The following is a 144179-nucleotide window of genomic DNA, read 5'->3' on the forward strand; positions in this document are numbered from 1 at the left end:
GTAGGTTTGTCTATTGGCCCAGCCTTGCTCTGCTGAACTCTCTGGTCGTTAATCCAGCACCATCTCATAACCATGATGGTTTGACTGCTAGGTCTATTGAAACAGCTTGTTCTGGGTCCCTACTGCAAAGCAATCTGAACTCAGGAGATCTCTCTCTGCCGTCACTTCGAATCGCCCTAGTGTGTGCTGTACGCTCCCTTTTTCCAGCATTGAAATGCTCTTGACTAGGAGGGTTCAATTCTGCAGCCACTGACTGCTAAAAATGCTTCATGGCATCACTTGCCCCATCTCAGTCTGTCCCATAAGGTGTTATTTGCAGCAATAGCTCATATCCAGGCCCAGAGAAGCATCTGCAGATCTCCTGGTGAGGATGGGCTGGTGAGGAACTCACGTCAGGTGCTGCAATGGGGGATGGTGGGGTCAGTGCAAGCAGCCGACTGTCCTGCTTCTGCTCTGCTGGACAGCCCCAGTGCCACCATAGCAGTGCAAATGGGGTGTCCGATGTCGGTCCTGCCTTGGTGTCTTCCTGGGTGATGTTCCTACATACCACCCACTTCAGAGCTGCACCTAGTGATCCTGGTTGAGGGAACTTGATCTCCAGGGCTGCAATCAAACTGCAGGAGTTTAAAGAGGCTTTTTTTTGAGAGAGAGAGAGAGAAGTTTGTTGGGTTTTTTTCCCCAGTCCTCATCTGGAGTCCTGCACAACTGAAGTCTGAAAATGTGAAACCTTGAAGCTACTAGCAGCTTTTTTATAACGTAGCATTTGATCACAGTGGCTCTTTCTTTACTGTGTATTCAGTTTCCTCTCACATACAAAACTGTCAGAAGCACATATATTTGATGAGAGGCAACAGAGGTTTTTTCCAAAGCCTTCAGCACCAAAGTTACTTACTCTCAATCTGTTGACTGTTTGAAGTCTAGCAATCTCAGGCCCCGCACACATCAGAAATGAAACTCCCACCATGTTCAGCAAGAGCAGAATTGCTTCCTTGTGTGATGCTTTGCTACACCAGGGGCTGAATGCTGGCAGAGAGTCATTTCAGATTAATGCTTAAGCTGTGCTAGGGATGATTGACCACACAAACCATACCGTCTGTTCGGTAATTAGTTGAGCATAAATGCTCTGGCATACCAATGTTTCAGGAGCTCTGCTCTGATGGCGGGCCTCACCGTGAGAGCTTTGCAAGGTGCAAGCAGGACGTGCACCAGCTGCATGCAGCTCAGCAGACGACTTGCAACTGCGCACATGCCGTTTGGAGCTGCACTCCCTTTGCTGCCCTTTCAGTGAGGTATGTGGTAGCAGATAAAACCAACCCACAAGGAATCCTGTGTAAAAGACCTGATGACCCTGAGATGAAAGGTATTTTGATGCATTAAAAAAAGAGATCACAGTCATGCATATTAATGAGTTGAGCCTGGTGAAAGCTCTGAGTTAATGTAATTATAAGCAGTGCATTCAAAGAGCTCTCACATTTGAAGTACTTGGAAGCTGCTCCAGATTAAAAAAACATTTTTCACTGATAAATTTGCCTTGCCCCCTCGAAAGCACAGACAAAAAAATACTGCCTGCTTTCCTGAGACAGGGATCATCCTTCATTTAACTCAGTTCCAAAAGAAACTGCCAGTGGTTTTGAATCAACCATAGCCTGGGAGAAACTTGCATAAAGACCTGCAAAAGTACTGAAATGCCACCGGACCCAGAGAGCTGAGATGAGACGGCATCCCGTAGGTCTGGGCTAGTGCTGTGAAAGGCTGCTCCTGATCAGCACTGAGGAGCCTCGGCAGCATCAGAGCCCGTCCTCCATCACGCATCCCACGGGGCACCTCAGTCCAGCTGGTAAGTCTGCTCCTATCATGCTCAAGCTGCTCTGAAACCTGGTGGTAGCAGCACCAGCTGTGAAATTTGGAGCTGGTTCCTCCTCTGTGCTCCTGCTGCGGGCTGGGATGTGCAGGAGCTGGGTTCCAGGTCTGGGTCTGATTTGTGCTGCCAAACCTTCTTGTAAAATAAACTTTCTGTATCTCATTTTCACTTATTTCCAAGCAGGCTGCATGTTTCCCAGTCCCGATGACTGCAGAGATGTGATCCACCTGCTTTTATCCTTTAATTTACAGCCAATAACTGAAGAAAGTCAATAATACAGGCTCATTAAATAACATGCTGTGGGTACTTTGCAGCACACGAAGCAACAATGAGCCCAGTTAAACCAGGTGTGCATCTACTTTTCATTGCTGGTGGACGATGAGCTTGCTCCATGGGTATTTAAAATGAAAAGAGAACTCACGAGGTTGCTTTCTTCCAAAGAGGGAATTACTTGTCTGCTCTTGCAGTACTGGGAACGGGTGGCACAGGGGAAAAGAAACAGGGGGTTTAGCTGATCACTTGGCAATGGTGAATGTTTAATTTTAGCAGTGAGTGACAACTGATTTGGAAACCTTGTTGTCTTGTGGTCAGGGACTGCAGGGAAAGCCTTGTGCCCTTGAAGTGTGCAGAGGAGAGGACTGAAAGCAGGGAGTGACCCGAAGTTAATTAACGGGTAGGATTCGTATTGCATGCTCTGTTCATCCTTCAGCCCTGTCAGATGGGATCAATTAACAAAGAAAGGCATGATCAGCACGGCTTGTTAAATATTACAGCTTTTCCAAGATGAGACTCAAACAGTGAATTGGTATTTCTCTCCCCAGGTGTCAGTCGCCCAGCCTGTCTGGGAGGTCCTCGGGATGCTCACAGTGACTCCTGAGGAACTCCTTCGCAGGGGGTGCCAAGTGAATGGGAGTAAATTAAGAGTCAAACGTGTGGCTTTTTGTGAAGCAACCGAAATGTAAGTGACGGCAGCAGTCAGTGTGTAGTTTTATGTGCAGCAAATTCTTTTTCCATGAATAAATTATCATATTTGAATACTAACCAAGTGGAACAACCTTACAGGCAGATGTCAGACCTTTTTTTTTCCAGTTCCTAAAAAAGGTTTTGTCTCTGGCATAAGCAGTTGAACATCTGGGGATGCCCCACATGCCTGGATGCCACAGGGAATTCAGTCAGCATCCCAGTGACTACAGGTGCAAGTGATTTACAGGTGCAATTTCCCTTTTTGGGTCCAACAGGAAGAGCACCTTGGATAACCTAACACCTGCTGGGAAATAATTTGCCTGATGTAGTAAGAAACAGCTTTGGCAAGAGGGCATTCAGCTGCGCAAGATCTCACTGTCTGGAGCATGTTTGTGATACAGGCCCCCAAGGATTGATGCAAGAGCTTAGCTTGGACCGTGCCCCTCATACGGCTTTGTGCCCAGCTCTGCCACCGTCCCTGCCAGCTGCTGCTGGGTGGACAGCCGGGTTTGACGGCTCACGGTCCAACCTGATGGATTAGCCCCAAGTTGTGGTCAGTCTGTGCTTCCCTGTCCCTAAACCTGCTGACTTCTCAAACCACTAAATGGAAATGGAAACACCGAAGCCAATCTACAAAATTTCAGCCCCAAAATTGAAGGTGATTTGGGGGAAAGTGAGCTTCTTGGAAATAAAGATGTTTTGGGACTTGACCTGAGGGGCTGCAGTGGCTCTACAGTCGCTGGAATTTTAGAGGGCTGTGATGGGATTTCGACTAGAAACATAGCTGTTCCCCAACGTTCCCTTTTTAGCTGCCTGAACAATCTTTGGTTTTACAAACCAAAACAGGTTTTTAAAGGGTAGTAAAGCTTGTAAAGTTTGTAAAGTTTGTAAAGGTTTTACAAACCTGAACAAAGCCTGTGGAGTTAGTAAAAAGGGTTCAGCCTTCCCATCTTTCCTCCCCCCATCACAGATGTTACAGAAAAAAAAATGCTGACGAAGCATCCCAGCTTCACTTTTCAGGCTGAAAAGCCTTTCATGTCCAAAACTCAAACAACTGGAGGAGCTAATAAATTCCTATTTCTTGAGGACATGTGTTGGCCCCACCCTGTAAAGGTCTGTCATGGTGGGCAGTGAGCATCACTGGTGAGAGATGCTGACCCAGGATCACATGGACAGCACCGGAGAAGGCAGATATTCAGCTCTGTTGAGGGTTTACTGAGCTCCTGGGAGGGAAATCACAGTGCCTGGCTTTGAAGCCCAGCCTCCATATTGTCAAATTTTGCACATCCAGTCCCTAAGTGTTCCTCACAAATAGCTACTCCAGCTCCTTGTGCCACGAACAGGAAGACCTGGCCCCAGTACATCAAAATCCACCCATGTTCCCAGAGCCATGAGTGAGCCCTCTTTGTGGTCACAGTGGCCGACGGGGCATCTGCGTGAGCTGCACCCTATCAGGAATCAGTCAAAACAGAGCCTGGGACATGCAAACCATTTCCAAATAAAGAGATTGAAGGAGGAGAAATGTGTGAACTGAGCAGAACAAGATGACTCTCACTAATCCTTTGATTAACGGGTTGCTCTTATTATTACTGTTTGCTTAATATATTGACTTTACTGTATGATATTCACTATGTGTTCCAAGGCTCTAAAATAGCCTTTAAAGCTGCTGTAGTGTAGCACTTTCGCACAGGCTGCGTGCATCCATCTGCACTGTGGGTACCAGCTGTGGAGAGCTGTTGGTCGAAGGCAGAGCTGCTCTCTTGGGTGAAGCTATTCACATACCAAGGGTGAAGAACATAATGATGGTGTCAAGAGGCTGCAGGCTTTTGAAAAGTGCTTTGTTTAGTATTTCGGTGAAGTTTTATTGCAATGGCTAATTAAAAGTTCATCACATGCACCAAACGCAGCCAACTTTTATTTGCTGTACACTCATATTGACAGGCCAGTGTTTTGTCAGTATATTAGAGTTGTGTGCTTGTTTCTGGAGTGGATTAACTATTGCTTATCTGTCAGGAAAAAGAAACATCACTAACAAATAAGTAAACAAAAAAATAAATCCTTGTCTCTCATGACGTGCCAACAGCCTTTGGAGTTGCTTTTGCATTTGGCTCTTTTTCTAATATTTTCCTGAAACCTAGCATGTAAGTTGCAGTGCAGAGCTAAATGGCGTGGACCATGCCAGCGTGCTCTGGGCATGACAAACCTATCTGGATTTCCTTGTGCCTGAAATCTGTCCCTTAACCCAGCAGGGGCTTGGAGCTGTAACCACTGCTCATGGGTGCAAGGTGCTTTGATCTAGCATGAAGGTTTGAGAGGCAGGGGTTCCAAACAAGGCAGCTGGACCAGCTGTAGCCACTTAGGCTGCAGGTAGCAAAAGTGGGTGAAGGAATCCCTCTGCGGTGTGATACCCCAGGGTGGCCGACTGCCCTGATTCAGGGACCGGGGGCATACAGAGACCTTCTGGATGAGAATTGCAGAGAATAACAAAGAACTAGAGTAAAAGGAAACCACTGGAGGAAGGTGACGGCAGTATAACTATACGGTTCAATCATCCCACCTAGCAGTGTAGACATCTGAAGAATTCTTGGTCTGTATTTTTAATATACTTTAATATATATTACAGTATTTCCCAATCTCCAATGATTCTCAATTTTGCCCACTAATGGATGCCAAATTTCTGTACCTGCCTTTCTTAAAAGGCATTTGGGGAAGAAGTCTTATAGCACCTGCAGATACTACCTGCAAGTCTGCCATGTTTTCAGTGCCTGAATAGCAAGGGAAAATGCAGGCTGGGGCTGGACATGGAAAGAGGAGATGGTTTCCTTCCCCTCTGCCAGCCTCTCCTTCACTCCAGCTTCTGAGCCAGCAGTTGTGTGCAGTGGACTTGCTGCTTTCCACCTTGCTCACTGGCAGGACCCAGCTGCTTGCAAAAAGAGCACCCGCCAGCAGTGCAGCAAAAGGGGGAGGCATTGCTGGTAACGGTGTCCTCCTGCGCCGGCGGGTCAAGCACAGCCCTTTCGAGGAGCTGCAGTATGAGAAAAGTTCTGTGCTGTGATGAGCAGGTAACTCTGAAAGAGCAGGGTGCTGGAATTAGCCCGTTAATTAGCTGTCAGTGTCATCAGAGAGAGTTCAGCCAGGGCCACTCTCCCAATCAGTGGGAGAGAGGGAACAGCAATCTTCCCAGCTTGCGCTTAATGAAGGTGGCCTGCGTTACTGCCACAGAGTCCTGGAGCCATGGCAGAGGCATCCAGGAAGCAGACACATCATTTCTGCTAATTAACGTAGCTCTGATTAGTCTCCATACCTGCTTGCAGAAGTGATTAAAAGAGATGCAGTCTGGAAGATTTTTATAAATCATCCTTTCTCCATCAGAAATATGTGAAAAGTTGTTATTTGTTTGCTTTTCAGATGGGGACTTAATTAGAAAGTGGAAGGGAGAGGTGGTTGTCATATACCAAATGTCTGGGAGCCTGGAACCAGATCTTGGGTTCAGCTTTTCCCCAGTCACAAATAGCTGGTAGAAAATACGTAAATTAGTCTGGAAGGAGACAGCACTCTGCACTTTGGAGCTGAAGGCAAACAGGCTATTCAGCCAAGCTCATAAATATCCCTTTTGGAGCTCACAGCCGGCACACAGAGCAATGAGGAGCTCCTCCTGGCAATCAAAAGCCGTTTCTGTGACTAACGTGTGGAGGAAACAAATTCTTACATCACCTCATCAGGGGATTTGTTTCTTCCTAATGTAAAAGTCATTTTAACGTAGTCATTAGTCACTACGAGACCAATCTGCTGGGTGCAGTGCAGTTCGCGGGCTGGGAGCAAGGCACAGAATATTCTGCAGAAAGCAGGGCAGGGCAGAGCCCCTGCAGACTCCCCGTGACCCCGCTGGCTTCACAACCCCGACTGAATCACCTTCCCAACAAACACCTCAGAAGCAGCAGCAACTGCAATGTTACAAGGTATTTCCGTGCTTTGTGGAACAATTCAGTGCACTGAGATGGAGATTTGATTTATAATATTCCATGTAGCATGGATACAGCTGTCTCTTATCTATAAGGAGAGCAGAGTGGTGATAGTTAAATATGAAAGGCTCTAGGGTACCTTTAGGTGAGGAATAAAATTCAAAGGTTTGGGTAATGACTTCCTTTTTCTGATATGTCCTTAATATATCCTGGGCTGTGGTGACCACGTTTCTTTGTGTTGAAATCAGGATGGAAGTGGAGGACACCTTGCACTTACTGCAAAGTGCCAGGACTGGCTTGAGATGGTCTAATACATGCAGTGTGAAAAGGGAGACCTCCAGGGGGTAGGGGTAATGGTAGGGAGACCCCCAGGTGTTGAACCTTCAGATAAATTAACTTCTGGAGCTATGATCACATAAACATCATAGTGCCTTCAAACCTTTTCTGAGCAGGAAAGAAATCTCTTTACAGGTAAAATCTCTTCAATTAGTCCAGAATCTTAACTTTCAAGAAAGTTTGGGGAAAAAAACCCAAACAAACAAACAACAAAACAAACCCCCAAACTAAACAAAAAATACCCAACTTCCCAAATCCAGGAGATCCAGTCTATTTCATATTGGACTTAAAAACCACGAAGAATTAAGTCTGCTAAGAGGCACAGAGCTGTCGAATTTGTTGTCTCAGAAGAATGATAACTGCAGGATAAAGATATATACAGTCTGTTTTGGAGCTTAGCTTTTTCCCCTTCCTTTGCTTTGTAGGATAAATTGTTCTGCCCATCCACAAATTCAATATTCAGTACATTAAAGCAGTCTAACTATGAATGGCCACTGTCAGTATAGTAATCCCAGCAAAACTGACTGAGTACGCTATCCACAATTTCTGCTATTGCTATCTTCACTTTTTAAAATGTTTGCAAGAAGCTAAGAAAATAAAAAGGCTAGGCTTTCAAAAAAACTTATGCCTTCCTTACAGACTGAAAATTGGAGGATACATTTTCGAAAACTGTCCTTTTACCTTTATCACAATTTGGTCGATAGTTAGGTGTCTCTAAATTGGAACTTTTACAGATTTAGTCAGTTCTTGATGCTTTTCGTGGTTTCCATGAAAACCTGACTTTCTGTGCCCTCTCAAAAGGCAAAGAGAAGTCCATTGCAGAGCCAGGAAATGGTGTTCAATCTCTCTATTTGCAGTGCTTTCCTACACAGAGAATTCAAATGCCAGCACCTGGCCTGACATGTGCTTATGTCCCTGTGTAGGAAAGGACTGCTCTGCCTCTTAGGTGAAGCCTGGTTTATCCTGAAAGCTTTAGTCTCCCTGAAACATTTCAGGGATACAGGCTGATAGAGTAGTTTGTTTTCAGTCACAATTCCTCTGGATTGACTGGCTGAGCCATCTGTTTTGTGACATTTCTGGCGTTTTGGAGCAGGTATGGAGGTGCAAGCTGCTATGAGGCAACCACGGCTGTGCAACCACAGCTGTGCAACCATGTCTCTGCAACCACGGCTGGGCAACCACAGCTGTGCAACCATGGCTGCTGACTGATGCATTTGAGAGAGTTGTGGTTCAGCATGAGCAGCCAGGGGTCCAGCAAAAAATTAGATTCTAACTGCTGCAATGGTGTGGCTAAAGGGTTGGGGGAGTCAGCAAAAACATGCATTTCCATCGCTCCCTTAAAAATGGACGGAACTGTGTAAATGAGAGCTAGCAAAGCTTCCTTCCACTGCAGAAACAAATGAGAAAATCTCTGATGAAAAGCACAGTGTGTGAGTTGCTGGAGTTTCTCCCATGTGCAAAAGGGATCTTCTGACACTCCTGCTCCCCTCCGTGTCCTGCTTTTCCAGAGTCTGAGCAATGCAAGGCCAAGATGCCAGGCTGGGTGGGCACAGCTCCTCAGAGCCTGCCAGTACCTCTCATGGTGGCTGCAGAGGCTCTCCCGAGTCTCCTGGCTTGTACTGGTGTGGGGGGAGAGGCAAACACACACCGTGCTCAGAGCATGATGGCTCTCAGCACAGGACCTGGAAACATTTGTCCATCAGCTATGTTGTCAGAAGAGCCTCCCCACAAAGCTCATTTATTTTGGGAGGGAGGCAGACACGCTGCCTCATTCACAGCAGAAGCAAATCAGCCCTTTGCCAAGGTCACATCGAGACAGGAGAGGGATGTACCTGCTGCCAAGGGGTCCCTGCCAGTGCCAAGGGCCCACATGGCAAAGAAAGGAAAACAAATCTCCAGAGAAGGTCTCTGAAGAGAGTACTAAGCTGCAGATGTGAGTGTAGCCCATCTGGACAACCCAGGTACCAGCCTGGTCCTGCACACTGCCAGGACGCTACCTTGCCATAGGAAATGCAGACTAACTGCACAACACACAGAAACTGGCAGGGCCCTGGTGAGTTTTGCAGAAATGACTTTGCAGATGAAGGTGAGTGTGTCCTGGCTGGCCCAGCATGAGCCTGGGCTTGAAATCTCGTCCTCCAGCACAGCCTCAGGGCTGCACCTTGCCGGGGCCAAGGGCTGCTTGGGATGCTCTGGTTGTCCTGGCTCTGCTGGCCAGCTCAGCATCAATGGGGGCTTGGTGGGAACTTGACTTGCAGGGAAATCAAGTGCTGCTTTTCTCTGGCTCACTTCATGGGCAGGGAGGGGGAATTAGAAATTACATCTTTTTCCCCAATCCCTTTTTATCGTGGGGTAGTTTAAGCTCCCGAGTTGTGGTGGCAGTGGAGGAAAGTCTATGCTTGAGTTTTCCTGAGGGTTTTGTGCCAGGTTGGGGTGATATGAATTGGGACTAGCTGGTAATGGGTGCTGCACGTGGCCCCATCCTTAACTCCCAGTGAGTCCAGTGAGCATTTCACACTACGGTTTTCCGGATGAGCACACATAAACAGCTGGTCTTCAGCAGCTGGGCTGAGGAAGCTTTTGCCTACAAAGGTAAATGTTGTTTTTTGTTACAGACTTGTGTAGCAAGAGTCAGGAACAGCAAGTGTATTCTTTGGGAGCTGCTACACTGTGCAGTGTGAGACTTAACATTTTTTGTTGTTGTTCTAATTAGATATATGGGAATGCAAAATTGTCAAAAGAGGTCAACACCTCTTTTACCGTCACCTACCTGGTCATCATGTAGCCAAATCAGTAGGAATTCAGGCAAGATTGCAGCAAACCCCACTGTGGTGGCATTGCTGGCAACTGTCTCCTTTTACTGGCTGAGCTCACAACTTCTGCTGCTTCTTAAGCATTTCATGCTCTTGCTTGCCTGTAGTATTACTATGCCACTGTATGTTCCTGAACCGAGCCAATAGAAATGACAGAAGTATAAATGAATAGATATTTCACATGAGGCTTAACAAGTCAGTAATCTGTTGGGGTTTTTTTTTCAATATTGTTCCCTTTTATGGGAGGCCCTGACAGCAAAGATCTGATAGTGATTTCCTATCACTTTCCTCCTGCTCTGTTAAAGGGAATGGTTTCACATCTCTGCTCTGCAGTAATGGTTCTTCCTTCTGACTCATGTAATAATGTTTTATAAATATTTCATTTTAGTGTGCCCATGAATATGCCCGGAGCTGAGATTTTTTTTCTGCAGAGAATCATTCCTCTTTGTGTGGTTTACATTGTATCTTGATTAGGTTCTGCTTCATTTTTCCTCCTTAAAAGTAGACTTTCCATTTCCTTTCCTTGGATGTTCTTCAGCTGGATGTTCACAAGGCAGAGGTCCATCTTTCCCTGTTGCCCCATCTCTACCACTGTGCTGTTGGACATCAGCTGGTAGCATTTATAAACTTGTACAATTTCTTTTCATGAAAAGTTTTGCCTAGTGACTGAAAATGCAGCACATTCACCTAAAACAATGGCCACAAGTGTGGGTGACAACAGGCCACTATTTGCCTGGTGTCCCGATGTGTTCTGTTGAAAGCAGCAAGGCTTTGGCACCAATACATGTTTCCAGGCTAGAGCTGGCTTCAATTTGGTCAGCACAACCTTCTGACATGTCTGTCCCCAGTCACCCGTCTTGGTGTGCCCATAGGTCAAATCAGCTACAACTGGATCCTAGAGCAGGAAGAGCCAATCAATTGCCAACTTGCTCCACAACACTAAATCATGGGACTCTGTTCCAACTCTGCTCCTTAAATGCCAGCAGGATGTGAGTTTGTATCTAAAAATCTGACCCAGGGTACCTGAAATTGGGCACTCAGAAATTATTACACCCCAAACTTGAGTCTGTCTTCAACAGTTCAGGCATAGGTCTCTCCATCTTTCAGGTTTGCCTCCCAGAAGGATAACATCTGCTCCCACTTGAGAAGATTTTTGCATGCAAAAAGCAGCATTTATTGCTGCAAGCCAAATGTCTCAAAGCAGGACGTGCCTTTTTAGATGAGCAGTGGTAGGCTATTATTTCCAAATATTTTTGGGATTCCTGGCTAGCCTTCCCATTCCAAGAGCACAATCTTATATACACAGATCTTGTATTTGCCAATGGTAGCACTCAGCTATTTGATGAGCTATTTGTGGTCAGAAACCAGTTGATAAAACTCCAAGTTGTACCAGCTGGCTTCAAAATGGAGCCAGCATAATTGCAGATCAATATTGAGATAACTGCTCAGGATAAGGATCTCTTCTTTTTATATGAAATAAATAGGAGCCCTTGACAATAACAATAATCCTCGGTATAAACCTCACTCCCTATTAACCACAAAGCCCATGTCACCATAAACTCACTTAAGATGCAAAATCGTAACATCTGGCATTGTATGAGTAGTCCAGCATTGAGCGCTGCTATATTTTGTCTCTTTAATACTTACTGACAGCCCCACCTCTCCAGCTACTTTGCAGCCATCTGGAAGACCATGAAGAGGTATTTGATTTAGCTTCATCCCATGAGACAATGCTATCCAAATGAGCCTACATGTGTTGAGTGTAGTGATAGGCAGTTTAAGAGTTGTGGAGGAGTTAGTTTGCTTGCTTTTTGGCTGCATGATGCCCTTTCTAGCCCAGACTGCAGGGCTATGCAAGGGTAAGGGGACCTTTGTGTTCATCAATACAAGGGGCTCAGGAATGGCCGTGCTGCAGGGGATTGAAGACGACCCGAGGGGCAGCAGGGTGAAGGAAGTGACTATTTGCACTGGAATGCAAGGGACGAAAGGGGACAGGGTCTTTGCAAGGTACCTGCTCATCCAGACTCAGACCAGGACTTGGAGGGGGATGTCATTTCATCCATCTTGCCCTAACGGTGCTGCCACTGTGCGCTTGCTGCTGGGGTCCAGAGCCATGGCTTGGTCCTGGAGCTGTGCAGGAGGACCCTCTAGCAAGGGCATGGCACTCAAGCCACAGTCCAGTGCTTCACACAGTCCATGGCAGCAAGGGCCAACAAGCAGAGTAAGGACAGATGGACACAGCAGCTGCCATGCAGGATCAGGCCTACTGCCCTGACACACTGGAAAAAAGTCAGAACCATCACCTTTAGACTGTCACAACATACTCCAGTTGTCACAATTCATCTTCTACCTTTTGCACCAAAATAATTTTATTTGCTTTTATTGGAGCTTGTAAATTGCATTGCCAAATTTCATGGTATGGTGACACATATTAGGAGAAATAACATTTCCTTTTCTGTTTCATATAGGCTCAATTGCAAAATAGCACAAAAGTGAAAAATAAGTGGTTTCAGAGGAATGTGTCACACATGCTGTGTCAGCAGAGACTGCACCAGATGAGGGCCCAGTGCAGAGCGGTATGAGACAAAGAGGGACTCGAGGGTGCACAGCACCTTTCCGCATCACTGTCTTGCATTGCTACGTTTAACTAGTGCAGATTCAATCACGTGATAGTGTTCTAATTTCTTGGTCATGTTAAATACACTTCTAAAGGAAAATGACCCCACAGTAAAACCCATCCAGTGTGGTCCTTTGCCACACATCTAGTTGTAATGTAATTACTCACATACCTAAATAATTTAGTTATATTTATTTATATATTTATATTGATATAAATATTTTTATATATATTTATATATATTTGTATATATTATATTTATTTATTTATATATATTTTTATATATTTTTATAAATATATTATGTATAAATATATAAATATATTTATATTTTTATATATATATATATACTTAGAACATGAAATTTAGAAGCAATACTGAGTCACAATCTGCTGTATGGGGTGGGGATGGAATGCTTTAAGCCTGCCTTTAGCCATCTACTTCTATCATCAGTGGAATGAGGAAGAAGCACTTTTAGAGCAATTCATCCCATCCAAAATAAGCCTCTAAAATGCTTTTTAAATGTAAAATATTTTCTGTGTGGAAGTTGCACTGACATCCATTTTTCAGAATAATGCAATCACCTGTGTTGTAGCCCTGATGGGAACACAGAGGCTCATGGCACAACCTCAACAAGCCAGGTACAAGCCGTACCACACAAGCTTCCCATAGAAGTGGCCTCTGAGAATGATGCAGATGCCTACATTTCTATTCCTGCACCCGAGCTTGGTAGAATTATCAGCATTTCTAGGATTTCTTTTTCTTGCCTTTTGATACTTTAAATTTAATTTGCAAAGGGTGTTCACACTTTTTATAAGCAGAGCATGATTGAAAGCATTTTCTCAAAGGTCACCTTTACAACATGTCTAACCATGGATGAGTCTAGAGGAGATTTCTATAGCTACTTCAAATTCATAATCACTCATTTTAAGGCCAAGTGGGGTCACTGAGTTATCAAGCCTTGCCTTGTGCATGACACAGATGGCAGCATTTTCTGTGTTCTTAAATAGGATGAGGATTTTGACATTGACAACTGTGTAAGGTTTTATTCCCTGTTTTCTTTAATCCTCCATGATTTGTTCTACTCTGTAGCCCTTCTCTTTGCCACTCCTCTTTCTCTCTGCTTGTCAAGCAGCAGGATTCTCCCTGTTCCCTCTCCTTTACAAGGATCATTTGCTATCGCAGTGCCTGTGGCTGAGTCTTCATCTTCCTGATCCCTCTCCTCCAGCGACCTCCAGCACTTTCAAACTGCAGCTGAAAAAAGTTCTTTCCATCTCTGCTTCTACCTCCCCCTGTCACTGACACTTACCTCATTTAGAAGCGTGTGAGATGTCTTTATAGAGCACAGAGCTCCTACTGAGAGGTGCAGGATGAATTCTGCACATGACACCAAATGAGTAAATTTAACCTTAGACTTTTTTTTAATAAACCTTTCATCTCAAAATAATCATGTCATTATAAGGTCATTGAAAAACAGTTCAAATAATTAATTACAAAACTATGCAAAGACTGAACTATACATTTATCTTTGTGTACTGATTTTGCTCTTAGTTTTTAATCATTTGTCCGTAATAATAAATACTTGACTGACAAATCAGTTTCTGCATAGCATTAAGGAATTTACTTTCAAACACAGTTTTAGGAGCAGAATCAAACTTTCATTGTCAATAAAGCTGCAGTAGTATGTTAATGATAATGTACATTAAGGTTGGGTCTGAATGAGCAGCCAAAGAAGATGTTAAAATGTTCTAAGAGAGCTCCAGTTTCTGATACAAATAGTTATGTTTTCTTTTTACAAGGAATGAGATGTGTTTCAGGTTGATTGATTAATTCTGTATGCCTGACTTTTATTTTTAACTGAAGTGTTTGTATATGATTGGTTACAATGAGAGCCATAACCTTACACTCAGCCTACAACTATCCTATGACTGATTGCACCTGGCAGTGTGTAGATGAAGAGCACCAGGAAGACAATGAGAATAAGCAGAATGATGCCAATGATGATGTACTTCTTGTAATTTCTCCAGATCAGGTGATACAAACACTTGAAAGGATTTACAAACCAAGAGAAGGATGTGTCTGGTCGGCTAAAGGGGAAGAAAGAAAAAGATAAAAACTTTTGTAAAGGCAGATCCAGCTATTTCCAAAGCTACCCCACTGCAAAATATATATTTGAGTCTAAAAAGGACCTTTAAATCCTGGGAACCCACTAAGGAGTTTAGAGGGAACATCCATGAATTTCACATACTATTGGGTCAACTCTTCTTCCATCTGTCCCTGAGCCCAAGCTCCACACACCACTCAGAATGAAATTCCAGTTCACACTTTATAACTACTCCAATTTAAGGCAAGATATGGGGTTCAAAATTACAGACAAGATCATGATAAATCCTAAAGAAGAAATGCAGACATCTTGAACTTGAGTACAAAAGCTTTCTAATCATTGCAAGGAATTTAGCATTGCAAAAGGAGTAATGAGCCACTACAAAAAATTTGATTGCTCAGTGATAGTCACAGTACCATAACAGGCAGAGCCAGCTCAGGCCTGGCATACGGCCCAAAATGGCATATTTTCAGAAGGAAATTTAAAACAGGCCTCCTGAAAACAGGAGATGAGATGAAACCCAAAATCTAGATAGTTGGCCTGGGTACATAAATAAAAGCCATCTTTTTCTGGTGGAGAATATCTGTACTCCACAATCCTAAAATGTTCTAAATGTTGCCCATGATGTATTCTCCTCCATAACCAGGAGTTTCTTCACACTGTACAGCTGGCTGGCTGCATACAGAGCTGGCTGCATACAGAGAGGAAAACAATGTTCTTAGGAAAAATGTTAGTGTAGTCTCTCCTCTGGCATGCCACCCAGCTTGGGAGGCCACTATGCCTCTGACTTAACAGCCCTACCCCTGCAGTGAGCCAAGGCAACATCTGTCAGCTTTGCATGATGGGACGACCTGGAGAGTACGGTGGTGTAGAGCGACATTAACACCTGCAAAACTGGGTGCAGGTTGTCTTTCTTATCCAATATCACTGTAATTGTGCAGATGGTGCAGCAGTAAGGGGAATGAAATTAAGACTGAGGGTCACAAAAAGCAACGGCTGTGTCTCACTCCAGAAAGCTGTTTAAGGAATTTAAGCAATGTCTTAGTCATCTGGAGAATTCAGCATTCAGCATGTGGAAGTGAATGCCAATGTGACAGAAAGTCTGTAAATCTAAAAGGCCAACTGAATATCTTTTAATTAAAGACTGTGTTTTATACTGAGATAGAAATGACTCAGAAATAAATCAACAAATAAGCCCTCCAGGTTAAAAGGAATTATTAAAAAATGGATACTCTAAAGAGTAAAACTTACTGAATCACAGACTTCAGTAACAAAACCATTAGTCTGCATGTTCCAACTACTTAAGGGCTTTTCATAACCTTTAAAGACAGGGAAAAAAAGCCAGACTGTTGCTTGTTTAATTTGTTTTCTTTGCAACGTAGGCAATAGAATTTGGTACCACTTATAGCAGCATATTTGTTATAATAGAGTGCATCCGGAAAAGCATCCTGTCTTGATCGGCAGAGATGAAGAGATGGCTAACCTCATGGTGCTTTGGCCAGCAGGAAATCACACTCACTGCACCTTATTTCTCATTTGCATGTTTCTCTTTAGTTCCCAGACATTTAATCTTTGTCCACCTTTGTTCTGGTACATTAAAGAGTCTGCTACTGTCTAGTAGCTCCTAGAAGATAATTTTGGTTTTGAAATTATTTTGTTTCTTAATTTCAAAACTTAATTACACAAAACAATCTGAAAATTTCTCTGCTTCTCTGTGTGAGCCTACATGATTAGCAAAAAAAAAGTGAACCTACAGTACTGGCATAGAGATATGGAGGCCCTGACACAAAGCTCCTTGAGATGTACTTCTTCCTGAAGACAACTCATTTGAAGTGCAGAAACAGTTATCTGTTATCTCTCGGCTGATTTTGACTACTCTGCATTTATGAATCACATATTCCATCACTCGGGGGCACTGATCTGGTAAACTTTAATACCAGCTTTATGGAATTGAGGCATGCAATGTCTTCAGCTATGAGTTTATTTTCTTTCCAGTAAGTGAGTGTCTAGCTAAAATAGTATTTACTATCCACCTGCTGATATTGCTTTAGTAACCTTGGGGTTTATTTTGCCTAACTTTAAAACTTAGATGCCCAGCCTGGTCAGTGGTGCAGGCTGTCTGCATGTCGAGAGGAAGGACCTTCTGGAGGACAATTCATCTCTTTTTCCCAGCTCCCATCTTAAGATACATGTGTTAGGTAAATGGGATGACTCGCCCACCTGTACATGAGCGCTACAAAAGAAGCCTGAATGGCTTGCTTCTGGGATGGGTAATGTCAAGTGAGACTAGCCCCACCGTAATTTGAATTGAATTGAGGCATACGTCTCAAGAGTAGAACTGGGTTGAGCCACTGTGTTGGCTGTGTATTTCATCATAAAAACCTAGATGTGGAGCCTCTCTGATTACTCAGTGCAAGATCTGGAGGAAGACTCTGGTTTTGTGGCTTCTGGGACAAAACACCTCCAGGCTGGCTGTGCAGCAGAGAAGGGCCCACCAGGCTAGTGACAACCTTTTGGCCCAAGAGCACATTTGTGGATACAATGCCTTTGAGTTGAAAACACAGGGAGCCCTGGAGCCCCAGGCTGCCTGGGGTCCATGGGTTGGGCCTGAAAAAATTAGAGGAAAATGAGAGGGTACCTTTGTGCATCCTGTTGACAACCTTATGGACATGTAATCTTTCTATTACACACCTCACTGCCTCTTAAAACTGCCTAGGCTGATTGCTTCCCACCAGACATATTTCAGAGCTATCCCATTCCTCTTTTCTCTGTAAGACAGTGCTTTAGTTTCCATTACTGGGAATCTTTCATACAGGCATCTGTCAGGTGTAGATCATCCTGCCTTTGGTTAAAGATATTGGGTGAAATGATTGATTAAAGTCTTTCCAAGGCTAATTTTCAACAAGTCTCTGATACCTCTAATTTTCAGGCTAAATTTATCCCCATTGTAAGGGTATTGGCAATTCCACCTTTATGCTGTTTTCTCCTTTTTCATGTTTATCCTGAGATATATCTCAAACCAAAAAAAATTAAACAGAATGTGCAATGATTACAATTATGATTAGCAATTGATTTTTAGAAGCTTTGGTAGCAGGAAATATAACATCGATTTCTCTTTTTTTTTAAATCTAGCTCCTTACTTTAGTAGAACAAAGTACTTGAGCCAAAATAGATTAGAAGTACATTTTTTCTGAATGCAAAAATCTCAGCTGATAATATTTTTTAAATGTGACAGATACTTAAAGATAAAAAGCTCCTTCTAGATCATCTGCCTTTGTTAAACCACTTAAAATGTCCTCATTAAAAAGTCTTATGATGAAAAATAAGCATCTTCATTCTTTGATTACGAAGCACAAAAAAATTAGAGATGATAGATTTTGTTAAAGTCTTGTCATTCCTGTATGACCTGATTTTCATGTTTTATGTGCCTTTATCTGCAAGTGATTAATTTATGCAAAAATAACTAGATGTATGCAGAGGGCAGTTTTCCATGGATATGTAGCAACTAAGACACCTTTAAATGTGTGCAGATAATTCTTTGAATCATAGAATCACAGAATACCAGAATCATTTGGGTTGGAAAAGACCTTTAAGATCATCGACTCCAACCGTTAACCTAACACTGCCAAGTCTGCCACTAAACCATGTCCCTAAGCACCACATCTACACGCCTTTTAAATACCTCCAGGGATGGTGACTCCAACACTTCCCTGGGCAGGCTGTTCCAATGCTTGACAACCCTTTAGGTGAAGACATTTTTCCTAATATCCAAAATTCTTGTTTCCTAATACTAAGACTCTGTCTCCTAATGGTCATATTAAAAAAAAACTGGACAGAGGAAATATTTCATACAGTCTTTTTAAAGCGTTTAAACATTAATGGCTTATGGTTTTCTAATGGCTTATAGTTATCCTCTTAATATAATAAATATCATCCATATCATGCATAAGTTATGATGGTTTAAGAGGTTATCACGTGCCAGGACAGCTATGGAATGAGCCCACGTGTGAACTATAGTTGAGGACAAATGGGCAGATTTATTTCAGCTTCCAGAGGAAGGCATTTCAGGTAACCTGGAAGGTGCTGTCAGCTATGAGTGCCAGCAACCAGCCCCATCGTGAGGGAGCCCAGTGATGCACAAGTTGACCAAATGGCTTGCTCAAGGTTACAGCAGGAAAGAGGAGAAAAGTCAGGAGAGGAGCAAGGAGACCTGCTCTTCCCATCCCTTGCTGAATGCCCCAGCTTGTTTAATGCATATGCTGTTACTCACTTGGGTTTTTCCAAGGGCTCAGGCTCCTTTCGAGCTTTGCCTACTGGATTCTTCTCAGCTTCTTCTGCTGTGACTAAGTGAAACTCAGCTTCCACTTTGCCCTGGATCAGAGAGATGATACGTAAGCATCCAGTCCTGGGTTATTATAATTAAACACAGCAGGATTCAGCTTGTGGAGAAATTATGAAAACAGCTGAGGGTGAAGGAGTTTGATTAAAGAAAATAAAATAAAGTATTTGCAGATAAAAAGAAAGCACAAAGGAAAACCCAAGCACCAAATTCCTGACTTATGCTCAAGGACCATGAGGAAAGAGAGGTAGTATATTTTCTTCCAGACCCATAAATATCTTTTCTGCTTCCTAAATTACAATATAATTCATCTGAGCAGACCTGTCTTCTATCTAGCATGTGTCCCGGCAGAGCTGAACAGCTGAGCTGGAAGCTGTGCTGCTGGTTTGGACAAGGTGCAGTCCATCAATGGGGGGAAATTCAGCCAGTCACAATTGCTGGAGCAGTTGAGGTGCAGGGTCTCAGCTTGCAAAAGGAAGATGGCTAGAAATTGGATCTGTGTGCAGAAAATGTCATGTAGCCCTAGAGCTCTGTTCAGACTAAAAGAATAGTGGTCTGGTAGGTGGATTTAGAGTCAATTTTCTTCATGGATGGACAGAAGATGATACTCAGAGCTGTGAAAAAAGGACAACTTTGTTCAGCACCAACTTACTGATAATTTCTAGAATTCAGAAAATTTATAATGGAACATAACTGCTGGTTTACTGCTTGTTTTCATTGTCACAAGCCACTAAAGTTTGTTGAGTGACCAATAAAATATTAGCACTTATAAAAGATCATGTCTGCTGCACCTTGCAGTAGAAATATGTAATCTGAGTTATTTGGACTCTTAGTATCAACTGTAACTTCTGCTATAGAAGTTAGAGCTTCCTAAATATGGGTTAAATATTTGGTTTTCCCTTGTACTCACAGCAACAAATCTGTTGATAATTCTGTATTATGCTACAGAGACATTCTGTTTTCCCTATTCATCCAGGTATGTTCTTCAGTGCTACCTCCACTATAGATTTAATTGGGCCAAAGGGAAAAAAAATGAAGATTTCAGAGATTTAAAGATTCCAGTAACAATTAAGAGTGGGTAAATCAATTCAGCTTCACAATATCTGGATGAAATTGCTTTTCATGTATTTCTTATGTTCCTACCCCATACCTTTGTGGATATCAAAAATTGAAGTGTTAATCTATGTCCAGTGGCTGGGATTCAGCACAGAACTGGACTGAAAGAAGGATGCAGATAAAAGGGATCAATGTGGAAGACAAGGGGATCGAGAGATGAAAGTGGACTGGGAGAAAGCGAATCAATTGTACAAGAGTTGAGGAAATGGAGGTAAAGCAGGAATCTGCAAGTGGAGTCCGTCCACTAAACCCATGCAAAGTACACAGTCACCTTCAATCTGAAGAAGGCAATGAACCTGAAGATGGCAATTTTTATTAAAGCATTCTTCTTGCTGGAAGTGACAGAAATATGAAGGAAGGGTGAGGTTTAGGAAAACCATTGGAGATTCTATGAAAGTCTAGAGAGGGAGGGAGATCCCCTAAAAAAGGACCAAAGCAGGTGAATTTGTAGAGGGCTATACTACAGGAAGGTAGCTTGTAGCCCTTGGTCTGTGTCCTCACAGGGATCTGGATGGACCTAAAAAGACTCCAACCACACTAATCCCAGAACTGGGCTGCAGGGATGCCCAGGTTTGGGTCCAAGCTCCCAAAGTGCTCTGTGGCCATGTAAGCACATTGGCTTGTGTTTTCCTTCATGAGCTTACTCTGCTTCATGCTCTGTTTCATGTAGACATGCCCCAAAGACCATGTGCAGAGTTAGCTATTGGGATGTACTTCATGCCTAGATACATGCACTCCACCTAGGAAATAGAGGAGCAGAGCTGTCTTTCATTTACACTGAGGATCCCTATACTGCTGTAACAGTACAAAGGAGCCTTAAAGATGGGGAAAATGGAGAAGTTGTGTTAAACACTGAGAATTTCAGTGTAGCTCCAGATTATACACAGAAAGCACTGCAACATTATGAAGAGAAGCTGAAGCAGAAAACTCTGAGATAAATAGCTAGGTACACACTGAGTGAGATTTACACCCTGCTGCAAGTCTTGTTATGCTAGAGGCTTCAGGTAAATGAAAATTTGTGTGGCAGCATTTACATTCTTCTTAGGATGATACTTCTAACATAACAAGTCTTGTAGAGTTTGGGGGAAGCTGTCATTGTCCTTTGCATTCCTTTATACCAATTGTATCCTGCCACTAAGCCAAAAAAATATTGGCTTAGTGAGCACACTTCAACAGGAAGAGGAGACTGTGCTCTTTCTTTTCAAGATGTGTCACTAGCAAGGAGAATAATGGTAGACTCCAAAATCAGTTCCTTCGCCCTGGTTGAAGTGAGAAATAAATAGAAAAGAAACAAATAAGCAGGTGAGATTCCTCCCAGGATTTCCTCAGCTGACATAAAGTTGGCTGGAAACACCTGATTTTCCACCCTAACCCATACAGTGTGCTGGGAGACAAACAGTGGAAGAAAGCAAAGAAAAAGTACAAAGTGCTTTAGTTGCTTGGGATTATCTGAACCAAATCTGTGGGGGACCACTGAAGCATTTGGAGGAGTCCTATGCATTGCCAGTGGTGGTTGTTCTTCAGATGCCATATCCGAAATTAACATCTGTCTGTCTCAGGATCGCAGCAGAGCATATCAGCCCTAGAGAAAAGCTGTTCATCTGTAGTGAGCTGCCTACCGTGAGCTCCCCAGACTTGATGAAAGGCCACCAGCCTCTAACGCGCTTATGCTGAAATATGGAGATCTTGTTTTCTTTACTTGCTGCCACAACCATGCCTAGGTCACAGCTCTTGGCTGCCTTTGCTGCTCGAGGGAACCCATTCAGGTTCAATTCAAGAGTGCCTGGAGGGAGAAGTAATGTGAAAACATTCAGAGACCAAACAGATATGAATGCATTCAAACAGCAGCTTCCAGGTAAGATACATGGAGCAGTGCAGCAGCTTGGGCCCAAGCTTCACAGCCGGGGATCTCTCTGTACCATAAGCCATTCATTTGTATTGCCCTGGCATCGTCTCATCTGAGTTCCTAATTGTTCCCTCTCCAAGAAATGTGTAAGTTTGCAATGTGGTACGTCAGAGAAAGAAAAGCAAAAGTTGAGTCTCAAACACCTCTTTGTACATACCTCTATAAAATACAGGTCTGGCAAGACCTCAGGTGAAGTTCAGACAGATCCATTGCATACTTACCCAAGAAATCATCTGAAGAGAGCCTTTCAAAGTCCCACACCTGAAGCACCAGTTCAGCAGGTATTTTGCGCTCTGTCTTTTCCAAGGAAAATATGTTTTCTCTTTTACTAACCACCATTTGTTTCTCTGCTGGGAGATAGTAGAACGGGAACACGAAGCGCCAGTTGAAGTTTCCCTCTCCTGTCAAGGAGTTATAATGTACATCTGTCTCCTGCTTGTCCTCTTCCAGGCCCTTTATCCACCTATGGCAAGCACATAGTGGAATACACCGCTGTCACTGGGGGAGCTGGAGTTGTGGTTGTTGTTATTCGGTTACAAGCATGATAATTTACTAATTCTTCCCTCACCAGTATGAGGTAACACACCATTCAGGACTGCAACACACAGTGACAGCTCTGGCTCAGGGATCTCAGCTACCTCCAAGCCATGGCACAGGCTGCAGCAGTGGCCAGTGATGATCAAAGTTGGAGAGTGAGAATGTGATTTTTATTTAGATCAGACCCCAAAATAGCAGTTGGCCATTTACTATTGGCCAGTCCTGTTTGTCTGTCTTGTTTGGGACCGGCAAAGACAGCATCATTCATTTATCCACTACTAATCACCCTATATTCATGTTGTGCCACACTAATAGTCTGTGTCAATGTCCCAAGACTCATTTAAGTGCTCAGTATTAGAGTCTAAACCTTTTGCAGTTGCGGTTTGGGGGATATAAATATGCCATAAATAAATAAACCAGTCTCCCTGGTTTTTCTTGTGACTTCCTCTTGGTTTCTGCTACAGTGTGCACAACATCTGATGTGCAATGCTATGTTACAAAAGGACGATGCTTTCCTAAGCATAATCTTCTCTTCTGAAGAGCTCCACTGAGGTAATGATCCAGCTAGGTATGTTTTAGTTCTGAAGATGATTTATCACAGCTTGAGTAAAGATTAGCATTTTTGCGCTGCATCCAAAGAGTGTCTTTCCCCCTGCAAGCTCCATTATTTCAAAAAGGAATTGGGAAAAACAGTAACAATCCCAAGCACGGCACTGCTCCCAGTGCAAATCCATGCCTGGTGACAGATTCAGTGCCATGTGCACTGTTTGAATACAATGAGCTTTGTGTCTTCATCATTAAGGCTCAGAAGCAAAAAGTTATCCACTTCTGGCTTTCCCTGTCAGACCACTCTGGCATTGATAGCGATGTCCTCATGTTATCACATAGCTCAGCACAAAGGCTGGCTCCCTGTTTATTTCCTCAATTTTGTGCTCTCGGATCTACTCTTCTACTGCTCTGAACATGTTAGTTTATTGCTAAGTTGGATATATCCGTGTGAACACCAGTGATTTCAGAGTGGCTCCTCTCAGGGAACAGCAAGGGGAGGTTTGCTCAGCCAGTTGCAGCACACTGGGGGCCATATGGTTGTATTAGTGCGTGCTTCACCTACGGTAATATCACCTGCTCCAAAGGAGTGGTACCACTCCTGGTGCCCCACACAGCTTGGTCAGAGCTAATGCAAATTTTCCTGGTAAAATACATGTAGATATACCCTACACAGGAGTAAGAGCTGCCACCAGACTGCCCTATCGTTATGCTTACTTTGGATTTCTTGTTAAGTTCACATGATTTTTCAGAACCTGCAAAGTGGAAAACATCCTCCCTTCCCTGCTCTATCAGTCACAGTGCTCCCTCCTCCCACCCTTTGCATTGGTCATTGGCAATACTGCAATAGCCTTTTAGGGAAATTAATTATTTAATATGCCTAGCATTCTACAAATTCAGATTTTTTCCAGGACTCCACAATGACACAATTCATATTGGCATATTAATCTCACTCTCTAGTAGTGGAAACGCAGCAAGAAATAGAATCATAGAATCATGGAATCATTTAGGTTGGAAAAGACCTTTAAGATCATCAAGTCCAACCATTAACCTAGCACTGCCAAGTCCACCACTAACCCATGTCCCTAAGCGCCACATCTACACGTCTTTTAAATACCTCCAGGGATGGTGACAACACCACTTCCCTGGGCAGCCTGTTCCAACGCTTGACAACCCTTTCGGTAAAGACATTTTTCCTAATATCCCATCTAAACCTCCCCTGGCACAACTTGAGGCCGTTTCCTCTTGTCCTATCACTTGTTACCTGGGAGAAGAGACCGACCCCCACCTCTCTACAACCTCCTTTCAGGTAGTTGTAGAGAGCAATAAGGTCTCCCCTCAGACTCCTTTTCTCCAGGCTAAACAACCCCAGTTCCCTCAGCCACTCCTCACAAGACTTGTTCACTAGACCCTTCACTGGCCTTATTACTCTTCTTAGAATCATAGAATCACAGAATCGCTTAGGTTGGAAAAGACCACTCTCACACCTGAGATTTCCAATACTTCCTTCTGCCACTTATGCCATAATTTCCCCCCCACCCCTCTCTGGTACTTTTATTCAAGCCCTGCTCAGAAGCAGAAAGTGCAAAGCAGTACTCCAAAACAGGCAAGTAATTTTAAGAAGTAACCTGCTACAATCTCAGGAAAGAGCTGGTTTGAGTGTCAAGCTCCCCTTTTGCTCTCTCTCTTTTAATTTTATTTATGTGATATGGTTTACTGATTATCCCAGTAACATCTGTGAAGCTGTGACAGACGTTTTGTCTGCAGCAGCAGCAAGGAGATGGAGAGCAGAGAGTGCCCATGTGATGTTCTCCCTAGCATGGCCATGGTCATTCACTCACACATGCTCCCATGTGAGGTTAGAAAATATTTCCAACAGAAATAGCCTGGCAAACGCTTTCTTGTTTCTAATGTGGTCATAATTACCTTTTCTCTGATTATGTCAAACCTCTCTGCATCTGTGTAAGCTCTTACAGTTCAAGTTCTGTAAGCATTTGATCTCTGCTAAACTGTGGGCTTGGTTCTCTTCTTGTGCCATCTCTGCCTGAGCGGGAAGTAACGACTAGTGTCATTTTAGAGTTACTTGATTGTAAGGGGGGGGGGGGGGAAAGCAGCAGTATCCAATATAGATGAGTAATTTGGGCAGACATTTAGAGCAAAGTGCCAAGGTCACAGAAATAGCTTATCGGATATTCTCACAACATATTTTTTTGTCTGATTTTTGTATGAAATATTATATATTCTTTTGAAGACAAGTCCTGAAGAACTTACCCTTTTACATAGATATCACTTGATTTTTGCCCCGTAAAGATATTTTCATCTTCTAGAATTACATCCTCTGTATTCCAGATTATTACCCTCAGTTCATAGCTGAAAAAGAAAATAAAGTAGGCCTGTGTATACTCAAGCTCTGGTCAGACACTAATGTAAACCTCTATCAAATCATGCTTTTATAAAGTGAGAAATGTTGTATTTGTCCAAAACTCTTAAAATAGCATCAGTCTCAGGCCTCTTCTGTTTACAAGAGTCTAGTGATAGAGCGGGGATGGTGCCTCCTCTCAGCCCTTAGATCACGCTGTACGACAGTGGGGTCACTGCCAGCTTCGGAGAGATGGAAAATTCCTTGCTGTTCCTTTTCAATTCTTTTCACAAAAATGCTGCAGTGAAACGAGGCAAAGTTGATATGGACAACATCATCAGAGCACTCTCCAAAACAGTGAGCAGCTTGCTAATAAAATCCAGAGCTGCCTGGGAGGTGCTTTTCGGAAGAAATGCCTAAAATCTTTGTATTTGGTGCAGTCTAGTGCATTAAAAGGGAAGAGAAGCACTGTTTAGAGATATTTTCATTTAAGCAAGTGCAATCATCTTTAGAAGCAACAGTAAAAGGAATTAAAGCTTTCCCATCCTTTCCACTCCCTATATACAGACATTTATGGTGGTCATACAAAGCACTAGAAGCTTGAACTGAACTACAGATGTTGCAGGTGACATAAAAAATTGATACTCAAAAATTTAGGTATGCCTTGAGTTATTGTTTGAACTAAAAAATAAAATTTAAAAAAAGAACCAGGACTGTGCACTAGCTAAAGAAACTTTCATCTGCAATGCTCCATCAGCTCCTTGTTCCGTCAAAGATTGTCAACAAGAAATGTTTTCAGAAACTGTTTGAAGTCTCATGGAGCCTGGAGCCTGTTTTGCTGTAGCAAATATGCATTTCTCAGCAAAATGTGTAACTTGTGTTTGCATGTTTACTTTCTTTCTTATAGTTAATGGTTTGACAATATTTTTCCCTGCTTTTGTAGGCTACAAAAATGGCAGCAACAATTTGGTTTTGTGGGTATGATTAGTTTAAATATTTTTGGATTGGAAAATGCTTGTTGTTAAGGAGCTTTATAGAAAGTTCTGCTCTGAAGAAAGTCATTGTTACTTAGACTCTTATTTTTGTCAGATCTTGGCTTTTGTAAAAGGAAAGGAAAAGAAACAATTTTTTATTACATTGTTCTTGTTCAAACATAAATAATACAGGAATAGTACCTGATGCTGCTTCAGAAATAAAAATTTTAGGAAATGCCTTGCTAAAATATTGGAATAAAGCTGATACAGGATGGGCTGAGAACTCTGTTGCTCATTTTTGTGTTTCATTTACAAACATTCAATTAGCTTTAGTGTTGCATATAAAGTAGCAAAGGCATCTGTGTGAAATTTGAGAGAAGGTTATTCCAAACGTATCTCTTCTATTTGTTGCTGCTTTATGCATTTCTTGATCTTATCTTTGAATGAAGTGCCGGAAATCCAATAGGTGTAATACTATTGCATCAGATTAAAGATCTCAAGCAGAGTCAAGTAAGTTATCTCGCTGAAAGAGGCAGTGAAGACAGAATTACTTTTTTCAGCTCAACAAGTGGATGATAACATCAGAATTATTAAGGGACTCTTGCCTCTAGCCACCTGCAATCTCTGTATGAAAAAGGGATATATTTCTAAAAGACATGTGTGATAGCCCTCGATGAAAAAATCACGAACAGTTCTTTGAGTTGTTTAATGGAGGAGACCAAACTAGATGCTCTGTTTTGACTTGAAGTCATGTGAACCTACGAAAACTTTTCTCAGGGTCACAGAAGTTTGTTGTGATAGTTCTTTTTATAGTTCTTTCCAGACACATAAGAAAGACTCAGTCTTTGAAGACTTATGCCACTGTGCTGGGAGGAAAGCATAGAGTATTACCCTTTGGGTTTTCTTGGTGAAATGTCCACTGGGGGTCCTAGCAGAGGCATATCTTTAGGAAACATGTCGACCCACATCTGTACACGACCCTTGAAAACAAAGAGATAAACATGTCTGTAACCTTATTTTAAAGAGACTCTAAAAGGCTTTAAACATAGTTCTGACATCCAAAACCACCACTTCCTCTATAAGCACCAACCAGTTCACTATCCTGTAACTACGATTTCACCTATAAACTTACTATACAATGTATTTTTTTCATACACATATTCTATCAATCTCTCAGGAATTTGGTGAAGTAGGAATTGAGCTCAAACATTGGCAACTTCAAGGCAAAATCCGTATAAAAATGGTACGTGATGAAAGGAAAAAAAAGAACCAAAGCCCAAATACAAGCAGAGTTTGTGTTAACTTAATAAACTAAAGCATTTAAAAGAATGAAAATATGCAGTCACACCTTGTGTGATTACTGTGTATTTAGGTAACTGGCTGTATACACACACATGTGACAATTTCCAGGTTGATACTCTACAAAGTCTAGTGTGTGGTACAACATTTAGATGCTGTCTCTGTAAGTTTGCAGGTACAAACAGAAACCACAATAACTGGAGGAAAGGAAAACTGCTCCTGGGTCTACCATCACCACCACCTCTGAGATGTTCTACCTGTTCCATGCCTGGCTTATCCTTATGGTAGAGAGGCCGAGTCTCAATGTGCTCTGGGACCAGTTTGTATCCAGCTCCAGGGATTTCTTCCCAAGCATGTAAAACCTTTAAGGAGAGATGTTCATACGATTCAACTGGCTCCTCTATAGGAAAGAGTAAAACAAAAAGAACAAAGAGAGCTGAGTTATAATGTTGAACCCCTTGGTGATATGTTCCATTAATTATTAAAGATGGTCATTAAAAATCTGCTTGGGTTAAAAGGAAGGTTTTATGTATCTTAGCTAAGTAAAGAAAGATCTTGAAATGCATTTAATTCTTGTAAATAAGGGTATGCACCAGGGTAATTAGAAGATTAGCACTTAGGCAGTAGTTTATCTATAAAACACAGTGAATCATTTAACTATTACAGCAGCATTTTCTAACAGGAAGATGGAAGAAACCTGTGAACTACTCTTTTTACAGAAAATTGCAAATGTGAAGCTTTTGTATGGTTCATGAAAGACAAGGAGATATGGATGTTAACAGAGCTGACAGTAAATAGGCACTAGGAGTTATATCTACACCTCATTTTGCCTTGTAATGGCAACAGCAATGACTCTCCTGGAGAACTGAATCACACTTCAAAGGAAGAGGGTTGAAGTCCATGGGCAAGAGCATGTCACCTCCTGAGCAGCTCAGCTTGGCCACTGGAGGAAGGGAGACCCCAGAGAATGGCACCTCAAGGAAGGACCAGTGCTAATATTGAAAGTAGGGTGGATATTAGAAAGCAGAGAAAGTCTTTTGAGCTGTTGAGCTTCTCTTTCCTCCCTTTTTGTGTGGGCTCCACACAAAAGGAACCCAGGCTTTTGAAGAAGCACGTCTCCTAGATTAGGGAAGGACTACCCAAGTGAGAAGAAAATTAAGACTTCTTTCTGTCAGCAAACAGTTATCACTTTTCCTGCAGTGTGATATCTCTGAGTTGCTGGCAGAAGACAAAATGTTTGTTTGGGATCTAAACAGTAGGTATTAAACCTTTCCTAATGGCTCAGAGAAGGAGGAAGGATGACCCTGTGCTTATGAGTCCTAGTTCCCTCTTGTGCACCGACATGTGTTTGGGATGTGATGTATTTCATCTAATTTTAGCCAACTAAAAGCAAGGTCTTTAGCCTGAGCTACTCAGTCGGGCAGCCTCAATAGCAAGGAGAGATTGTCCCATGATAACCCATATCCTCTCTCAGGGACCTTTCTAAAGATTGTTTTCACCCTCTGAAGATGCTTTTTTCTTCCCATTGGCTACAGGTAGTCCTAGACTACCTGAGAGTAGTGGTCAGGCACTTGGACTAGATGATTGTTGTAGGTCCCTTCCAACTGAACTATTCTATTCTATTCTATTCTATTCTATTCTATTCTAACTTCTATGCTCCTAGAGCAAAGTTAAATTATTCTTTCCCTTGCAATTTAAAGCTGGATGTAAGGCCCACAAGTATAATTTTCTCCACCTGTAAAGTGGAAATGGTACTGTTCCCCTTTTCAGTACTCCTCTATAGGTCAAATCTGTGGTCTTTGTTAGTTTTATAGATCCAAATGATGACCAGCACAGGAACCCAGCAGTCAGAGCGGTAATAATCAAGAGGAGGAAGAAAACAACAGAGAGGAAAGCCATGTAGGTAAGGTAGGACTGGCAGGTAAGTGGCCTGGAACCTAACTGTGCTCAAACAGAGGACTTGTCTTACCTTGAGTAACTCACTTCACATCTGTATTTCCCTTCTCCCGTCTTCTTACTTCTTGGGTCTGTCTACACTAGTGTTTTAGTTTAGACAGGGAATGAATTTTTGATGTTTTGATTTGCTGTGTGGAATGATCTCAGAGCATGCAAGCTGCACTCCTTTCAGATGAAACTAAGCCAGAAGACATGTTCCAAGAAGGTCCCCTGCACTCCCACCAATCCTGGGCATCCCATCCTTGGGATCAGGCAGGAACTAGTCCAAAATATCCCCCAACACCTACCACGGGGATGTCAGGTCATCAGCAATAACTGTCTCACCCTACAGATTCTCTGCGATTAAGCTACAGCAATAGCTAATATAGACACAGCCTTCATCACCACAGTTATATGAGTATTTCAAAGCAGAGTTAGGTTCCAGTAAACTGACTTTAGAGTGCATAGCACAATGGGGTCCCAGCTACAGCTTGGGCAGGCTCTTGGTACTGCTACAATGCAGCTGAAGAATGATGAACTACTTCATTACCATTCTCATCTTCTGTGAAGATTGTCTGTCCCTTAAAGACTTTTGTTCCTACTTGTATCTCCCCTGGCCGCATGAAGGGTCCACTTATTCTGTAGTCCTTACACAGTTTAGTGAGGATCTCACTTGGCTTGGTTGCATCTCGCCACGCATTATACCCTTCTCTGCAAGGAGGGAACAAAGAGTGAAGAGAAATGGGTGAGGTTTTCCTTCAGCAAACTGCACTGGCAAATCAGAACTTCCCATGCAGAGATTTGCTTCGTGGTCAGTGGCCCTGACATCTGCTCAGCCAAACTTTTCCTTTGAATCATCCAGCACTACTTCTTTACTTGAGACACCCCCTTTGTCTGCTCAGGTCCTGGGGCCAACCACTCTTTTCTCTTAAAACACAGGAGAAATTGAGGCAGCTTAGATAAAGTAGCCCTACCTAAAGGATTCAAGTTCTATCTAAAGGATTCAAGTCTACATGTTCTACCTCCATTTAAGGAGAAGTGTTCTGCGGCTCCCACATGGAGAGGAGAAGCAGAGATTATCTGGGACCTGGAACAAGCACATAAAGAAATACCTCCCACTGGAGACTGAGCTGGCAAGGGAAGTCTTGGGGTTTGGTCTGTGCTCCTGGATTGCTTTTTTACATTGTCCACCCTTTGTTTGTAGGTAAAATGTAGAAACAATCATAGGAGAAGAACCCCAAACCCACATGTCCCAGGTTAGTGCCCCACCCCAGGGCAATGGAGTTATTTTAGTTTGACTTTCTCTGCATTAATTAATCTTTGTGCACAATGTCCTTGAGAGTGCAGCCATATGACGGTGACTAGGAGCTCAACACCACTGCCCTGAGACTCACCTCTGTTACAGAGGCCATGCCAGCAGCCCTGCTCTGCTCCCGCTCCCCCCAGTGCCACGCCAGTCCCACCTGCCTTGCTGCAATCGCTCCAGTTGCAGCTGAATAATGGAGAGCAGAGTAGAGCCCTGTCATAACTTCTCTGACAGATTTTTTTCCACTTGCCTTTTATGCCTGTCCAAAGGCAGTTTATCAAGCAGGTATGTTATACATAGGCTGTTTACTATCTAAAATACTTGGAGAATAGTATTGTTAATTTTAAAATATCCACTTCCTACTGAGGCTGGCAGCTACCCAAAGCCACTGCTAAGTTCTTTGGTGAATTTTAATTAAAATACCTCCTGTGACACTTTTGTTCGGGAAAAAGCATAATATTTAGCCACATCTGGAATTCCTCCTTCAAATCAAGTCATTCACTGTGTGCTCTGTTGCTGTCTGAAGAGGTACTTACATTTCATATTGACTTTGTAACCCACAGGTAGCTCGGTGCCTGCTGTAGAAACGATTTTCCAAATCAATTTTAGTCTCTCCAATGAGATCATCTGTTCCCACGAAGTCATGGTCATAGATCAGGACTGTGAGCAAGGAATCCTTGGGGAATGTAGCTTGGATTTCAAATGATCTACAGCAAAAATTGAGACCTATGTGCAGTCAAATCAGTTTTGAAACCTAAAAGACTAAGTTAATGAATACTGTGCAAACAATGTGTGGACAGTGTCTCAGTTCTAATAAGCAGAGGGGTTTTTTGGTAGTGTTTTTTGTTTCAGTGGAATATCTGAACATACTGGAAACATACAGTGCAAAAGTATTGTCTTTCTCCTGCTTCCCTACCACCCCCTATACAGTTCTAAGATTGTTCCTACCTACAGTAGACAGAGGAATGGGACAGAGCTGGTCAGCTGCAATGATTTATCCTGAATCCGATAGAGGTGGAAGTATGGAAATTACAAGGCTAACAAAGCTGTATGTAAGAGTTCTTACATGCTTTTCAGAACTCCCAAAAAGGACATCTGAGTCTTTTCTGTTTTATTCCAAAAGCTCCAGGTTAAATATTGAATATAGGATTCTGAGGGCACTCAACAAAATTATCAGGCAAAAGCTTTAAACAAGTCTCAAAAAAGCAAAGATCAGAACTCCCTTTTCACTCAGTGCTTTTTTCAGGGACAGGAATCGTTGTCATTGAGATGATTAAGGAAGCTGAAAATATAAAAGTGATTTTAAAAGAGATTTGACAAATTAGTGGAAGACAGGACATCCTCATCAGCACAACAACCGGCTCCAGATTTCTCCAAGGCACAGGCAAAACTGAGCTTTGTCTCCTGAAGGACAAGTTTTGTTCTTTTTCTCAAAGTGGCCAAAGTCAATTTTGTAGCAACAACAGAGCAGTTTTTGGAGGAGAGAGAGGTTTGAGAACGGTCTGGGATTACTAGAAGTTTGTGGGGCCATGCTGACCAGGGCTTCCAGGATGACGAGAAGTGGTTAACCATGACTGATGCTACTGCTGCAAAGGAGTTGCTGGTCCAGTCATCCCAGTGTTGCCACTGGCAGCCGCAGCAAGGACTATCCAAATGAATCGCCCATTCCTAATCCTGTCTAAAACAAACACAGTGGTGATTTCCCATTCCATCTATATGCACCTATAATGGCTGTGCTTTACGTTTTATCATAATGATGGTTCAGTTGCAACCTCTACTAAGGAAGAGCTTAAATCACAGACACTGAGATGGCATGCTATGCAGGGACCAGTCTGTTCTTGTCTTTTCTCCTTACAGTTTTTTCTTTAAGACTCTGCTTTGGCAGACAGGACCCTGACCTTGGGGGCTTTCAGTCCAATGTAGTATAGTTTCTCTGTCTTAATGTTCTTACAGAATAACTCCATCCCAATTCAAAACATATTCAACCTTCTTAAAACAGGGAAACTTACTGGCAAAAAATCACAGCTATTAGCATTAACAATATAAATAAGTATAAAGCATTGATAATACAAAGTTGATATTTACTGACAGCTTGCCCCTAGCTCCCCCATTCAGAAGGCTGTATGGGTTCAAGAAACTAGGTTTTTTTGGTCCTCATCCTAAAATTATGAGATTTATTTGGCACTCAGTTCAACCTGAAATAGCAACAAAGATTTTGAAATCACACTTTAGTGTGCTGACATTTATTTCACTTTAAAGATAACAATTGCATTAATTTGTACAGATGAGATAATTTCTTGCCTCATTTCCTCTCATGCATCATTTTGCAAAACCTCTCACAGATTGCATTCCATGATGTGTTTTGACTGGTATGAAAATGAAATAATTTATAATCATACAGGATGACACTAATTCTCAACATTTTAACCAGAAGAATTACAAAGCTTCCAAACAAGCAGAAATCAGCATGTAACAAACACTTTGTAATAGTAACAGCAATAGTGGTGGCAAGTGGTAAAGCAGAAATCACCCCTGGATAAGCCATCACTGACCTTCCAAATACTGGATTTAGCTGCTTGGGAATGTAGTTTTCCCTGTCTTTAATTTCCGTGTTGCCCAGTCTCAGCACAATGTAGGGATCTGACTTGCCATCTGGATCAGCTGGGCTGAGGTTAAACGCCTGTTGGGAAGAAAGACTGTGTCCTCAAAAAGTTTGCTTAAATGCAGCATGGTCATGACACAGGACTGTTCCTATCTAGTCCTGGGGGTTCTGAAAGTGCAGGGGCTTTGTTTGCCTCACGTAATAGAAAATTTGGCATTTAGCTTTGCAGGCTACTGGGAAAAGATGATCTGGAGGAGAAGAGAGTTTGCAAAGGTGGAGCAGATGTAAGTGCTGTCCCACCACTAAGATGGAAAAAGAGATGAGCAGGAAAGGCAACGCTGAGGAAGAAGCTGGCTGCACAAGTGCATGTAGGATTCAGGAATGGCTTCCAAAAATATTGGTCTAGGTCCTTGAACAATGCAAAACAACTCTTCAGACTGTATTTACGAGATGGCTTGGAAGTCTTTATATTCAGGAAATAAAACAACCTCTTCCTATTCTTCTCTTCTGTTTTGTTTGCCATTGCCTCTTTGCATGCCATTCTTCCCCTCTTAGATCACCTGCAGATCTCTTGTTTCTCTGAAATACCAGCTCCTTCTACCCCTTTCACTTCTCACATCACACTCATCATCTTGTCCTCTATATTTCTACCTCTTTCTTCACCCCATAACTTATTCACCACATCTACCACTTTGATTACATGCAATTCACAGCAGTGAAAAAATATGCTTCCATTTCCCCCTTACTGAGAAGGCTTTGTTTAAATGTGTGTCATTTTGAAATAACTCTACTGATTAAAACTGGCAGCATTTGCATAATGTGGCTGGGACAGGTTGTCCATACTATGTTAGTTATGTCTCTAGCCCTTTCAGTTTTCAGTTTGAACAAGTAAAGTGATTCTCCAGTCTTGTGATTTATCATGAGGAATATGTAATGTTTTCTACTCTGAACACCCATTTCTACAACATGAAACATTGTATGAAATATGATTTAAAAAAATTCTACCACATGGATGAGGCTTTTCAGAAGCTTCACTGCAAAGAGGTACACTGAGTTGAAGAGAAACGTCGAAGTTATTTTGAGGTTAGAAGAACATCTGTCTACTTACTGCCACAATATAAACCCTGATGAGGACTTTGACAGAGTGGTTTGGTGGTATTCCTTGCAGGATGCGGGGCTGCCCTCTGTCCAGCAAGCTGCCATCCTCAGGACTTGGGTATATGCAGAAGGAGCCCTGGTAATACACTGGCTTTTATGTCCCTCGAAAACAGATCAAGTGCAATACAAAAACAACCCTTTGAATGCAAATAAAACATAATTCATGCAGCCTATGCTGCAGCACATACATATACACCACACATTTTGTGGTACCACTCAAAGGGAACCCAGGCTTCAGTGCACCTAAACGTCATCTTTTAAAATGTCTTTGCACTATGATATGGTACTATCATCACATCTAGATGATTGCAAGAAGTACTTGCATGCTCTTAGCTCTCTATTTTATTATTTAAAGGACTAACACAGGTGTTTTAAATCTAGTTTTCTTAGTATTAATATTCTAAAAATAATATTTTGCCCTTAACTGTATATTTGCAAATGGGTAATTCCACCAAGTTAGTTTCACAACAATGTGACTAGAATCCAACTGTAGTTTTGCAACCACTATACAACTCATATAAATCAATATTGACTCACGCTGCTGAGTAGCTCATACTGCCTGAAAGCAACTAGCAAGTCATTTGAACAGAAATTTGCATTGCAAACTAACAGAGGAATCAATGACTTTAATCAGTTCCTCTAAACTACAAAGTGCTTGAAATCCTACTAACATTATTCATGCTTTGAACTACATTTTCAGATTGCCTAATGGTGCCCTGGATCAGGCTGTTCAATTGTTTTCAACTGGAGTAGCTGTAAGGGCCTCCATTTAAATTCCTGAAAATTACGTATAAGGTGCTGTAACTGATAGTGCAGTAATAAAGTTGCATTAGCGTAATCTGGACTACATAATATATCTCTTCTTCCCCTTCTGTGATTTGAAACTTTTTTGTAATTCCTTGTTTCAAAACAACAGTGAACACATGGTGTTGGATGCTGCTTTCATCTATCAAATAATGGGAAAGGAAAAATATTACTCTAGATGCAATAAAGGAGATGATAACTTTATTTACAACAAACTGTCAATGTCTTTTTCTTTCATCTTTGGTATACCTGAAATATGCATGAAAACATAAAGTCTCTCAATTATTACCCATTTAATCAACTTTAAATCTCACCTTAAATTTTCCTATTATTCTGTCTTCAGAATCAGCATGAACTTCGTCATTAGATTTTCCTCTTAAGAGCTGGAAAGTTTTCACCCAGTCCTCAAAGTTATTAAATTCACTCTCCAAGTCTCCTTCATAAATCTTTGAAAATAGGAGAATACTTATTTTTTGTGGTGCAGTGAATATATTTATAGCAACTTTCTTATTACAGGATGACTAGAAATTCGTTTTGACTCAAAATACAGATTTTAATAAAATCAAGGTTTTGCAAAAGTCCTTGAGAAAAATAAGTTAATTCCCCACTTAAAACAGGAGTAGGTTTGTCCTTGATCAAAGTCCTTCCCCACTACTGGAACAGCACGCTAATGCAGCAGGTAGAAGTAGCTCTAGAAGGGCCAGAATGAACATTTATAAGCCCAGTGTGGATGTGCTGCTCTTTGCTTCTGTTTCCTCTCTGCAATGTGATGAAACAGAACAATGTGTAAAAAATACTCTTTTTTAAGTCTTTCTTAATAGGCTGTAATATTTCCAACACAAAATTTGGAATTTCCAAATTCAGTGTTTTACAGGTGAACAACAAAACTGAATTTTCACTTAGTCTCTCTGGGTGTCTCCATACTGGTAAATTGAAGGTCTAAGGCCAAGCAGGCCACATCCACCCTACGAGACCCTGGTTTCCTCTGGGCCCCATGTGCTGATGTGCATTGTCACTATCATTTTGTGTGTTTTATTCATTTCAAAGTGTCTGAAATAAATGTAAGGAGGGTATTACTAAACTCAGCTTTGGGGAGACAGTGAATAACAGCCTTACCCCTCAGCCTTACTTTTCTCTTACCTGCAGTGTTGTTAGGTTTGGAGTTTCTTTCTGTTTCCTTTTCAATGTCTTATCCTTCTTCTTTTTGTCTGGATCCTCTTCTATGAGCAATGCAATGTGGTCAAAATTCTGCTTATCTGCAGAGATTTCATGACATCATGTAGGTTTTTAGTGAGCAAAGCACATCAAATGCTTCAGATAAGGATGCAAAATACATTTTGAAGATTCCCCCTCGCTCCTTTTCCATTCATTCTTCTACTCCCAAGCATAGGGTCCTCTCTTTTCCCACCACTCCTCCCAAGCAGAGAGGTGACATTTTATCCTCTCTGTGGCTAACAGTCTTCATGATGAGCTTGGTGGACCAAGTGTGATGGTGTCCTCTATCACTCCTTCCCTGCTGGCCATCTTCCAGAACACCCTTTTCCTTTCTCTCTGACTCCTCCCAGATGCAAACTAACAGGTCTTAACAGCTTTCACATAAAAATTTAAGGCTCATTTAAAACTGGAAGCTGCTATTTAGGCTGACTGGTACTTTAGATATCAGGTGATCTAAGTCCTTCTCTGCTCAAAGGCATCACAAAAGAGAGTGCATCTCACTTTGGGAAAGCTCAGAAGTATGAGAAATGGGAGGAGGTATCTGACCAACCTCAAGCTAGACTCCGGACACTGAAAGGGGACTTTGCAACAAATAGAGGGTGAGCCCTCAAAAATGGCACTGAGATGGTTCAGTTCTTTGGCTGAAATCTGGATTTTGAGTTCACTTTACTTTCATTTTTTTTAACAGTTCATGTGTGTTTGATATCAATAAATATTTAGATAGAGAGATATATATGTATATATTATATCAGTGCTGTCGTGTATGTATAATGCTTATCATCATAGGTGAAAATATGTAACAAAAACTATCAGAAGAGAATTTACAAGATCTGAAGTCATCAGTCAAAACCAATATGCCACAATTGCCTGAATAGCATGTGGGTGGATGTCACAATTTCTAATTGTCTAAATTTCTAATTGTAAGTGAACGTCACACCTTTGTAGAACATTTTCTATCTAAATATTTCCTCCATGTGGACAAGTGAATTTCACTCAGAAAATGATGTCTGCCTCATCTCTCAGCAGCCCTGATGATCACTGAAACACTGTCAGCTGCTATTTCCAGAATGATACCATCTGACATTTAGGTCATGTCTTCCATCCAGAGCAATCTCAACACCTCCTTTAAAATAGAAATCACCTCAATCACTGGTGAAGTGCAGTCAGCTCTGGCATGGGAAGATGTTATAGTTTAATTCTGAATAGCAGCTCTGTGTAAACAGTAAACATTTGTTTTCCTTCCCAGTCTACTCAAGCAGTCACATTTGTCCAAAAAAACCCCAATTTTCTAGAGCTCTGTTTGTGGGAGGACCTGTTAAGCCATGGAGCATACATATATGGAGACATATATACATACACAGAGCCTATTTCTGGCCAATTCTTTTAGGTTCTTGTGCAAAAATTTTTCTACTAGAACCTGAGCTAGACACAAAGCTTTTCAGCTATGGAAGTAACACACGAGTACGGAGTCTCCTAGCAGAAGCTGTTCCTACATCATTGATCCTGAATTGGATTCAAAATTGAGAGAAGCTTATTTTTCTGAACCTGTTGCAAATGTAATCTAAGATTAGGATAATCTCCACCTTTTGTCATTTAGGACTTTGACTTTGCAAATCTTTGTGCATGAGATTTGAATGACAGGAAACTCATGTTAACCCAACACTGCCTGTGAAGTTTTAACCTACCCACCATCTGATCAGCTGTAGAGGAAAGAATCCCTTATACTGGCAGTACTCTGTTACCAGACATTAATTGTTGATGGTAAAATAGTAGAGAAACAAAGTATTAGCAGGCCAAAATAATAGAAAAATGCAAATAATTTACTTACTGTCTTCAGGTTTTCCCTCACTGGAAAAAGTTCCTTTTGCCTTTCAAAAGAAAAAGACAATGGACAAAGTCCTCATTATGAATGTAATACTGAAAAGGAATCATTCAGCAGTAAATCTACTTTTACAACATTGCTTATCCGTGAGAGTTTTGAGCATGCTGGGTGACTTGCCTTTTGCATTTTGAGCACAGAAGCATAGTATTTTGACCACCAGTCAAAAACATTTTCATCTGATTCATCTGCAGTTGTTCTTCTTCTCCTCTTTGTTGACCATTGGGTGGATTTTTTCATATCCTACCAAAGCATGGGGAAAACACTGTTGAACTCTAGAACCGATTAAAACTAATCACTTGACTCATGACATCAAGCATGAACAGATTTATATGAAGAAAATGTCAACCTCCAAGAGCTAAATAAAATACAATATGAATAGAGTCTTTGTCTTTTATTCCAAGACACTTCATCATGATCATCATATTAGTAAAGCTATCTCTATATTACCTACTGATGATGCCAAAACTTAGAACATTTGAGAAACTTTGAACATTGCCACAGGAGCAACACATAAACAGGCAAATCTACACAGAGAAATAGGTAATGATGTTTTAAGGGATGTGAACATTCAGATACAAATTGGTTTCTCCCACTTAAGTCTGCAAGTATTTTAAGAACTCCCATTATTACTTTATTGCCTTTTGGAAGAAGAAAGAGTCCTAACAGTTGCTGCAGTTCAACTGTTCTCTTCTTACAAAAAGCTAAAATCTGATCCTGAATATCACCTGCTCATGTGGCACATCTTACTGACTTCATTCTTGCCTAAAGATTGGCCCTTGTTAAATAGAGTGTTTCATCCTTTCAGCCCTTACAGAAAGTTGTCATCTTGGCTGGGGAGGCTGGAGCAAAGATAGATAACTGGGAATGATAGATACGTGGGAATGATAATTAATATAACACAGATAGTTAAATTGCAGGGTTCCCTTTAGGACTCTTTTCTTACTATACTTTGCTGTCATACATTAACATTGTTCTGTACCAGATAAAAGATCCAGACTGGTGTGTACATGTAGGGAACAAGACATCCCTGCAGTTTCTTTGACCTCCTAATTATGAAGGATGCTGGAAACATCTGACCACTATCAAACGTTAAAGAAGCATGCTTTATGTAGCTGCAGAAACAGCTTCTGAAATTAAAGTCAGTCCTGCGTCCTCTACTTTTATTGTTGTTAATAACAGAATGATTGTGATGGGAGAAACCACAGAGAAGGGAGGAGCATGTGCATCTGAACAAAAAATAATGTGTACAATCTAGAGCGTATACTGTACTGTAAATGCCATGCTGACCAGAATTGCCTTGTTTTCCTGTACTTTCCAATCTTCTTCTACCGACAGACTGACACCAGTTCTATACTTTGACCATAAGATCTTTTGGATAGACTTTCTGCTCCACGTTTGTACAGCATCTTATACAAGGGGGCTTTCATCCCTGCCTAAATGCCATGGACACAGGAACAGTCATTCACAGGAGAGTTTTGCAATTAAGGAGATAATTCAAGGCCAGGAAAAGCAAAAATACTACTATTCCAGTAGTACTTGTCCATGAGATTAATATCTAGCACAAAAGGAAAGAAAGGAAGTATCTATTAATGGAAGTAATGAAATTATGTGGGGTCAAAGCCACATTGCTAGCTAGTTCTCTCAAGGGCTAGCAAGACAGCGTGGGTGTTAACATCAGTACCTAGAATCTCTAATCCTGAGATAAGTAAGAGATTACCATTTTATAAGGAAGGGCTAAAGTCTGCAAGACTGCAACAGAAAGTTAGCTGGCAGCTTCAGCTATACCCACCTTCTGTTTTCTGTCTTTCCCTGGTTCAGAGGCAGAGTGCTCTGGTTCAGGGGCAGGAAGTGTTGCGAGATATGGGTCTGGCTCTACCACTGTACATTTACCCTGCTCCACCTCGGCATAGACGTGATCAGCTAAAAATGGTTCTTCTCGGGATAACTCAGCAGACTGGGATGACTCAGGTGAAGCTGAAATTGAAACTTTGCAAGTTAGGTAAGATTTTGCCATAAATGCTATAATCACATTTGGTGATCATCAAATGGTCATATCATTAAGGGTTTGACCCTACACTCAACACAATAAAGCATATCTTCTAAGTATGTGCCTAGTGTTAAGCCTCTGAGTAGGTCCTTTGTCTTTTTATTTGGGGTCGGGATTGGACATTTACCTTTCTGAATTTCTACAATGTCTAGTCTGTTTGGTGTAGCTTGAGGACCCAACTGGGTCTTACATAGGAATTGCTTAAGGCAATTGATGGTGTGTGTTCCAACAAGAGTACTCCTCCCAAACGCTCTCCAGTCGACCACACAGATGCTTAGTGGTGGATGCAAGAGTTCATTTTCAGGCAGCTCCTAGTGGAGGAGGACAGACAGCAGTATGAGAATTGCTAGAAAATATAGAACATGTATAGAATATTTGTTGTGCACAGCAATGAGACTTTTACTCTTCCCTCCCTTTTCCTCCTCAGCTATTAACATACTTAAAATGCAAAATGCATACAGCATAGGCAATACAGTTCTGTCCATGGTTTTCTGCAAAGTCTGGAGAAAGCCCTGTCCTTAAGAATACAGAGTGGACCGTACGCACTGTGCTACTGAGTTGAGTCCCATGTTGTCATATATGAGCATCTCTTGTTAGAATAAACTGGGAGAATCAGGAACGTTTAGGAGGAATGAATGCTGTGTTGGAAGTTACGAGTCTTAATGCCACTGCTGCTGTGTTGAAGGCTATTAACCCTACCTGCCTCAGTTTGCCCAACCATGAGATGTGGACACTGGGTGGTTACATGCCTTATAGGATGAATTACAAAAGGGAAAACAGCTCTTTGGGCATGTGATGTACAACAGAAGCTAAAATTACTGTAGCAACTGTACTTCAGTATCCAGGTTAGTGTTTTGATATCCTTTTGTCTTATAAATAAACAACTTCTCTCTTGATGCTAGCAAATCTAACAGATTATTTTTTTCTGATGCTGACATTTGTCCACTGAAAGTACCAGCTCTTATAACCCAGCCAACAGGTGATAATTAAATTTCCAGTCCATAACAGCAAGTGTTTCAATATTAAAAGTTCCAGAGCTCATGAGCCAGAAATGATCAATCCCCTTAATAACCCAGTAACACACGAAGGAATATTAAAAGAATTGAAAGAAAATAAAGGAAACTTAGCACTACCCTGCAAAATGGGAAAGGAGGAGGAAAAAGTACTAAAAATATTTCTTTTATCTGCCAACAAGTTCCAACCTATCAGTAAAAATCTGATTACAACATATTTCCTTGCCTATTTGGGACATAAGATAAGGAACATCATCTTTTTTTATCATACAGTTGTAGCAGAAGTCTTTCTTTTAAAGTATCTTCAAATCAGTAGCTTTCGCATAAGAACTGATGTCCCTTAGTATTTCATCAAGACACAGAGGCAATTATTTGACAAGAAAGGAAGGAAATTAGTAATTAACACCTTGCCTAACCAGAGAACGGACAGGTAAGGAGCAGCATGCTGTACGCACCACTTCAAACCAGTCTGCAAGGCCACTGAAATTGGGATTTTTCTTGTAGCTCTGGATGACAGAGGATTTCACTCCTTTCCCTGCACATTCAATGAGAACCTGGGGGCGATCTACAGAAAGGAGCTGGACTTTCTTCAGCTCTCGAACACCCCAGAACAGGACCTGTAGTGGGCAGAGAGAGAACCATTGGTAGCCTGCAGAGACCACTCAGTCTGGGGGAAGCCACTGCTGGAATCCCATCACCTCGTATCCCTTTGGAAATGCAGGAAAAAAACAAACAACTTAAATCTGATATCCAATAACCATCAGGATTATGGTGGAAGTTAAAGCAATTAATAACATCCAACTGTTACCAAGAAGTTATTGCCAACAGCAAGCCATAATAATCATGTTTGCAAAAGCTGTCTTTTCAGCAGGGCAAGGGGACTATCCATCTGAACAGCAGGGGTTTGGTTTGTTTAAAGTGTCAGAGTTGTTGAAGGAGCAAACAAATCCCATATGAGCAGAGGGGATTAATAGAGGTTTGCCAGCTGAGCTAGCCCTCAGGTCTGCAATGGATGGTGGAGGTCTCCAAGCAGCTTTCCTTCAAAGGACCATGCTCCTGGTTTGAAGGATGAGGAGCAGACGGGGTCTGTAAAATAGGGGTTTGCAGGAAAAATGGGACTTTATACAGCACATGCTGGGGGGCCCTGAAAGAAAGGGCTGGGGCAGCGAGGGATGGTTATGTTACCATTGGTGACGGAATGAATCTCATGAACCTGAAATGAAGACTGGAACCGAAAAGGAGCGTAGAGGGGCTTTGTGGACAGCTTGAAGGCTGGCAGGACTGGGGATTTGTGTGAGTCAGAGAGTGGCAAGGGGCACTGGAGCAGAGTGAGGATCAGTGAGATCCTGCTGCACTGACAGAGGTTCCCAGTTAAAATCAGTGCACACTTCCATAGTTACATTTCCACCAGCATAGGGTATTAGTTTATACTATCTTGACAAAAACAGTAGTGTTATCTTTGTCCTTTGTTATTTCCTTGCTGGATACCCTTCAGAAAGGGTATATTTGGGAAATACGTATATTTCACTTTATATACATGCACTTCAACTGTAGACCTGTTCTCATAGCAATTTAACTGTCTGGATCTGGATACAATTTCTCCAATCTTAAGGTGCCTGAGGTATCAGACTGAGGAGTGGAGTTGTCCTGGGCTCCCTCCAGAACCAAGGGAGACAGAGATGCACTTCCAAAGTATAAAATTGGATTTTATTTTTTTTTAAGATGTGAATCACTCTGGGAGGGTGGCTGCTCTACTCAGCTGTCCAAACAAGAAGCATACAATGAGGATGCTTCTAAGCTGGGTACCTTAGAGCTGGTTGGGATGAATGTCACAGCAGTGTAAAATAGAAAATGTACAAGCAGGACAAAACAATCCTACTGCAGAGGCAGTGGGAAGGCCTTCATAGCACAATACTTAGAGGAACACATAAGTTTAAGGATTTAAGTTGTCCCTTTAGCATCGACAGAGTAGTTCATGGGCTTATTTACCTTGCAGAGTTGGGTGTAAAAAAACTGCTAACAGAAACTCTTTCCTATGTACAGAGAACAAGAGTTTAACTAAATGATACAGCAGAGCTAACAACTGTCTCTCCTTTTCAGCAGCTCAATAGCTTGATCTTTGAAGGCAAAGCTGGAACTGCTTCTGGGCTTCCGAATGAGTACTTCTTGGGAAGGGGCACCAGGTTACACAAGCAGGGTCTGGCTTGGCACAGCAAAATGGACAAATAAGCAGCTGGTATGAAGGCTATAGGATGAGTGACAGCGAGTGGTGAGGCTGGGCAGCATCCAGGCATTATACTAACATGAAAACCTGCCACATTTCCCTGCTTTCTAACATAAGGGGAATTTGGGCCTAAATGGTGCAAGAGAGGAGGGGAGAGAAGGTGCAAACATTTGTACACAGGCGGGTGACATTGCTTGGCTGAAGTTTGGGACCCAGAAAAAGCCTGGGAGGTGACTGGTGTAGAACTTCACCTCCAGTCAGGTCAGCTGCAAGGGGAAGCTCTCCATCTCCTGCAGGTACTTCCCTGGGCTGCACACAGTGCAGGTCCATCAGCCACACTCTGCCACAGGAGAAGTCCCGTCCTGGCAGGCAGGGACTGAGATGTAGCCTTTGCTGGCCTCAGGTGGAAGCACCTCCTCACATGCCCAGCCTCAGAGAATCAATTTGATATGAGCTTACTACAGTTTTTTTAATCCATATGCTATTTTTACGTGATTCCTATTGATCAGGATTTTAAAATCATCATCCCTTACTGTTACAGTTCAGTAAGAGAATAAAAGGAGCTGAGATTTGGAAACGGAAATATTCTAAGTAACTCACCTCCACTCTGTACTTGCTTAAAACAGGTCGGATGTTGGCTGGGACTGGGTAAATCTGGCCAACATCTGGTGGATCCAGTGGGGGAATTCTGTCTGGATCTGACTCAGGAATCTGAAAAATTAAGCAGTCATAACTCAGGCTGTTTTTCTGAAGAATAAAACCAGTATCAGAAGTATCTGTGAATAGTACATAGAACACATCAATTTTATGCAGTTTTGCAGACACATTGTAGAGCAGACAGGTTGTGCTGTGAGAGGAACGTGACCTGGATTGCTATCTGTCCTGCTGTGATGCTAAAACACTTGGCAGGAAGAGTATTCAATAGATTGGGTTTATGCACCTTTCTGAAAAAGAGTCTCCTTTGTCCTAGCAGGACATAGTCTGCCCTAAAGACATGCATGTACTGAAGCATGGTAATTCTATTTCTTAAAATAGAAAGCATGGTAATTCTATTTAATTAAATTCCTGTGCAAAACTGCTTAGAAGATTTCCACAGGAAAATTCTAGATCTGATTTTAGTTAAAAAAGGCTGGTGAACAGACAGTACACATCAGCTAAGCCGCACATTTGCCAGACAGACATAATGCTCTTCAACCATTATGGAATAGCAGTCCTGCATTATTGCATGCTGTCAGCATTTGAGAACTTGCAAATCGCATCTCCAGCATTAGGGCTAGGTCTTCTCTGTGCAACTACTGAAATCTTGCAGCGGGCAGCACTTACATTCTTTGCATGTGATTGCACATAAGCCTGCCCCACGTTCAGGAGTTTATTTGGGCATACACAACTGCTCTCTGCTAGGTGGGTGGGAGGAGAGCAGGCTCCACCGTAGCTCTGAGGCTTGACCATCTCTTTGCCGTGCTCCAGGCTCTGCTGCCTGTTTGGTTTGCCTTCTGTGGGAAAGCTCCCTGGCTTCATTTCCCAATCCCTTCCTAATTTTCAACTGTGTATTTATGACCTCCTCAGTCCATGCAGGGCAGATCTGAAGCCTGGCCTGATTTAGCAAATTTCTACATAAAACAGCTGAAGCTAGCACCTGATGATCAGTCCTACCAGAAGCTCAGGCTGTGATAGCAGAGAACAGTAGGAACACAGGTTTCACAGGTGAGCTAACCTCGCTCTCCTCAGCTTTCACATGAAGTACGGTACCTAAAGCATACTGTACGTATGGCTTCTGGGAAAAAGAAACCCAACTTCTGGAGTGCTTCACCGTTCCTAAGCTAACTTGTCACTGTTGAAAGGTGAAGCAGCTGAGATACAGCTCTCAAAGGACATGTAAAGTTGAAGTTTTCTGCTTCTTTTAACTAGGCCATCTGTCCATCTGTCTGTTACCTGCAGCTATGTACAGTTGTGTGGGAGTTTAATTAGCATAAGGAAGAAAGGATGTGTTCCCTAGTACCTTGTAGGTGAAGGAGGACATGGGTGGAAAATGTATCTTCTAGCATAGCACCTGCAGCATATGTGAGTATTCATATAATTAACAGCAGTAATTCACATGCACATGTTTACTGCCTTTTATCAGTAAAAATCCAAAGCAATTAATTTAATAGATTTTGTGGAACTTGAGGCCAGAGATCTAGGTATAGTTTTGTTGTTCCACCATGTATCTGGTTTCTATCAGCCACCTCTGTCATGCTGTTTAAAAAGCCAAACAGAAACACACAACTTCATGAACAATACCTGCCTGTCTAAAAATCCACCTGCTTACCTTTATTATATTCAGAGCTTCCAACTCTATATTAACTGACATTAAACACTCCAAAAATTTACTCCATAATAGATTAACTGGTACTTTAAATAAAACAAGAGGCAAAGACCACCTGAACCAGATCACATACCAGATGTCATGTCCCTGCACACAGTTCACATCTCAGGGTACCCACTGTCACTGCATTATCTGACTTGGGTACGGATGGCAGGTGATCAAGAAAAATGTATTAATCTGCATCATACAGTGACTTATGCATATGTAATTTCTAAACGGCACCATTTATTTTAATTTCTTTTAAACTAGAACATACATAGATATTTGTGTCTCCTCTTACAGCTGTGAGAAGGGATTAATTCCCAAGGACATGGCTAAGGAGAGGAATGCTGGCGAGATCTCACATTTGAGGACAGAACTGCCTCATAAAGAGTTTTATTGAACTGCACTCCAGGACTGCAAAACCTAAGACTGATATCAAATCAAGATTCCGTGGATCTTCACTTTTGTTCTTTTTAAGTATTGCAGTTAACTGAACAGTTCTGCAATATATTGCAAGGTCTGCAGTTTTCCAAGATCTATCAACCACTAGTGGAGCTGAGAGTGTTTCTGTATTACACAGTGAAACTGTTAATTTCAGTGAAATTAGCTTGGTATAACTCAGAAATGACTTTGCTTCATGGCCACAGTGAAACTGCACAGAACAAGAAGTGAAGAATGATCTAGCACTCAAATGACAGTAGAGGAAAATACCCACAAGGTGTGTTTACAAGCGAATTTTCTCTTTTGATTAAAAAAACCCCAATCAGTAAATCCTGAGACCACTTCGAGCAAAATCAAGATTCCTAGTATTCATTAGTCTGTATTTTTTTAGTCTATTATTATTCTAAATGCCAGGATTCTTTGTTATAAGAATAATTTTATCCCTCCAGCAAGACCCAGCATAATAGCATTCATTTTGAGAAAGGAGCATTGACTTCTTACACAACACTTCTTCAGCTGAACCAAATGGTACCTGCAGGTCAGAGTTATCGAGTACGGTATGTCACGGGAAAGGTTATGGGCTCAGAATGAGAATAAATTAGTGGTGAGAGATTGTTTTTTTCCATCCTCAAACAGAGCATCATCAGGAATCCCCTGATGTTGGAAGGAGCCACCGGCACATCACCTCTGCAAGTGCTTTGAAGCCTGGCAGATGTTTATATATATCTTTTCCTGCAAATTTCTTTAATGTCTATATTGCTATTATCTGCCACGTGAGATGCTGTAGAATGTTGTCACTGAGAAGAATAATACAGAGCGTGAAAATAAGGACTGCAGGGTCTTTACTTACAGTTCTTGTCAACTCTCTAGAGAAGACTTAGGGGTATATTTGGATATATCCCAGAAGCAGTGCTGCTTCCCTTGTCCCAAAAGATGGCAAAACAAAATACAATGCTCTCTTTATTCACCAAAAAGTGGATTTCAATCAAAAAATGAGAAAATTATGGCTAAGGTACTAGACTCTATCCCTAGCTACCCACCATAATGAGGAAATGTTCCATGTGGTGTCATATCTCAGGCTTTCACCAAGAACGTAATTAGCCCATCATGTTTCAAAGCCTGTTTTATCTTGGGATTATCTGTAAAATGTGTCACAGAGTTCCACATTTTTCCCATTTCAGATTTCAGAATAAACTGTTGTAGGTTTTCAGCACAGAGAAGTTTCCTCTAATTGGTGGCTCTGCAAATTCCACTGAAATTCCCTGAAAACCCAGGCACAATACACCCCACTCATGCATCTGCCGGGCTAGCCCCAGAGGTAAGCTGAATTTGCCTTTTGTCTCGCAGTCGTAACATTTCTCTTAATATGTTAGGGGTATCTGAAAACTCAGTCTCCCTAATCCAATCTTTATTATTCACCGCTTCCTTTTTCTAAGAGTGAAAGCTTTGAGAGCTTTGAGGTTGCTAAGGTCAGGGCCATGTGCTACTCCAAAGAGCAGGTCATTGTAATGGCTGTGGGATTTTCACAGTTGTTTCTCAGGCCAGAGCCTAATTTAGGGCAGGGCAAGTGACAGGCAAATGAGGCTCAGAGCATGTGAGGGGCTGGCAGTGGTGTGTGCATGAACAGTGGCCCCTGGTGGGGTGGAGGGAGTGACAGAGATTGCATGGGAACTATGAGGTCCAACAGCAGAATGATCCTGCTCCAGTTGCAGTTCCGATCAATTCAAGAGGGTGATGGGCCTTGATGCCGCGGCTGCTTTTGTGATCCCAGGGTGTAAAAGTGTAACGGTCAAGAAAGTCTAGTTTACCTCCAGAAGCTCAAATGTAGCAAGAAGGTCTCCTCCTGAGAGATCTCCGCAATACACTGGGTGGTAAGAAAGTTTAGGTGGTTCATAGTTTTGATCAGCAAGTCTCACCACAGGGGCAGCCACTGTAGACCCAATATACTCTGCCTTACCCTAAATAAAGGAGAATAAGGGTGTCAAATGCATTTGAATTTCACAGCTGTCATAGGAGCCAAGATGATGCAGAGTTTAGTGTTTGTGAAAAAAACCTTCTCCTGAAGGAAAGAGCAAGGTAAAATGCAAGGCAGATATGAAAATGGAAGAGCTGAGTACTTACTACCTCTTCAGAGCATCCAAAGTTTCTGAGCTCTGTATTCAGTCAGTGAGACTGTGTCAGAGTTTGCACGGTCAGAGATAGATAAATCCATGTCTCCCCAGACTTAGATATATTTACAGTTGTGTGCAAGGGACGTGGGGGCAAGATGCTTCTGATTTCTGTAAGCCAGTCTTGGGGAGCAAGATTCACTTGGGAAAAAACAAGGCCACAGCTTTGCAAGGATATGAAGTGCGTCTTGGGGCTCTTTTCAGATGTTAAACTGCAAACCACTGTAACACTGAGCTCCATTCAGCAAGGTCATTCATTTAATGCCTATTCAGTGACACAGCTTTGCTTTCACACTGGCAGTAAGATGTAAGAGCCCAGGTTTTTACTAAGAAAGATTTAGAGTTTACCACTGCATCGTCATCATACAGCTCGATGACGATCTCTGGTGGGAACTGAGCAATCTCCTCTCCATCGCCATGAAGCACAATGCCATTGAAGAGCAGAGTCTGGTTCCAGGTGGGGGATAATGTCTGAGGAACTATCTAATGAAAGAGAGGAAATGTTTAATGACCTATGAACTGGTTGGCTGGGAGTCCTTCAGCGGGACATGCTGATCTGCTGGTGACATCCTTTCCCACAGCCTGAACAATTCTTTGTCTGAGACACCACATTTTTCAGCAGCTATTCCCAGCCAGAAGATGATTCTTTTGCCTTGAGGCCAGTATGTCCTGTTTCTCCATTTCCCTGTTTGCCTCACAGACCCCTCACAAGTATATCAATACATGACCAACAGTCTGTGTAGACAAAGCTCAGTATTAAATTCAGAGGAAAGCTGTTGGTTTAGGAAAGCAGGCGCATGTCCAATGCTATTAAAATAAAGCCTTTGCCCTAATCCAAGGCCAGTTTTTGCTTCTCCAGGGTACATTTTTTCAACCTTGTTTTTACTTCAGTGTAATGACACATAACACTTAATAATTAAAAAAAAAAGATATTTTAATATATCACTCATAATAAATCAATAGTTTTAAATTTGTTGTAATTTGGCTTAGGTGGATGCTTATGGCATTTCATCATAGACAATGTTTATACTGTCTTGGCAGGAAGTATATTTAACAAAGATAACATTTAAAGAGGAAAAATATGCCAACTGCAAAATGATTCATAACCTGCTATCGTTCTTTCGAATGGAAATAAGGCTCTTGACTACAGTTTATTGGCTTTCAGCTGACAGTCTTCTAAAAACATGCAAGTTATTGGCTGCAATATTTTATTCAGGCAGTGAATAAATTTAACACTTACGTGCCTATAAAATGCTATTTTTTCTGGGCCAAATTCTGCTTTCCTGAATCTGGTGCATCTAAACACTAACTTCATTGGCTTCATTCACCAACTTTTATTAGAAGTTACAATCACATTACAGGAAAAAATCAATTCGTGTCCTTGAGGCAAAAGCAGCACCATCACCTATGACTTAGAGCAGAGAAAGGTTTTTGCTTCCTGCTTCCTTAGGCATATGCTACAGAACTTGCTTCCTAAGAAAAGAAGGTGTCAAAGGAATTTTAGAATTAATTAAATTAAAACAGTCTTCTGTGGAGTTTTTTGGGGAAGGAGTTTTTTTGGGGGGGTTAAACACTTTTTCTGAAGCAAGACCATGTTTGGCCCAGCAATGGGTTTCTGCTTGTGGCACGGGTTTCAGAAATCCCAGTCCCATTTTAACTCCATGGTAGTTGTAGAGGTCTCAGGACCTCTGAAAGTCAGTCCACGTGTTCTGTGAGGGGCCATCCTCCTGCTCATTTGCCAGGGCTGTACTTCAGCCTTTCTTGCTGGAACTCTTTAGAGGTTCCCCCTTCTCTTGAGACGCTCCATTAAATGTCCACAGGACACCATTTGCCCTCTGGAGATGCCTGAGGGAGATGTGAGACCACTGCTTATGGGCACATTTTTGCAGCATTTAAGTGATGCAGAAAGTCTCACACCTCTCTGTTTTCAGCTCATTTCAACTTTGCCACTCTAAAACCACCAGTGTGCTTTGCCGAATTCCATCGCAAAGAACTGTGCTGGCTCACATGGCTACAGAAGCCATATAAAGGTCTTCACTCTTTGCTCAATCGTTGCACGCATAGACTATAGGAAAAAAGAGAACTGTGGGGGTTCATCTTCATACCAAGCAATGACAACAGCCCAAACTTAAAACATATAGAAAAAGATGTAGAGAAAGGTAATTCACTTGCTGCAAAGGCCCAGCAGCCCCAGAGAATCTGACATCTGAAGGAGTTAAAATAAATTAGTACTACTGCACCTCATGTTAGAGGAGTGGGTTACACTTAAACTCTTGACTTGCTTGCAGTGGACTGTCAGGAGCTGCCCTTTAACAGCAAGCATCTAACTTTTCCTGCTAGGTACCTCCTTGCAAAACCAATAATTTTCCTTTTCATGGTTTAATTGGAAATAATTTGTGTTTTCTTTTACTGAAAGAGACTTTGGAACTTACCTTTGTGGTCTGGCAGTGTGATGTGAAAGTAACTTTTGCAAAAGGATCGGAAAGTCCAGTGCTGTCAGCTGCAATGAGCCCCCTTGCCTGATACATGTGGGCTCTCAGCTGGAAGAGGTGCGGGGCTACATCATTGCAAAGAAAACAGTAATGTCAGCTTCATGGAAATGATGCAGCACATAAGTAGGAAGGGAAGATTCACCACCTGCTGTCCAACCAGGATCTGACAAGGGGAACTGTTGCTAGTGCTGTCTTACTAAAGAAACACGAGACACTCAGAAGTTGTGTAAGAAAGACTTCTGTATTCACTTAAAATCAATGTCCGATGTAAGTCTCTACTGCAGGGTTGTTAACTGCCAGTTTTTATCTCCCATCACTGGTTTATCTACTAGGTGTTCAACATGGTAGCTTCATCAGGAGAACTGAAGGATGCTTCCTCATTACGAGGAGACAGACCCATGGGACAGGGAATATAAATTGCAAGCAAACAGGTCCTTTCTTTCCCTGACATCTGCAAAGTGTCACTGGCAGGACTGATGACTTGGCAACGAAACTAGCCTTTTCTGATGAAAAGATGCTAAGCCATGATCATCTTGGAACACTTACTTTAAACAGAGGTTGTGCCAGCCTCTGAATTAGAGCTTTTGGGGCCATGTCTCTTAATTGCTAATATGGAGAAGAAACAGTGCCTTACTTTTATACAGCAAGCAGGCAGGTGAGGGCACCACACTGTGCCCTGAGTTGGTGTTAGATGGTAATTCAGTCTCATATCCTACAGGCAAATTCTCCATGACGCGGTCGGCATAGCTGGCAGGTCCAAGCCATAGGTAGATGTCCACCTTTGCCTGCACAGTCCAGCCTAGCGGACGCTTGCCTGGTAACTGAAGGAAAAATCCACCCATCACCAACAGGCTCAGGAAACAGAGATGGCTGGATGCAGAGTCCTACCAAGCCAGAGTAAAATAAAGGAGCATTCACTGAGTTGATATGCTGATAAATGGCATTTCTCCACAGTGAGTGGCCCTGAGACTCATTTAGCACAAGGAACTTCTGTGACTCTTCGGGAAGAAATGAGTAGTTTGCTCAGTTGAAAGCCTATGTAAATGGCATACTGCCTAATATGCAGAGGTTTGTGCAGGGTATCTAATAGCTGCAAGCATATCAGTGCTAGCTGATACCCTACTTTTCCCAGACTTCAGCCTACTTTCCATTTCACGCAGTTTTGCTGGTCTCCAATAGTAAGTCCCATGTATTACTAAAAATATTACTCCATTGGGCAGGTCAGAAAACATATTCCAGTATAAAACGTTACTAGGCTTGACAAACAATACTGTTATTTCCTTCTTGTCCCTTCCCACTCATCTAGCTCACTGAGCTAAGCTCAGTGTTTGGTATTATCTGTTCCTAAGGTAATTCTTGATATTGAAGGGGCTAGAGAGTTAATTATGGTATTTTTTTGTTCATGCAGGCAAATAGTACTGTGCTTAACAACTACCTATGGCAACTATCAGAAGTTTAGATATTTCTATCCCCTCTTTAGCCGTGCTTTATGGGAGTGCTCCCAGCAGCTCCAGGTGAAAAACCACTAAAAAGTCATTATATGAAGTTACTATTTTCTTGTGTGTTTGGGCTTTTCCAGATGGCCATAGTAACAATTACACTGCATAATATTCCACTGCTGGGTACTACCAGTCACACTGCCTTTATAAGATTATATCCACTAAGACTTTCCTTCAAGATGAATTGTCCCATAACAATATTTTGGACATATATTGCACAAACCTAGGCACATTTTAAATAGCAAACATAAATAATTGCTGTAATTACCTCTGAATACCTAGGTTTCCTTGTTATCTGGGTTGCTGCCTGCTGATCTCTTACCAGTCTCATCCCGGACTTTCATGTGCTGCATTCTGACATCTTGGCCAGCAAAGAGGCTGTACCTCTTCTATCTCTTTATGTATACAGCTATAGATAAACAATGCTAATACTTGCCATAACAAGTAGTGAGAGAATTAATTACTCATACACCAAAAGCCTGGCAATGATACAGTGCTTAAATAAGGACAAGCATAAATGTAAGAAGCAAACATTAATAGATGGCAGATATAAACGTGTACACATTTTTAGTACATTACAAAGATGAGCCTGTAAAATACAATCCCTGAAAGAAATTTGAATAGCAAATGCTCCCCAAGCATTACCTGTGTTTGCAGAGCACCCCAGACTTACTTTCAGGAAATGAGTTTTAATCTTCCCACAGTCCTTGCCTCTCTCCTCTTTCACTGGGGAATAGAGTATGCTTTTTGCTGGGACTCTTGCATATGCAACTCTCTTGTTGCTGCTGAGCATCCAGATGAACACATCAGGCACCGTATTCTGCGGCTGTTAAAGGATGAGGAATACTGAACTAAAACGGAATTCTTTCTATGAGCCACCATGTTATTTTTTGTTAAAACACTCTCTACCAAGAGCTGATTCCCTTGCGGCTCCTGTGGAGTGGCAGATGTGCACCTGGACTAAAAGAGGCTGTCACTTCATGCATTGCAGTCCAAACCTCCATTCCTAAGCATAGCTGAAGGTAAAGAGCTTTGTAGCGTGATTAAGGAGCATCCACTCTATAAATCGTTTCAGGAGAAACTAAAACTAAAAATCTGGGTATGACTCTGCCTCAGGAAATAATTTACCCACAGACTGCATAAGCTGAAAGTACCTACCATGGAAATACCATCAACCTCATTTATACCAGCAAACCGAAAAGGACCAGGGCCAAACTCAAGCACTGGCTTACGATCATCTATTCTACTTGTGAAGATGCTCCATGGCATGGCCTTGCCCTGCTCCAAATAGCATTTCCCCAGGGAAAGACTGAGTGTGGTTTGAAGCAAAGACCAGCCCAGGGGCTGTTCCCAGAAGAAACTGTGAGCACGGTCACCCTGTTTTGGAAGGGAAGAGAATTTGGGCATAGGATGCAAACCATGCCAGGCTGTGCCACTTGCTCTCTGAGCCAGGGAATAGCCGTGGTCCTGTTTAGTTTGCTAGCACAGACAGCTCTCAGAGAGACAGCACTCCACTGGCTGGATTTTGGCCTGACCAAATATGGTTATTCTGCTGTTATTCTCAGGCTTAATAGTATGTCTAAGCGGTGTCTGTACAGTGAAGTGTAGTATAGAGACCCTTGAGCTCATACCAGTTCAAATCACTATGTCTGTACAAGTGGAGACATGTATTCAGACCAGAAAGCAGGCTGTCTCCAAAACACTAGGACACATATGGGATGACCTTATTTTCTAAAAAAAAGAAGAAAAAACAACTATCTGTACCGCATCCTCTCCATACCACATAGCCCAGTGTTCCCTACCCCAGTCTGTTAACAGCTCCATTTAATGCAAAACAGGATTGGGTCCAGATATCCAAAGGAGAACTCTTTGGATAACCAGGCCAGGAGTTATTATTCACATAGGAGTGTGAAAATCAAAGCCAAGCCCTGGATTTTAAATTTATCTGAATTTTTGTGTGGATTACCTCATCAACCAAGAATCGAATTTTATCTATAAAGCTCTGAGTCTCACGCATCATTTCATCCAGTGGCACCTTCTTTTTCTGCTGCTGAACAATTCCATTTGCATCACTGGACATTGCTTCCTGCAGTCAGGAAAGACAATATGTATTTTTAATGCATTATCAAGTAGTTTGAACTAGACACAGAAGGAGAAAACAGTCTTTGATTCAAGTTGAAAAGAGAAGATGGAGACACTTGGTTCAAGGTAGCAATTACCTTTTTTGTCACAACAGAAAGTGATCAACTCTTTGGAGCTGAATAACATAAAATGTGAATGTCCCCCATTTTCCCTTTGTTTCTGTGTATACTGCCTGTATGGAAGTCCCAAGAGACATGCGATTACTACCTAGAATTATCGGGCCTCGGTCCTGACAGAAGTCACAACCAAATTCTGTACTACAAAACAGTAAATAAAGCTAATAAACATTCAGATGACCTCCACCCAGTTTGGTTTCTTCTGACTGGTTCCCTGGAGGAGGTGACTAGGTCCAAGAATATCAAATGCCAGACTTTACTAGTCTTGAACTTCAGCCCCACCACAGTAATTAAATGCCTAACAGAAGTGTTAATTTGGTGTTTTTCCACTGAACTCAACATCACCTCATTTTAAGATGTATGAAAAAGAAAAATCAGATCATTATTATAATGTCTTATTTGTATTTAAAAACAACATGTTCTGAATTATTTTAGGGTATATTACATTTATTACATTATATTTTAGGGTATATTTTAGGGTAATTATTTTAGGGTATCTTTATTAAGCACAGCAGGGTTTTATTAAAAAAAATACTCTTGGATACTATATTCATATTAATTACAAAGCATTCCAGTATGGTGCAATCAAATAGAAATTAAAATGTATACAACCAGCATGCTTTCAGTTAACATCATTGCATCAATGCTTAAAGGAGGAAACACACATACCAGCTCTTGCTTGAACAACATGAGTCTCTTTTTGTCCAAAGCAGTGTAGTTCAACCCTTTGGGCTTCTTTTCAGCAAGGGTAATGAAGGCCCTAGGACACAAGAATGACAGATTCTTTATATATGTTATTTTTGTAATGTGAGCTGCTAAAATACATTGGAATGAAATGTTCTCTGCCTGCTGCAGCACATGAACCAGAAGACAGAGATGCTGAAATTCTCTAAAATAAATATTGAGCACCTATAAGATTCAAAGAATAGAGTCCAAAAAATCTGCACCACATGTCACAGAAATAGGGTTAATATCTAGAAATTAGGGTTTATATCTATTTTGAGCCCAATCGTGCCATCTGACACAGAGCCCACTGCGTGATTTATCCCAGCATGTGGAATCCTTTGTTTTTATCTTAAGCTTGTCCTTTTTTACAGTATGCCTATCACACACTTTATTAAATCCTACTTGTCCCATATATGTTCTATTCTTAGAGTCCATAAAGGTAAAATAATATGACAATGATTGGCAGTAGTCTACTGTCAATAATGAATATTGAAAATACCAATAAAATATTTTCTCTGTATAAATAGAAACTGCAATTTGGGAAGGCCTTTGCTTTTATAGCAGAATAAATAAAATATATATCTCAGTAGGTTTACTGTACTTTTTTTTTATTATCATCAGTTTCTTTGTCTAGCCTCGAATTTGTAGCCAACATATAAAGTTGATCTTCTGTATGCCTCTAGTAAATGTGTTTACCTGCTTTGATTGATAAAATCATTTAGGGTCGTCTTCATTTTCTCCTCAGCCACAATCTCTGAAACCTTGATCAAGTCCTTTACTTGCTCTAATGATTCTTCCTACAAAAAACACATGAAAAAGCCGTTATGTAAAGGAGGGCACTTTGTCATTCTGCCGGTGTTGTAACACCATTATTCACTGCATGACTAGCAAGAATGAGGGAGGCGACTTTGTAACCTGACAGAACAGGACCTTTGATATATCACTACACCTGAACTGTGCAGACTCCAGTAGCACGATTTATTTTGACATTTACCCAGTCTCTCCAACTACTGGTCCAAGCTACTACTGCTTGGAGCTGCTTTGTTTTCCTACTTCTTTGGTGAAGATCAGTCAGTGGGAAACATTTTCCACTAGGTCAGAGGAAAAATTGTAGCTCTCCTTGGTTCTGTTTCAGTAGTTCTCCTTGATTCAGCCCTGCTACTTAAATTTAGCAAGTTGCTGGAGTTAACATCTTAAACTTTTAGAATCGTTTCGGTTGGAAAAGACCTTTAAGATCATTGAGTCCAACCGTTAACCTAGCACTGCCAAGTCCACCACTAAACCATGTCCCTAAGCACCACATCTACACGTCTTTTAAATACCTCCAGGGATGGTCACTCAACCACTTCCCTGGGCAGACTGTTCCAATGCTTAACAACCCTTTTGATGAAGACATTTTTCCTAATATCCAATCTAAACCTTCCTTGGCACAACTTGAGGCCATTTTGTCTTGTCCTACTAATTGTTACTTGGGAAAACAGACTGACACCCACCTCACTACGACCTCCTTTCAGGTAGTTGTAGAGAGCGATAAGGTCTCCCTCAGCCTCCTTTTCTCCACGCTAAACAACCCCAGGACCCTCAGACGCTCCTCATAAGACTTGTGTTCTAGACTCTTTGCCAGCTTCATTGGTCTTCTTTGGACATGCTCCAGCACCTCAGTGTCTTTCTTGTAGTGAGGGGCCCAAAACTGAACACAGTATTCGAGGTGCGGCCTCACCAGTGCCAAGTAGAAGGGGACAATCACTTCCCTAGTCCTGCTGGCCACACTGTTTCTGATACAAGCCAGGATGCTATTGGCCTTCTTGCCCACCTGGGCACACTGCTGGCTCATATTCAGCCAGCTGTTGACCAACATCCCCAGGTCCTTTTCTGCCTGGCAGCTTTCCAGCCACTCTTCCCCAAGCCTGTAGCATTGCATGGGGTTGTGTGACCCAAGTACAGGACCCGCCATTTAGCCTTGTTAAATCTCATACAGTTGGCCTCGGCCCATCGATCCAGCCTGTCCAGATCCCTCTGCAGAGCCTTCCTACTCTCAAGCAGATCAACACTTCCGCCCAGCTTGGTGTCATCTGCAAACTTACTGAGGGTGCACTCAATCCCCTCGTCCAGATCATTGATAAAGATATTAAACAGAACTGGCCCCAGTACTGAGCCCTGGGGAACACCACTTGTCACCAGCTGCCAACTGGATTTTATTGCATTCACCACCACTCTTTGGGCCTGGCCAGCCAGCCAGTTTTTTACCCAGCGAAGAGTATGGCCGTCTAAGCCATGAGCAGCCAGTTTCTCCAGGAGAATGCTGTGGGAAATGGTGTCAAAGGCTTTACTGAAGTCTAGATAGACAACATCCACAGCCTTTCCCTCATCCACTAAGCAGGTCACCTTGTCATAGAAGGAGACCAGGTTACTCAAGCAGGACCTGCCTTTCATAAACCCATGCTGACTGGGCCTGATCCCCTGGTTGTCCTGTACGTACCACGTGATGGCACTCAAGATGATCTGCTCCATAACCTTCCCTGGCACAGAGGTCACACTGACAGGCCTGTAGTTCCCCAGATCCTCCTTCTGGCCCTTCTTGTAGGTGGGTGTCACATTTGCTAACCTCCAGTCAACTGGGACCTCCCCAGTTAGCCAGGACTGATGATAAATGATGGAAAGTGGCTTGGTCAGCACTTCCGCCACCTCCCTCAGTAGCCTTGCGTGGACCCCTTTCGGCCCCATGGACTTGTGTGTGTCTAAGTGGTGTAGCAGGTCGCTAACCATCTCCCCTTGGATTATGGGGGCTTCATTCAGCTCCCCATCCCTGTCTTCCAGCTCAGGGGGCTGGGTACCCAGAGAACAACTGGTCTTACTGTTAAAGACTGAAGCAAAGAAGGCATTAAGTACCTCAGGCTTTTCCTCATCCTTTGTCACTATGTTTCCTCCCACATCCAATAAAGGATGGAGATTCTCCTTAGCCCTTCTTTTGTTGATAATGTATTTATAGAAACATTTTTAATTGTCTTTTATGGCAGTAGCCAGATTGAGTTCTAGTTGGGATTTGGCCCTTCTGATTTTCTCCCTGCATAACCTCACGACATCCTTGTAGTCCTCCTGAGTGGCCTGTCCCTTCTTCCAAAGGTCATAAACTCTCCTCTTTTTTTCCTGAGTTCCAGCCAAAGCTCTCTGTTCAGCCAGGCCGGTCTTCTTCCCCACTGGCTCATCTTTCAGCACATGGGGATGGCCTGCTCCTGCCCTTTAAGATTTCCTTCTTGAAGAATGTCCATCCTTCCTGGACTCCTTTGCCCTTCAGGACTGCCTCCCAAGGGACTCTGTCAACCAGACTCCCAAACAGGCCAAAGTCTGCCCTCCAGAAGTCCAAGGTGGCAGTTCTGCTGACCCCCCTCCTTACTTCTCCAAGAATCAAAAACTCTATCATTTCATGATTGCTATGCCCAAGACAGCCTCCAACCATCACATCGCCCTTCTCTGTTCACAAGGCACAAGGCCTTCTCTGTTCACAAACAACAGCTCCAGCAAGGCACCTTCCCTAGTTGGCTCACTCACCAGCTGTGTCAGGAATTTATCTTCCACACTCTCCAGGAACCTCCTAGACTGTTTCCTCTCTGCTCTATTATATTTCCAGCAGACATCTGGTAAGTTGAAGTCCCCCACGAGAACAAGGGCTAGCGATTGTGAGACTTCTCCCAGGTGCTTATAGAATATTTTGTCTGCCTCTTCATCCTGGTTGGGTGGTCTGTAACAGACTCCCACCATGATATCTGCCTTGTTGGCCTTTCCCCTGATTCCTACCCATAAACATTCAACCCTATCGTTACCATCATCAAGCTCTACACAGTCAAAACACTCTGTAACATACAGGGCTACCACACCACCTCTCCTTCCTTGCCTATCCCTTCTGAAGAGTTTATAGCCATCTATTGCAGCACCCCAGTTGTGCGAGTCATCCCACCATGTCTCCGTGATGGCAACTATATCATAGTTTTCCTGCTGCACAGGAAAACTGCACATAGTTTTCCTGTTGCACAGTTTAGTGTGCGCCTGAATCCATATGCAAGGTCTACCGCAACACCTGCTGTTATCATTGGGAAATGGAGTCTGTTCTTACAAACTAAAATAAATGGCTGGATTTCCAGCAAGGCCTGTGGGTGTTCAGGTACACTGACAAACATATCTCTCCATATATATATTCAGACGTTTAATTTTCAAATACCTGGGTTTGAAATATTGGCCTATAAGCCACTGTCTTCTCATTATACAGCCTTGCATGAATATGACTTCAGTGTTGTTGCTCACGAGGCATATAAGGATAAATGAGGGATTAATCAGTCTCTTAATCTGAGTGCTCCAAATTAAAATATTCAACATTAGAAGTCACTTAAAAAAAAAATACTACTACTTTCTTGAGACTGTTGATAGTCAACTTTAAACAAGGGTAGAAAAAAACATCGTTATGGGAAAACACTGTCACTAGGGCATCACAGTGATTGCCCATGAGATGATATGCCATTTCGTCTCTATCGATGTTTTTAGGAAAACTAAACCCAAAAAGTGTCCTTTAAAGAGTCTCCAGCATAAACACAGGTTAAACCATGTGGTCTGGGCAAGAAGACATCAGAGGAAGAGCCATAGGAGACAAAACTATTCTCTATCTCATATTATAATTGTTTGACTGTTCTTACAAAGAATGAAATGTTTCTGAGAAAAGAAGACAGCTCTATGGCTAAAAAAAAAAACAATTTGGACAGGAATACTTGACTAGCTCTAATAGATCAAAACAATTTGGAAAAAAATAGAGAAGGGGTGATAGCTACTCTTTCACAAAATGAATAGCAAAGAATGCAGTTGGGGGAAATTTTGAAGGCCTGTTTTGGGGAATGTGACCTCTCACTGACATACTCTGCTGAATACATGGGCCTGAGAGGATGGATGCCACTTACCAGGTGATCCGCCATTTTCTCAAGAGTGTTGGAAGAGTACAGACGAAAGGTCTGGTCGCTCCAGTAGCTCTTGACACAGATACAGGGCTTCCTCTCGTCATATGGCAGATACTGGTAGTTCCTGTGAAAACAAAGTACGGAGCAGATCATAAAGGTGAGAAAGGAGTTCAGGGGGCGGCGCGGGAAAGAAAAACTGTTTGGTGCTCTCTCACAGCACAGAAACCGAAGACACCACAGGATGTGTTCACATGTGCTAACCAGTAAATACTGGGAAGAACAAACACAAATATCACTTATGCTACCTGCAAGATCCCTGAAGAGAAAAAGCTTGAAGTCAATGGATCTAATTTCAGTGCTTTCCAGGGTGGGAGAAAAGCCAGGCAAAGAAGTATGCAGAAATGCTCTGAAATTCTGTTAATGGTGGGAAGCAACAAGGCAAAAAGGAGCAAAGATCAAAATCTAATCACCTCTTCAAGAGCAGTGGCTCCACACACTGCACACTGGGAGAGGCATGGCAGAGTCTCACCACCACATTAGTTTCACAAGAGGCTTTTTTTCAGAAGCAATAGCTAGTGGAGATTGACATTCCTTGGCGGAAGCTGATCTGCAGGACCCTGCTTAGTAAAAGTGATACTAAACTTATAGTAACTCAGTGATAAAATGCATCCGCTGTTCTCTTTTCTCATTTTTTATCTTAGGTCCAAGTTGCCATATTGACCCTTTCTGTAATGTTGCTTTCTTTGGGTGTTCAGCTGTATGAGTGTCTTGTACTTAAAAAAATGAGCAAGACACCAGCATAACCAGAGGCTCTGCAGACTTTAATGCACACCTGCCACAAAGCCTATTTTGATTAGAGTTGTGGTAGGCACTATGTCAAAACCATGTACCTGATAAGCACTTTGTCCTTCCTTTATATAAATACTATAGCCCTATGAAACACCATGCTCAGCCATACTGCATTTAACACCAAATGGTCTCATCATTTTCCTTACTAATTGTGGGACAGTGGAGAACTTTTTAATGGATACGAAGCTCTAAAAACTGCTTTATGTTCTTCTGGGAATGGCTCTAACCCAATGCCAACAATACATGCTCTGCAGCTGAGAAGAGGCTGTACTGGAGAGCTATTTTCTGGTGTATACTTGTGTGGTGGTTTAACCCCAGCCAGCAACTAAGCACCACACAGCTGCTCGCACACTCCGCCCCGGTGGGATGGAGGAGAGATTCAGAAGGGTAAAAGTGAGAAAACCTGTGGGTTGACATAAAGACAGTTTAATGCAAAATAAAGACAGGTAAAGCAAAAGCCACACAGGCAAGCAAAGCAAAACAAGGAATTCATTCACCACTTCCCATGGGCAGGCAGGTGTTCAGCCATCTCCAGGAAAGCAGGGATCCATCATGTGTAATGGTTACTTGGGAAGACAAACACCATCACTCCAAACGTTCCCCCCTTCCTTCTTCTTCCCCCAGCTTCATATGCTGAGCATGACGTCATATGGTATGGAATAGCCCTTTGGTCAGTTCAGGTCAGCTGTCCCAGCTGTGTCCCCTCAAACTTCTTGTGCACCCGCAGCCTACTTACTCATTGGCGGGGCAGTGTGAGAAGCAGAAAAGGCCTTGACTCTGTGTAAGCACTGCTTAGCAATAATGAAAACATCTCTGTATTATCAACACTGTTTCCAGCACTAATCCAAAACATAGTCCCATACAAGCTACTATGGAAGAAATTAACTCTATCCCAGTCAAAACCAGCACAACTTGCCTTGTGACTCTTCAGTATTTCTCCACAGAAACTGATTCCCTAAATAATAAAGAATAAAACTACCCAAGCCTTCTGCTCTTCGCAATGTTCAACAACTGGCAGAAAAAATGGTTGCATTTTCCATTTTCTCTCCTCTGGGAGAGGCTGTGGTATCCAAGAAAGGAGAGTGCACTTGGTATGGAGAGATGGCTTGACTTCTTCCATTTCAAGGTTTCTCTGTCTGAGCACAGACAAATTTTTAGAAAGTCCTGATTATCTGCTCCTGAAATCCAGAGCCCCAACAGGCTGAGTTGCCTAAGCATGGGCATCCAGAAGGGGCTAGGTCTCTCATGTTTGCTTGTAAGGATGCCTCAGATAGATACCTTAAGTCATTTCAGCTAGAACTGGGCACATGTGTTTAACCACTAAGCAAAGTCCACAGAAACCATCTCTACAACTTCATTTTACTGGGGTATGGGATATGATATCCTATGGGATATCAAAAGAGAAACAGAATTTCCCATTTACTTTCTCCTCAATAACCTATAGCAAGGTCAGCATTACCCATTGAATTTGGTGCATAGCAGAGCTACACAGGTCTCGGGCAATCATTAAATTTGGTGGTTTCATAAGAGGGAAAAACAATTCAATTATCTCCCAATGCCAGAACATCTTAACCTGAAATTCATAGAACTTATGAGTCCTTTCATGGGATTTACTAAGAAAATTATATAGCCATGAAATAACTCACATGGAAAACTGAACTTTCATGTCTATTATTCCCTCTATAAGAATTTCGGGGAACCACTTTTTCAGTGTTAGCTTATCCTTGCTATATATTTTGACATAAATGTGGAAAATTCCTGGCAATTTCATGGGGTCTGCTTTAGAAGTCTTATTGCTCTGCCTGCTCCTTTAATTAGTGGTTTTAATCTCCAAAATGGACTCTTGTTATTGTATTCTATTGTTCATTTATGATTCTAAAATGCAGAGTTTATCTAAACTATTGGATATCACATTAAGTACTGATTAATAAAAAAATATCCAGTGATGAGACCAGTAAGATGCCAATATGAGATGACAGTCATAAAGTCATTAGTTGGTATATGTGGCTGGCCAAACTGTTTTAGATAGCACAGGAGGGAAAAAAAGACACAGCATTTTACATAAATTTGAGGAAAAAGGATCTTTAAGGAGAGAAAACTTTGTTAATATTGGAGTGAGCCAAGAAGCAAATAGCAGATTTGAAGAATGATTCATTCTTTTACAACAGTTCTTTAAATCTTATTCCTGTTAAGGGAAAAACTAAAAATCCCACAGTCTCTCAGGGAAAATAATAACCTAGCATGTACCCAAATCTGCAGTCCTGTTAATGAGAAGAGGCAATTATCTTTCTGTCAAACATTGTTTTTTTCCCCCTTCTCTTTATTTATTTGCTGCAGAAACAAAAATTTTTACCATGGTATTTTCATTCTTGTTTTCTTCCTCTAGCTCTTATTTAATCTGACTGAGACATTGATTGTAAGAGAGGATGAAAGTACATTTTAACTTTAGGGAGGTGCAGAAACCAAACAGATCTAGGTTGATAATTCCCACCTGGTCCTTATATCTATAAACTGCTTGGCAGTGCCTGGCCTTCTAAAGAAAGAGGTATCATCTAGTCTTGGCATTCAGCAATATCAAGGATCATTCTACCTACCAAAGCAACAAAGAAAAGATTTATTTTTATTAGCATCTTTGAAATGAATTAAACCTTTACACTTCTGTTTATAAACAAGGCCATTTAGAAGAACTATTCTGCATGTTTTCATCCATTGCTCCATTCTTTTTTTCAAGGACTGTTTCCTCCTGCTTCTGTTACTACTTGCTATTTAAGTCTACATCTATAATTATTAGCTCTGGAAAGTGTTCTGGGAAGCTGACTTTGTCTTGACCAGATTTCAATATTTTTGATGTGTTATTCTGCTTCTGGAGCTGGTCACTGGGTGGATGTTATTGTGATCAGAGTATGGGACCCTAAACCAGGGATAGCACTGAAGGAGTTGCACCTTCCTATAGCTTTCCAGTGTATAGTTGGTATAACGCAGCCTTTTAGAAACACCAGAAGTTCAAAAGCCCATGAGGCCAAGATCAGAAGATGAGTGTAAAATGGCTCAGAGCCCATTCACTTCAGTGGAGCCTAGAAAATTTACTGTTGTGAAAGATGTAATTAAGGATTTGAAAGTCTCAATTCCACACAACCTGTTTATTAATGAGTCCCGCAGGATTATAAAATAGGAACCAGAGTCCTGCATGATAAGGTTTTGAAACACAGATGCTCACCTGTTCCCACCTGTGATCAGTGGCTTCTTGGGGGGTGTGGTGGATATCAGGGGTACTCCAAGGTCATGAGAAATTTCATCCTCCCCCTCATGCAGCAGGCTTTCTTCTGCTTCTTCATCATGTGTCTTCTTTTTCCCTCCAGCTCTTGCTGACACCCCATCAGTAATATTTCCAAAGTTACCTAGAGACACAGGATTACAAGTGAAGAGATTACTAGCTTGGAGGTGGTAAACCTGAATGAGGTTTAAAAAAAGAGAAAGACCAGTCATACCAGTGGAAAATCTTTGTCCCCTCCTGTTCATCAGCTGTTCTGGCCATACCACAGTTTATAAAGTTCCTGACAGGGTATGTCAGTCTCAGTGACTTTTCAGACTCCAGGACAGTGCTTCCTTACCTGCCCTATGTGATATATACCTTGTATACTACTCCTATCACTAAGTGATGCTATCTTCTGGTTGCTGGCCCCCAGGACCTTCTGCTTTTGCTAAAGAAATTCAGAAGCAAAAACAATACTGCTCTTGATATTTCTAGACCCAGGAGCCCCGATACATGTTTGATTTACATAGCAAATGTATGTCTTCTTTACAACATACGGATGATCATTTCAAAGTCTGATCTCAAGACTGCTAAAGCTCATTTTCAGACAAGCAAATTTTGCATAGTAGGGTTGCAGAGTTAGTAATAACAATGCTTTGAGGTGCCAGCTTCAAGCCTAATGCCAGACAACTCTGCTAATGATACAGCCATCTTCTCTGACAGGATTTTGCCCTAAAGGGCAATTATCAGCACTGGGAAAGAGGTGCATCCATCAGACTGGTAATTACAGATTTTATTAGAGACAGGCAGCAAACATTCCCTGCAGGAGAAGGATGTGCTGAATCACACCATACAACATCCTGATGTGGACTTTTGGTTCAGCCTTTCATGTAAATAATGGCCATTTGCCAAATTTGGATCCAAATTTCAACTGCACAGGTAGCTGGTAGATCTTCAGGTCCAGAATTCAGAGACAGATTCATCCTTAGTATTAATTCTGACAAGAATCAGTATAATTTCTTGCCCAACTATACAAATGAGTTTCTTGTCATTCTCAGCTCTGCTTCCTGCTAAGTTTCATCAGGAATCAATACCACTCATTGATTGCCCTGTTTGTCACAGACAGCTCTCCCTGCACACATAGCCTTACAGTTGAGCACACTCAGGTACACAAGCACAAAGATGGGAAGTGCCAGGGTGCTACTGTGCACTTGGACTCTAAGTGGAGCTAGTACAGAGATAAGCAAAACCCTGCAAGGGAAATGAGACCAATTCAAGCTTCTCCCTTAAAGGAAATTTCTTCTGCTTTGAAAATATCCACTCAATGTTCATTAAAATGTCTTCATTTTCTCTTTAGTCTGCTCCCGGGGACAATTCATCTCCACCATGAGGAGGTCCCTCACACAGTACAGTCCTGCTTTACTCAGAAAGAGGACAGAACTTACCAGAAGGATCTTAGAGAACAAGCTGGTGCATGCATTTTGAGGCTTGGCTGTACATCACCCCCATGCCACACTCACAGACCCACATGTAACTCAACGGGGTTGGCCAAGATGGTCCACATGGATCCTCCCTGCAAAGGGGTTCCCTCACAGCCAGGGACTAATTGCAATGGGCACCACAGAATGAACTCTGCCCTGAAGTAAATTATTTTAGTTTGGTCTCCCAAGAAATTAGGAGGCTAACTACTGGGTGAATTGCTGTATATAGTGGGTGAGAGGATTTCTATTACTACAGGGCATCTGAGAGTAGAGACAGCTAGGCATCAGTATGCCCAGCTTGACTGCTATCCAGAGAAATTACAATCAAGGTTTAATTCAAATGTAAGCCCTACTCTGAAGCCGACTCGTGAGCTCTGAGACACAGCTGTCAATAACATGTAGCACGCCCTTGCTCCTGAGACTGCCTCTCTGCTTTGGAGAAGAGCTTAACACACTTACCAATGGAAACCTCAAAGGTTACTGGCTTGTCCCCAACCTTCCTGTCAATCATTGTGGCTTCAAAAAATGTCCCAAAGAGGAGGAATTCGTCAAGTTTCTCTTCATAGATCTATTGGAGAAAAGGAGGCAGAAAATGACATTTATTTTACCTTCTACTCTTTTTTATAGCACAGAGGAGTCTTTATAAGTCTCTAGCAGCCATGTTACTGTCATGGATCTATTGGTCTGAGGTGGTCAGTGAGGCACAATTTGTAGGAAGAAGTAATACCTCTTCTCTGAGAAATTGATGTGATTGGAAAAAGAGATAAGCCAGTGTGACTTTGGTCTTGTCAACAGTGTCCAGTTATATCATAACTGGTTACATAAAAGTCATTACCCCTCACTTCCTATGCTGTGTCACCAGTAGTCGATATTAAATGGTTTCAGCATCTTCACATACTCCTATACCATCATTCAAACTATACATCTACTGCAGTTCAAGGGCAATTTAAGGGCACTCTTTTAGTGCAACAGCAACAAAATATCACCATCCCGATATAAGTAATTTATCAGTGAGCACTAGTCTTCCTTTGCATTGCAATAGTAAATGCTGCCATCGTAATGCATCCAGGCAGGGGAGTGCTCACCCAGCTCTGCTTTCCCCAGGATGACTTTAACCTACTGCCCATGTGTTTGTACTATCAAGACTTTCACCTTGCTCAAAGTCCAGAGTTTGACACTCAGTTCCCAGTGACACCAGTAAGACACAAAGATTTCTGGTATCCACATTTTAGAAGGCAGCCCTGTGCAAAAGCCTACTGAAACCAAGCAGTCCTTCATTTTTTTTATCCTGCTGTGTTTTAAACCACAGGCCCAAAGGTGGGGCCTCGGGGAGGCGGGGGGTGTGCAGTCCTCTGCTCTTTGCCTTCCCTGGCATCACAGCACAGAAACCTGTAACCCAGTAACCTTGTTTTCAGCTTTTGACAGTATTTGGAAGCACAGGAACCAAAGGGTCTCAGCACAGCAGCACGCCCTGAAAAGTGTAACGACCTTTCGTAGAGTTTTAAGGCTCTGCTAGGCTCTGTTTAAACCTATTGGAGACCCAGCATCTGGTTGTCCCTGGCACACACTCTCAGTCAGGGAAGGCCAGCTAACACCGCTAGCACTCTTGGGTCATTAGCAAAACAAGCTATTAGCCCCAAACCAAGACTAAGCTCAAAGGAGATGTATTTTATGGTTTGAGTTCTCCCCAAATTTACACGCTGACTTCCACAATCTCTCCAATGCAAACCCTACTCATTTCACAGCATGGACACCAGCGTGCTGAAGCCCATTAGGCAAGATCAGTACTAGCTTCTTTTGCAACAGAGTGAGGCAATGAATAAACCATCAGTTGTATATGAATATTTGTTTCCCTGACTTTTGCAAAGCAGAAACAGCTTTTGACACAGCCTATGATCTCTTCATTTTGAAAAACCTCTGCTATACACAGTAAAAGGGCATAGGTCTTCAGTGAAAGGATTAGCAGCATCACACATTAAAGCTAACCCCACAGATTGCAGCTCCAGAGTAGCTTTAGCTTCCCTGCACCTTGATTATATTCAGCGTGAACCCAGAGCATAGGGTGCTTAATAAAGCTGAGGCTCAGAGACTATGACACACACATCTATCTGCCATTATAAAGAAAGCAAATCGCAAATGTTTAATGTCTTCTTGCTGATGGAATAGGTCAATAAAGTTGTGCTGTGGGGCTGGGTAATTTGCCTCTGTTGTCTCAGAGGCTCTATGAGACATTTTTCACCTTATTTGTAATGACTCTAGTTCCTGCTTTTCCTTTCAGAGAGTTGTAATACAATTACTGTGTCTACTGTAGCAAGAAATATTGCTGAATGTCAAAACCAAAAGAATATCAAGCATCACTGTATTATGTTGTGCCTTTTACTCATTCTGTATTTGAAACCAAGGCACAGTAGCCAGAAATAAATACTTATTACTACTATTAATATTTATTTGTGTTACAGCAGGGTTTGTTCCTCTACCTGGGGTATTAGCTAGCACCTAAGACCATAGTGTTTGAGCCACTCACAATAATGGACTTCTTCCATATAAAGGAAAATCTATATGGAAATAAATTTCTTCTCATGTCACCTCTATTACAATCTTCAGAGAAGAACTGAGGGTCAGAGGCAATTTACAACTATATGAGTATATGAAGCAAGACCAGGGCACAGGTTCACACAACTGGCTTGCAATTACCCATGCAATTTCTCTGCTAACACACTCCTTGACCTGCTCCAGCTAGCACTCATGCTGGCAATGCCAGGGCACAGGCCAAGGAAGAGCACTTGTCAAGGCTAGGCCTCAAGACCAAAGAACAATTTCTCCTCTCCTATTTACTTGTAGAGATGGAGCCAAAAGACCAAGAATCAGATCTAATAAAGGACACGAGTACCTTAAGCACTGAGGTGGGACTCCCACTACAAAAGCCAAAATTTCGATCAATGACATACTGAAGTGGGAAGAAAATTGGTTATGAGAACATTTTTCTTCCTATTTACTGGGTAAAAAGAAATAGAGCTTGCATATGCATCAATGTGCTGTTGCTCCCAGACAGTGATGTGATGGAGCAGAGAATCAAAGCTCAAGTATTGGCTCAGCACCTGAGCCCACATGCCCTGCCACAACTGCACAACCTTCTCAAAGCATCATAGCACAGATCTTCCCATCATGTAACCCAGTACAACAGGTGGAGTTAGGAAAGTAACATCAGTTAACACCAGTTGACAGTGAGCACATGATTTTCAGCCCCTCTCCTAAGGAGATTAGCAATCTAAAACTACATTGACAATGCAGGGTTAAAGGAGAATAAAACAGGCTAGGCTGTATCTCTCTGCATTTGCACAAATTCTGTGTCAGTGATTCCCTACTGACTTCAGCTGACAACTACTGATTTTCTCAAATGAATGCAGGAAATCAGGCTTTATAATTACCAGCTGCCCCCATCAGCTCTCCGTCATTTAGCAGATATTGCTTCATATAAGTTTGTAGTAGGAACAAATGGATGCAGCTAGTGCAGAAGGGAAAACAGGACAGGAGACTAAGTTTTATGGGAACCAAGTCCTACTGGAGATTTTTTTACGAGTTACAGGTACACATTAATGCTCCATTTGTGCTGCATTATTATGGGAAGGTCCCAAAACTACAGAGGCATGGAGAACCTGTAGGGAGCACAGAAAAGCAGTATTACATGGCCTGAACCCAAATACATGCATCAGAGCCATCCTTGGAGGTTTAGGGACACATGTCAATCAATCTCTTAATATCATACCAACCTCTGAAGGCACATCAAATGGCTCGACTTCCACTTCAGTTGAGTTCATCTTATCTGAAGGAGAAGCTGACTTTCGATCCTCTCCTGCTTTCTCAGTTTTGTCTTTTCCTTTGAGTGCTTTGAAGTCTTTATCTTTAGATGGCAATTTGATGTCCTTGGTAATACTTGAAAACTTCGACTCACGGGCTCCTCCTGAAAGTATCTCCACGGCAATCTCAATGACTAGACGTCCCCTGAAGGAGACCCCTTCTCCAAAACCTTCGTTAAGCTCCTGGTGGTCATCCATGAGGCTGTGGTTCCTGGGTGAGCCATAGAGATTGATCCAGGCAGGCCCAAAGGTAGGCAAAAACCCTGGAGATAAAGCACTTTATGGCATTTCCGTTAGGTGTTAGCATGCTTTCCTCACTGTCTGCTCCAAGAAATCTTGCCTCTTGCACACCAAAAGCCAAACCTGGACCCATCTCTATGCAGGCGGGGACCACCTCATATAGACCACTGTTTTGTAGGGCAATTCTTAGGCACCAGGGAGTTTCATTGCCCAACAGAAACTTGCACGAACTATAAACTTACATCATCCCTAATGGACTAGAGCAGACTATTGCCACAGCCACAAAGAAGGTACCAAGTTACGTAGCAGGCCTGTAACAAGAAAGGCTGTGGCAGACCACCATGCACCGAGCACAACATAACTTCAAATTAAGCAAGAGAAGGTCTCTCAGAACCAACATAAACTACGGATGTTCACTTGAGCTCTGGGCATTCTTAAAATGGGATTAGCCGGTGCCCAGATCCCAAGCAAGTAGATTTTACGTTAAGGGCATATTCTGGAACAGACATTTTCCCCCTTACCTTTGTCACCGTCTTGCTCATTTGATATTTTCTTCAAGTCAATGAAGTGGGTGGCTAAGGCCACATCATTCATGCTGCCTTCATCCCAGACCTGGATTTTTACTCTTCGGCAGAGTGGAGGGAACATTTCCTTGAAGATAATCTGTTCGTGCCATACTGGATCTGCACAGTTCTTTTGCACTGTTGTCCGACCCTGAAATGAAAGTCCAGTAAATTTAACCCCAGAGGGGTCAGACTCTGGAGAATGGCAATGAGTATAGCACAAATTGCACTTAGCAACATCTCTTCAGTCATTTTTAAAGCACAAATATCCTATCTTGAAAACACTTTGGCTTTTCTATTAGCTTGTTTATTTTCCTCTCCATATCTAATAAAAGACCACATTATGGCTAAAGAATTCTCACCTGCACACAGCAGAGCCTGGAATAATATCTAATTCTTCAGGGCCCTTATGCACAAAACATATCTGTGAAGCCAGACTTTGGCATTTCCGCTACAAACTGTACATCTTCAAATGGCTTTTGAAATACCTGGCTAGTGGTAATGCAGTGCAGTTTGTCTCACAAAAGATGAAATTCATTACAGCTGCCAGGCTGCACGTACCAATGGAATTACCTTAAATGAGGCAATTTATCTAGTATAAAATATGATTACTGTGGCTTGCGTTCTGGGCATATGCCTGTGTGCTAGGGATGCAGAGACCAAAACTATTCCTCCTAGACTGAAGGAGATAGCAGGACCGTGTCACAGTTCGTGCAGCTGCGGACTGTGGCAGGCCTTCTACTTTCACATTTGGTGAGGAGAACCGAGTCAGGAAACCCACCAACGATACCTCTAAACCCATATTTTACACACCAGCGTGCAAACTCACATCAGTGACCCATTCTTATGTCTTCTTCAGCCCTCTATTAAACCTGAAGTAGCTGCATGCATTTGACTGGTTTAACCCATACTAGTTTGGGATGTAATACTTCGCAAATTGGATTCACAACAAAGCATGAAATCAGCACCGAGGACCTTGTTCTCATGCCTGAAACATCGGTAAAGGACTAACTGGAGTTCTCCCTAATGCTTCCTTGCACACAGAAAGCATTGCTGGCATAAAATAATTTCCAGTTTGATTCTTTCCTTATTTACCCCAATAATCAAGACAAGCTCCCTGACACGGTGTTTCATGGGTGTACCCCAGAGGACCAGACCCCTGGACCTCCTCTGTGCTCCTCTTCCACCAAAGTCAGAAGGCTCCTCTCAGCAGCTCTCTGTAGCACCATGTTTGATGTTGAAGGAGCTCTGGGAGCCATGAAGCCAGGCAACACTAAGACAGAGTCTACTCAAATGCTTCCCACAGAAGTCTGCACAGTCACCCACAGAAAAGCTGCAAGGGTCCTGAATTACAGCAGAGTAATTCAGAAGTCAATACACAGCCCTAAAATTCAGATTGAACCACCTTTACTGATTTCAGCCCTGCTTCCTTTTTTCACTCTAGGGAGACCAGAGCATAGCACTTACCTAATACCACACTGGGTAATTCACTGTCTTGTAATTTTATGTTTTAGTAACAGATCTACAGAATTCTCTTTCCCCTCCTGCTGCCTGACTCTAACCTACTGCTGTGAGGCTGATATTAGATCTGCTGGCATTAAGTGTTTGCATCACTTTGTTCCTGCATAATTTAAGAACTGAAAATTTTCTTTCTGATGACAGAAATGTGTGTTTTACTTAATTTATGTAACTATAAGTTAAAGGACATCAGCATAATCACCTGTCTGTAGCACAGCTAATAGGAAAGAAGGCCTACATTTGTGATTAAGAGGATCCTAATTACCATTTGACCTGCAAACATGACCACCACATAGGGATCCACAAGGTCCTTACTGTCACCTATGAATGCTTTGGTGACATTGGCCATGATGCTAGAGTTCATCTTCGGAAGTCCTTCTGCTTTGTAAATTCTCACATAAAATCTGGCCCATGGTCTTTCAGATGGAAAGCCTCTGGGGATCAAGAGGTTCCTGAAAGAAAAAAGAAGTCATTTCCTTAAAATTGAAAACTCAGATAATTGAAGTGATATTTTTTCCAACAAAATTGTCATCTTGAGTTAGCTTGTATCCTGAGAAAACACAAAAAGGCATATGAATTTGCTTCTGCATCTAAACCAAAACATTTTCTGGTTACCATGAGAAAATTATACAGCATTACTCAGCAAATTTTTCCGTGTGATATAGAACGAGGTCCAGTTAGATCACGTTGCTCAGGACCTTGTCCAGTAAATTCTGAATATCTCCAAGGATGGAGATTCCCACTCTCTCTGGGCCCCTGTTACATTTGACCACCTTCATGGTAAAAAAAATTCTTATCTGTTCTGAAATTCTCTTATTCTAACCTGTGTCCAAAGCCTCTCATCCTTCTACTCTATTCACAGAATCATAGAATCATAGAATAGTTTAGGTTGGAAGGGACCTTTAAAGGTCATCTGGTCCAGGAACCCCCCTGCAATGTGCAGGGACATCTTCAACTAGATCAGGTTGCTCAGAGCCTCATCCAACCTGACTTGAATGTGTCCAGGGATGGGGCATCTACTACCTCTCTGAGCAACCTGTTCCAGTGTTTCACCACCCTCGTTATAAAAAATTTCTTCCTTAGATCTAGTCTGAATCTACCCTCTTTTAGTTTAAAACCATCACCCCTTGTCCTATTGCAACAGGCCCTGCTAAAAAGTCTGTCCCCATCTTTCTTATAAGCCCCCTTTAAGTATTGAAAGGCCCCAATAAGGTCTCCTTGGAGCCTTCTCTTCTCCAAGCTGAACAACCCCAACTCTCTCAGCCTTTCTTCATAGGAGACATGATCCATCCCTCTGGTCATTTTTTGTGGCCCTCCTCTGGATCCATTCCAACAGCTCCATGTCTTTCATGTGCTGAGGACTCCAGAGCTGGATGCAGTACCCCAGGTGGGTTCTCACCAGAGCAGAGTAGAGGGGCAGAATCACCTCCCTCGACCTGCTGGCCACGCTTCTTTTGATGCAGACCAGGATACGTTTGGCCTTCCGGGCTGCAAGCGCACCTTGTTGGCTCATGTCCAGCTTTTCATCCACCAGTACCCCCAAGGCCTCCTCCAAAGGGCTGCTCTCAATCCCTTCATCCCCCAGCCTATATTGATACCGAGGGTTGTCCCAACCCAGGTGCAAGACCCTGCACTTGGCCTTGTTGAATCTCATAAGGGTCACATGGGCCCACTTCTTGAGCTTGTCCAGTTCCCTCTGGATGGCATCCCATCCCTCAGGCACGTCAACTGCACCACTGAGCTTGGTGTCGTCTGCAAACTTGCTGAGGGTGCACTCGATCCCACTGTCTATGACATTATTGAAGATATCAAACAGTACTGGTGCCAATATGAACCCCTGAGGGACACCACTGGTCACTGATCTCCATCTGCATGTTGAGCTGTTGACCACTACCCCCTGGATGCAACCATCCAACCAATTCCTCATTCACCGAACAGTCCACCCATCAAATCCATATCTCTCCAATTTAGAGAGAAGGATGTTGTGGGGGACCGTGTCAAAGGCCTTACAGAAGTCCAGATAGATTATATCCATAGCTCTTCCCTTGTCCACTGACGTAGTCACTCCATCATAAGAGGCCACTAGGTCGGTCAGGCAGGACTTGCCCTTGGTAAAGCTGTGCTGGTTGTCTTGAATCACCTCCCTGTCCTCCATGTGCCTTAGCAGAGCTTCTAGGAAGATCTGTTCCATGATCTTCCTAGGCACAGAGGTGAGGCTGACAGGTCATAGTTCCCAGGGTCATCCTGTCTACCCTTTTTAAAAATGGGTGCAATGTTTCCCTTTTTCCAGTCACCAGGGACTTCACCTGACTGCCATGACTTTTCAAATATCATGGAGAGTGGCTTGGCAACTACATCAGCCAATTCCCTCAGGACTCTGGGATGCATCTCATCAGGTCCCATAGACTTATGTATGTTCAGGTTCCTCAGGTGGTCACGAACCTGATCTTCTCTTACAGTGGGAGGGACTTTGCTCCCCAGTCCCTATCTTGCAGTCCATCCACTCGAGAGGTGTGGGAAGAGAGGCTGGCAGTGAAGACTGAGGCAAAGAAGCTGTTGAGTACCTCAGCCTTCTCCTCATCTGTTGTTGCCAGTTTGCCAGTCTTGCTCATCCAGGGTGTATGCTTTCTTTGACCTTCCTTTTCTGGCTGACTTACCTGTAGAAGCCCTTATTATTATTCTTTGCATCCCTTGCCAAGTTCAGCTCCAGATGCACCTTGGCCTTCCTGACCCCATCCCTACACAACCGGGCAGCATCCCTGTACTCTTCCCAGGATACCTGTCCCTGCTTCCACTGCCTGTGCATTTCCTTCTTGCCCTTTAGTTTAACCAGCAGGTCTCGAGTCATCCATGCCTGTCTCTTGCCTTCCTTTCCTGATTTCTTACACCTGGGGATCGAGAGCTCTTGCACTCTATGGAAAGCATCCTTAAAGATCTGCCAGCTCTGTTCTGCTCCCTTGTCCCTGAGAGCAGTTTCCCAGGGGGTCCTACTGACTATTCCTCTGAAAAGAGTCTGGCTCTGCCCTCTTCATGTAGGATACCCCTTAACCTGCTCTTCTTAAGGCTCAAGAAACCAAACTCCACCCCCCACCCCCCCTTTCCTTGTAGACCATGTGCTCTAGCCCTCCATCAGCTTGATGACTCTCCATGGACTTGGTCCAGTATATCAGTACTGACGAGAAACATTGCTCCTGTAAAATTTAAAATATGCTGGCAGCATACTTTGCCACCTCGAACTTCTGTATTTTACAAGGAGAATGCTAATGCACTTGAGTTTATCTAAGGATATGGAAAATATCCATGCACACACATCTGACATAGGAGAAGGAATAGCTTTTCCTCAATTTTTTTTTCTTACTTCACTGCTTTTCAGAAATATTTAACTGGTTTCAGATCAATGAACCTTCTGTCAGGGATAATCTGGCACTTAGCCACAGGGTATGGCCAACTCTATCAGCTGCAGAAAAGTGACCCTAACATGCCCTTCAATTTAGTTGAAAGGATTGTAAAAAGTCTCTTTGAGCACATCAGAACAGCCAGGTGTACAATGCTATCCTGCTATTAAGCCTGAGTTAGCAAGGAAAGGACTGAAAGGAGGGCAGAGGACTCTTGAGGTACTTAGTAAAGATGAAAGCAGTAAAAAAGAAACTATTACAGTACCTTTCAATCTGCTCATCAGTATCAGCTGTTTTCTGCGTAGCTTGTATTGCATCACCTTTCCCAGTCACACTGATGTCACACTTCAGGTATCCCTTGGCTCCCGTCCTAATGTCAGCAGGGTCTGTGAGAAGCGCCCACTTGTCACAAAACTGATGACCTATAAGATGGACAAACTTAAACACCCAAATATAGGATGGAAAAAATGCAAATGTTTCTCCTCTCCACTCCCAGAAAGGGCACTGCAAACAACATTTGTGCTTTCAGGAGGATCATGCTGAAGTACACTTGTTTACCAGGCACATCTAGAGGGTCCAAAATGTCATGTGATCAAAAAGTTAAAGGATTGATCTAGAGCTCATCAGGAACAAGCTCATTTTCATCAATGGTTACTGAGATCATTGACTAAAGACCAGTGGAAGGTTGGGTGAGATTTCAGCAGCTGAATTAAGGCTGAGGCTTTATGAGGAAAGGCCAACTTTTTGATGAGAACTGTCTGAAGATCTCAGAACTCTCCAGCAGTAAAACCCTTGCTGGGATCTGTGGCCAGGTGTAACACTGGCAGCCAGCTGAGAAAGGGAGGAAGGAAGGTGGCCAGCCATCAGAGGAAGAAGAAGCAGCCAGAAGCAGGTTCAGCTCTATCTTTCCAGTGGGAAAATGCACAAGACAATTCATCCACAACAGCCCTTGCTGCAGCCCTGCTTCAGCAACCCCCCTCAAGCAAGGTCCTAAAACCTTACATTGAGTCCTTGGCCATCACCTTGGGTGTGTAAAGGAGTGGGAGGGAGAGACCAGAGTGCACCAGGGATATGAACTCAAGATCAACCCTCAGACACCACCCCCCTGTAAAACTGTGAGCAGGAAATACAGGACAGAATTCAGAGACTAATGCAGTCTGAGTATGGACGTAGACTGCTCACTTCAGTCAGGCCATTTCTCTCTACTGACTCTTGCAGGAACCCTGAAGAGAGGATGGCCTGAATGACTCTGTAATTGGGTGACATCTATAGCAAGTGACCTAAATACGTTCATTCCCAAAGACTGAGAAGAGACCAGGTCCTTGAGTAATTATGGAAGAGAGAAAGATACATGTTTTGTGGATGATTGTAAAAACAGGCCAAAAATGGGGTAGGTGATCTTTTCTTAGCTTCAAATTTCAGAAAGCACTGGACAGCTCTGAAGATGGCTGGTCAAGTGGACCTATGGTCACCTCTTTGTCATGTCCTTCTCTCTCCCGTTGTGGTCTGCTCCTCCTCTTGTCTTGTGCTCTCCTCACCATTCCTTCCACGCTCTGTCCCACTCTCCCTCCCTCCACCCCTTCTACCCCAACACACGTGGCAGAGCTTTGGATGTTCTGTAACAAAGGAGTGGAGTTGGGTTTTGTACAGCATTGAGCTGCCCACTCTGACCCCCTAAAGAAAAGCTGTCCTTGATAAGTGCTTCCCCCCAATGAGCAGATTGTCAAGGTGTTTTCAGTGTTGAACTTTTTTCCAAAAATTTGGCTGGTGCTCTGGTATCCAAATAGGAAAACAACTCTTCCAAAAACCTTGTTTAGTTTATCTCCTGGCATAAACCACAAGCGTCTAAGTGGAAAAGCAGCACACCTCGTTCTCCTCTCCTCTCCTTCCCTGCCTCACATCTCATTTAATAGACAAAAAGGGCAGAAAATGCACCACTTACCTGGCTGAGCATACACCGTCCCCAGATCTACTTTAAAGGAGCCTATCAGCACACTCCCAATGAGTTTATTGTGCATAACCTGTTAGAAAAAGGCCGGTTAAAGAATGTCACTCTCTCTCTTCCCAGTCAGCACAAGAAAGAGCAATCCAAAAAAAGATCACATTTGATTCAGAGGTAATAAGCAGCGACATCCAGCACCACCCAAAACTGAGTGTACATAGCCACAGCAGATACAGCAAGCATTTGAAATCTGTTCTTTACCCAATATTGTGCCAATTTAGAAACCAATATAGTTGCATCCAAGTGGAATCACACAGGTTCATCCCAGGTCCCAGGATTATATAGAGTGGGAATCAGATGGATGTGTCTTCAGAGCAGATGCAGTTATATTACTTATCCTGGCAGTTTTAAATAAATCATAATGAATATAAACACATAGGACATAACTCATTTCACACCAGGCTGCAGAAATCATATCACTTTCTGTGCAATAGTTGAATTGCCATAAGAACTGAGTACACCCAGAGGAGAAAGAATTAAATTGTTTCTTTGCAACATTTCAATGTGCACATAAACCAAGAGACTCAATTCTGATTTACCCCCCACACTATTAATGAAATCAGAGAAGTTATATAGATGTAAATGAGATGGCAAGCAGGCCCCAGCGAGTCTGTCTCCTTATCCTTCCTGACAAGTAATGAATTTAATTTAATTTAATCAAATTTAATTAATAATTTTCCTTTGTCATGATTCCTGGATCTATGTACTTCTGCATCTGGTTTTCAATTACATGCATGTGCTTCACTTTACAGACAAGGCAGAGGCTAGCAACATCATCTAAGGGAAGATTGGCTCTAGAACTGTATTTCTCAAAATATGTATCTCACCTGGTTTCAGAATATCTTAAAAGGTTGAAACCTATTCCTTGGTTGTGGAAAAGCTTCTGAAAGCAGGCTGAATTGTCTGGAACACCTTGGCCAAACTGCAAAGAGAAACTAAGCCCATGGGATTCAAGTCCACAGAAGCTAAATCTAGATGTTGGAGCTAAACAACCGAGCATCTGAGAGCATTTTAGGAATCTGGAAGGCATCATACCCTGGCTTTGGACCTACACATCCTAGACAGGGATACAAGACTCGTGTGATTTTGCATTGGATTTGTCATGTGACTTCATTTTGTGCATTTTTCTTCAAGACCAGGAGACATATGTTCCAAAGTAAAGATCACTGACACCTTCATCAAGTTCTACCAGAAAATTCAGGAGGTTTCTCGTTGCAACATAATGTCATTCCCCTTTAAAGGCCTGGGGCCACTGTGCCCCTGTAATTTAGGGAACACACTCAGTTGTCCTTGGCAATTCCTCACTTCAACATGGAAGGAGTTTCTAGGGCTGAAAAATCAAGAGCGGACAAAGGAGCAGTTTTATTTTACCCTACTATTAAAGTTTAAAAATTAAGCAGCCTTCAGGTGGGAGAGGAGCCAGTGTGAAGCCAACGCTTCATGCACTGGTGCTGCTTTTCCTCAATCCCTGATGCTGCCAGGTCCCATCATAGCACTGGACCCTTGCTCCTATGAGGTTGGACCAGGGCATATGGAGGGTGGGGAAGAAGCCATGAAAACTGGTGGGTTTCATCCTGATGCCAGGCAAAATTACAGTTTTGGAGGAACTACATGGAAATAGGAGCTTGCCCAAATCAACTGATCCGACACAGGATGGACTGAAGGGGGAAGAAGGCTGTAGCCTTTCTGTAGCCAAAAAAAAAAAAGAGTTTCTTTAAGACCCAGAAACAAGAGGAGGATATGTGGTGAGTCCAAGGTGGTGTTGTCTCATTACTCTTTGCATTTTCTCTCCAGGGCATGACAGCATGTTCAGAGAGTGTTAAATGTGTAAACCTCACTTCTCCATCCTTGAGATTTGCTGTGTGAAATGTGGTGCCCTTGGGTAAATGCCCCCTGTTCCCACTGAAATGATGGGGGTTTCCACTCCCTGTAGTACATCTGTTGCTTTTAACTGCTGAGGAAATAACTCACTGCCTCTATTTAGTGCTCTGCATCTTCCCGATACTTTTTTCCAAGCATATTTTTTCTAATGTAACAAAGCAGGTGAGCATGAAGCTTATAGAAAACATTTCTTGTTTTCTCTGAGAGGGAGCATCACATTTACATCGTATCTAATCAAAGGTTTGTGTCTTTTCACACTTGATTAGCTCTATAGATGACTAAAGGATTTTCTGAATGAGGACAAGTATGCACAGTGTTAAACTGGGGAGTATTTCAGTACTGGAAATACAGGTTTAGCATTAAAGAGGCATCTCAGTTTTACTATGGCATTGCTACAAGGTTGCTGGAATGCACTGGAAGATATTAATGAAGAAAACTTCTATTAATTAGCAGGTGCTGGGAAATCGAAAATCTCATTTTCCCCTCAAATGCAGGGTTTGAATACACACTAGACTAACTGCTGAACTGATGGACAAAGGCACTAATCTTTTTTGGTTTTCTTGAGCTTCCATATGCAGATGAGTTCGTTTTCACAGATTAAGCAAATTCAGTGCATGAATAATTGCTGGTAATGGAGGCTGCCAATCTTTCTCCTTAGTGAGATTCATGCTAAGCAAGTGCTGTGAAACTTGTGAAACTTAGCATGTGATACATGCTAAGCAAGTCCTGTGAAACATCCCCCAGGGTTTCCTTCACTCCTAGCACACATATTTCCTCTACTTGTTTCTGTTCCCCTGATATATTGCATTCTCCAAAACTATGTCGCAAGGTAATGAATCTCTGTTTTCAGTACATGACATACCCCACTGCGCTGGGTTAGTTTGTTTTGGTTTTTTTTTTAAAGTCATTTTTATCTAGAAGACCTTTAATTTCTTAGTGTTGCACCTTCACCAGCTATAAATCAAATAAGTTTGCTGAGCCTGATGAAACTATGCAGATTTACAGCAGGTAATGGTGACAGATTTCCCCACACCCCCAATACACTCAGAAAGCTGGCACTCTCCCCTCCACCACTGGATATATGGAATCCTTATCAAAAGAATGTGAGATCAGAAAGACTGGCCACATCTTGGAGAAAAATAACTATACATCCCCAAGCAGCAGTAGCTCGCAAGAGTTGATGCCTCAGTACTGTGCTGATACTAACCATGTCAGAAACACATATAGGGGCCATACACTGTGATATAAGTCATAACAGTGAGATGATATCTACTCCCATGCAAAAGATGGGCTATTGTCAGCCTGTAGTAAACTCTGTCCTCAGGTATAAGTGAAGGTCAGATCTGCAGATACCTTATGTAGGTATGAATTTCATATATTTGAGCTGTTCCTGTGATATAGTGGATTTGAACTGGAGCTTAGGATTCATACTGTCAATTTACTGCCAGCATTGAAAACCTAGTTGTCCAGCTGGCCATGTGTAAATGAACACTTCTATTTCTGTAGCTGGGAAAAGTCACGTTATTAGCAGCTCAGCAGAGCACGTACACAGTGAACATCTCTAAGAGGTTTTGCACAGATGTTTCCTATAGCTCCTGACCACTGCCTGTCTCTGTCAAGCACAACCAGCATAGACCCTTTCCTGGTGTACTTTTTTGAAATGGACAAAACACTTCATGGAAGAAGAACCTTTCCTGGGACAACAACTCACTGCTCATTTCTCTGGCCAAGTGGTGGGACTTTTGGCAGTAGAAGTGCAAAAAAAAGCTCATGAAGGGCACAGCTTGTAATATTTTTAAGTAATACAAATATAGCACTGTCCAGAGTCTCATGAGATCTTCCTTAATTCCTTAGCAGCTTTGCTAAATGTGGCAATGAACCTCAGGAGCTTCAGGTAAGATAATTAGCTTGGCTCCATAGACTTGGCCTTCCAAACTGCAAATCATTATCTGATGCCCCAAGTCCAAGAGCATGTGTGTCTTCCATCAGGGTTGTTCTGAGATGTCACGTAGCTTTGCCAGGACTTTACTTGCAGTAAGCAGTGGGAGCAGCACTGAACACTTGGAGTCCACTCCCATGCTAATAACAACCAGCCACTGACACTCCCGGACAGCCCGAGAGCCACTGCTGAGGATAAGGTACCTGGATAGTTTAGGTAGAAACAGTTGTATATGAGGAACTGAGATAAGCCAGAAGTTCAACTCAGTCATTTGAAACAAGTGGCAGCTTGAAAATTAGAGGGATGAAGACAATGCTGACAAGAGTTAACTTAAGCTGAAGTTTCTCTTTCTACCTTGCAGATTGCCAAGCAATGAGTGTCCCTGAAAATGCACACTTAATCTTCCTTTAGGGTTACGTTCCTTCAAATCATTGCCAGCTACCTTTCCTCCTTTTCCTCTCCCCTATTCTTTCTCTTTCCTATACTTCATGTTGACTTTATAGCACTCTAGTACCTAAAATTGTTTCTCTTTTTGATTACATTAAGAAGAATCATTTAGAGCTTAAGTGAGACAAACAACGACTTTTACTTACTGTGCTAAGCTTTCCTAGGTACTTACAGAGATGTTGATTATTTTGTCGAACAGAAACACCTGCGGTCCAACGAAATCAAACACAAAGTACTGTGGGAAAAGGGGACAGCAGATCAGGATTGTGGTTGTGCTGGTAGCCAGCGCTGTCAGCAGCATGGTTTAACTTTTTGGGTTACCACACAGAGCCCCAGTGAGACACTGGGGGTGCTGGAGAGGCAGTGGTAGACACAGCAAAACCCTTTCCTTGCTCTCTGGCTCATCTCTGCTGCGGCCTAGACCTGTTTTCTACTCTCCTCCTTGCATGGCTGCACAGCATTGCCCTTCGCAAATGCCCGCAGCCCTCACTCCACATGAGAGGGTATTGTCAGAAGGGACAGGAGCCACAAGGAAATCCAAAGGACTGGTTGGTTTGGAGAGTGGTTTTGGTCTCATTTGTCACCAGCTGGGAAAAACACATGTCAAGGAAAGGCTGAAAAAACAGTGACATGGTAGAAAAGGGAGGTTGGCAAGGCAGCTTAGACAAAGCTCCCAAATGGATCATTTGAAAAAATGCAGAAGCAGTGGTAGTAGGGCAGGATGTGGTGGAGGGGGCAGGGAACAGAATGGACAGAACTTGAGAAGAGAAAGAGCAAATAGACCTAAACCCAAGGGAGCTATTGCTGGTGCTTGGCCAAGCTTGAAACTCAAACAGCTCCAGGACAGACCTCCCTGCTCTGACATGCAGGTGCTACAGCCTTAGTTCATCCCCTTTTGAGCTACCAAGTGGTGGAGGCCACCCAGAGCCATTGAAGAAAGTGCCTTCTTCAAGAGAAAGCACCTACCTCATTGTAGAAAGGGGCATTTGTTCCTTCCTTTACTGTCGTTTGCTTCTTCTCGTCACCTATCTCAATGATCACCACAGGGTCAATGTTCTCACCCACCAGCTGCCTGGCCTCGATGATGGTGATGGCAATCTGTGGGGCACAAGGATACCACATGCATTCCTGGGCTCAGGTCCAGCCTGCCTGGGGATTTCACAGACCCATAAGGGTCATCACCCCCTGCTCACCTGGTAGTTCTGGGATTTCATCTCCTCTTCGTGAATTCTGGTCACCAGCTTTGCCCTGTTTAAATGACAAACAGGTCATTAGGCATCTCTAGGCAAGAGCTGGTACTTGGACACATGTTAGAAAGACTTCTCATCACTAAGCAAGCATTGTTGTAAACTGTTAGGCTTGATTTCATCACCAGAGACCATCTCTGTCTTTCTCATACACTTGGTAGTAGGGAAATGTTTTGCATCCACACAGACCCGTGCAGCTACCTGCGACAGGACTTGTTGATCCCATCAAACCTGACTCCATTCCTCCCGTGTATGAAAAAGACAACTACACAAGCTCTTGGCTATAGAGCTGTCCCCTTTGGCTCGTTTTCATTAGCAGAGTTCATTAGCACAGTTGAGGCACTCTCAGCATCCATTTCAATGTTTCCTGCACTGGATAGCATCTGGTGACAATCTATCTTGAGCTGATAATATTTTGCTGACAAGTACATCCCACTCTGTCATGTGGGAGAGCAGGAGTGAAGGGATCACTGCTGTCAGCAAATGGATTTTCTGTCAGCAGATGTATGGTCCTAGGGCAACGTCATTCCCAAGAAGGATGGAAAAGGTGTTTTGGGGGATGTTAGGTAAGGTATGCCGAGGAGCACCTTTTCCTCTTTGGGCTTAAGGATCCAAAAACATTGGACACTGCATTGCTGTTCATTAGGTCTTCCTCTCCCTCCTCTCCTCTTCCGAGAGTGTCATGGTGAAGATTTGCACTGTCATCATGATCACCTGATGAAGAAAACAATCAAGAAAGTAAAACCCACCTCTGATTTCTACTAGCAAAAAGCTAACTTGGAGCAGAGAATTCATCAGCATGAACTGAATATTTTATTTATTTGGGTATCACAATTAGAGATACAGTAGTGGTTTGTGTTGAGCAGCATTGATTACAGCAGCAGCTCCCCTCCTGTGCAAAATCATATACCATATAAATTGTGACTGTAGCTGCTCTCTTCACCCCATGTGGACCCACAACAGGCACATGCACGCTAGTCGCATCTGACTGCCCCATCTCTCATCTGCTAGAAAAGCAGTGGGACAGATTATTGCTGGGTTTTGCAGCAGTGAGTCTGCCATCCATGGTTTGTCATAACAGTCTGACACACTTCAGTCCCTTCCAAGCGACCAAAGCAGACCCTAGCTTAGAAATAATTTCTCACCTTTCCTCTTTGCAGAGATGATGAACTGGAAGATCAAGGACAGAAGAAGAGAGTTGAAGAGCATGATTCATGGGATCTCTTGTAGAGAGTTATACTCAGAAGAGACAAATTGCTTCCAGAAGTGCTTATTTTTCTTCCTGACCATAAAGAGAATCTCAGCAACTAGCTCAGATGTACACATCTACATTTGGCCAGAGGACCCCTTCTCACACTGCTCTGCTTTGTCCTTCTGGTCCAACAGAAGTCCTACCAGCATCTCTGCCCCTTGGGGAGCATGTCTGTGTTCAACACCTGCCTTGGGGAGGAAACCGTGTGTTTTAGGTGAAAGTTTAAAATTTGGGTGCTTGTAGCTCATTCCAATAATTATTTTATAAGCAAGAAATGTTCAGTGGCTCTGGACGTGAGTTATTTCTGGTCTAGAAGCTGTCAAGTGGTACTTGCAACAGTAAAGATGACTTGTCCAGCAATACCCAGAGGCTTAGATGACCTTACGGATGACCTTGCATCAAATGAAAGGAAACACATCCAAGTGCATTTTCTGCAAGTACTCTACGGCACTATGCTCCCCCTACAAAACTAGACTAGGTTGTAATAGTGCTTCCTTGTCTCTTTGCAAAGGTATGGTCAATTGAGGGGTGTTTAGAAACTGGTGATGGTAACAAAGGACCATCCATTGTACAGTAAAACTCACTTGGATAGCTCTCATCAGGTCTGAATGTTCCTTTTTCGGCTGGCTTCCACAAGCCCCTACTCCGAGGCCAACCACCAAGCAGGTACAGACAGACACAACTTTTGCTTGTGTTGCAAGGCAGCCAGGCATGAGCCAGCTCCATGAAGGTTCCTCCACTAGCAATCTCATATAACACAGGCACAATGAAGGTTACTCCACTAGCAATCTCATATAACATATATGCTCCCCGACTGCCCCTCTGGCTCTTGTCCAACCTCCCTAGAACACAGGGGAGGTGAACTTGTCTCTGTATCCATGTAGGCATAGCCTGATTTTCAGCCCTTGAGGCACAGGCACCTGTCCATAGTTTTGCATCTGGAGCATCAAGTTCCCATGACTACCCTCCATATCCTATTTACTCTAGAGCATGAGGTTTGATTATGGGCTTGTAGTAGTATGTATTCTTTGCTCTGAGTCTAAAGCAGATAAAACTTTCCCCTGGTTGGGGGACAGGCGTGTGTCAGCATGACGCCCTGCCTGGACCACTTTTTGTGAGTTCCATGTTGTTTCTATTGAGATGTAAACTCTTTGCAATGCTTCTTTCTCTTTACAGCTCCATTTTCCTGACATTTTAATATCTGAATCGCTATCCTTTTTTCCCCTCAATAACCATATGGATGTTGTGCATAACCGACCAGAAGGAATTATTCCCCTGTATGGATCCAGTGACAGAAATGTTCAAATGGTTCAGTGAGTGACAACGTTCCCTTACTGAACACTTCACCAATAGATCTCCTAAGCCCAGATCCCAATCAAGACAAGAGAGAACTGGTGATTGCTGTATCTTTGCTAGTTCAGACTCTTCAGCAACAGACACCAATAAAATAGATGAAGATGCAGCATAAGGACCCCAATCTATCCAATGATTCAAACACAGTCATTTGAAATAAACAGAGATTTGAATGCTCACATGTAAGACTGAAGCAAACTACAGTATAGTGTACCTTGTAGACCATGGTATATTTCATGCAGCATAAGATAAATAAGCTCCAACATTTCTGTAATTAGTAAGAAGTTTAATGGTCTTTAGTTTTCTCTGTTCCAACAGCCCAAAGCCCTTGCTGTAAGGACCAGAGGAGAATCTTTTTAAAAGTAGTGCCCTTTAGCTAAATAATGCTTAAGGCACAAATTATGTATTTCTGTTTCTGCCCAGCAGTGAGCCAAGACACACATGGCTGGTTTATTACAACACTGTAATTCAAGGGCTGCACTAAATACATAGTAGTCCATGTTTTAAAAATTCCATGAAATTTGAGGCATGAGAATGCAAAATAAAACTACAGAAGGTGAAGACATTGTTGTGCCTGAACTACAGGTTTTGGTGAATGGGAGGACTGTGGTGATAGGAGAAAAATGACAGTGGTAGGATGTGCAGCTTGGAAACCAATGGTGTGTTAAGGGAAAGAAATAGGAGATTCTGCATGTCTTATGGATGTACCCACATCTATTAAAAATAAAAAATAATTATTAAAAATAAAAAATAAAATAAAATACAAGAACTGCCAGACATTTAAGAGGAGAAATGCTACTAAGTAAAGCTCCCAGCTTTATCGAGCCAGCCCATCCAGCCATCAGAGCCTGCTCAGGTTGTGTTCTTATGGTTTCTAGAAGAAGCAGATCTTCTGGAGGAATCACACACCTGTAATGAATTATCTACCACTAGAGTAGAAAAAAAACTTTCAAAAATGTCTCTCTATGGTAAGAGCCAGGCTGGCATTTTGGTTTTACTCTACCAGATACAGCAGTCTGAACTCACAGAATCTGAAGGTGGACTTAAAATAGTTAATGCAGAAAGAATTAGCTCTCTGTTTACCTGGGAGTGATAAGGAGTTTACTGCCCATTTTATCAATACTAAGCCCTAAGACACAATTCAAATGAGTTCTCATTAAATTAGATATAATATAATCCCCCACCCGCTTTTCCCAGTTGAAATATTGATTTATGAGGCCTTACCCAGTGCATCTTTGTTTGCAATAGTCAACCCTTTCTTGCCCTGTTTCTTCTTCTTCAGCTTCATGCCAGCAAACAGCCCCTTTCTGAAAAAGTAAAGAAAAGTGATCAGTGCAATATCTTCAAGCCCTTTTCTATGCTGGACTCTAATTTAACTCAAGGAGCTGTTAAGAGGGAGTTTTGATTTCCAAGCTAGATCATTATATTCTGATCTTCCTTTTATTGAAAGCAAACAAGAGAAAGCTCTGGTTTTATGCTTCATCTAATTTTGTTTATTTTTAAAATTTGGCTGTGTACAGGCAAACATAGTGAGAGAAGAGCCTAAACTTCTTTTCAAACCAAGACAGCAAGAAGCAAAGAAAGGAAATCCAAGATAAGTTTCCAATCTACTGACTTCCCACACACATAATTCTTATGCCTGTGACAAGACCAGAGATAAAAGCTTCTCACAAATTACAGGCTCCAGATCAAAAGCAGTTTTCCAGTGAATTAAGATAAACATAAAAGCATTTGTGTAAACTTCCTTGGTGAGGACACCCACTATATCAGTGGCACATACACCACAACAGCTTTTGACATTTCTTTAGTTAGTTCTCACTCCCTTCCAGCAGCAAAGCCATGAATGGGACTGGACAAGGGTTTCTCCTTAGGCTGTGTTACAGAGGTGTTTCAGCCCAGCATCAACCTCAGCTACCACTACGTGGGGCTTTTCTGCCTCCCACTTCTTCCTATACTGGATTAGGGAATTGATCCAGCTTAAAATTAACCAACCCAGTTAAAGCTTGGTGAGGTCATTTTTCAGATCGTGCCTGGCTAAAGTGGCTCTGTAGCCTCATTACGGCTTCCTTATTCCTGGTGTTCAACTCAGTTTTAGCCACAGCTCCTTGCCAGGAGCCTACCATAGTCATCCACAAAGGAGGTGCATTCGTGGGGTGAGACGCAGGCAGGGAAGCGTGGCCCCTGTCTGGTTGCCATCACAGGTAAAATACGTCCAGACATTCAGCAAGGACCCACGGTGCAGTCCTGCTTCTTGGGAAACTGATGGCAAAGCTCCCCGTGGCCCTGAGGCAGGAGGAGGTACACCTGCCGAGCTCAGATAAAGCACCTCTCCCAGCAACAGCGCAGGCCCAGGTTGGCTGTTCAGAGGTCTGTGATGGTGGTCTTTTTCCTATTTTACTCTTCCATTGGTCCTTCAGCTCTTCAGTGAGTAGAGAGAGAGAAAGAGCTGTTGTGTTTTGCAAAGTTGGTTTTAAAGAGGGAGTTGAAAGGAAATATCTCTACAAATGTCATACAGTATCTTCCCCTCTACAAAGGGTGTCCTTTTTCCTCCCATAGCCACCAGTCCCTCCTTGGTTGCCAGCCAGCCTCATCCCACCAAACTCTTTGTTTGCCCCACATCAGGGTCTGGGAGCACCGGTCCTGCAATAGGACACTGATGCTGTTCCGACATTTTGTAAGCACAGAACAAAGTATGACTACAAGACTAATAACTTTAACAGTCTCCAATTCACACCTGACCTACTGCTCCAACTTCTGCTCTGCCACATCCTAGAGTCGAGGCAGGAGCTGATACATTGCAGAGAAGGAAAGCTGTGGGAAGAAGATGGGACTTCTCCCCCTTGCCCCTGAGCAGGGCTCAGCACAGCATCCATTCTTAGCAACGTGGAAGAGAAACACCATTTTCTGCATTAAAGTTGTGCCCAGAGAGCCCCTTTCAACCCAAGATTTTGGAGAGTGGGAAGCAGCCAGCTGTCCTGCAGTTGCCTCCTTGAGAGATTAGAGTGGGGAATTTAGCACAGTTATCCTTACTCTTTGGGAAAGGACTGGCTGTTTTTTGTTTATCTTAATGGTTTTCTTATCTTTTCTTCTTTTTACAAAGTGTGTGTTTTTAAGCCACATGATTCATAATTCGAGAGAGGGTTGGGGAGTGGAAATCAAATCTCTGAGCACTGGAGCATGCAGTTTAATTTTTCCAGGTTTCTGAAGGTTTCTGGAGGCTTGAACCAGTGTTTAATAATGACCCTTAGAGTCTGCACATGTCTTTTCTTGCTGCCAATCAAGGTCTGTCAAAACAGTCACAGGAAACATACACAAAAGTTCTTCCTTAATCGTAAACTAGACAAGGCTTGGAACAGGAGTAGGTGATAACGGACTCTTGGCTTTGAATGCCTGAACTAAAATGAAAAAGAAAAAATGGGAAAATAAATCAGTAGAACCAAACTGAGCTTGAGAGGCTATTTTCATTAAATAAAAGCCTGTGGACTTACCATTTTGAATTAACCAGACCAACCTGACTAATACTCAGAAATCCAAAGTCATTGCAAACAATTCACTTGGCTTTATTTGATGGTGAAAATGAAAATCCCATTGTTGCAGGTCTTACCTGCTTGCTGAAATCAACATAGTTCAGATTTCATATTATATAGTAGTGAGACGTGGTTCTATGTGCAGGCAATTCGGTCCTTTTCAATTTGAAATGTCAAGATAAACATTTCAGCATATCTGAAACTTCATTTTGAAATGTTGAAATTACATGTTTTTATATTTTGAAAATATACTTCTTTACACCTCATTTTGAAAGCTGAAACATTCACTAAATCTGACACAAATTTGTGACAAAAATTGTGGGATTTCAACCCACCCAGAACTTCACTTTTATTAGTATATTGCTCTGTACTATTTTCCCAATTATTGGTCACATTGGTTCAAAAGGAGCTCTCTGTGGGCATGATTTCATACTACGGTTTTTCCAAGGAAACAAATATGGCACATATTTCAGAGGGAGAAACAACCTATGCTGCTTGAGAATTTTGTGCTGTTAACTCTACTGACAAACAAACCAGGTGGTGATAGTGGAAACACAAAGGATTTAGTATAATGGAAACATTTTTCAGGTTCTCTGTTGGCCACAAGCATGCAGTGATAAACATTCAGTACATGTTTCTTTGCCCTGTCATCAGAGGACTTGTTTGCCTAAATGGCTGTAGGAATAAAATCTTACCTGGGGAAGCGGCACAGCCCAACTAGCCCAAACAAACAGACACCTATGAGTTGAGCAAACCTAATAACAATCAGTGCTCAAACACCTGAAATCACCTGAAAACTCGAGGTGCATTTAGCTATGGAGTAAGAGTTACTGCAAACTGGAAAGGGAAGCTGATAACATTTAAAAGTTGTATTCAGAGCAAGCAAATTAAGTTTACTGGCCGGGCCCAAGAGGAATGCCAGCAATGGTGGGCACAATCACAGAAAATGAACAACTTCTGTGTGCCAAAGAACGCCAAAACCCAACCAGTGCAAGTGGAAATGTAGTACCATGACAAAACACGGCTCAAGCAAAGCAGGAGTCAGAGGGCAACTGGAGGGAATGGCCGCTAATAAAGCCTGATGTGGAAACTGGGCCATCTTCCATGATTCTTATGTTTACATAACACCAAAACTGCTTAAAGACAGAACTGCAGAAAGTGCCATGGAGTGACAGAAAGAGAAACAGCCAAGCTTGAGATAACTCCACAGGTGCCAACAGCAAAATCTATATTTGAAGCAGACCAGATTTCAATCTCAGCTTTTTAGTCTGCCGGATGTTTGGGCACAAAAAGGCATCAGGGTGCACCTGAGCTCCCCTGCACCCTGGCCCCACCGGTTACCTCGGCCAAGGGCAGCTGTGACCACACAGAGAAGTGTCCCTCAAAAGCACCGGAGAGGCAGCAGGCACAAGCCGCTTGCAAGGCTCAGCTATGGGAAAGGAGAAGAGCATGGGGTTGTTCGCCAAGATGGCAGGGCAGTGTTCATTATACATGGGATTTGCCAGAGAGAATCTTCTCTGTAAAGGTATAAGCTAAGTACATGAAGTTTTCAGGGAACTGAAGTTATAAATCCCTCACAACAGAGAGGCTCCATCACTTTGATATGTAAACCGCTTGTCATCCAGTGACAGTGTACATGCTCCAAATATTATGCACATGGGTAATATTCACGATGCTTAATAAAATCATTTAGGCTTCTTAAAAATGTTCTGTGGATACTCTTTTTGTGATAGAAAGTTTGTTCTCTGGGAAAGAAAAAAAAAGTAATTTTTTTTTCAAATTTCCACAAAGAATGTTTCTTTTCACTGCAGCTTTGACATAAATTCAATCAGCTGCTGAAAACTTGAAAATTACTCCTTCGCCTCTCCCCGAGATTGTGAAAATTTTCACAGGAAAATGTTGGAAAGAAGGGAAAGTTTCAGGCTTCCATGCAGTTTCACCAGATTTGATAATATCCCCAAAGTTATTCACACCCATCTGTTATCCCTAAGCCAGGCATAAAACTGTGTGCCACCTGTAGGTAGACCCCGAAGATGTCATGAGGAAGTGTCTCCCATGTTCCCCACAGGACCTCCTGGCTGTCAGCAAGGCACAAACACAGCACTGCAAGAACCTGGGAAATCAGGAGAGACTTGGGGTGCAGATCATCTGGGTGCAGAAAAAGTCTTTCATCTGTGACCCGTGGTGAGGTTGGAGATTGTTAGTATTGTGGTAGTACTGACAAACTTCAGTGAAGATTTAGTCCCCATATGCTACATGATACACAAATACAGATAAGGATTTTGTTCCTTCTTGGAGCCAACAAGCTAATTTAAGATACAATAAACAAATTCATGTCCAAAGAGAAGGTGGAGGAAAGAGTTCCTACAGGCTACCAACATGCTTACCTTGGACGTTTCCCATCGTACGTAGCTTGGATTGGAAGCAATTAAAAATCAGCCATCTCAGCTAATCAAGAACATTGCTTAGTTCAAAGAGGACTGAGTCTCCCAGCTCCTTCCACATGGGGACTGCAAAAAAATCTGGAGTAAGGACAACCTTTTTTCTTCTGCATAGGTACAGTGACAATGTGGGTCCTAGTTTATGACTGTGACTCATTGAGGTTTCCCTGATACAAATAGTAAATGAGTGGGACACCAACTATACCACCGCATTTGACTATACTCAGACTGTGTCAGATTTGCACCAGAAATCTATAAATACAAGGGTTCATTTCCCATTATCAGTGCACAGGTCCACTGGGTCTCTGAATTAATTTTCATACTCTTTGAAAAAGACTCACAAACTGTATTCTACTCTCATCAAGATTTATCCATGGCAGCTTCCAGCATTCCAGCTTTGTTAGCTTTCCAAAAGATCCTTTCATGCCCTTTCTTTTTCACTTAAGCTGTCCCGTCATCACAGAGGCTTCATGATCACTTCTTGCACTGCATAATGTTCTCTCAGATATCCGATAACTGAAATTTGCAGTGTAATTTAAAGGAAAGCTGGCAAAAAAAAAGCACTTCAGAGTTGTCAGCAAGGAGTACAAGGGACCTTACTAAATACTGAATCTCCTTGGAGTTTTTCCACTTTGTTTAAACTTAGTTTCTTCTTCCAGCAAAATCTTTCCAGAAGTCTGTGTGCTCAGAGAATTGATGTATGAGGAGAATAGCTTCTGCTGGGGAATGGTCACACATCATCCAGAGACAAATAGGCACTTCTAGGGTGCAGGTTATCTGACTCACTCTAGACATGTACTGTAGGATGGCAGAAATCACTTCTCCATTGTTTATAAAGTCAGAAGAACAACCTTAGCTATCTAAACAAAGGAATGTGTAGCTCAAGGAGGGACCTTCTGTCCCCTTCTACAAGACCCCCTCTCAGTGCAGCTTTCTACCTGTTGTTCAAGCAAAACCCAGTCTTTGGCTTAACCTGCATTAGACTGAGATGCTTGTCAAGGCCCATTTTTGTAGCCATGAGCCTTGGGATGACCTTCCCTAGTGCTCGCATATGAACCAGGGAGGCAGGAGTTGGGGATCCTTGGAAACATGGAGGGCAGACACAGAAACAAACCCTGTTTTATCCAGTACGTCTCCCAAGACCATCCAGAAGTCCCCATGGGGACAGGGTGAGTGAGCTGCCAGTGTGCTCCTGGCAGCAGAAAATCCTTATTGGAGCAGCTGCCCCACTTTTCCCCCCAAGTTTCTTCCTCCCTGGAATCAGCAGTCTCAGCACACTTTTTGGCACCATCAAAATGATTTAGTTCAGGGATGATCAAAGGTTCGTGCAGCTCAGATCTGAGCCAGCTCCAGTGCCTAAGGATTGTAAAGCTATGGGTACAGTGACTGCCTTGACTGAGAAAGTGTTAGAAACTGAAGAAAGAAGAGAAACAGACTTCAGCCTTCTCACACATGAATGTAAAATTTGTTAGGCCCTTTGCATTTTGTAAGGAAGTTTGTGTTTTTTGCAGCTCCTTAAAATTCTTCTGCTTTCAACAAAACTTAATTTTCCAAAGAGTTTTGCAGTAGATCAACCAGTATTGCACCAGGTAAATAATTATCTCCACACAATTAGTTCTAATTTTCATCAAATAAACGCAAGCAAAAAGAACCTAATTCTCTAGGTGATAAAAACTTTTTCTCTTTCCTTTTTAAATGCAAAAATATAAGAAAAACTGTTGGCTCATTTTTCACTTCCACAATATGTACTAGTCAAGGAAATGGAAAGGAAAAGTAAATTATCTCATAATTTAAACCACTCGTCTCAAAGAGTAAAACATAATTACAATACAAAGATAGAGCTTCAAAATAAAAAGCCTAATAAATCTAAAACTATAATGTGAGCATAATTGGTTAATTCAGAAACATTTTTTATTAAGCTAGTATGTCATTTGTGATAATAAGTGAAGTCTCAGGGAAGAAATTTATTGCACTACTTTTAATTGTCAAAGAGGGCTGAATAAAACAGCTTCTGTGTACTTGGTCACATGGAAAGCAAGAAACACCTTAATGAATAGTTAATTATGTACTCATTTCATGTCTTCTTTTCTCAGGATTACAGAAATTAAGGGAAGATTTTTTTCTGTTTATTTATTTAATTTATCTCCTTTGCCAGTGCAGAGTTGCTTCGTACAGTATATTGTCAGATACTTTAACCTGATTCAGTAATGAGACTCCCTTTATCCCAAAATCCATTATTTCTGCTATGGTTCTTTCACAGCCTAGAGCTCTCACTAGCTGTCTTGTTTCCATTTTTCCTGATTTCCCACTGGTTCTGCTGTTTTGACAGGTCCAAGTATTTGCAATGGAACAGCTTCAGCTCCTCAAGAAGGTGAATACACAATCCTGTATGACAAGCTGCTATTTAAAAACCAGCTGTGGCACACACGCAGGTATCAGTTCTGAAGCCTGGGGGTTTTCACATGTATGTGACACTATGCCATCATATGTCATCTCAACTATTAATGTCTCATCAGCAACAGGAAAACAAAATTGCAAGGTGACAATATGGTGGTCAATGTTAGTCATGCATTAAACATGTATGTCCAATAATAGGCTCTAAATTAGGTATTACAACTCAGGAAAGAAATTCCACTGTCTTTGTGGATAATTCTCTATAAAAATTCAGTTTATTGCACTGCAGCAGTCAAAAACTGAAATCAGCCATTAGGAAGTGTAAGAAATGAGATAAAATTATGATAGGGAACATCATATGCCACTAAATTACTGCATTTTGGCTACTGCTTGCTGCTCCAATTGGCTACTCTTGAAAAGAGCACAAAACTCAGCAATGTGCAGAAAAGACTGGTAAGTGTAATCAGAGGAGGGTAATGGCTCCTGGCAGAGTCTATTCAGCCTGGAAAAGAGATGATAGACTGTGTTTTTAAGGTGGTGCACTGAGATAAAAATAATCAAGTATGGCTGAGAAGTGCTGAACTCAGAACTGGCAATCAGAACTGGCAATCAGACTCAAGGAGAGGGTCCTGGAGTCATCACTGGTGGTCTCTGAAGTCAGCAGCTCAGTGTGCAGCATCGGTCAAAAAAGCCAACACAGTACTAGGTATCATCAGCATGGATATTGGGAAGAAGCCAGTGGGTGTCATTTTGCTTCTAAAGCATTGGTGAACCCACACAGGATCATAAGGCAGGATCACAGAATAATTCAGGTTGACATCTCAAATACTGTGTGCAGCTCTGGTCTCCACATCTCAAGAGAGATAATGGGGTTAGAGGAGGCACTGAAAAGGGTGCGAGAAGCCACCTGATGAGAGACTGAAACAGCTTGGACTCTTCATTTGGAGAAGGGATGACTAAATGGGAATAAGATCAAAGTTTATAAATTTAAGCTTGTGAATAAGGTGAAAGCAGAGCTGCTTGTAACTCAGCAAAACCCACAACACTAGAATGAGGATGCACTTGATGAAACAGGTCTAAAAATTCTAAAAGGACCAGACAGGGATGTATCCATTAACACTCATGATACAAGTGTTCTGGATGCTGGGGGGATGGACCCCAGAAAGTGGCAAGGCTCACGTGCTCTCCCTGAATTCACCTCCTTTTGTCACTGCTGAAGACAGAGCACCTTGCCAGATGGATGCTGGATCTGACCTCATAGGGTATTTCTCATGTTCTGATGGTTCCCTGATCATAAATACCAGATCTGTGCATGGCTGGGTCACCTGGCAGTCACGCTGGATTTGAATCAGGTATGGGTTCATTATCATATTTCTGTCAGAATGATCAAAGCACACAACAGAAGCTTTTGCCAGAATTATACCTAATCCAGCATAAAGCCTGATAGTGAAAAAACTAATCCATGCTTGGAACACATTTGAGCAGGAAGGTGAGTTCATCCCCAATTCACACAGCCTCATGTGATCACCATGTTCTTGAGAGGTACTGGGATTTACTGTATTGTCTAACTGCAGCTGAAGTGGTGTTTAGAAATGAGCTATAAAATAATGAGTGACATGGAGAGATGAATAGAGGAGTTTCTCAGTTTCAGTCCCCAGACCACAAAACAGGAGCACTCAATGACATTATCAGGCAACAAGTTTAAAACCAATGAGCAGAATAGCTCTTCAGTGAGACACATAAATCATAAGACATGTTGCAAGGAAGGTCGTTGAGACCAAAGAATTCGAAGAGATTTCAGGTAAATTTATGGAGTTTGAGGCCAGAGGGTCTGATATCCATCCAGCTCAAACTTCCCAACTGCATGAAACTTCTAAGGGCAGGATCACTTGCTCATACCTGTTTCACAGACTCTTTTCCCAAATATCTACCCTTCGCCCCTCCTGGGAGGCAGAAACTGGTGTGAAGGAGACCTTACGGTTTGACCCAGTTGCTTCCATGTTTTTAGCATTCTAGTTAAAAAATATTATTTCCCTAGATGCTTTTATATGCAGAATGACTAAAAGATGATCTGGAAGAAGAAATACTGGATATATTCAAACACAGTCTGAACAACCTATAATTTGAACTTTTGAATTGTGCTCAGTTCTGCCACAAATGATCTTAAACTCCAAAGCCCTGAGAAGGCTTCAGAGACAGCAGCTCCACAGCACGGGACCTCTGCAAACATTGGCCATTTACCCAGGCACATACAGCCTTGGTTCTTTCAAGTCCTGTCCTTTCTGCGGAAAGGCAATTACTTTTTATTGACATATTTAGCACACTTATACATCATGAGTCATGACAGCAAAGCCACATCCTGAACAGGTGCAAATTGTCATATTCAACGACTTTTCTTATGCCAATGCACAAGAGCTGGGTAACAGATCTACTAAATACTAACATGCGCCCACAAAATAAAGAATGCAGTTATTACACACAGGGAGTTCTTTTCTCCTGTTCCTGTGCTTCTTAGAGTCCTTTCCTCCCTCCACAGGGAGCTTGAGCCATCACCTACTGGTCTCAGAAAGTCTTCCCTTGACTTTGTGCAGGTAGAAATGATTAAAGAAAGCACAAGGCAGTATGGAATAGATAAATATCAGCAATAATAATAAAGTCTGCCAGGAGCAGTTAAAGAAACATTAGACTTGTTTATTTTCTTTTCCTTCAAGAAGAAGTCTTTAAATATAATTAGCTGAATTTAACTCAAACCTTGGAAGAATTCCCTGAGGGTATTAGACATACCTGTGGGCCTGAGGTGCCACTGCTGAGGGCTCCATCCTTCTGTTTTTCTTCCAGTCCCTACCTTTTACATCATGAACAGGCTCTACAAGCTTATATTTGCATTTAAGACTGCATCTAAGGTTCATACTTGCTGGTAGGAGATGTGGTGCCTGTTTAGTCAAGTCAGTAAACACTGAAGAACAACAAAGACTTATCCCTGTGTGCACGTTAACTCCTCTTGCTCTGCAGAGACCCACAGGAGCAAGCCAGCGCGCCACACGCTGCCCTCGAGCAACAGCTCCAAGCTAAAAGGACACCAAAATTTTCACACTTACCAAGACACCTTGAAAAGGTTTAGATTTCAGACAGACTGAGCAACCACTCTCTGGAAAAATAGGCCTATTGTAAGTATTCATGTATTTACTCCCAGTTACTATTTAATAAGAACATAATTTCTTTTTCTCTGTTTTCTCATTTTTTCCACCCATAACTTGCCTACTTCTCTCTATTGCAGCCCAACATACAGGGCTCTGGACTGTGGTTCCCCCTTCTACGCCTCCCATCTCCCCATTTAAAAGGTTTAATATGTGTTATTTTTAGTTAGTAAACATTCACATAATTCACAGCTCTGGCCTCCAGTCTTGTATGTACAGCTACTTCCTTGACATTTCCTCTTGGACGGACTCCAGTCCTTGCTGAGAACAGGTTACAGGGGCACAAGACCTCTCTTGTTCTGCACTTCCCAGAAGACCGTTTTCATACCGTTCTTAACCTTGTCTGATGGGAACTGACCTATAGAGAGGATGGCCTATTACCACGAGGCTGAAAGTCTCTTTAAGGACACTTTTGGAATTAAGTATTTGAACCCCAGCAGAGTGGGAGGGATTCATTCTTCCCAAGATACATAATTAAGTTCCCTGCTGTGATGAAGTACCCATAGCATGTGAGACATCAGTAGTTTTACTGGAGTGAGAAATGCAGCAGAGAAATGAGACGACGTTAGGCAGCTTAACCCAAGTGATCAGCCAGGTTCAAAATTCTGCATCCTTTCATTTCTTTTGGGTCATTTTTGGGAGACAGCTGCCTCTGCAGGTCAGGCTTATTTGCTCTGCCTCAGTTCAGCAAGGTACGAGCTTCCAGCCTAGCTGTCCAGAAGCTGCCCTGCCCTTCACCAGCACCAATAATACTCTTGTTTGACTTGAGCGGTTGGGCAAAGCTGTGCTAGGAGGAGAAATGGTAATTCAATCAGGTATCTCATACAATCCTATATCTTTAAAAAGCCTGTGCAAAATCCCTTTTTCTTCAGTGGAGCAGAAAACGAATTGCCTTTTTTTCATTCACCCTTCTGAAGTTCACAGTTAGCGCTAAGTTTTTATTCTGGCTTTTTATGGGGGTGCTTTTCTTCAATTTCTTTTCTTACTTTCATCTTCCCTCTGTTTCTACCAGAAACAAGCCACTATAAAAAATAATAACAGAAGTCACCAGCAGCACATGCCTTATGTTTGGTTGATGATGTGCCTGTGCCCCAGGCAGTTACTGTTGTTTTAGCTTTCTAATTCCCTAAAAGGCTTAATAACTTTTACTGTGAAAAGCATGAGCTACACTAAGGAAGGGTATAGCAACTCGTATAATAGTGTATAATAGCACACCTAGTCCAGGCGGACTTGGCTCACAGCAGAACAGCGTGGTGTCCAAGACAAGCCACACAACACTGCCATGTCAAAGCACATTCACCAAAGCCAGGTTTTAAAGCACTGTTTCCAGATGAAACCCTAAACACCATGAGCAGCCCATGAGCCCTCTCAGTGGAGGGTTGTTCACAGCCTGGTGACATCAAAAAAAAACCCCAAACAAACCAAAACAAACCATCCAACCCCATCTCTCTCACAGGGCTGAATTCAGAAATGATTCATTACCAACACAGAACGGTTTCATTACCTTACCCTAAAATTTGCAACTGAATAAGCTGAACTGGCAACTCTGCAGGAAAAATGCTGTCAGGGAGAGACAGTCCTCAGCACCCTGAGTACCCACCAGTGGCTGATCACTTTTGCTCACCAGCATCCTGGCAGGCAACCAAACTCTCCTTGCGAAGGCTGAGAGCCTCCCTGCCAGGCTGCGAGCTACCTACACCATCTGGATCCCAAAGACCTTCTTTCCTAAGTGCACAAAAATTCCCATAAGACCTGAAACAAGCCAGCAAGCATCCCTTTTCCTCAGCTGAAAACAGTGGCTCTATAATGAGCACCCAGTTAGTACTTGAGTAGCAAAAGCTGAGGCAACCTTTTAGCAGCTGCTCTGTCCTAATCAGGACTTTTTTCTCTTTTTTTTTCTTTTTCTTTTTTTTTTGCTTTTATTTTCTTTTTTCCTTGAGATGGTAACAAAACCAGCTCTTGATTAAAAGGTCTGAAGAGGAGACACTTTGTTGGGAAGAAGGAGAAAGTAGAGAGTATGTGTGTCTGGACTGTTTCATTTTGTATAGGAAATGTTTTCAGACTTACAGACTTTAACAGTCAAGGTTCAATGTGCAAAGAGGTGTAAATCAGCCCCCAGGCTACATGGGATGCCTGCATTGAGCTGCCTACAGGGCTTTTTTAAGAGGAGGTTTAATGCTGAAATACATGGATGTAAACATGTAGACTGCTCCTCAGTCCGTGTGCCTCCAGACTGGCAAGAGTTGGCATGGAGGAGGAGTCCCACCAACTGTTTTATAACTACGTGTAGTAACAGCAAGGAAAGGCTGCGAGAGTGGTATCTCCTGTTCTCATTGCTTGGAAGGACCACATTGCTATGCTTTCAGCTGCAACTTCTGCTCATGTTTCCCAAAGTTTACCTTTCCAAAGCTGTGGTGCAACAAGTAGGGCAGAAGCAGACACGATATATGTGTCTATATATACACTGAAATCAATCCATGTTTGCAGAGCACCTGGTACAATGGAGAGTCTTGTCCTAGGAACTACCCTTTCCTTTTATTATTAATCACTAAAAAAGCAATGGCTGCTCTATAGAAGATACGTGCTGAATTACTGAAATCAGGCTATGTGATGTTTCTTACCTGTACGACCTTTTACTGTTAATTCCTTTCTCCTCACCCTTTGCCGGTCTTCGCTTGTGAAACTAAAAGCTCTTCAGGACAGAGACAGTCTCTGTCTGTGCACATATCCTGGCTCAGACACTGTGGGGTCCTGGCCTCTACCTGCCATTGCCTCAAGGGCAGTGAAAAACATCACTAGAATAATTCTGGCCATTGCTGTGGCACACAACAAATGCCTCTTCAGGGCACGGTGTCCAAGGTTGGGATAACAGGCTTCAAGCAGGTGGTAGCCAAAACTGAAGCTGTCTTCAGCAGGCGGTTAAGAGCTTCATATTGAAATCAGTGTAAAAAAAAGGGGGCTGGTTCTAGCTGTGGTGTTAACACAGGAAAGTGGCAGCAAACAGCGCCGCGGGCACTCTGCCTTCGCCAACCATCCATCACAGATCACAAAACACATCACAAATCGCTGCCTGGGGAGGCTACCTTTCCCTGAGCCTTGCCTCTTTTCTCCCCTCCCCTAGTAAATCCATCCCTGGTTATATTTGTTGAACTTATTTTTTCCTGCTGTGCTCAGAGGCTGACTGCGCTTTGCATCTCCCATTGCCATCCAGCAGAAACACCCCATCAACCCGCTGGCCACAGCACTGATGCCTTCATGCCTGCTGTGCAAGGCAGCACAGGGCAGTAATCCCTCTGCCCGATGGACTGCCACAGGAACAGCTGAACAAAAAGTGCTGGGGTTTTCATTTCATGAATCTGAGGCCAAACAGAAAAGTCCCTTGTATTTAGAAAGGGGGTGTTTCTCTGAGCTACCTGATAAACCAAGGTGGGGGCTGTGCCCAGCACCAAGTTATAGACGTTTAGGAGTGTAAAGGAACAGAAAGCTTACATAAGGGGAGGTTTTCAATAGTCAATATGTTAAAAAAGTGACTCAGCCCCTCTTCTTTCATAAAAAAGCAGACCAGTCCTGGGCTAAGCCAGGTCTCCAGTGGAAGGGAGGGGATAAGAAGAAAGTCAACATATTGAGTCTATTTCCAGGTTCACTCCTGCCACATCCATGAAGTTATGTAGCTTTGGGTGACCTGTTCAGTTAATGGATTTAAAACATTTACCTGTCCCACAGGAAGAGCATCAGGAGGCTTCAGTGTTGTTTGAGAAGTGCTCTGATTAAAACCACAGTATTTATAGAGATGGGCCAGTGCATCTAAGGAAAGACTCCCTTGAATAAAATGGTTCCTCGCAACTACTATAGGCACTTAGCGATCCACATGTTTTGTTTTGGGTTTCTCTAATGGGTGCAGAATATTGTTCTCATTCACCTTGAAACCCTGAGGGACCCAGTGCCTTTTGCTCTGTGGGGTCTGGACTGAGCCAAATGGTCCCAAACTGGGTACGTTGCTGCCAAATGCAAACAGGAGTTAATTCTTGTTGATGTATGTCAGAGAACCTGAACCACAAATTGTCTGCTGCTGGGGAGTCCTCAAAGTGTCAGAGCAACATTATTTGAGAGAAAGATACTTGGTTAGAAAAACTGAGAAGCTTAAATAGGCCACCTCCTCAGCAGGTATAAATTGGCATGTTATCTCAGTGACTGGGTGGCCCTAGAAAGGGGATCACTGTAATTTTTGAGGGAGGAATCCGTGTGTTAAAAACTAGGCAGAGGCATCCAGCTAATGATCCAGCTGAAAATAAGTAAGGACGTTTGATGGAGCCTAGTATAAAAAGCAGGATTTGACTTTTGTAAGTGATGCTGCAAGCTGATCATGGACCACGAGAAGTGCAGATATGGAAGCATCCGTATGGGACCATAGCAGGAGCATTTTCTCAATGCTTCCTGCAGCTTCGGCAAGCACGGTTGCAGGGCGGTCAGCCAGGCATGGAAGCCAGAACCTGCTGACTGCGGCAAGCCCTGGCTGGTGCGGGGCAATGCTGTCGGGTTACCCTTGGTGAGTGCATCTCTTACTGAATACTGAACTAATGGATGCTTTGATGTAAAGGAAAAAATTTCAATTTGAAAAATAAAATAAATGCTTTGTGGAAGTGAAGTATTACATGCAGTGCCTTACCCAGGGGGACCTTGGCTTTGTGGTATCATCCCTAACTCAACCTTTTTGCACTTGCTTTACTAGAAATTTTTATTTTAGGAAGAGAACAACATACTGAAGTGCAGAGGGAGTGGTACTCGGGAGTCCCGAACTGTAATCCCAACTTTGCCTCAAGGCAGCCGAGCAGCTGCTGGTAGGTCTCTGCGCCCCTGCTTCCCTTCCCACCTGCCTGCTTGTGCAGCGAGTGCTGCAGCATGGCTCAGGCAGCACGAAGTGGCTCAGGCCCCTGAAAATGCCTTTGGTTCTACTTTTGCAATGTCATAAAAACCTACCATGCCTATAGAAGTAATGAAACATCAGTGAGAGGCTTAGGTCTGTGCTGGTCTGAAAAGAAACCCGCTCAACTGGCAAGGCGAAGAGAAGCCTCATTGCCAGGTCAGCCAGGAGGGGTCTATAACCAGCCTATAATCTGTGCTGATACCTCACTTAGTGCCCTGTGGGTGTAAAAACAAGCCTGGGTCTCCGTCCTGGACAGGAACTGTTCCTGACCAAGCTTTGTTCCTGTAAAGTCAGGCAGACAAGTATCCCTTACTGAGCCATTTCTCACAGGCAGTGGTTCAACCCTTCACAGCCAGTGCCAGGTCTCAGCATTCAAGCCCGTGTTTTGCAGCTCAGCTGTGCATCCTACTTCTCCCTGAGGGACTTGTTATTTTACAGTACTCCCAATATATTTAATCTTTGACTTTCCAAAGACTGTTGGCAAGATTTATCAGCAAATTACTGTGGAGCTAGAAGAGGAGAGGAATAATAAGTCCCATCTGGGTGGACTTAGTACACAATGGACATCGTGTAAGGTTTGGACATCGTTGTAGAATCAGTCCCAAGGCAGAAGTTAGTCTCTTGTCAAGGTATGATTAAGCCACAGTGGTTTAACTCCACTCCCTCCCTTCCCCATACACGCGTTCCCAGTCATCAAAGGCTGCCTGGGCCGTGGATATGAAACATCCTTAGTGCTGCCTTATTTTGTACTAAACCCTGTTGGTCCCAAAGGCAGAGCTGTGAGCTCTCCCGTGCTCTAATGGGGAAATGAGGCTCTGCCTTCTGCTCAGTACAGCTATTAGGACTCATGGCTCAAAACTACAGCCCACCAATATGACCCCCAAACTGCTGGCTGGTTCATCATTCTCCAGTGACGATGTAAAATATTCTGTGAACGCCAATTAAGCAGTGACATTTGCAAAGATGCTTCTGTTTTATCAGCACGTTGTTTGCACTGGAACGTAACTGTTGGCTGTTCAGCAGGGAAGTATTAATCTCAAATGAATCCTTTCTGGCATAGGAACAAAAGCAGACTGTTTGCTGTCGGAAGTGCTCAACATCTGAGCTCTTCACACACACGGTGAGATTCTCTACCAAGTAGACATGAAGTTTAAACATTGTTCAGGAGGCCGAGCAGGTTGGTTTCCATAAACAAAAAGGTGTCTGAGCACAAAGCAGCTCAGAAGTCACCCCATCTGGCAGAGAGCCTTTTTTTTATTCCAGCCTCAGAAAGGTTGTAGCTCACCTTACCAAGACAAGTACAGAGGTACAGCAGCAAGAGACCTGTTGGGCACATGCAAGGACCCTGATGGGCAGGTGTGGAGGATAAGGGATGTAGGTTGCCCTCCCAGAGTTTTATCAAAAGCTACTGCCAATTCTTGAGCACATAATATAGATCTCTATTTACAGCTGCCTATGTATGAGATTAGAGTCATGATCTTTGCATTGCCCATGTGCTGACAACACTTTTTCACTTCCTATGTCCCTATGATCCTACATCACCAACATTGGATCTCTTTCCTTTTTAAATCTATCCTTCCATCATAAATCTGTTCTTATTGTGCCTACTTCAGTCCCAGTCTGAATAAGTAACAAGACAGTCGTTGACCAATGTAAAAGATGCTCCTAGATGAAGAGGCTAGTAGCAGCTGTTTCTGACATTTCTTGAAACAGGATGAATAACCCCCTTCTCTTAAAGTGCTAAGAATTCATTTATTTCTGGCTCAGTGGGACTGTGAAATGCTAGAGCTTAACAGTCACATATTCCAGAATAACCTCCTGTTCTGCAAAACTTTCAGATTAATCTTCAGCATGATTTTAGAGGATTATCTTCATAACAGACTTATATCTTTTGAAAGCCAGAAGAGAAGATGCTGCCTTCAGCCTTTCTATAGATACCAGTTTAAACTGAGCATTTTATGAAATAGCTGGTACAGTAATTGTGTCCAAGTTCAGACAGCAGTCATTGCAGGGTGATATGATTTTCAGTCTGGATAGCCTGTGCCCCGCCAGGCCAAATAAACTCCTTCCTTCTCCGGTCCTGAACTAGTCATGAGAGAGTAAAAAAAAATAATATCACCTCGAACAATTTTTTGTAAAGCATTAGGTTATTGCCTGAGCCAAACACCAGGGAGCTTCCAAGGGCTACAAGAAGGACACAGGGCTGATGCCACTCAGCACCAAGTGACCAACCCACTAGAGGTGCTGATCAGGGAGGTAGCAATGGCCAGCCACAAGAACACGTGCTTGACGCTGATGCTGCCAAATGCCTTTAAACTGGACTGGAAATTGGTCTCCACTGGTGCTGCAGCAATTCAGTATCCATTCACTACCAGAAAATCCAAACTTGTAAAAAGAAAGTGTGCAACCAGCCTAAGCTTTCCACAAGATCACCCTTTCATTCAAAGCCAGCTGTATCTTGCAGATGAGAGGGCCTGAAAGTTTCCCAGACAAGCATCTCCTCTCTCCATTTTTATCATAGCCACCAATATAACATCATTCATCGATATCGCTCCTTTACTTTACTGGTGTTGGAGGGAAGCTGTTCAACCAAAGGCTGTATAAAATGACTAGAGTACTACTAGTGCCTAAAATAAACATCTTTATGTCTCAATATTTGCTTCCCACCAATGTCCTGAGAGCATCCTGCCTTCACAGGGTACAACTCAAAGGAGTTTGCTGTTCTAGAGTATGATTCACACTTTGTCAACAATAAGCACATTTGGTTGAACTTTTGGTTACTGCAGTATTTCTCAAGGTGTTTGGAAGCAGCCAAGCCCCAGCAATTGCCACAAACATTGTTAGTATCAGAGATGGAAATGGCTTGTTAAAAATAGCTGTCTGCATAGTCTGGCAAGGAGCCTGTCTCCAAACAAAAATTCAGAATGAACCTCCTTGGAAAGGATCAGGTCTGCAACCCTTGTGCTTCAAATTTCATTCATATTTTACTGGGACTATTTAATAAAGAAGAAAAGCAAACAAACAAGAAATAAAATGCAGATTATTATATGAAGAAAGATTGTTGGAGGAATGACTACTATGCCCTCTTTTGTATAAACATATAGACAAATAATTCATCTTCTATTCATAGAATCATAGAATGGTTTGGGTTGGAAGGGACTTTTAAAGATCATCTAGGCCAACCCCCCCTGCAATGGGCACGGACATCTTGCACTAGGTCAGGCTGCTCAGAGCCTCATCCAACCTGACCTTGAACACTTCCAATGATAGGGCACCCACAACTTCTCTGAGCAACCTGTTCCAGTGTCTCACCACCCTCATCATAACAAATTTCTTCCTTGTGTCCAGTCTAAACCTATCCTCTTTCAGTTTAAAAACATTGCCCCTTGTCCTCTCACTATAGGCCCTGGTAAAACGTCTTTCCCCATCTTTCCTATAAGCCCCCTTTAAGTACTGAACGGCCGCAATAACATCTCCCCAGAGCCTTCTCTTCTTCAGGCTGAACAACCCCCGCTCTCTCAGCCTGTCCTCGTAGGAGAGGTGTTCTCATGGCCCTCCTCTGGACCTGCTCTAACAGGTCCATGTCTTTCCAGGACCTGACCTTTCCATCCAGAGCTGGATGCAGTGGTGGCAGGGGACTCCAGGTGGGATCTTGCAAGAGCAGGGTAGAGAGGAGCATCACCTCCCTCGACCTGCTGGCCATGCTTCTTTTGATGCAGCCCAGGATACAATTGGCTTTCTGGGCTGCAAGCACACATTGACGGCTTGTGTCCAATTTTTTGTCCACCAGTATCCCCAAGTTTCTAGTGAACAGGACTATTGCCCCAAACTTGAAATAAAAGTCACCCACTATGTTCACCATTGCTGAGGCTGAGGAAGGGAGGGTCCCACTGCATATTAGCAGTATCCCCAACCCTTTTCTGCAGGGTTGCTCACAATCCATTCATGCCCCAGCCTGTATTGATACCAGGGGTTGCCTCAACCCAGGTGCAGGACCTTGCACTTGGCCTTGTTGAATTTCACAAGGTTCACACGGGCCCACCCCTCAAGCCTGTCAAAGTCCCTCTGGATGGCATCCCTTCCCACTAGCAAATCAATTCAGCTTGGTGTCACCTGCAAACTTGCTGATGGTATTCATATTACTGGAGGAGGAAAGCAATACATCACTGAAGTAATTTTCCATATCCACTATTTCAAAAACATTTTTTCCCTAGCACAGTTGATTTGCTTTTCCTTGTGCTGCAGTCCCTAACAGAGCTGCTGATCTCTAGTGAACAGGACTATTGCCCCAAACTTGAAATAAAAGTCACCCACTATGTTCACCATTGCTGAGGCTGAGGAAGGGAGGGTCCCACTGCATATTAGTAGGCAGGATCCCCCCTAGCAGGCCTGTGGAGACAGACAGGCTCTTCCACACAGCATTTAACAGCAAAGGCTTATCTGGTATTATGTGAATTGTTTTCAGGACGAATACTTCCCTCAATGACAACAAGCAGCCTGGATCCTATGTAATACCTAAAATTAATCAGAATAATCCCACCCAGCCTCCTATTGCCTTTCTACTGTGATAAGCCCTTTTCAGAAGACACTTCCTTTTTCTTGTTTTAAATGTATTCCTCAGTAATGCAGCAGAAATATCTATCTGATAATAACTAGAAATCCTTTCTTCTGAGGATTTCAGAGAGCTTTGCAAGGGCAAGCATAGACTTATCTTTAAAGATGGTAATATCAAGGAACAGAGAAGTTAATGGTCCTACAGAGGCTAGGCTATAAGTCATAGCTCACAGTTCCTGCTTGCCCAAAAGGCAGGATTATTTGGGACATAGTTAAGGCATGTGAAAAAAGGTGAGAAGTGAAAGCTGATTTTGGCTTTAGGAAGGATTACTTATTTTTGTCACAAGCAATGCATTACAGCAAGTCTCTTTTTTATCTTCTATAATTCCTTGCCACAGACAAATCCTCAGTACGAACGAACATTAGCTGGAGCAATGTGAGACACTCCGGTAGAGGCAATACAGCCATTTGCGCTCAGCGGAGAGACCATCCTACAACATCTCTGTCTTGGAGGGAGCTACAATGTGCAGCAGACTTTTTGACCCCTTTGCCTTCAGCAGGGACACACCAAAGCCTGATAGTTTTCCATCCGTGGATGGAAACATTGTAAGGGACGTGCCTTTTTCAGCCACTTCTACCAAGGCAGCGTTTCTGACAGCGTTGGCTAAACCCATAGTTTTAGAGCTAACCAAAGCCCTGAGCTACAGCTTGGAAGAGACACAGCCGATGAGAACAGGGTTCAGACACAACTGAGTTGCCTTGTATCAGTACAGATCATTAACTGCAGGAAATGCCAAGTAATGTCACTTAACATAAATGTCTGTTGTTGCAGGCTAACTTTAATCCAATTATCCTCCTGTTTCTAAGAGTATAGAAGCCCAGAGTTACTGCCAATCAGGCAGATGCATGTCTCGCCCTCAGTCTGCATGTGCGGGTTGGATAGTGGTTCTTCCAGGCTTTTTGCATGGCTCCAGCCTGCACAGCCAGAAACACAAAATTGTACGATATCCATTGTCACAGAAAAGACTGTGTTCTTCAGAAATTCTATAAAATCCACCTCATGTCCTCGGGAGGCAGTAAGAGCAAAGACCTTGCAGGAAAAATACACTTTGCTTCAATTTTGATATTTGCAAAGGTGCATCTGAAAAAAAGGAAAAAAAATCCCAAGACACAAGACTTCCAGGGTGAGTTTCACATGAAAATGAAGTAGGAAATATGTATCAACATTTCAAAAGAAATTTAGGCCAGACGCTCAGTTGGTGTTAACCAGCACAGCCTCTCTGACAGTTTCCCCACTTACACCAGCTGGATCCAGCTCAGCCACCTGGCCAGCACTTTCATCAGAAGGCATGAGAGGATAAAGACAAAAAGGCCCCATAAAGTCACAACAGGGGGTTTATTTGAGTGTGATCTGTTGCCACACATCTAGATGCCAGTGACAGATTAATCTCACCTAACTTCAGACATCTAGAGGGAGGCTGCTACATCCCAGCCAGTCATCCCAGGCAGTCCGTATCAAGTAGACATCAGAAATGCATCCAAATTAATCAGGCACCAGAAGTGTTTATTTCTCCCCATCAACTGGGAAGGGAATACAGACACTTGAGACATCTACATTTGTCCAGATTAATCCCACCCCTGTGTGGCAAGCCTGAGCAAGAGGGTGTAAAAACAACCAAAAAAGATATATCAAACTTTCTTAATGAGACAGAGAGAGATTTCAAATACAGAGAGATTGCATAGAGTGCTGGGGGGGGGGGGGGAAGATGTTTTTGTAAAATCCAGGGGATTTCATTTGAGAAGCCCAAATGTAATGTTTTCCCCGCCCTTACACTGACCCCCACATAGAACACAGCTCATCTTTATATGAACATGATTAGTTTAGCTCTACCTCAGGGCTCTACACAAGTAACCTGATGTCAGCATTTCTCTGGGTCGGTGAGGGGGAGACAGTGGTGCAAGTTCTTGCCTGCTCATGGTTGGAGTCAGCAAATCTCCCAACTCCAAAGTGAGATTATCCATCGCCCTGTCCTGGTAGAGGAGTAAGTGACATTGCAAAGCCTGTCTGTGCCACCAGTGCTTGGTCCTCAAATGCCACCTGATGGTACCTCTTCGAAGCCCCATCGGGTCATTACAGGTATCCTTTGAGGATTAAAAGGGCTGAGTTGTGTCCTGTGAGCAGCAAGCTTTCTGCAGGAATGGAGATGCCTACAGTCCTGGTCCCCATTGAACGTGTTTGTTTGATGAGCTTGTAATAAAGAGTTTAAGGCAGAAGTAAACATTGGTATAAGTAACATAAAATATAACAGAAAGGGATGATGGGGAAAAGCTGCATCAGAACCAATTCCGCAAAACTTTCCTGAGCTGTGCGCAGCACATGTGCATTGCAGGCAGGACCCAAGGCTGGTGTTACACACGGGAGTCAATGCATGTTTTCCAAGTCCCATCCAAAGACCTCACCATCAGTCACCTTTTCTATCCATACAGTTCATTTTAGTCAGGTGAAGTTATTCAGTGATACCCTTAGCAGCTATACGAGCAAGACCTGAATGCCAGCCTCCCAGAGCTTTTACAGTAGCTCTGTAATAAACAATAAAAAGGCAATAAAATTAAAATAAGCAATAGCAATAGCAAATAGCAATAAAGAAGTAACAAGGAGTCAGGAAGAAGAGGAATGACTTGATTCAAAGAGCAGCGGTTTCACCGTTGGCAGGGGATGTCCCTGCGCTTCACTGCCACTGCATGTGCAGCAAGTTGCTGGTTGTCACAGCAGATCACATGTAATTTCATACATTCCCCAGGGGAAAAGGGACTGGAGGAGATCCCCTTCTTGCAGGACAGCTTTCTCCATCTGCAGAGAGTGAAACCAGGACCTTGCTGCCCCGGACATCCCAGGTCACCTCCTGGAGGCACCGGCTTGCTCTCCAGTGCCTGTACATCACCCTGACCCATGAAAATGCCAGGAAAAAGGATTCAAAGCACATAACAAGGAAAGAGGAAGAAGGCTGCATTTTATGCATCCTTGAGGTAAAAAGTGTTCTGGAGGTACTTGCTCAAAATACGTCAGAGTACCATTCATTTTTTTGTTTGTTTTTTTCTCGGTGGAGAGCACTTTGGACTTTCTGGGCCTCATAAGCCACCACACTTTATCTAGGTGCAAAACCAGCAGCAGGAGGTTTCCTGCCGTGTTTACATGCTTAACACCAGGAGCTACTTCTACACATACAGGTCACACAACCCTCAAGCTGGATTTTGCCTTTCCCAGCAAGCAAAACTTGCCTCCATAGCTCATGGCTTGCTATGAATTAAGGGCATCTTGAGCAATGGCCCAATACTCAGGGCTCTAAATCTGAACTCTCAAGCTTTTCATGTGCCAGAGAGTTTTACACACGGGAGCTGGAAACATGCTGGCTTGAGCCAAACTGCAGGCACTGACACATCCAAAGCCCATGCTTAGACATAGCCAACCAAGACAGGAGAGGTCAACCTACGACACTAAGCAACAGAGCCCCAAGATGCCAAACTCAATCATGATCCAGCTAAACACACCAGCGCCCCAGAGCCCCGGCAGATATTCATTTCGTGCTCACGCGCAAGGAATAGATTGTGGCATTAGGCACAGGGTTGATAAGAGTAAAATGCTCCCCAGGGACCTCATGAAGGGATTCTCCTCCTGCCTTTCCCTCAGCAGTGGTGCAGACGATAATCCATAGCACGGGGCAGAAAAATGAGGGATCACAATTCCCTGAGTGCTTATAGAGAAACCCAAACCCTCCTCCAAAGCAGTGACACCATCAGCATAGTCAGACACTTCTTGCAGCCGCCCAGAACTTGCCAAGGGGAGGCCCAGCTCCTTCCTTGCCGCATGTTGTGTGGGGTTTTTTGACAAACTCCCCATGCCTGCCTCAGCCCAAAGCTGCCTCGCGATGTGGGTTCCCTTCCAGTGCTGCACGCAACACAGCTGCATGCCAGCAGCCTCCAAGTATTCAGACTACGGGGTGGCAGAGACATATACACAAGTGGGAACAACTGTGCTTTGTTTTCAATTGTAAAATGCGTTTTGGTCTCATTCATAATAATTGTGCATTGTTTTTAAAATAGGTCATTTACACCTTAATAAATACCTGAAGTCCCATCATTTATTCTTAGTGGATCAAATCCTGCTGTCAGGTATGCTGATGTAAACTCTGAAGCAATTACTTATTTCTCTAGAGCTATCCCAGAACTGCATCTGAGATAAAATCAGAATCAATAAGTAGAATGTCAGCTCTGATATTACATAATTTCCCCACTACCCGTAGAAATGAGTTTCACTTCTGAAGTTAAAATAGCAGTACATAAGAAAATGAGACCATGAACTGAATGAAATACCAAATACTCCTCAGAGTGAAAATCTATTGATGTCAGAAAGACCAATCTAAGCAAAAGACCCACAAGAAATTGGTACTAATATTTTTTAGATTGGATTCATGTCATTGTGCTATTTCACATTTTCCCGTGAACAATTCAAATTCCCGAGTGCTTTAGCACTGCTTGTTTACAATACTTTGCATTGTTGTGACTATGTTTTCTTAAAAATCATCAGCTACATCAACTGAAATGAGATGTATCTAATCCATGAAAAACAAACCGTTACCACTTTCCAAAGCTAATAAACTGTTTACAGTCATTTTTAAGAGCCCCGAGCCTGGGAACTCTCTGGTGCAGAGGCTAATCCAACAGCCCAGGCATCTGACAGGGAAGATTTCTGTTGTCTGCAGGGTCAGACCCACAGAACAGCAGATGACTCGGGCTCCAAAACCATGTAGCGCTTTCAGCAGAACAAATCCATTTCAGCAGAAGGAATAGAAAAGTTGATCTAAATCTTACCAGAGCTAATGCTAGATTAGTGTTAGGTAAATTTTCTTAGACTGTTTCAATGAAGGAAGCAAACTAGTGAAACGAAACATGGCTTTCTCTTCACACACCAAACCTTGTGCAATTATCTTAGAATTTAGGGCAGGCACAAATTAAAATTTGTCACTATGTTAAATGTATTTAACCACTACTGTTTATTTACTATTTATCTAAATTAACCTATGGTAAATTCTCAGGTAAATCCTCTAAGTGCTTTCGCCAAGCTTTGGTCTCAGTTCCACATCTCTGAGTCTGTAGAGATGCTACAGAATCCAGGAAAAAGTTCTGGGTTTGGTCTACTACAGCCAGGGCAAAATCTGTTTGCTAGTATCACATTCAGCTCTACTGCAAAAGAAGGTAGAAACAAGAAAATATGCTATAAGCAGGACATCCTATTTAAATAACCTTACTGTAAACAGAAATACAGAGCCATACAAATAAGCATGGTCATATGCATACGTGTACACTCATAGGTACAAACACCCATAGATTCCTCTGTTCTTTCAGCAAAAATCCAGTATCCTTTCCTTATGAAAAACAAGCGCTTCACAAATTAGAGCTAATCCTCAGCTCATTGATTGGATTGATTTCAGGAAAATAAGATTATTTCCAGCTGCTGCACCTGAGCATTAAAAGATTTAAGTGTCAAATTTTGCCCTTAGATGCATCCTATTGAAGACAAAAGAAGTTCTCACTAGGTAAAGTGAAGCATACATGTATCTACCTAAGAAACATGGCATGCTGTTTCTACATACTTCTTCAAGGCAGAATCACAAAACTGCAGGGAGAGACACCAGTTATGTTAGACCAATTGATGTGGCCGTAGAAGCCACTCTTGTACGTTTGAGCCCCAAAGCCCCGGACTAGGGCACTCCGGCTGATTTCTGTTCTCCTACTTGCACTGCTGGGTTGATACACACCAAGTGTGAACCAGGGTAATCCCAACGACACTACACTTCTAAAAAAGAGTAGACAGGAAAAGAAAACCTTAAAGACACAAGAAAATGTGCTTGCTAGAGACATTAATCTCCTCCCATTTGCAGTTCAGTAGAATTAATGATCTTTCCTTAAAGACATTTAAAGTATAAAAATAATAAATACAAAACTTACTGACATAAATGGAACCCTCACACAAGTACCTCAGTGTTAAAATTCTAAGTCTTTAAGTGTTTCTAAACGTCATTTTTCTCGCTGCAGAATGTCTTATATTTTCACTGCCAAAAAAAAGGAAAAATAGAAGACACATTACCTTGGCTTTTTTTCCTCCATCTCCTATGCTCTCCTGTTGTCCAGTGTCAAAATGGCCTTCAGGAACTCATCCAGCACCTGCAAGACACACCACTCTTCTTCCCTTGGCTGCCATAGGGATTCTGCCTGTGTTTATGATTAACCCACCGAGATATCCGCCACAGTAGGGTGAGGCTGTTTAAACACTTAATTATATTCATGACTCATTCTAGATAAGGTTTCCCCAAGCACTGAAGTGTACGAGTGTAGTTAGCTGCTTAGTGAAGCCTTGCAAAATTCTTTGGGTTTGGCTCATAGTGCTCCTTTACAGAGACATTTTTTCCTCCTCCTGCCACAAGTGGGTTCTCCCCACTGCTGTGGTCAGGTGGAACCAGCTTATGACTCAGCCAGCATTTTGGCTCATAAAACAGCTCCAGAAACACAATAGCCTCATGTTCCGGGGTGCAACGATGCCAAAATGGGGTATGCACATCCTTCACGCAGTTCAGGTATCTGCAGCACTAATACAATTTCTACTCCTTCTCCACATGCACAGATCCTCTCCCCAGACTTGCCAGTCCAAACTACTCTCCCAAGTGTACAAATATCCCAATGAGATCAATGGGAGTTTGGCCAAGATATTAGAGACTGGTGGAGTGGACAGACACAAGAAAAAGCCCAGGAGTTTAGTTCCCTCCAGAGTTCAGAGATATTGCTCTCCTTTCACTTGCTTTCCTGCATATACCAAAAACATTTTCATGATGAGGACAGTTCAGCATTAGAACAAGCTGATCACTGAGGTTGTACAGTCTCTGTCCTTGCAGGTTTTCAATACCTTGGTGGACAAAACCCTGAGCAACCTGGTCTCCACTCATGGCTGACCCTGCTCGGAGCAGGACGTTGGACTAGAGACTGCCCAAGGGCAGTTCCAGCCTTGTTTCTCCTGTGATCCTATCCTACGATCCTATATCCTGATACTAGTAATGGTGTGTGCAGGTGTATCAGGAATTACAGCATGGGTTGAGGGTGAAATCTGCTGCCTGTAGCGATGTTGATGTTACTGTGACTGCAGAAGTCACACGTCCTCTCTGAACTACAGCTTATGCAGCTACAATATGGGGATTATTCCAGTTCCTATCCCTGGGGCATTTGCAAGCATAGTATAAAATTTTCAAATTATTCATACAGCAAATGGTGATCTATGGTGTCACAGCAATACGGCAAATGCAACATTTCCATTAGTCCTTGGAGCAATACAAATGTAAACTTTGGGACAAAGCACAGGCATATTTTAGGCAATGTCTTGCTTAACCTAATTAAACTAAAAAAACATAAACCTGCTGACCAAGTACAGAGGGTGTTAACTAGCTGATCATTTCATCTCTCATATAAAAAATATATACATGCTTCACTGTGCTGCACAGTTCTGCAAAAGTAAACCTGTTTTATGTATTAAAAAATGTCATTCATACAAGAGGATAAACAAACTGCTGCAATTAATACAATTAGCACAAAAAGGAGACCTGGCTTACTGTGCAGTACATTGCATATGCAGTTATTTTGCTACTCAGTTCAGTAGCTTTGCAATTCATGTTCAAGTGTTGCTGAAGAGTTGTGCTGAGGAGCAAATGGGGAAGAAAATAAAAGCCTGATCTCTTGGCAAGAGGGATGTCTTACATCACAAAGGTTAAATAGGATCTTTCCAAGCAGAAACTCCATCTTGGTTAAAAACAGGTTGTGTCAGAGGGACACAATAAAGGGCATCAATATTTCTTAGGAATTTTTTTATTATTATTTTTTAGGGTTTATGGCTGGCTTAGCACTTGGCTAGTCAGCACAGATGTTCTAGGTGCTAAGGAAAACACACAGGGACATGTTCGTACCATCTAGTTTAGACATTTATCGTTGGTGGGGTTTCACGCAGTAATCTGAGCCAATTTAACAGCTCACTGCTGCTGAGAAGGGATGGGGGCATCACTCCCCCTTACCAATCCCCTCTCCTGCTCTCAGCCATGTTCCTGATGCTGACACCAACTGTAGCAACACTGCTCTGAGCCAGTTGAACCCACTAATCCACCAGAAACAAGTGGACGATTTGGAACTATCTTGCAGGAGGAACCAGGGAGTCTGGAGCCAGAAGGAAAGGAGGGGGAGCCATTACACAGCAGGGAGCAGGAAGAAGGACAGGAGGGAAGATGGAGCCATCGGGTTGGCTCAGATGCTGATGAAACCACAATCCAAAGTACTCGTTCTAGATTCACAGGTTCCCTGTGAGGCCTATGAAGGTACCAGGAGAGCTGTTTCTTCCTTCCTTCACCCAAAGAAAAGTTCATCCTGATAAAGTAGTTCTAGCAGCTGTCTGAGGTAGGACTCTAGGTACGTCTAGGTGGGTACTCATCAGGACAACGGCTGGAGACAGGAGAGGACCCAGCTTCAGAAATAAAGATGCAAAGAGAGCAATTCTGCCTCAACAGGGGCAATCAGTGCCATCTATGATGCTTAAGGACATCCTGCTTGGTTTCCCTTCACTGCTCCAGAAACGTGTGGGTGTCCTGTGGATCCTGTGCTGTACCTGCCAGCCCTTGTGTGTGTGAGGTCCCAGGCACCTCTAATGGCACTAGATACCTGTGTTTATACAGTACCCATTTTGCATGTGATACAGCAGATTAGGGGGACTGAGTGTGACACACTAATTTGCAGTAGGTAATGCTGCAGGGCTGAGTTCTGAAAACTGATTCAAATACAAAGGAAGATGGAAACTTGATTTTTTTTGAAAGTCATTACAAGCTATTCTTAGCCAGTCCAGCTCACACATTCAAGAGATTTTGCCTTTCGCAGTGCTGGGCTCTTTCACTTCGTAATTATTTGGGGCATTTTTCTGGAGCACAGTTAGCTCAGTGGATATTATAGCCACCACTGATCATTATGTTACAGAACTGATGTAGTTTCCTTCACATTTAGGGTACTGACCCATCTTAAGGAGGGAGAATCATCTCAGATGGCTCCAGACATCCATCAGTGTCCAGCTGCCCTTGATTCACCACTCCTGGGCGCTTCCTAATGTACCTGTCCAGAGGAGGCCAGCGCAGCTGTGCCTCACTGCCCTGCATGGACTAGAAAGGGGCTTTATGAGATTAAATGACATTAATCTCACCCTAGGTATTTTTATTTCTCTAATTCCCTAGAAGAAGCCAGTCTCCTGGCTCTGTGGGAGACCACTGAAGGCTTTAGTGCACAGTGGACCCAAGGGAGTTAATCTGAATTAACTTTTAAAGTGGACAAATTCAACTACATTAATCTCCGTGTAGAGACACATGCTCAGAATTACTGTGACAGTAATTTGATTTGGTTTGCTTAAGTTTGGAAGTTAAATAAATGAAAGTGAAATGAGGGACACGTCAGTGCCCTGGAGGCAGTCACCCAGGAGTTCAGTGAGGTCTGTCTGGTCCGCTTGAACACCCCAAGGGCAGAGGAGGCTGCAAAATACTAACTATGAGTGGAAAAGCAGTGACTGTGGTGATGGTCTGTTGTCTGTGGGGAGGAAAGGAAGAGGAAAAGTGCGTCGATACCAGGCTTTCACTCTGCTGATATCTTAGCGTTAATACGTACTCATAGAAATGGCAAGGTATTTTTATAGTATAAATAGACTTCTGTAGTATGAATAGTCAATAATGGAACTCTATTGGAAATCCACAGTGGGCCTCCTGCTGCCCTCCAACAACGGGATTTGGTTTGGCATCAACTGACACTAGTAACTCAAGAACAACACATGAACATTTTTTTCAAAACAGCTACTTGATGATTAAACATGGAAAATGTTGCGTGTTTCTATAGGGGGAAAAAAGGCAGAAGCAGGTCTGCCTGAACCCACCTCCAGCAATGCAATGCTGATCATAGAGATTTCTCTGGCTGAGGGGTTACTTAAGCCCAGGCACTTTCCTGCTTCCTGCAGGTGACTTCTGGAAACTGCTGTGACTCATAAGTGTTTACCCACTAATATTTCCTCAACCCCTGACAAGGGGAGTTGATTAGACAGTTTAGATGAGAGTAACCAAAAGGTGTGCCTAGCTTTCATTATATGGTTATCATTAGTAGTTTGAACAGTGCCATTATGCTTGCAAGAGAGGGTTTGAGTACCATAACGTAGATCATTGAAATGCCAAGGAGAAGCACAGTCCGGGTAAAGCACATTGCTGGACAGAAATGGGAAAACAGGCAATGAGGAAAAGGGCTCCACCCAGGCAGATGCAAAGCTGGCAGAGGTTCTCATACACTTCAGAAGGAAAGGGGAAAGACAGACAAATGGAGCGGTTTATTGTGAAAATTCACTTGGGGATTTCATTACAAGGACATCTTATTTATGCAGTGGTCACATCTAAGAGTCCCTTTTGTGGATGAAGCATCCATCATTTCTTTGTTTTGTGACAAAAAGTATTATGCCACTCTATACACCTAGTTTTAATATTCTGTGCAGTCTAATATTCTGTGCAGTCCTCCCAAAAGAAGACAGTAGAAACTGGGGACAGAGGAGAATGACTGAGGTGACTAAGGGCATGGAGAAGCTTCCAGACAAGTTACAGCTACAAAAATTAGGACACTGATGCTTGGAAAAGACAAAAGAGTGGGATACATTAGGGCCTCTGAAATCAGTAGTGGAATGGCAAAGATGAGCAGGAAACACTTGTTCATATTTTCTCACTGTAGAAGCATTTTGCATAAGATACATAACTACAGTGTTGAACAGATGAAGCAGTTCAGCTGTTGGTACTTAATGCAGGACCATGTAATGTTGATATACCAGAACAAATTCAGGGTAAAGCTACTCCGTTCAAAGCACAGAGGACAAGGTTCTCAAATACAGTAGGTTTTTAAAGCAAAGGTTTTTTAAAATTCACAATTAATAGATTATCATCTTTGGCTTCTCTAGCAGTTCAGACTTCTCGGAGAAAGTCTCTGGGTTTTCATGAATAAATTCAGTCCTGAAAAGATGGTTATTGATGTAAAAGGATTGGAATAGACATCATGCACAGCTACTATAAAAACATTTTCCATGCACTGAAATGGAAGAGTTATGATGTAAATTAACTACAACCTGCCATAAAAGTTTGATGGCCTCTTTCTCTCTGCTTTCTGAACAGGAACCTCCCCGCCAAGGGTCTCCTGGAGGTCCATGCCTTCCAGAGAAAGGGAGGTAAGGAGCAGCCCTGCTTCTTTTCTCCATATTAGTTAGTAGAGATAGCAGCAGTTATGGCAAGAGGAATATCTGCTGGGAAATGACGGCAGGGCACACTCCTGAGAAACCCTGCTAAGGGGGCCAAGCCCCCCAAGAGTTGGATTTTCTTGGTCTGTAGCAGCTGAATTGGGAGGGGAGAAAAGGAAGAGCAAGCACTTCACCCCAGCACGTCTAGCAACCACAGCTCCCCAGTGCCACCTGCTCCGCACCTTGCCTAAGCCTGATGCCTAAACCTTGCCTAAACCAAACATTTTTTGTGTTGACACTGTCTTTTAGGCCAATTGGTTGGTCTGGAGTTCTTGCATTGGAAGAGGCAGTGAACATGATGTCCATCCCCTCCCCAGGCCACTCTGGGTTTTATAGACCTCTACCATGCCCTCCCTCATCTCTTTTTCTCTTCAAAAAGTCACAAAACTCTGTTGTTCTCAGCTGTTTTCTATCCTTTGGATTATCAAAGCCATTCTCTCTGAACCCTCCCTGCTCCCCTACAGCCTTTCTGAGGGGGAAAACCTTCAGCTTCCACCACCACAAGGGTTTTAGGAGGGGCCACCCCCCTTCACTAGCACCAGCACAGCCTGATCACAAGGGAAGACATCTCCATTTCCAAATGCACAACAAAGAGAGAACCAGGCATCTGTCACACAGCTGCAAGATGTGAGTCGCAGCTGGTGTGGAAGACAACCATGGTCAGAGAGAGACTACCACAGTCCTCTCCTCCTCTATGACCCCACTCTCCAGCACCCACAGCAGCATCTGTCCCAAGCCCCACAGCAGCCACATGGCCACCAGGACGCTTGGTTCCTCCATCCACAGGCAGCTATGTGCGAAAGCAGGTGATGTACCTGTGTACACTGTGGCACCTTACCCATCTCAGCCGCACGAAGCCCTCTTGTCCATCGCAGGAAACTCTGAGCACCACATTCCAGCACAAGTTATGACAGGGCCAAGGAGAAGGGCTGTACCACTGTGAAATCTATGGGCTGGAGCACGTGAGGCTGCTCAGCAAAGTCTGCTCCCAGTGATTGCAGTGGGGCCCTGGGTGCTCAGCACCTTGTAGACCTGGATGCTGAGCGCCCACGGACATGGGTGCTATGTAGTCATGATGCTACTTTGGGCACATTTCTGACTCCCTGACATGACAGCCTTAAATGCTCTGTTTTTTTCCCCCTGACTTGCTGTGCTTAAGCAGCAGGAAACAAACACAGCAAAGATCTGCTATGTCTGTAGCCCGTGCTGTAATTCCTACAACTCCAGTATCTTCTCTCACTCAAACCCACCTACTACATGATTGCCTTTACAGCAGGAATATTTGTAATTCTGCTGAAAGCACACACAGTATTAGTCTCCACAGTACTGTCATTTTTGCAGACGCAGAGGTTCTCTTTCGTTTTACTTCACTTACCTCATCAGCTTACCTCCATCTCAAAACAATCCATTTCCCCTCTTACCCACAAACCTAACAAAAAAGGTGCAAAATGGAGACAGGGACGCACAGGCCAACTCTAACATAAAAGGACGAACTTGAACCTGCTGCCAAATTTCCTATTTTTCTTCTGCTGTTTTCTCTCTTCTTTCCTCTGAGAAGGGAGTTGTGTTGCAAGTCATACAGTTTGCTAGGTCATGATCCACCTAATGTGAATGACAGAGGTGAGATTCATCTCTCCTAATTCCAGATGTCTGCAGACTAAATGTCCACATGTGAATTAGTCACCTGGAGCCTCTTGGTCAATGGAGGTAAAGAAGCATTTTGAGAGCTTGGCTGGCCTAACACACTTCTAGAGAACTCATGCAGCTGTGGACATCTACCAGGGGAACTCCCTGAGCTCTCCCAGCAGGTTCGGGTTTAACATTTGCAGACATGGCCCAGGAAATAGAGTGGAATAAAAGACCAAATAGTCCTCCCCAGTCTTGTAGTAAGATTACACTTACTGGCACAACAAGAAGACGTATCCAATAACTAACACCATGAAGGGAGTAGCTCCTGTTCACATACTCCCATCAAGCTCAAAACATCAGACCACCATAGTCTTGCTACAAATGCAGTCTCCCCATACCATATTAGCTGACACCACCCAAGAGCTCTGCAATGTTTGATTTTAGCATCAAGTAGAAAGGACTTCAGGTGCATATGCACCTGCCCTGCAGTGTGATCACTGACACCTTATCTGTCTGCTCCACAGGCAAAGCTTCAACCACGTCCTTCACCTAGTTTTACTCAACAAAATCAAATGTAGCTTACAAAGGCTTGTATCTGGATCCCCCACTGGTGTTGCATGAGCACTTCCCAATGGCTTGAAGGTGTCATACAAAGTGATGTCTCTGCTTCACATGCATCCCTTTCTCACTTTTACTTACAGCATGGAGAGACTGGAATTTACATGGCCAGATTTCTCCCATGTGAATCAAATAAATTTCTTCTCCTCATTTGCATTGTAACAGCTTCCCATGCAGCTCAGACATAGATGTTTTGGTTTCCCTCTGTGATAAAATTCTGTATAAAGCATTCAAACAGTTGCGTCTGCACAACTGTAGTTAAAAACTTGATAAAGTCAGTTTGCTTTCTTCTTCAGCTGTGTTGCATTAGAAAAGGGAAAGAAAATTTTTTTAGCAACTGCACTTCTTGGTATCCCACATAGATATGCTCCGTTGGTTTATTTAATCCACAACAAGTTTATTTGTTTAAATTGAATCTGAAATCCCGTGGGTGACATTTTTATGCTCATATGTCAGCAGATGCCTATTTTGCTTTTTTTACTTCAACAGAAACAAGTTTATAGAGAATTTTCTCAGCAGTGTCCATAATACAAATCCCACCTCTAGGCAAGCTTCCAAGCCTCAGCTGCTTGGTCATATGCATGAGGGTGTGTTTTGTGCTTTAAAATCTCACACAGCACTGCCCACAGTAATCTTTCATTCTCCTTTTCAAAATCCATCTTATTACCCTCCTCTGTTGCCCCTGAACCTAATTTTCTACAAACGAGTTGCTTTAAAGTTAACATTGCCCATATAATTATTTGTATACCTTCTCCCCTTTTGCATGACTAGGTAGTTATTGTGTCTATAACACCATGTGCTTCTTCATTTGTTTAGACCTTATTCCATAGTATAGGCTTGATAAGGCAAAGACAGCTATACCTTTGAAATGCATTTGATTTTGGTGTGAGTCAGACTGAGCCCCTGATTATACCCAATGATTTTTCTCCTTTTTCCTAATTCCTGCATTAAACAGACTTAATTCTTTCTGTAAGCACTTGTGAAACAATCACTTCTCCTTGTTAAGTTAAATTGCCATTAATTGTGATTTTCTCAGCCTTGTCTTTGTTTCTCTGTGTGTATACTTATGGAGAATACTTAGTGTCAGTGCCTTGCACAGCTCCCCCATTACTGTTCCAGCCTCAGCTTCATGAGCCTTGCTCGAAGTATGCATTTTTATCAATTTATGGACACCTGCCCACAAATTTCCATAAAAGACATGGGGCTTCTAAGCACATCCACTCCTAATGGATTTGGAATTGCTCCGTATATTTTATCTGCACTGCTTCGCCTTCATAATACCTGTGGGATAATTTGTAAAGCAGTTTTTTTGTTATCTCCTTATTTAATTTTCTTCTGTGATGTTTCAAACCAGAATGAGACCAGAATGGTGATGTCTTCATATGGCTCTGCTTCAAAGCTGCATGAGGGTCTTAAACAGATTACAGCAGTAATAGGTAGCAGTCTCTCTTTCTGATGCCCTAACATCATTGCAGACCAGCTCCAGGAACCAAAATACAGCAGATGCAGCCTCTTCAGCCTCCAGCATAGATACTACAGTCCCTAAAAAGCCCAGTCCCAAAAGCACTGTAATTCAGAGCCCCTAAAATAATTCCCAATACGGTTGATAAAGACTTCTCAGGTGTGGTCCCACTTACCAATATGAGGTGCCACTCTCCCCCTGATTTGATTTTATAGGGAGGCAAATGCTTCCCTCATAAACAGCTCTCTGCTCCATATACTGAGTGTGCAGCTGACCTGGGCTAGAAAACACCGACGCTGCCTCTAAATTCACAACTTTTGATTCTGCATTGAATTTGTAACCGAACAAGCTTTCCAAATGATTATGTTAACTTTTGGGCATGGCAAACATCTTGACAAATAGCCACACTAGCACTTCTGAACATCTGATAACTTTGCCCCGATTTAGGCATCCCAGATGTTGTTCAGCTCTCATTAGTTTTTGCAAACTATTCAGTCAGTACTAGCTCAATTCAGTTAAAGAAAATGATGGACAAATGTCACATTTTCTGATGTCAAAGCAGCAAGTTGGAAGGGGTTTTTCCTAGTGGGTAGGGCACAAGGTCATTACTTTGATAGGATCAATGCTAGAAATTTTTCACAAGTATTTCCATGACCAGATTTATCTTGATTTTATAATTATTTTATCATTAGAGGTTTTGCAAGGTATTGTAGTCTCCTTTTGTGTGTTTTGTTGTGTTGTTGGGTTTTTTTAAATAGCCTGAGCTGTTGGAACAATATCACCTGAGAATCTCAGCCTTTTCTTAAATACTCCCCTCCATTTCTAGCATGATTTGGCTGCAGAGAAAAACCCATCCACATGTGCAGCAAACCCACCTACAGGCTGAGAAATCAAGGAATAACTGAGTCTTACCTGTTGGGGCACTCCACCCCTGGGTGGTTTGCAGTTTTTAATGTTCCCACATACCATGCAAATCAGTCCTAAGAGGTCAGAGAATTTGACACAATCATTGCAAATTACTCAGGCATAGCATGGAGAAGGGGAAGGAGATGTAATGCAAACTCCCATCTACAGTTCTGCCAATGGCACTCAGTTTTTCCCCTTGCAATGGCTATTTTTCAGTTCTTGGCTTCTATTTTTCAGTTCAATGGCCAGCCCATTGAGATCGTTATGTGGTGCAGCTTCTATAGCATGTATCAAATGGTAGGCCAGGTACAAATATAAAATTGATCTATAACATAGAGTTTCTGCCAAGTAGGCTGGTGTGTCAACATCCCTGTACACTGTGTGTTCAGACCAGTTTGAGTCAACATCAAACATGCAGCTAAATTTGAGGAAGTATCTTGTTATTCCACTGCCACAGCCATGAGAATTTTCCTTGTCCTTTTGGCAAATGTGTATTTACACAGTCATGATTTCAGGTACAGCTTCAGTTTGGAATATGCAAAGCCAGGTCGGTGGTTTCTCTGGCTCCGTGGACTCACTTCCCTTATTGGGGCATGGAGGAGACGGCAAGGCTGGCAAACATCACCCAAAAGAGTCGTCTTTGTGGATCTCACCAGCCTTGCTGCAGTAGGCACCTCCTGGGCCCATGTTTGCACTTCACACCTTTTTTCCTGGTCATTCAAATCTCTTCCTCAGAAAGATGCTGCTGCTGTTGCCTAAACACAAGCATTTTACATCTCCCTGAATGGCCTCAACAACTGCTAAGTGCTTGTGAGTGTCTCTTTTAGCAAGGGTGATAACTCCTTAAGGACCCCACTCAAAATTTGGGTGCCACCGTCTTAGGACTCATTCAGACCTATGCAGAGAGCGAGTTCCTGTCCCAAAAAGTTTAAAAACCTCAGCAAACTTAGGGTATGCTTCAGTAAGTGTTCTGACATATAAATAGACAGTGTGGCATGGCCTTCTCTTCATTGGCTTCACTTTTCATATCACTTTCATATCACTCACATATAAAACTGTTTTACAAAATGACAAGGTGGAAGAAAACTCTATTTTACTAAAAAAAATGAGCTCAAGAAAACAGGAGGTCAGGAAGGTCACACAGATTGAGCCCAGACCAATCAGCTCCCACTTTAGAGAACGAATGAGGCAACCCACAGCTCCATACTGAGTCATAGAAGATAGCAGTGCAAACCAGAAATATCAGAAGCACCAGCGTGTCCCCAGGGCAGGTCACCACCAAAGCCCTCAGAGATGCCAGCAAGGGACAGTCAGCCCAGGCTGTGCTCCACGAAAAGTGGGACAAAGCTAGGACAGAGCCTGCCCCTTTGCTTTGCGGTACCCAAAACCTGCCCCAAGGGACCCTGACCCCAAACACCCTGACCTTTAATAGAGATAATTATAACGATCAGAATCCTGTTCATTCTTACTCTGCATGATTTGGTTCTCTCATTTTGTGGCGGTGACCTTTAACTGCCTGCGCAGAGCCGGCTGAAACGCGGCTCCGAGCTCTCTGTGGCAGCATCTTTTCCCTACTGAGTTCAAAGAATGAACAAGAGCATTTTGGCCTCAGGGCTTTAATCCAGAGTTTTAAGCCCAAACCAGGGGCTGAAGGGAGCTTGTATATGGCATACACTACTCCATCCCTCTCCAAACACCAAATATGCAGTCTGGTTGCAGGATGAACTGGTTTCACACTGTGAGTTTGATGTTTTCATTCTGATCACTGCCTCAAACTATACTAAAAATACAGTAACCACGAAAGGCAAAGGTAAAAGGAGAGGAGGTGATTCTTTTTATACAAGCTACTTTTATGCTCCTTTTATAATACTCTGTGACATGTTAAAGCCAACAGTCCATCGAGCTCTGTCCGGACTGCCAGACAGAGACAGAAAAACGTAGCTGCTGCCTCAAAGCACGCGCTATACAGGAAAGAAAAGAGCATATGAAAGATGAAGCACCTCCTTAAGCTCCCTGTGATTTGACTCACTGTTTATTAGGAGGGTTTGATTTGTAAATGGGAGGAAATACGCCTCCATTAAATTGTCTTTCCACACCAAACACATGCTGCACAAATTATAGCCCTTGTTAAACAAGGAGGCGCACAAAAAGCTCCATTGCTTCGTGTCAGTTATTCTAGACAAAATGAAGTTAGCGATAATGTTTGCTATTCTGAACTGCCATAAGTCACAGCGCAGATGTCTAGTTATTGAACACACCAACACTGCCAGGATCAACGCAGAAACAACCCGCTTCCTCACAGCATCAGCACAGGTTAGTGAAGCACAGAAGCCAAATACTTGTCTTCCTGATTTGGAACCACATTTGTTGGCCTGCTGTGCTGGTTTTGGCTGGGATAGAGTTGATTTTCTTTATAGTAGCTAGTATGGGGCTCTGTTTTGCATTTGTGCTGAAAACAGTGTTGATAATACAGAGACATTTTAGTTGTTGTTCAGTAATGTTTACACTAGCCAAGGACTTTTCAGCTTCCCATGCTCTGCCAGGGGCACAGGAAGTTCGGAGGGGACACAGCCAAGACAGTTGATCCAAACTGGCCAAAGGGCTATTCCATACCATATAATGTCATGCTCAGTATAGAAACTGGGGGAAGAAGAAGGAAGGGGGGGACATTCAGAGTGATGGCGTTTGTCTTCCCAAGTAACCATTACACATGATGGAGCCCTGCTTTCCAGGAGATGGCTGAACACCTGCCTGCCCATGGGAAGTAGTGAAGGAATTCCTTGCTTTGCTTTGCTTGGGTCCGCAGCGTTTGCTTTACCTATTAAACTGTCTTTATCTCAACCCACGAGTTTTCTCACTTTTACTCTTCCAATTCTCTCCCCTGTCCCACTGCAGGGGGAGCGAGCGAGCGGCTGCGTGGGGCTTAGTTGCCAGCTGGGGTTAAACCACGACACCTGCAAAGGAATTTCTTTATTTTAAGCAGCAAAAATACACTGCACTGGGGACCTGAAAGCCAGATAAAATAGGCATCTAGGAATATAAATAAGAAAAACAGAGAGAGAGGACAGAAGTTTTCTGTCAGTTATCTCAATAAATGTGAATTAAAATCTTTTTTTCAAGACATTTAGATTAGTTTTGTGAAAGGTACTGTGTAGGCTGTTAGCCCCGCTTTTCTATTTGAATTGAGATATTAATATAATAAAATGATACTAACAGAAATTTGAGACATGCTAAAACTTAATTAGTACAAAACAAATCCAAGCAGCACTATGATGACCATTGAAATTGGAAATGCAGCCATCAGTCACCTGTGATATAACTTACATCAGCATTTGAGCACGTACAGCCTTTGCTTTTTCCAAAATCTCTGCAGAATGCAGACCTGGATTGCTCTCATACAGGGTTTCATATCCAGGGGCAGTTTATCAAACCACTTATAACAAGGAAATGGGATTATCTAAGAAATGTATAGCTGTCCCCAAAATCCTGCCTCTTCTCTGTACAGATCCTTTAAAAATAATTAGCTGATCTTTCATGAAAAAACAGTGGCCTTAGAAACACTGTCACATTTACACAAAAATTTTCCCCCATTTGGAAAAATGGAGAAAATGGACTTCAGATGGAATTGGACTGGGGAAAAATTACTTCAGATGGAATAGAAGAAAATTCAGGGTTCACAAGGTTTCTCTCGAAACAGCCACTCGCAAGAATTTCTGTGTACAAAAATGAGCAACTGCATGTAGGAATCATAGATCTGCAGACCTCAGTATTTGTAGGAGTTTCTGCAAGAAAGTCTGCAGGGAAAACGTTAGACTTTATTTTAACTCCTCTGCCTTCTCCACAGCTAATGTGTTTTATGAAAGATTTAACAAAGCTCATTTAACTGTCATTATGTTTTCACACAAACACAGAAGAGTATTGGAGGGAAGAAAGCCTGATGCTTTTTTGCGAAGGATAACTAAAATCCTTTGTCACTTAATTGCTTTCTTTCTGAGTAAAGAACCATTTGCAAGCAGAGCCCAGAGCCCACCCGCTCTCTCCCTTTCCCCCCCAAAGCCGCAGCAGCAGAGCCCCCATGCCATTTCTTCGAGATCCATTTCCACCACAGCTACAGAAACTCAACTGCAGTATCAGGAACACACACAAAGCTGTGACCACATGCTGCAAATAACGCTGTATCTTGGAGCATAATATATATATTCAGGAGCCAAATACCCACTTATCAGAGGCTGGATAAGGCCAGTTACTAATATGAAATGACATTTATTTCCAAAAACTCTAGGCATTTGTCCTAAAGTGCCGGTACAGCAATTGAAGCTTTGCATGATAAAGTCTTGACACTCAACACCTGAAAAGTTATTTCTATAAAATGTAGGAAATGCCAGGTCAAGTCATTATCTGGTAGAAACCCGACCAGGAGGTGAGCCTTCTGCATCGGGCCTGGATGCGCTAATCATGGCACTATGAATTTAGGAAAAAATGAAAAGAGAAAGGAAACATGAGTCTCAGTTTCTCCTGAACTTGTTATATATAAATAATAGCATATTAATAGGGCCTAATATATATATTATTTTATATAAAAATATAACATATAAAAATATATATAGCATAAAATATATATAAACAATAGCATATTAATAGGGCAGCCAGGGAGGGGCTTCCTGAACCAGTGCACGCAGCATACAGCCTGCAGCTGCCGCAGGCTCACCGCCCTCGTCTGGGCTGAGTCCAGGCTGGGTCTCGGAGCCTGCAGACAAACATGTTCTCCAAACAGAACAAAATAGAAAATAAAAAGATCTCAGATTTCTGCCCACCCTGTCCCTTAGGTGCTACACTGCCATGGCACAGGACCGCCTGGCCCTGGGGCAGCCCAGGAAGGCAGTATGCCAGCAGAGCACATGAACAGGCAGTCAGGTGCTGAGCATTGAGCAAATGTACCCTGGAAGACTTTGAGGGGTGGTGTCAGTGTTTCCTATTTTATTTTTAGGTCAGCTACTTCCAAAACCAGTTTGCCTGCCTCAGTAAGTTTGCAGACGACAAGAAGTTGGGCAGGAGTGTTGATCTGCTTGAGGGTAGGAAGGCTCTACAGAGGGACCTGGACAGGCTGGATTGATGGGCTGGGGCCAGTTGTATGAGGTTCAACAAGGCTAAGTGCCGGGTCCTGCACTTGGGTCACAGCAACCCCATGCAACGCTACAGGCTTGGGGAAGAGTGGCTGGAAAGCTGCCAGGCAGAAAAGGACCTGGGGGTGTTGGTCAACAGCCAGCTGAATATGAGCCAGCAGTGTGCCCAGGTGGCCAAGAAGGCCAACGGCATCCTGGCTTGTATCAGAAATAGTGTGGCCAGCAGGACTAGGGCAGTGATCGTGCCCCTGTACTCAGCACTGGTGAGGCCGCACCTCGAATACTGTGTTCAGTTTTGGGCCCCTCACTACAAGAGAGACATTGAGTTGCTGGAGCGTGTCCAGAGAAGGGCAACGAAGCTGGTGAAGGGTCTGGAGCACAAGTGTTACGAGGAGCGGCTGAGGGAACTGGGGTTGTTTAGCGTGGAGAAAAGGAGGCTGAGGGGAGACCTTATCGCTCTCTACAACTACCTGAAAGGAGGTTGTAGAGAGGTGGGGGTCGGTCTCTTCTCCCAGGTAACAAGTGATAGGACGAGAGGGAATGGCCTCAGGTTGCACCGGGGGAGATTTAGACTGGATATTAGGAAATTTTACTTCACTGAAAGGGTTATTGAGCATTGGAACAGGCTGCCCAGTGAACTGGTTGAGTCGCTATCCCTGGAAGTATTTAAAGGAAGTTTGGATGAGGTGCTTAGGGACATGGTATAGTGTTAGGTTTATGGTTGGACTCAATGATCTTAAAGGTCTTTTCCAATCTGTACAATTCTGTGAAAAATACAACCACCTTTATTTTTTCTGATGGTGATTCCCAGGATGCTGGAGCTTTCCCATTGTACTTTATTCTCTCTCAGGCTGGTTCTTAAGGGCATCTTCACTAGCGCCATTCTCCAGATGTATTTAACTGCAGGCTGTTCCTGTAAAGTAAATCCATGGCTGGGGAAACCTTGGACCATTGCCTGCTCGTGTCTGTCTTTACAGGACAACTGCACCCTCTCTACCTCCCAAACCAGGTGTGTGGGTTTTGGCTGGGATAGAGTTAATTTTCTTTATAGTAGCTAGTATGGGGCTATGTTTTGGATTTGTGCTGGAAACAGTGTTGATAATACAGCGGTGTTTTAGTTGTTGCTAAGTAGTGCTTATACTAAATCAAGGACTTTTCAGCTTCCCATGCTCTGCCAGGTACACAAGAAGCTGGGAGGGGGCACAGCTGGGACAGCTGACCCCAACCATACCATATGATGTCATGCTCAGCATATAAAGCTGGGGAAGGAGGAGGAAGGGGGAGGATGTTCAGAGTGATGGCATTTGTCTTCCCAAGTAATCATTACGTGTGATGGAGCCCTGCTTTCCAGGAGATGGCTGAACACCTGCCTGCCCACGGGAAGTAGTGAATGAATTCCTTGTTTTGCTTTGCTTGCGCCCATGGCTTTTGCTTTACCTATTAAACTGCCTTTATCTCAACTCATGAGTTTTCTCACTTTTACTCTTCTGATTCTCTCCCCCATCCCACCAAGGGGGAGTGAGTGAGCAGCTGGGTGGGGCTTGATTGCCAGCTGGGGTTAAAACATGACACCAGAAAAAACAGTTAATGATCTCCTTGACAGAGCAGAGATGACATGTCTGGTTGAAGACCAGTGTTACCTGGTCTCTTGTGTTTTTAAAAGCTCTGGTGGATTTATGATATTGAGATAAGTTCACCCTTGAATCTTGCCAGCAGCTGCCTGAATAACTCAGACGTGCAAGGGTCCTTATAGATACAGGTTAGCACAGCTGAAGCTAGCCCTTGTATATATGTATCTGTCTCATCATACAGCAATGACTGCAGCATCAATTTAAATAACACTAATGGGTTTTTTACCCTGATTCAAGTACACAGCAGGAATAAAATCCTCATTTTGGCTGACAGTGGGGTAAAACTCCCCTGCAACCAGCACTAGGGACAGGCATGTGGATCTTCTGCCCCCAACCTTTGGAAACATCAAACTATTTTGTCCTCTAACTTGCAATGACAAATCCTTAGTGTCAACAACAGCAGAGCGGGGCACATTCCCAGCAACACCCATTTAACCAAATATTTGCCAGAAAGGCAGACCACAGTGCATTTTGTGTGTCTATTTAGAAACACATTTACTCTCTGCCAAAGAGCCTTTTCAAACTATGCTATGCAAATACAGCTGTATTTGAAACTACCAGACACAGGAATTTGCAAGCTATTTTTGGAACTAACCTGGTGCATTGGAAGACATTTTGCCTCTTTTGTTGTTACAGACCACATTACCTGTGTTGCTCCTGGTGAACTCGCTATTGTGGTTACCATACTGGCTTTGGAGTTTTTCAGCAACCTTGCATTCAGCACAATTAGGAAATGAACATTTCTTCATTTCACTGTGATGATCCAGATCTCTGCTCTTTTCCTCTAAAATAAAAGGAATTATTTGACCACCACAATGCCATGTATAAAATTGATGTGATGGTGAAGCTGATGAATGAGTCCGTCCTAAGAGGCAGGTAGGGAACACTGTAATTAGGAAAACCCTTCACTTCTGTCCTTCTGTTTTCATCCAGGTCTTTCTTTACTCCTTATTCCGAAGTCTCATTTTTCCAGGTATCAGCCAGATGACACACAGACACAGCACTGCTGCTCAGCAAATCAAGAAAATTGAGAGATTACCTAGAGTTAAAACCTTTTTGCCCTTTACATCTCTCCAACAGAAAAACCTATTGCCATAGATGGTTACAATCTCACTTTAGCACTTTGCCTCCCCGACCAGCTCCCACCGGCTGATCGTGGTTCGCGGCTACTGCTCCGTCAGGCGTGGGCACCACGGGGGTGCCGGTGGGATGGGGCACGGCAGCGGCCCCGGCCGGGCATCCCTCCCTGCAAGGATGCTCCCATGGTGGCATTGGAACCAAAAGGGCCTGGAGAAGAGGAAATTGGCCCCACAAATTTAATGCGGTTCCTCTTCCCTTAAAAAGCAGCAACTTCTATAGATCCATGCAGGAACATGTGTTTGTGCCCCTAGACCCATCAGGACTCTCCCTGGGGGAGCAGCACCCATCGATCTCTGTCGGATGCCGGGGAACAGACGGCGGCCTTGCGGCTGTCTCACGTGTTGTGTCACTGACTGAAAGGAGAGGACCAGTTCGGTTCTGCTGGTGAAGTGAAGAATATAACCTCGATCAGTTTGGGATTGAATGAAATGCCTATTTTAGCATGATTTTATTTAAATTGTTTTTTACCTTTCAAATTTAAATGTAGGCAAAATATTTCACAGTGGAATATATATAGATGAAATCAACAAATAGTTCAGCAAAAAAAGCCTTTTTCATTTACATTTTTTCAACAGGTAAACAATTTGTCCAAAATATGTCATTCAAATAGAGTGTCTCAGCTCCGGTCTTCAGCTCTAACTGGCTTGTTTACATCAGGAAGGAAATGAGGTGATGCTTCAGCCTGAATTTTTTAAAAATATTATGACGATTCTTTCAGGGATGATCATAAACCATAACATACCCCTGTAAATAAGCACTTTTCTATTAGTGTGAGCCTTTTTTTTCCTTTCTCAGATAAAATTGCCTCAACAATTTTCTGTTTAATTTTGTTTTATGCCTTGTGTTGAAAAAGATTAACTCCATTTCTCTAGAAAATACCACTTATCTGTATTCTTTGAAGTGAGTGATAAAAACAAATTAGAGCTTGGTGCAGGCATGAATCTTTTTGCCATCCTACTCCTTGCGCAGGATGGCAGATTGGTTTGCAAATCTTTTAATCAAGTGAGGGTGAAATCTCTAGATAAATCTGAGCAGCAGAACACAGACAATTCATTTTTTTCCTGTTGTCTGCGTTCACTCCAAGGAAGAGCTGACAAAAGCAGAGCCCGTGGAGCACACCTGCGAGAGGTACAGCAGAAGATTGCACAGCACGGCAGCTGAATCTCCTCCTCTGTAGCCAGCCATGAAGATCTAAAAACTATTCCAGTTTTCAGAGTTTGAGATGACAGGCTGTGGAAGAGAAATTCTACCTATTTCAGAATAAATAAAATATGATCAAAGGAAGACCTTCAAGTGATTTTTGTTTCTGAAGAAGGGCTCACAGCACCCTGAAATGAAACATCTGATACTCCTAGGCACAAACTGCCTCGACCGTGTTTCTCTTACAACACCTTTTCAGCCATAATTCCCATAGCAAGGAATTATGAAGGGAGGAAGCACAATTAAAACACAGACTAGAAAATACACGTACGTGATGCTGTCTCATCCACAGCTTCTTTCTCATGTGAGGACACTAAAAACATCCAAAGGGCATCTAACACGTAACACCAGCAAGAGGCCACGCACATCTTGGCCAATAAAACATTTGTGTGTTTTGCTCCAAAACCCACCAGAAAACTTGGCTTCTTCTCGGCTTTGCCCAAGGCAGGCAGCAGCCCCCACTCGCTGCGGATTACGCTGCGGTTTGTGGCACGTGCAGGCTGGAACTGAGCTCAAAGCAAGAGCCGGGGGACAGCGCGCAGCATCCCCCTGGGAGGAATACAAAACACAGAATATTATTTCAGACAGAGGAGCAGTCTCAGTCCCTGCCTGTACTGGGCAAGCGAAAGAACAGCCCCATCCCTGCTGGAAACCCCACCAGCTGCCCTCTCCGTCCCCTGCCAGACACCCCGTTGTCCCCCACACCTCGCTTCTGCCCACATGTGACATTCAGGACGCAAACAGGGCTGTGTGCTTTCCTCTCTGGCCATGACAACGTTGGAACTGAACTACCCTATGTCAGACAGACAGCCCTGTGTGGGGATGTTTCAGTCACCATTTCCCAGGGCTGACATCCCAGTAGGCGAGAGCCTGGTGCTGCCGTAGCTCAGCCCTCACAGTGAGCAGGGCTTAACAGAGCTGTCACGCCAGCTTTTCTTTCCCACACCATTGCTCAAGATGTGACATTCAGGTAGGTAAATGTACTTCAGAAAACCTCTGTGCTGAAAACAGCCTTTCTCACCTCAGAGCTCAGTAGAAGAAAATATAATAGCATCACTACTGCCAACAGACCCTCGACTGTAACTCAGGTTCCGAAACACATTTCTAGGTTTTTGGCACTGAATATCTGCTTCAACCACATAAGAAAGCTGCCAGCACGATTTGCAATTGCAGCTCAGTAACTTTCTAAAAGTTGAAAAGTTTTGCATCTAACTTAAAAACATTATTTGCATATTTTTTTTCTTGTTCAAAATACAAAAATTGCATTATTCCTAAAATTTTTATCCTGGGTAGTTCTCTTTTTGAAAAAAGCAAGTGTCACGCTCAAATGATCTGTAAAACTAGGAACAGCTCTTCCAAAGTCCAATTCAGTGACTTTTCAACCTCTTCTGAGCAGATAACTAAAATCCATTTACAGAAACGCCAGCACCCTGTACAGCTCTTGAATACTTTGTAGAGAACTACAGCACCAGCATCAGAGCCAAAGCTTTACAGACAGCAGGTGTTAGGCAGGGATTAAACACCCCGGGGAGGACAGTCACTTTAATATTACTCTTTTTGCAGGCAAATACTACACCCTCCGATCCTTTCTGCATTACTGTTCCCATTCTCAGAAGTGCAGCTCCATCCAGAAGCTACTAACACAGATAATACCAGTTAATAGTCTTGTGCATAAAATCAACATAAAAACCATACTAAAACCCTCTGTCTACAATAGTCTAGTAGGTTTTAAAGATATAAATTGTTATAGTATGACTATGCATCGTACATCTGTTTTGGGTTTTAATTCCCATTAGTTTGACATCAGAATTGTCTGATGAAAATATCAATTTGAGTCCAGGGTAGCCGGTTCACAAAATCACATTGGGAAGTTAAATATTTACAGTAAAAAAGCAAATATTAAATATGACAGCAAAATGCCATGAAGGTCAGCTGAAGTCTTCAGGGACTATGGTAAACTTCTAAATTACCATGACAAAATGTTGTTCATGAATCTAGCACCCTCAGTTCCCCATTGAGATGGGTGTTTCAGACCCGCTTCATGCTTTGAGCACCCTCACTGCTGTTCAGCCTGGAGAACCTCAGCTCAGTTTTGGTAAGCTCAGGAAGGCTGGCTGCCTTCCTGAGTGCTTTCAGTCAAGTCCATTCAAAAGCTCAAAGGGCATCTCCCTGACCTGCCATTTTAAGAAGTCACACAGACTTCTTTGCATCTTTTCACTTGTTTCTTCCTTCATCATCATTACAACAGAAACATCTCAACTGTGTTATTCAGGATTCACAGGTCTGCCCTTCTTTACCACTACAACACGGATGAGGGTAAATTTGGCACCTGATACAGAAAAGACATCATGCGTGGGTCTTGGGCAACCACAAAACCCCAGAGCATTTCTGACAATATTACTGCTACCCCTGTAGTTACTTACTGCTGTATCAGAGCAGAATACCCCCATGGTGGTCACAGCATCACTAATGCTGGATCTTCTGCTTGCATTTGCCAGAAACGCCTGGGTTTGCCCCAGATGTTTGCGTTACACCATCAGTGTGGCTAAGAGCAGACCATACCGTAGACTGCAATTTCACTAACTGCAAGCAAAAGCTCTCGGGGCTCTGCTGTGCAGAAAGACACCGGGGCACAGGAGTGCATATTGCCATGCCCAGCAGCACCCTTCCTCTCCTTCAGCCTCGAGCTCTTGGCCCAAAAAAGACTTTTGATAAAGGAGCAAGACCCTAAATCAAGCAGAAATCAGACCAGCAGCTTTTTACTCACAAGGTTTACCTCGCACTGCAGGCAGCCACCATAGTATGTGGAAAGTGTAACCTGCGTTCAGTGACGCCATCGTAACCCTAAACCTAGCAAGAAGCGGAGTCACATACATGACCTTCAAACCAAGCATAATCCCACGTTTTGTGCCATTACAGTCACTTAGCAAAATGCCCACTTGTGTGTTTTGCTGCACCAGGCTGAACCATCATAAATTGTTATAAGAATAATTTTAATTGACTGTGCAAGGTATTTAAAGAATATGCAAAAGAAAGTTCTGGGGGATGTGGGGAAGAAAAGGTTAGCATCTCCTGCAAAAGCCAGTTCTCTGTTTCCTTAAAATAATTTGCATCCTTTGAAATTAAGAGAAAAAGGATCTGGACTGTGAATTGATGTTTTATTGTCTTTGCTGTTTGTGATACAAATAACCATTTTTTATTGCTGAAAGTGACACAGATTCAGAAAGTTGTCTTGCTGCATAATTGGTACCACAGATAGATAATAAGAACTTCAGGGTTTCCTCCTGGAGCCACGTGACTGTGCTCGCTTATCACCTTCATGTTTTAGAGAACCTAGTCCTGGCCCATGATCTGAGCACAAATCACTGATTCTACAATCAAAGGCAAAAATCCCTCAACATAGTTTTCTCATATTTTATGATTTTTTTAGGTCGGGAAGACTCATGCTAGCTGGACACTTGAATGCTGCATCTCCAATAGCACATAGAACAATGACCGCTTTGGCCAATTTTAGTCACTTCATGAGAATTTGGTATCATCTGCCTTGAAATGAGGCAGCACCTAGCACAGAAAGTTGAGCTGTTTTCACAGGATTACCAGATTTAGATTTTAATTAGCTCCAAGCTATTCATTAACACCTCTGTTTTTTTCTTTGCTCTTCAGTAGTTCAGTATAGGAGTTTTAATGAACTTACCAGTGGGACAAAGATGACTTTTTGCTATGAATTTATATATTTATGATCTGTCTCTTAAATGTATCTGACAGAAACAGATGATGTGGATCCCCCAGGGAGGGTCTCTGACAGGGTGATAAGGTCGGAGGTTTTTCTGCATTTCACACATAGAGACTCACCGGTCTGAGAGCATTTCCTCCCTTCAGAGCAGGGAAAGAGGGTACAGAAGAAAGGAACACATATGCGGCACTATACGTGCATGTTGCACAGATACGTACACAACTTCCCTACCAGCTTCATACAAAATTATCCATTAGACCCCTAGGTTTCAGCAGCAGCAGGCAATGTTGCGTAGAGCCCTTCACAGCAAAGACAGGGCTGTCCCTGCTATGCAGGATGCAGAACAGCCTTCCAGTAGCTTTCTGGGCAATTGAAGTTGTAAGTTCAGTCAAGTTTGCAAATCTATGGCAAATTCATTCCTTCAGGGCTCGGTGCTTTTTAGACACAGCCAAGTACAGAGGCAGCGCAAAGCTGGAACATCTCCTGGGGCATCTCCCTCCATTCACCCACATTTCACCTTCTGCTGACTCGAGCCCTGGCAGTAACCCAGGGAAGGGGTAAGACAAGGGGAAGAGGTCTCCAGCACTTCCAGAGCATCGACACTGTTCTGCAGCTACCATGCAAACATCACAGTGCCAGCTGCAAGACCTTTCTGACCCTGTCATAATTCCTTAGAAATGCAGCCTTCAGGAGTGAAGTATCTTTTTATTACTATTAAATATTTTATAATATTTTATTATGCTGCTTATAGCAAAGTCCCTAATAGTCTACCTATTTTTATTTACAAATAAAATGGCACAATGCACTCACAGTCATTCCCTTCTGTCCCACTTAGGGCAAAGATAAGCCTGCAGCAAAATTACTTGATACACAGCATGATTCTGTAATTTTCAGAGCTAGGAGCTCTATTTTTAAGTATTAATAAGATGTCCCAAACCTCGGAAGACCTTAATTCATTTTCATTTGGTTGAAGCATTCTTTCCTCCTCCACCACCGCAGCCTCTCTCTGCCCTGAGCCCACTCCTCACATCACCCATCCGTAGGCAGCCTCCTGCAGCCTGAGAAGCCGCTGAGTACTGAAGCCTCAAGCCCATGTGTGATAGGTACAGCAATACAATATGATTTAATGGAGGGTGTCTGTGCTGTTATAATAATAAAGCCTAGAACTGCTACTGTGATTAAATACAGATCTGCAGCAGAAAAATTCTTCCTGGGTCTGACCTGTGCCTCAGCAATGCAGATGAGTTGTTGGCAGACAGGGCTAACCTTTCCCCACAGCTGTAATTAGCATGACGGATTCATTGTTACATGGAAATTTAGATTTGTTTGGAGAAGGAGAGAAAAAGCCTACTGGGATCCTGCTGACTGTATTCATTACCTAAAGAAATGTCAGCGTCTAGATCAGGGTTGGACACTGACAGCTATGGGTGGTTTCTCCTGTACGTGTGGGACTGGGGGCATCCCAGGGACAGCCACTAAACCTGTCCCCTTCAGCACCACCAAAACCCTTCAATTTCTAAATATCCAAAGCCAACTATTCTCTGGTTCTTTTCTTTCACCCCACTGTAGCTCACAGTTACCATGACGGAGATGCAGAAAGATTATGGTAATGAACTGTATCTCAAGCATCCGGACCTCTGTATTGCCTTCCGCAATCATAACTGGGAAGCACACGGCTACATTAAAATGCAATGTATCTCGGGGATGGCAAAATGAGAAAGCACCTGCAAAGGGCAGCGTTTGTTACTTCCACAACACCGTGATGGTTTATCGGAGTCAGGCAATACAAGAGCAGCAGAATAACAGGGTACAAGATCACTCCAGTCACCTGCTGGTTGTCCTCAGGCTGGAAACGTACCTAACCCCAGCTAGTCCTGATGAGCTGCGTGTTAAGCGTATTAGATTGGCTTATTAAATAGGTCGGGACACTCAGGCATGCTGCTCAGCCTTCCAGCCCAGCCTCCCTACACACTGCCTTGCTGAACTCCTCTGAAGGAAGTAAACTGCCAGGGAAATCACAAAGCCCTAAGATAAGATCGATTTGAGCTAGCAGCTTTCCTGCAGCTTAACCCTGGCAGCTCCCTGAAGGGAGCTCAGCACAGCTGGCCCAAGGACCCGGCAAGCACCGGCCACGCCAAAGCGTCCCCAGGAGAGCAAGCACGCAGCTAGTTCAGCTGGGCTCCCTCTGCTGCACTTGCGGCAACAGAACTGCTCTGATCCCACCTGTCTCCTCCATGAGAGGTTTTGCAGAGTTGATGGCAGCGAGACTAGTGATGTTGTATTTGCTTCTCAGACAAGAAAAGAGGCAGAGAAGCAACTTGCGAAGGCCCGGTGGGAGTGAGCAGCAGGGCTAACGTCAGAAGCTGAGCTCCTGCACCCAGTTTAAACTGTTGTTTCTGCACCTGTGAACGTAACGGAGAGCAAAGAGGGGCTGCGAAGGATGCCACTGCCTCTTCCTCTGCACCCTGTGGTCCCAGGCTACGGACACGGTGCTCAGCTCTGCTGCTCACCCGGGAGCCAGGTCTGACCCCCTGACAGCATATAGAAGTGCCCCTCCAAGGGAAGGACATTGCCCGTTCCTAAAGCACCTCAGTCTGCCGAGATAAAACAAGTCGCTGTGAGGTCTCGGGAGCATCAGGGAGAAGCTCCACACTCACACAAGCTATCCAAGCTCGCGTCAGATGTGTGTCACCCCTCTTGTTCACATCCCTGTCCACCTTGGCAGAGCTTCTTTAGAAAGATCAAGACAGAAATTAATGCTACTTTTTGCTGATAACAGCTTTCCTCCTGAAGATAAGCGGCATCAATTTCCACAGCCTTTTCAAACTGATCTGCTGCAAGGAAATTTGTTTTCGATCGTTCCCCATAGTTGCTCCAAAGCAGGACATTTCCAAAGGCAGCAAGCGGCAGAGCTCCCCCCGGCCCTGCCGCATGAAAAAGTAAACCCACGCCGGGGACAACGCTTTCATCGTTCTGCAAAGCAGTAAGTCAGCAAATGAATCTAATTCACCCCCAGTACAAAACACCAGTGCCAATCATTCACATCAGGGCAGAAAAGAATTGCATAGCGCTCCCCAAATGCAAATTTTGACCATTTTGTCAGGGTAAAATGAGCCAAGGCTGTAATTGCTCTACAGCCCCAGATAATTCGAGAAAGCACTTTCCTGGGACTGGCCTTTGAAGCCAGGGCACCATTAGGTATCTCGCTATGGGATCACAGCAAGGAGACAAGAGGTATATAGCCTCACAGTGGACATTTTAAATATATATAAACCATGCTCAGAACGGGGATTTACAATTTCTGCTAGGATTTTGATGAAACCCAAGAGGAAACCTTTTCATCCCACCACTGTATGCACATGTTGGGTGTCTGAGAAGTGAAGACAGCAAACTGGCTCAGTGGAGCCGCTATAAAAAGCCAAAACCCTGCATGAAATCTTCCCAGGTGGGAAGTGATATCCAGGGACACTTCAGTGTTATAGGCCATTCCCTCTCCTCCTCGAAACACTTTTTAAAAGAAAAGACTCTAAAAAGACTATAAAAAACAAAGGAATGGGAACACAAACCTGCACGGCGCCTGCACAGCTCAACTACAGCGGGGAACTGCAGCCACATCATGCATGAAGCCACTGCTGCCAAGCCCAGGCTGGCCACCATTTCAGCCACCCCACCGCTTTGACCTAGGACCAGGTGAGCTCAGGAGCTGGAGCCACCTTCTTAATAATCCATTAAATCAGGTTGATGATCAGCCGGGCTGGACTGGTCGCTGCACAGACAGGTCCCTGCAGAGCAGCTTTGTGTAGCGAGCAAACTCTGCAGGGTGTCCAACTTCTGCAAAGCTCCCCGGGGCAGAAATTCGCCAAGGAACAAGGGATAGGAGGCAGGAAGGGGCTGTTGCATCCCATCCGTCAATAAATTTATCTGCAAAAGTCAAAACTAGTTTGGAGGTAGGAGCCCAGTTCTGCAAAATCTCTTTTTTTCAAGCTAAGCCTGGCCCATGAGGATAGCTACAGTCATTACCAGACATATGATGATTAAAAAAAACCAACCTTATTTGACAGGTAGACTCATCCGGTGACTTCTTTGAAGCATTTGAAGGTTTTCTGTCATTTTTCCCTTCATGTGCAAGTAAAGTTTGATTGGCAGTTTGAAGCTTGCTATTAAATTAGCTCCTGTTTTTAGACCTCGGGGACCATAATGTAGGACAAAGCAAACTTTAAGCAGATGAAACCTGTAAGACCACATGAGGACAGAGGAAGGGGCAAGCAGTACTCCAGCAGCGTGATCGGGCAGCTCAGGTATGCCGGTGTAACTCCCCCATGAGGGCACCTAATACCAGATTAAAAATAACCCTATTCCAGAATGACGACTCCACTTTGAAGCGTAATTACTCTCTTCCCAAGATGCCATTCAATTCCCTGCTCTAGAAAAATTAAGCTTTATAGTGATTATGATTGGAAAGATTTCAGTGACACAAATACAACATAACTGCTAAAAAAAAAAAGAGCTTGCTGCATTTTTTCCCCACAGGTAACCCTCCATGTCTTCTAACACTTTGCAAGGCTTCTGCCAACATCAGTCTTAATTTTTCTCATGCACAGAGCAATCCTTCCAAATGTAATGGCTGCATACAGCTTTGCAGCTCTGAAAGACTCAGTGATGGGTGCATAGCCCAGGAGACACAGTTTCTTCTTACAAAGACAGTGCAGCTCTATCAGAGTCCTCTTTGCTGGTTATTAAACACACAGTGGCCACGACTGCCCAGTGGCCCAGCTGTCCCTTCCAGCCCTAGGTCGCTGCACAGACCTTTCTGAAGCCATCTGACATGACAGGACCCCGAGATATTCAGGAGCAGTTTGGGACACATTTCATCTCCATCCCTTCTCGTCCAGCACGGTAAAAGCACTGGGAGTGGGATAGGGAGGTCTGCAGCAAGGTACAGGCAGGAGCCTCGGCTGACAGACGCAGCACGGCTCTGTCGTGGGGAAAAACCCTTTCCAAAGAGCTGTTGTGCACTGGAATAGCAACACAGAGCAAGTCGTGGGTTTGATGGCAGAGCCGGAGGAAATAGAGTGGAAAGATCTGCAAAAGCAATCCTGGCCCAGCAGTCCCAGCACGGAAATGCAGCAGTGATAGCAATAAAATTCCTACGAGTCCCCTCAGTTGCATGATACCATCTATTTCTACTCTTCTTCCCCCGCAGCCCTGCTAAGAGCCCAGAGGTACCCCAGTGTCAGACTCCTTCCCTTGAATCACCTCACCAGCGCTGCTGATTGATCTCAGCACAGACTAATTAATCTCAGAAGGGGAGATTTTTTCCATCATGGCAACTTTCATCAGTGGCAGACCACAGAGTGTTTAATCAAACTAAACTGATCATCTAAATATTTTAAGAAATCCACCTAAGCTCTTCTCTACTCAGGCAAATGGAAATCTATTAAGAGCATTAAAAATTCTTAAGTTTTTTTCTGAAGGTCTAATAAGATCTACACACTAAGAATCATTTCTTCCTCTCTCCCCTTCCCTCCTCCCACAAAATATTACCTGACTGTATGTCTGTTATCCCACAAAAAACCAAATCATAACCCGGAGCCCAGGGGACACCTGTCTACAAATGACATAAGATAATCCATCACACCATGCCACCAGCTTGGGTTTGCAACAAGCCAGCCAACACCCACTCCCCTGCGAGAGCAGCAGGGAATCCAGCCTCGTTTTGCTAACGCGGGATGGTCCAAAGGGGTTGGACACAGGGATGAAACTCTGCTTTTGGGGACGTCTGCTTGGGCTGCGCTGCTGAAGTGGTCCAGGGGTCCCCTTTAAGCGCAAAGGGAGCGATGGTCTTTGCCCCGTGGATGTACTCACACTGACTACAAGCAAGCAGGTGCAGAGGTTGGCAGCTGGGCTGTTTTAACAGCACAAACCATCATCTTTGAGAAAAGGCAATCAGCCAGGTGGGGATGCGGCTCACAGACTGCCGGGCACACCACACCGATACCTCCCAGGGGCCTTGGGGGACAGCTAGGGACCGCCGCCGCAGGCACCGCACCGGCACACAGCGAGAAGCCACTTCTGCCCTGTAAGCACTTGCACAGATGAAGTAAAAGCAAGAAGCCAAGCCAGGAGTTTAACACCTTCACAACAAGCTCATCCACTCTCTGCAGATGGAGATTCAGCCAGGAACAGGGATAGGAGAGGAGAGGGCCTGTTTAGAAAAACAAAAGTACATTTTTCTAAAATCAAGAGCTTCTGGGTAGCTGCTCTCACTCCTAACCTAGGAGGAGCAGACACAACAGCACTTCTCTGCAATAGATTAGGCTCTTATTTTTTAAACACAAGACTGCTCTCTGTTGCAGAAGCCCTGCCTGCTGTTTGCATCCTATTAAAACCCTGTCAGGCAGCAATGGGTACTTTTCCAGTATCAGCAGGACAGTGGTACCACTGGCTGGGAGTTAAAAATCAGTTTATGAAAAAAGTAACAGTTTGTTCTGCATCCTAAGAAAGCATTATTGAGATTTTTCCCTTGATAAACGAAGCAGCTGTTCTGCCCAACTCAGAGCAAGGGCTATAACAATTCTTCTACATGGGATGCTGTTGTTTTTTTTTTTTTTCTAATTGTGGGCTACGGAGTTTCTTTCCATAATATGCAGCTATTTATATGAATTATACTAGTTACAGCAAAGAAGAGCATACCACTTCGGAGTAATGGCACACCTGGTTCAGAGCAGGGATTGAGTGCCCTGCAGACATCTCTCTGCTGCAGGGAAAAAGGGTCCATCACACACATACACACATCGCAGACCCATGAAGTTCCCTTTCAGCAAATCAGCACTTTCTATGCAGGACTGCTTGTAAAGAGTTCCCAACCAGTTCAATTTTGCTGGTCTAAAGTGCAAGTTTACACCAAGTGTGCAGAGAAGGTGTCCACGTGCAGCTCCACACAGGTGCCTCCTTTGGCACAAGCTGATTGACCCAGGTGTGTCTCACTTCAGCCCTCCACCACCTTCCATAAGCAGAGGTTGACTCAGGCACCCGTATATTTATGCAGCCTCATATGTATATTTTGTAGCCAAGGCCGAGCTCTCTGCTGCTGCTGGCTTTGCACAGGGCAGGCTGCCTTTGCCCAACTCACCTCACTTAAAACAAGCTCAGTGATGTCCCCAGGAGCTGCTGGCTCCATCGACTCAGTCCACAGGTCTGACATCGATAAATTCATTATTTCAGTGCATGAACTCAAGTCAAAAGATAATCTCCAGACCATCCTGTCCAGGGAAACTGGCTCTATTTCATTTTATCTTGCTTCGCTCATACCCCACGGCACCTTCACCTCCTGTACAGCTAGCCTGAAGACAAACATACAGAGCACCTCAATTATAGATCCTGCTATCTGTTTAATAATGGATTTGAGATGCCTCCGCTCTGAAGACTAAAAATGCAAACACAATATACCCTTCCCCCTTCTGAAACGTTATCACATGTGTGTTACCATGGATAAAACTTCAGTTTCCTCGCTGACATCTATTCAGTCCCCTCGGGACATATTCTGCATAGTTGTAAAATCAGCTCTCTAGGATGAGGGCAAGAAATGTTGGTCTAATGAAGAACATAAGCCAATATAATCAGATATGTTAGCCAAAGACACTAATACTTTAGAAACTGCTGTATGGGAATTCAGCTAATAATACTTTATCGGACTGCCTTAGAAGCAAGTGCCAAGGAAAAGAACTCTCTTCGGTAATTCACAAGGTCAGAAATACAGAGACAGCCTAGACAAATTGCCGGCCAGCATCAATGCAGAGTAAGAAATGCAAGGAACACTACAAAACTGAACTTCAGCTGTCTTCTGAATACAAATCCCAATTTATTTCCAAATCAAATGGCTACACTAGCACTGTCAGACTTGCTAGGCATCTGAGGGAGTGCCATCCAAGAGAGGATGGTCCATGCCGATTTTCTATCTATGCACTAAAAAGATATTTCAAAGTCACTCTTCGACCCTCCCAATCATGATTATAAAAAATATGATGTAAACAGAGTTGGGCTAAAACCACATTCCTCTTATTTCCAAGGTGTCTCAGACCCAGGTTCCCCAGGTTGCTCAGACACTCTAGTCCCACACCTTTACTCAGCACTGAGCCACCTTTCCAGAGCTGGACCCAGGTCCTCCAGGAAGCTGAGTCTGCCCTTATTGGGTTTATAGCTAATGAACAAACATGAACATGAGCCAGCTGCACGTAAGAAGTAACAAAGTCC

At 43.1% G+C, this 144179-nt stretch overlaps 1 protein-coding gene across 1 annotated transcript; it reads right to left on the minus strand.

The window, feature by feature from the left end:
- Positions 1-14456: 14456 nt before the first annotated feature.
- Positions 14457-91994, minus strand: FER1L6 (fer-1 like family member 6). Its single transcript, XM_072855054.1, has 42 exons — positions 91979-91994; positions 90933-91020; positions 87289-87371; positions 84047-84173; positions 83406-83460; positions 83179-83310; positions 82385-82447; positions 77886-77964; positions 76209-76365; positions 72814-73000; positions 70989-71181; positions 70141-70490; positions 66830-66938; positions 64854-65034; positions 60791-60911; positions 56544-56644; positions 55791-55881; positions 54830-54949; positions 53537-53689; positions 51999-52185; positions 51305-51429; positions 49221-49355; positions 48513-48662; positions 44517-44627; positions 42148-42309; positions 40807-40990; positions 40422-40606; positions 38750-38872; positions 38579-38618; positions 36676-36791; positions 35850-35981; positions 34682-34807; positions 33524-33651; positions 31508-31678; positions 30216-30376; positions 27988-28130; positions 27323-27411; positions 25370-25468; positions 22237-22478; positions 21729-21892; positions 18925-19025; positions 14457-14637 (listed from the first exon to the last, which is right to left on the minus strand). Exons 1-42 carry the CDS (start codon positions 91992-91994, stop codon positions 14457-14459), a joined length of 5661 nt encoding a protein of 1886 aa, XP_072711155.1.
- Positions 91995-144179: the final 52185 nt, after the last annotated feature.

Source organism: Ciconia boyciana, chromosome 2 (genome assembly GCF_034638445.1).
Source record: "Ciconia boyciana chromosome 2, ASM3463844v1, whole genome shotgun sequence".
Taxonomy (NCBI): domain Eukaryota; kingdom Metazoa; phylum Chordata; class Aves; order Ciconiiformes; family Ciconiidae; genus Ciconia; species Ciconia boyciana.

Bases quoted from the DNA above. Each gene is read 5' to 3' on its own strand.
- FER1L6 (XM_072855054.1), bottom strand. The intron at 83,311-83,405 runs GTGAGCAGGGGG...TGTGCCCCACAG, and splicing joins TGAAATCCCAGAACTACCAG to ATTGCCATCACCATCATCGA. The intron at 82,448-83,178 runs GTAGGTGCTTTC...CTTTTCCCACAG, and splicing joins ATGCCCCTTTCTACAATGAG to TACTTTGTGTTTGATTTCGT.